The following is a 144,179-nucleotide window of genomic DNA, read 5'->3' on the forward strand; positions in this document are numbered from 1 at the left end:
GGAAGGGTGGGATGGTGGTCGGTCTCAGGGACAGCTAGGCGCTAACAGGTTGAATGGGAGGAAATGGGAATCATTTAAGGCGAGGGGCATTTTTAATGAGTTTGCTCAGAAATTGATTTTCCACTGTAATCTTTTATTTATATGCGGCGGGCGGCGTGTCCCCGGCAGAGTGAGGGTCAGCCCTCAGAGCGCCCTGTCAAGGCCCCCACTCCTTCAAACAACACCCCAAAGTCCAGGGAAAATGGTATTCTAGCTAAGGCAAATATTGTCCTGTCTCGGCTTAAGGGGCGAAAAAGCTGTTTGTTCTAAAAAACTTGCTCTTCACTGCTTTTTTTTTTTTTTTCTTTCTCCACCGTTTAAGAGGAGACTGGGTAAGAGGCGAAGGCTCTCTTGAAATATAAGTGTAAAGTTAAAATTGAAAACAAAATTTGCTCCGTAATTATTAATACCATTCAATTAATATTGATTAGAAGCATTTAACTAAAACATCTTAAGATGTTTTGGTATGATCTTAACAGTATAAAACTATATCTAAATTAAAGTTTAGACGGTTAAACTAAATATTTAAATATTTTTATATTAATTAATTTTGCTTTAATAAGTGTCCAATCAAGTTAGTGAGAAATATGTTTTATTTACGGTGTTGACTATTTATTTGAAGTATTAATATGGATCTTTTACATTTTTATTGTTTTGTGAAACTGTTTGTTTAATACATGTCATAGCCACACATTGTAGTCGCTTAAATGTATCTTGATTTAAGCCTAACCCTCAGTATATAGTTGATACATTTAAATGACTTAGACAAACAGAAATGGGTAAAACTACTCTTTAACCCATATCATAAAAGTGAGTAATGTTTTTTTTCTTATTATGAGGTACGCAATCAGACACAAAATTATAACATTTGTTGTTCTGTGCTCAGAAATGTGAAGTGAATTGGCATAAAACACAACATATATTATACATGTATTACATAATTAAAATCTAATTGTTAAATCATAACCTAAAAAAAATATTAAATAAAGTTTTTGTTCCTTTTGATATTTTGTAGCTATGATGATATAATGGGATGAACATTGAAAACTAATAAAAAATAATTTTAGAAATCATAGTACATTTGTGAGTGTACTTCGGTCTATATTTTTTTTGTAGTGATTTTATAATAAAATATAAACACTATCTCTGAACTATGTTGACTACAAAGCTTGAATCAGATCTGTAGGGCCAGTTTTCATTGGCTTATTATAGAGTACAATGAAATATTTATTTTGATTAATTATCACGCAATATTTTAGTGTATAATTGTTTGTTTGAAATATAAAAAATCTCTATTCACTTATGGTATTCATAAAGCAGATGCCTACATCTGTCTGTGCAGGTCTTCAGTCTCTGGTTAAGAGGCCTTTAAACAGTGTTTCACTGATGGGCTTTGTGCTGTTTGAGCTGATGCTGAAGTTATTTTGTGACTCTAGCGCCACTTAGTGGTAAAAGTGCTAACTACAGCAGTGCCACACAGATTTTGTGTGTTGACTTTTATTCAAATAGTTTTAGTGGTCACTATATTGACATTATAGTGTATGTTAAACACATGGATTTGTTCTATACAAGCAGAATATTCTGCTTTTAACCACTATGTAGTTAAACTGGAGCACGTTGGGGTCAAGTGTCTTGCTCAAGGGCAGCTGGATGATACTTGTAAAGGGAGAGCGTTCATCTTTCCGTGTCCATACAGTATTTTTCTGCAGACTCTTAAACTGTGACTGCTTCTCTACCTTTGCTTTGCTTCTCCAGCTTGTAGGCTGTAGAGTCGATGTGGACGTTTGTTTGTCACTAGGGGTTTAAATCAATTCATATAGTTAATCATGATTAATCGCACATTTTCTGTCTGTTCAAAATGTACCTTAAAGGGAGATATGTCAAGTATATGACACTCTTTTCAACATGGGAGTGGGCAAATATGCTTGCTTTATGCAAATGTATGTATATATGTATTATTGGAAATCAATTAACAACACAACACAATGACAAATATTGTCCAGAAACCCTCACAGGTACTGCATTTAGCATAAAAATATGCTCAAATCATAACATGGCAAACTCAAGCCCAACAGGCAAAAACAGCTGTCAGTGTGTCAGTGTGCTGACTTGACTATGACTTGTCCCAAAACTGCATGTGATTATCATAAAGTGGACATATCTGTAAAGAGGAGACTTGTGGGTACCCATAGAACCCATTTTCATTCACATGTCTTGAGGTCAGAGGTCAAGGGACCCCTTTGAAAATGGCCATGCCAGTTTTTCTTCGCCAAAATTTTGAATAATTTTGGAGCGTTATTTAACCTAATTGGCGACAAGCTAGTATGACATGGTTGATTGATTGATTCCTTAGGTTTTCTAGTTCCTATTTCTGTTTCTATTTTTATTCTAGCTTTAAAATTGAGCCAGCTACAACCTGAAAACCGCAAGTTGCGTTAATACGTTAAAGAAATTTGGCGTTAATACAAATTTGCGTTATTATAGTGTCAACTTTTACAGCCCTAGTTTCAACACAATACGATATTATATTGATTCTTTGGACAACGATTCAATATTTGCTGATATCACAAAGTCTGCCACGATACAATTTCAATTTGATTCAATTCAGCCAATCCAGCCCTAGTACAATAAAACAATCAGCTGCCATTATCCATGCCTTCAGTACGCCTTCAGTTCAAACTGTTACAGACTGGGCATTAAATTGTCATTAATTCACAAGATTCTGGGATTCTTAATCGTGCTCAGCGCAGTGCAACAAAGCAGCTTCAAAGAGCAATGTGAAAAGTCAGTTACTGTTATAGCATATTGAAGTCATGGAGTTCGCCTCCTTGACTGTTTTCCATTCACAGTTAACACTCCCACCTAAACTCACCATCACCAATGTTCATATGATTACAATGTTGTGACTCAAATCAGCCGTTACAATCTTGTTAAAATAGTTGTACATACAGTTGGCACAAAAAGGCTTATGAATGCCATGATAATGCGTAAGGCATTTCAGCGTGCAATAAGAATGTCTTTCTATCATTTGGCGTGTCATTTGTACGCCATGTAGTCAGCACTGACTGCAATGTAAACGCTCCTCGTAAATATGCTGCTATCAGAGTAAGTGACGGAGAATAGAAAGCGACAAAGTCTGCTTATAGCGGGTGCATGTGGAGCCGGATGGGTCCAACAAACCCAGGACAGGAGACAGGTGTTCGAGACTGGTCTTTTGTTTTGTAAGTAGTGATGTTTGTCACGTGTTTTCCGTAGTTATATAACGTTGTTTACGTACGTATTTTACTTAGTTTACGTACTTATTTTAAGCTCAACCATGACGTTTTTCCTAATCCTAACTAAGTGGTTTTGATGCCTAATCCTGAATTTGTGGTTTTCTTGCCTCAACCTAACTGCAAATGTTACCGTAGTTTTGTTATGGGATGTATAAATGACACACAAAAGTCTAAAATGCGTCCTCATGATGCAGAATTGCCCAGGCAATGTTGTGTTATTTATTTGCCTTCCTGTGAGACCAGGTTGGTTTATAAGAGCAAAACATCATGACTGTTTAGTTGGTGACTAATATTGCCTTTTGACTAGGTAGATAAGAAACTATAATCCATGCTATTCTTAACATTCATGTTTTCTTCATCATCACATCTTGACTTCCTCATCTCACTGTACACTCGTCTTACCCTCTCAAGGAAAAACTGCAACCCTCTCTCTGACTTCTGCATTTGACTTCATCCTATTCCCTCCTGAGGTCGGATGATTTTGATTGTACAGTATGGTGCATTGCCATGATTGGCACTTGTCTAATGCAACTGTAGTACTAGAACAAGTAATAGAGGCTCAAAGTGAGTGGTGTTTTCTTACTTTTAGCCAGCAGGTGGCAGATTGAGATCACCTGTTGCATGTTTCCCCCCTCTGCACTTATGTTCAACTACAAGTGCTGCACTCTTAATTTCCAAGTTATGTAATCAGTATTTATGGGTATTTATTTACTGTATACAAGAGTTGTTTAACTCGCAACATAATGTACATTCACTTTTTTAAAAATACAGTCAATTAAATCATGTTAAACAAAGCATGACACATGTTAAGCTTTATAATCTGCCAACTTGTAATGTACACGTCACTGAATTTAGCCTAATCGTTAACACACATTTACCCCAGGGTTTATGAATGTGCATTGAGCCTGTCAAATACATAAGGAAATGAATACAGGGAGGCCACGTACTTCATCCAAGGAGAGCTTACTGTGATTAATCAATATTATATTGAGAATGTAAGCCTACATAGAAAGCAAATATACAGCGGGGAATTTCGGTCTTTCTTCGTTGCTGACTGTCTTTAGGATGCTCTGTCTACTGGAAAGAAAGAAATCTTGAAACACTTCATTAGTTTTCAAAGTTTATTTTTTTCATTTATCTTCAAAAAGCAAGAAAATATACTCTTTTCTTCCAGAAATAATAAATATACAATATTTCTTTATGAACAAAATGCACAATTTACAAAAAAAGTGGCAACTGAGTGCTCCACCTCCTACACAGTACTGTCTGACTGTATGCATTCAACTCGTTCATCACAGAGTTATAACTGTTATTAGTATGTCCTACTCTCATTATTAATGTCTTATTTTTCTATACAGTATTACAGTTTTATTAGGTAGAAAGGTTAAGCACACAAACGCTTCAGAATTACAGGTCTTCATTGTGCTATGTGTTTGTTATTCTATCATAATACTTTCATGAGGTTTGAAGACTCCAACACAGTCCATCCGCTGCTTGCGACGTAGCTGAGAGCTTATTCTGCACATTTAAAGACGTGACAAGTTTGTAAAAACTTCGGTGGGGCTGGAGGAGCGGATCCCTCCCTGTAGGTGGAGGCCGACAGCAGGAGTAGCCATGTGTTGATCATTTTATCACATCCAACTGCTCTGGTATGGAGGCAGTAGTGTCTGTAGTGTTTGTTTGTGAGATAACGCTGTCTTGTGGTCAGGAGGTGAACAGCATGTGTGATAACAGCCAGGCTAAAATACAAGACAGTGTGCTGTGGACCGAGGCCGGCCGGGCTGAGCTGGGGTTGGGCGTAGTGGAGGAAGCCGGACTGGGATGTCGCTCCGTGGCGGAGATCTCCGTCCGTCTGTGCTGCTTTTGATGGGTCATCGGAGGCTCCACTGTCACGTAGCCATTTATTATCCTCATGTTAGGAGATGGAGTAGTGCTGGAGGAAAGAGGACACAAGAAATCAGGATTCAGCTTAAAGATATGTTTGTCACTTTTTACACAACTGCTATATTGAAGTCTTCATTGACAAGTATATTACCAGCAGTAAAACATATTTTAGCCACCTGAAACTTGTTCTGTGAGGTCAAATAACTGTGTTTTTTCAATGGAGTCTGGTGGCTTTGGTGAGAGTATAGATGGATACAACGGCTTCAGTTCCCTCAGTACATTGCTTTGTTTCCATGCAGTAACTCCTGTCTGTTTCTCCAAACTTGGGGCCTGCCGACTGCCATCTACTGTAGATAATATACCGACTATCATGGATAAATACTTCTTACAACACCCGAACTATCCCTTTAAGTTACTTTATAGAGCTGAATATCTTTTAAAGAGCTGAAAATCACTACAGTAAACTGATTATCTCACCTGTCCCCAATGCGAACCCACAAGTCACTGAATAGGCGGGGCCTCCCGTGGCCGCGGTGAGTTTTACGGGGCCGCTTGTGTCTTCCGAATTCCTCCAGCTGGCTCAGGCTGTCGGGGAGCAGAATGTGAGGCAGCTCGTCGTCTCCGAGGCCGGGCATGAACTCTGAGTAGTCCAGCTCCAGCTCCGTCTCTGATGGGCTGGTCAGCCAGCTGTCGGGAGATGTGGTGCTGGTGTCGGTGCTGTCCTCGCTGGGCCACGCTGCAGGCTCTTTAGCTGGTTTGCTTCTGGAGCAAAAAACAGATGGAGAGGATATATAGTCAGGTTAAACTCATGAAAAGCCCACTCAGGACTTTTTGACCATATGAATTCTAAGTTCCCAGGTCTTTGAGCTGATCGAAACTGTTTCTCTTTTCGAATGTTATTGTTTGTGGTTTCTGACCACTCTTCACTGCTTTCCACTTAACATCTCTTGATTTCGGTCAAGGACATGAACACCACATAGGATGCCTTGCCCTATAAACGCTGCACTGAGTGGCAGAAATACCCAGCAGGCAACATTAGAGGAAGTTGTAGCTCGTGTGGCCGTACTGTAGCGTCAAAACCGACATCTGCCCAAAGCAGACCACCCAGAATTGCCGTTCTCTCCTCGAAAAACTTTTGCAGAATGCTTCTCTTTATTCCGCACATTACTCATACTTTCTCCTCTCTTGTTCGTTTCCTGTCAATGTGGCTCGCATGTGACTTTGTGTTTCAAGATAGAACATCAAAAAGAGCCTATTGTAGGGATGTCACGATAAGGAAATCTCCCCCATTAATAAACTTGACGGTGTTACCGATTACATCGGACATTTTACGAGAAAAGATGGCGCTCAAATGGCTCAAAATATGTAGAACGCTTACTTTGATCTTTAACATTGCTGTGTGTCTAACCTCTCCGGTAGAGCTTTCGCTGCAGGGTCGCAGGTATCCATATAGCATTGGGTTTAAATCCGAAATATTGACAAATATGCGCTTTTGCTTTTCTCTTTGACACCAAATCCTCCGCCATCGTCTTGTCTGTCAACTCTCTCTCGTCCAGTGTGTGTGAAATCTGAATCATTTCTCTCAGTTTGTAGCTCCCATTGTCCAACTATGTATTGGTAACACGGCGCTGATCGGTGAAAATGAACTAAATGGGGTTTATTTCTATAAAAAAAGCAAAACGAAAGTGGGCCAGTAATGTAATCGGTGTATGCTCAAACACCGTGTAACACCGGTACACATCATCATCTTTGGGAGTTAGACTGAAACGAGCAGTGGAAAAAGTCAAAAATACAGGATTTCCTATGCTCGTGTCAAACTTTGATGCAAACATGATATGATGGGTCTTGGTTATGATTCCTACAGCTAACTCATAATTAGTTTAGCCCCTCCGGTCAGCATAAATTTGATGGTCTGCACTTCTACTTCATGAAAACCCCCCTCAGTCACGGTAGTGATAGCTCCAGGCCTGCGGTCAAGCTACTGTGGAGCCAAACCCACCTCCAGTCTGCTCTGTCAGTCAAATACTCGCTCTTTAAGACCTTTTGCCAGTCGGTCCGAAACACTCCAGGTCTGAGGCTAGCAGCTTTCATAAACACCTCTCATTCAGCCATCTTGTGGTGTTTTTCCTCGCCTTGCCTGTCATGTCACCTTGTATCACCAAGCTAAAAGCGTCCGTGCAGTTCACACGTATAAGTGTGTGGTCGAGTGTGTGTGTGCAGCGTACATGAGTGTTTTGTGACCACAGTAAGTCAGTCCACTTGTCAGCTTTTAAACCAGAACCACTGGCTGAAGCCCACAACTCTGCAAGCAGAGCGGAGGGAAAGAGACAGATCAGAACGAGGAGACGGTGCACTGGGAACCAGTTTCCTGTATCTGTGTCACATGGGTTTCACCACTGCCCCACCCCTGTAGAAGACTATAGCGGCATGTCCTGAGTCTATTAACTCCAATGGGAGAAGTTAACATGAACACGGATTATGACAGATTCTTTCGCCCCATATTCACCAAAGTAAATATTGTACCCGTTTTTCACAAGCCACATATCTTCTGAACACTAAAATAACCTTTTTCAGACAAACAAATCAGGAGAAAATTCACTTTGATCGAGTACTTTCTCTGTCTCAGCAACGCACTCTCGCAAAGTCTGGCAACTAACGTTCGCTAACACCCTAGCTGACTAATGTTTGTAATGCTAAATATAGCTGTGTAAATATCTAATGTTGGCAAAATAAAATCTAAGTACATTATGCAAACAGAACTCAATCTGCTTTCATCCATCCACACGACGTACACAAAACGAGGTGGAAGGATGGGGGGCGAGAGAGAGGCGAACATGCCATGCCCACGCTCACTTAGGAGACAGGAAGTGTATACCATTTCAAACCATTGGCGGAGCTTGTACAGTAATGCGTCATCTTTGTTATAGAGTTTCTTCGGCTACATTTACAGCTGTAGTGTGCAGGGAGAAGTTTGTAAATGGATGGATGGACTGTTTTTAAAGGGATGCCCCTTGTTGTTTCCAATTTCACCCTGATTAAAGTGGCTATTTTATGGGCCCATGGATCATCCCCCCCCCCCCCCCCCCCCCCCCCCCCTCCCCCAGGTGAGAGGGGAGCTGCTCTGTGCCAAGGAATGAGGGTGCGTGCACACACACACACACACGCACACACACACACGCACACACACACACACACACACACACACACACTGAGATATTAAGAGGGATTGTGGAAGGGTTTTTGTGAAGAACTGCTGCAGGATGCCAAGCCTCTGTGTGAGTTTAAGTGTGTGTACGTACAACCCAGCTCCTTGGCACCGTGCAGGCCTCCACTCACCCATGCGTAAGTGTGTGTTTGTATTGACCGTGGTACCAGTGGCTGCTGAGAACAGGCAGAACCACCGCTGGCAGCTCGCCTTTGGCAGGCAGAAGAGAGAGGGAGGGAGAAAGGAAGGGAAGAAGGTGAGGGAGTTGACGAGGTACAGTATCAAAGGATTCCTGCAGAGCTTAGCTTTATTTGTTACAGAGCACAATTTGGACCGTATCAGCGCTGCACTTCAATAAATCTGAGGTTAAATATGTCGACTCTAGAGAGAATAAGATGGATGTGGACCGGCCGAGCTGATGGATGTCCACATGTACTGTATCTGCACGCTTGCCAAAAGCTCAAAGTGCACAAATGCTCTGTTTCACAGTCCATATTACTATAACATTATCGCTGTGATGCTTGCTTTTTCCATTCATCATCTTGTCAGGATCTAAAGGTTTCAAGTGTAACCTGTGATTGATTACCTGCACAAAACTGGAATCATACAGTGCTCGTGATTTAATTATATTTGAATTATTTAGTCTCCAAAGTAAAATAATACATATGTTCTCACACTCCCCTGTGCTTACTCACTCTGTGACTGTCTCTTGGTGATCAGGGGGCACGTGGATGATCTCGTAGCCCTCCTGCCTCAGGATGTCCAGCACACTGTGGTTCCCCAGGAAGTGACCTAACAGTAGACAAAAGGCCAAAAAGGTCATTATAGATCTAAGAGAAGCAAGACAGAGTTAAAGACAGTTTTTAGCTGAGCACACATTTTGTCTGACTGACTAAATATAACCTGGGAACAGCCGCTATTCGATCCGTTGGAGGTCGTAGCAGGCTCAGTTTTAAAGATGGTGAAGTACTGGCATCATATGAAACTAGAAGACCTAAGGAATCCTGAAAATAACTACATATGACAACATACTAGATTTTCGCAAAGGAGGTTAAATAACGCTCAAAAGTTATGCTAAATTTTGGCGAGGAAATGGCATGGCCATTTTTTTAAAGGGGTCCCTTGACCTCTGACCTCAAGATATGTGAATGAAAATGGGTTCTATGTGTACCCACGAGTCTCCCCTTTACGGACATGCACACTTTATGATAATCACATGCAGTTTAGGGCAAAAACCATGCAGTTTTTGTGTGCAGTATAAATGTTTTTTTTTTGCCTATTCTCAAAATGATGTATTTCTGGTGTGTTCTTTATACTATGGCAGTTTTCCTAAAATGATAAAAATCAAAATATATCGCGTTGCTTACAGTATCACACTATATCATGATACGTATCGTATCGCTAGATTCTTACCAATACACAGCCCTACACCAAAGACAGTATTTATCCATCCGAGATGTAGGGATACTTGTATATTGTACCAGTTACAGTCCTGCTACAGAAGCAAGAAACAGGATTGTGGAGGCTGTGTGAGATAACAGTTCAAATACAAGTTTGCACTTCATCCGCTGGGCCCACTTGTTGCTCTGTAATGACCCCATATTGTCAGCACTCAACCTCCTGCCCCCTCTCCGCCCCTCGTTCCTTCACCTTGTTTATGATTCCTTCAGACCGACATCAAACATGCGGGCCCCAGCCCCACGCTGGTAAAAGCTTTTTTTTTAAGTTTCTCCCATCAGCCGATAATCCCGCGTGTCACTCAACCCAGCAATAAGCTGTAATGTAGCCTGACATCACCCCCGCTACACACACACTCACAGAAGAATTCACATGACAAAAATGTACTCACACGCAGGAATTCACACACTCACACACACACCTCGGCTTTCTCTCCCGCAGCTTATTAACAACACGTTGACAATATTCGAGCCTCTCGCTCGCTTTTTGTCAGGGCCTTCTGCTCCCACTCAGCTCCTCACCCCCCTGCCAATTTTATCATTATAATGTTCCCTGATCATTCCTGAGAGTCAAAAGAAAGAGACACGCGGTGTTACACTTTCTTGGCAGCCGAGTTCAAAGGCGGCGCTGGGATAGGCCGCGGAGTGAGAGGAGGCTTCTTACAACAGAGTGTCGGCGAGATCAGATGGGATTACACAGAGGGGAGAGTGTGAGGTTTTGTCTGAGTGGAGGTGGGTGTGTGGGTGTTTGTGTGTGTTCTTGTTTTGCTAAACTTGTGCAGACTAAATATCATCACAATTGCAGAAGTGAGGATGTATTTCTCATCCTTGTTTTTTTAAAGAACTTTTTCAGGTTTAGAGCACTTAAACTGAAACATTAGACAACACCATAAAATGTACATACAGAAAAACAGATTTCAAATTCGACCCCTTCAATGGAAAAGATAACCACAAAATGAAGATGTGTAATTTGGTATTCATGTCTCCCTCAGGATGAATTGTAATAGCTTTGGTGATCCCGTGAACTTTTTTCTCTAGCGCCATCATGAGGTCAAAAAATAATTTTGTCCAATACTTTGCAAAACTAACGACATTCCCATCAACCTCAGCTGTGTTTAGTACTAATGAACAAATGTTAGCATTGCTAACACGCATGATGGTGAACATGATCAACATTATATCTGATTAACATCACAAATGTATAAAATTTGTAAAAAGAACTGGATAAAGCGTTGGAGTCTGGTTCCTGTTCATTCCTATGAGAGATCCAAAAATGTGGTATCTTAACAAAAAACACACCTTTTCCAAGTTTTTTCACCTAATTTTTTGCTTTCAACTCAGAGAAGTTCTGAAGGTTTTTTTTCATACATGTATGACTATAATCTCAGAGCATATACAAGTTATTTTCTCATAAATTTGTGAGCTTTTTCTTGTAAATTCCCCTCTTTAATTTCAGAGAATATCTAAGCTTTTTCTTGTAAATTTAAGACTATAATCTTAGAATATTCTGGGAATATTACCCCCCTCCCCGGCTCTGTAATTTTTTTTAATTAATTTTTTTTACCTATAATGTCCCTAATACGTCGTCATAACATTGTGAACATGTTCATGTTAACATTTAGCTCAAAGCATCGCTGTGTCTAAGTTCAGCCTCACAGAGCTGCTAACATGTCTGCTCTTAGTCTTGTTTTACTACCTAGCAAATTTTAAAAGTAGCCAGTGTGTGATGCGATGAATGATGAACTCTACAGTTGACTTATTTTATAACATTAACATATACCGTAAGTAGTAGTTAAAACATAATAATATATGAGAAAATTACTCCGACAATTTATCAAAAAAAGTCCCACTACACAAATACTTTAATTCCTACCAATTCTCCTCCTCTCCTGTCTTACATTCTTCTCTCTTTTCTTTCATCCCTTTCTCCTAACAGGCCTCTGGGGCCAAAGTCAGCTCATTCAGTGACCGCATGCTGACAGATTCAACCACCCTCATATCTGTGTCAAGCAGCTATTTCATTAATTTCTGCAGGCCCGGCGGCAGAGAAGAACACCTCCTGTGTGTTCAGCCGAGTGTGAGGTCAAGCTGACTGTTTGATGTGCTGACTTGATTTCCTCTGCTCTGCTGTCATGCATAACACTCACAGACAGAGCAGTGTGTGTGTGTGTGTTTGTTTATTTTAATGATGAAATTGTAGTTTTCCTTCACACGTGTTTTTCATTTCGAAGACACACCTGCTCACATTCTTTAAGCATTTAATCTGCTGAGTATCCCTTCCAGTTTACCGCATTTGTTGTTTCCACAACGCTATAAACACGAACCCACTCCTTAAACAACCTACTGGATCCACAAACAAACAGGCGGCCGGCAATGCAAACACTTTTGTCTGCAACGCAGGGCAAAAAAAAAAGACACAAAAACTACTAACAGCTACAAACATACACTTGTGCACACATGCCCCCTCTCACACACACACACACACACACACACACACACACACACACACACACACACACACACACACAAGTAAACTTTCTCAGGGTGAAAACCACCACTTCTCAAATTTTGGTTCTTGATGTTTGAACTTAAATTGAGGGATTGCACGGTTCCCCACACAATTTGTCAAACAAACAAAAATGTTTATCTGAGTTCCTCTAAATGTGGACTTTTGGAAAAAGTTTATTCACAAGCTTTTCATCTGACAACAGTGGCATGTGTATTGTTTGTTTCTGTGTTTTTGTGGTTCATCCCTGTGTGTGTGTGTGTGTGTGTGTGTGTGAGGGGGAGTGATGGGGGGGTGGGGGGGGCTGGACTAGTGTGTTTGTTTTTGGAGTATCCAGACAGTAAACAGTGTGGTGCTTCTGAAGTAAAGAGCAGGCCCAACAAACAGCTCCATTAGCCCAGACATAATGAGAGGTCAGCTTACTCCTAATCGCTCCCCTGCTGCAATGATGCGGCACTGGTAGTACACTGCAAAACGTGCTGCGATTGCCTGTGATTTTTGAATATTGCGATTCTACAAGTATTGCGATTCAATATTACGATTTATTGCGATTTTTGTTAACTTTTTTAACACTAGACCATGGGGAAAAAGTTGAATCATGCACTTCTAGGGACTTTTACTTTGGAAAATATCTAAATTGATACATTAGAAATGTTTGATTTTCAGCATGTATGTAGTCAGAGATGTCCTGAAGTGAAATATATCAGTCATTGTCATTATTTATAATTTTGTAGAGTACTGTAGAATGTAGCTTTAGCCATGATGTCTAGCTTTGCTTTTCCTGGTAATGTGTGAAACCCAAAGTGTTTCCATACTTTACTGTATGTGTAGTGTTAACCACTTTGGATATGACATCACGCTATCCAGACTACAACAATAAAAGCGGTAACATCCTTCTACCTCTGCATAGACTCAAATGAAGCAACTTTTGCTGTGTCCAAATGCCATACTACTGTACGTACATATTATATACAGTATGTGCTATATATACAGTATATACTGCATCTCTTTCTACTAACAGACTTTAATAGAACAATGACCGCATGACTTTGAAAGGCCTCCAATGCCAATTAGACTTAACAATGACGAGGCAAAATATTTTTCCAAAGATATAATACTTATTTTTTCCCCTTGCTGTGTCACCACCATTAGCAACATTGTTTTGATGTTTTGCAGCTGTGAGCAGTTTTTCTATTCCCTTGATTAATGTTTTTATGGTTATGTTATGGCACTCACTCAGATCCTTTGGTTAAGGTTAGGGTCGGGAAAGATTGTGGTCTTGGTTAAATATTGAAATAGTGACTTGAAGCACGAGACAGGATGTGTTTTACTTCCTAACGTTTAATCAAAACCACAATCTTTCCTCTAACCTTAATCAAAGAGAGTTTGCCTGATCACATGCTGGACTCGGGATGCTCCGATGTCAAAGTGCATGTTCAGTGGGATAATCCATCAGCACTTAAAATTCAAGCGTCTTTAACTTCTGACTTTTTTTGTGTATACTTGTCTATTATTTTCCAGTGTGAACTACATACTGAAAACTTACTTCATATATAGTATGGAATTGGAACCAAGTGTCAGTCTTTATCATAGTGTGTACATCACATCTGCAGAGTGATCTGAGGTTTAGTTTAAGACAGAAGCAGCGTAACTTGTGGTAATGTGGCTTTAAACCACTTTCACATATCACCCAACCCGCCGCTCTTTCTTTCCGCTCTGCTGTCATCACTCTAATAAAGCAGATATGCATTAAATATTTTCTTTGCTAAAAAAAAGAGGAGCAACCGTGACTTTTTGCAGTGTGTGTGTACACTACCTTACAGGGTGTTTCCCCTCCTGTGGCTCCTGAGAGCAGAGTTAATGACCCAGTTACTCCTCTGTTTAATAACCTCTCCATCCTGATTTCCACTTACAGTAGCGACTTAATGTACTCCACCTCTCCCCCACGTCTGTCTGTGTTTACTCGAGCCACCTCTTGTCTCAGGCCTATCTCTTTATCTGTCTGGCTTTCCAGACTTAGATCATGTCTTTTTAAAGCATCTGTGCTTGTCTGATGGTCACTGTGGTTCTGTCTTCCATCCTGTATTTGTTTCTCTTTCCTCTCGTCTCTCTCTCGGTGCCAGTTTGTGTATGAAAGCATTAGTGTTTGTTGCAGAAGGAGGTGTTGCAGCATGTCTCTCTGGTTGCCACCTGGGCTCGACTCCAGCCAAGTCAACACTCCTCTTTACTCCCACCCGGCCTGGGGCCTGCACTCCTTCTATCTCTGTAGCCCGTTTTTCCCTCTCTCCATCACAGCCTCAGTCTCACCTCCCTTTAAGTCTACTCATACTTTCTTTTCTACATCCCTCTGGACAACCTCCGAAGTGCTAAGACAAGTTAGTAGTAGTGCATAGGGCTGGGTATCGGTACTCGATACCTTGACCCAGTACCAAGAAACTCCAGTCAAACGATACCTGCAATTGATCGTTTTTGTGCCCAGATCTTGAACAAATGTATTATTTGTCAGAGCATGTGAGCGGAGTGGAGCATGAGCATAAGAATTTTGGATGGAGCGCAGAGCGGGTTTTTAAAAAAGTCGCCTTATCTCCTGTTCCAATTTCGCTTGGGTATCGCTCACCCCATGAGTTCGAAGCATGCCCGAGCGAGCCCAACCCAGAATGTATCTGTGCATTGCGCACAGCGGCTGCATAGGATTGTTTCAGACTCGTGTGATCCAAACATTTCCAATAGGGCTGTCAATCGATTAAAATAAATAATGGTAATTAATCGCATGATTGTCCATGATTAATCGCGATTAATTATCAGGCATGTCTGTAAAGGGGAGACTTGTGGGTACCCATAGAACCCATTTTCATTCACATATCTTGAGGTCAGAGGTCAAGGGACCCCTTTGAAAATGGCCATGACAGTTTTCCCCCGCCAAAATTTAGCAAAAGTTTGGAGTATTATTTAACTTTACTTCCCGACAAGCTAGTAAGACATGGTTGGTACCAATGGATTCCTTAGGTTTTTCTAGTTTCATATAATGCCAGTATCTTGATTCAGCTTTAAAACTGAGCCCGCTACAACCTCCGAAAGATCAATTGCTTTAAAGAAATTAGTGGCGTTAAAAAGAATTTGGGTTAACACGTAATCATCGTGTTAACTTTGACAGCCCTAGTTTTTATCTAACGAAATATTCTGCTTCAATCCAAATTTGTTGGCGTTTAGCCTTTCAAAAACAACATTTTCTCTGCAGTCCGAAAAAAGTGTTGTTCTACCGCTCACTGCATACACATACAGCTTCCAGTCACATGATGGATATTGAATGAAGTACTCTATTGTTATCGGTATCACTTTAAGTGTACTGGTATTGGTACTGGCATCGTAGTTTTTTAAAATGATACCCAGTCCTATTAGTGCAGGAGCAGAATGGAAACAGAGAGGCAGTTAAGCATTGAAGATTGGTAAAAAAAAGAAAACACAGGAAGAGTATTATGTTATTTTTCAGTTTTGCACAAACAAATGTGTTTGCAATTACGCTGTGTAAACAATGGATCAACTGATGCAAGCTTGTGGTTAAAAAAACATCCCACATGGCTTGCAAGCAGACCACCTCATATGAAAAATGCAATCAGAGCACAAACTGTATGAAAACAAAGAGAGAAAACATGAGGGAGGAGAGCAGAAATGGACAATTTACCGGTGGATTGAGTTAATAAAAAGGAAGGATGCAGACAGGATAGATAGATAGATGGATGGATGGATAGATAGATAGATAGATAGATAGATAGATAGATAGATAGATAGATAGATAGATAGATAGATAGATAGATAGATAGATAGATAGATAGATAGATAGATAGATAGATAGATAGATAGATAGATATGGAGAATGGCTTGAGGGAGTGAACGGAGGTGGAGAGGGAGGATAGATGGAGAAGGATTGCGTTGACGTATATCTTCCACCAGCCAGAATGCATGCTGGGTGCTGTTGCTACATTATGTTCCAAACAAAACACAAGCTGTTGCCTTCCAGCCATTTGAACAACAGATTAAAGAGAGATGCAAGACGAGGGGAAAGAGAGAGAGAGTACAGTGAAGAAGAGAGAACCTGGTGTACAGAGAGGAAAAATAAAATCGAATTTATGGCTGACAAGGGTGTGTTCCTCTTAAGATTTGTTTGGAAATGTGTTCCAGTGTGAGTGTGCGTGCAGGCTGAGATGATCAACTCCATGTGTTTATGTGTGTAGGTGTCAAATCGGTGACAAATTAAAGGAAAAACTAACATGCAAGGTGTTGGACCACCATGAGCCACCAGAACATCGAGTTATGAACACCGTTCTTTCATACAATATTCCCTCATTTGGTGTTTTGATGGCGGTGGTGGAAAACGCTGCCTCCCACGTCATACTGAAATCTCCCGTAGTTGTTTAATTGTCCGTTTGCTAAAGTCCGCGCCCAAAGTGAGATTGTCCTATTATATCTTAGCAACCGTATCTCGATACAGCAGGCCTGTTTTGGAATTCTCCACATGTCGAAACAGTATGAATGGGCTCTATAATAAGAGCGATACTCTGTTTGGAGGGTGGTGTCGTTTTTATTGCCTTTCCAAAACTAAAAGAACAAGAGCAAACGTGTAAGAAATAGATAATAAAAAACAGCGTTTATTTGGTCAATAGTAACCAAGCACTATTTCCAAAGGCAAGGGACACGTCATTAAAGAGGACCCATTATACTCACTTTTAGGTTCATACTTGTATTTTGGGTTTCCACTAGAACATGTTTACATGCTTTAATGTTTAAAAATTCTTTATTTTTCTTATACTGGCTGTGCTGCAGCACCTCTTTTCACGCCCTGAAAAAAGGGTTAAAAACTCAGAAAAGCCCAGTCTGCTCTGATTGGTCAGCTGGACCAAACTCTTTGGACTCCGCTCCAGCCCCACTCTAATTTTGCAGACATTTTACATGCACAAAAAAACTATATAACACACTAAAGGAAAGGGAAAAAGCCTGAAAGCATAAAAGATCCTCTTTAACTAACAACGGAACATTGTTTTGTTAGAGGTTACGTTAAGATAATACCTGTCCTGTGGGAGCCAAAATGCTACTATACGAGAGTTTAAAGTAACAATAACGGCTCTGTCCTTTCCTTTACTTGGTTTGGAGAAGTTTACACTTCTTACCTCTTCTTACGCCAAATCTGCATCACATGGACATTTACTCTCAGTCTTCATGCATTATATTGTGCATATCTAAAACCCTTTTTCGTGGTTCTTGTTTTAAAAGAAATCAGCCCCGTCAGCTGGAGACTTCAACCAGCTCTGACATTAGCATTAGCTTTTGCTAGCTCGTTGCAGCTGATAAAATTTGCTTTGGACAGTTGGCATTTCAGCCAACAGCATCCATGGTTGTCGGCTAGACATAGTTGCACTTCTGTTTTAAAAAAATACTGCATATTTTGATTGGTAAATTTGCCACTGTTATGATCGTAACTGCATATGTGCCATGAAAGAACAAAAAACTTTAAGGGTCAATTTGGGTTGCGATCCGGTGGATGCAAAGGCTACATCATTTTCATACTAATGAAATAGTTCAGTGACTCCTCATACCTTGTATTGAAGCATCCACATTTGTTATGATTCCATTAATTTATTCAGGTTTTCACTTAATTCCTCACCTGTTAATGTGCTAACATTATGGTTGTCTACTTGTAACAGCTTGTGCACATGTTTACCTGTATGTGGTGAACATTTCTCTCTGACTTATCCTCCCACTCTTTCCTTGAACAACATACAGTATGAGTAATGCAACAAAGATTTTAACAGGCCTAGCATCCCCGTGCCTTGCTGTGCATTTCCATTTCCAGTACAGGGATCCCTCTATAAATCACACAGCAGCCTTTGGATTAACAGAGCGTAGCGGTGCCGGAGAAACAACTACCAACGGCACTTCAGAAATACTTGAACCATTGCCTTGAAAACGGAGCTCCGTTCTCACTTGATGTGTAAATTTAACAAGGCAGGATGGTAAATTCCACTTCTCAGCTCGGCTCTGGGTTTGTAGAAGGAGGAATAATGGCAATCTGGAGTCCCCCCCCTTCACCCTCCCACATCTCTCACTCATTCCTCATCTCCATAATGACTTCACTTCCTATGCATGCGGCACGACGTCTGTCTGTCTCCCTGCACCATACTGAGGTGTTACGAGTGACAGCTGCTGACAGGGCTGTTCACGTCCAAGTCCTGGTCGCCGTTCTGGTCAAATACGGAGATCAAGAGAGTTTGGAGGGGAATCAGATCCAGAGTGCTGCGTGCGGTGGGCCTGACACCGGTCCATGTCAGAAAGGCTGCAGGGCGAGCTCAGCGGTTCAGTGTTAGAAGCTTTAAAGTGATTCCCCACGTTTAAATATTTAGACTGTGTGAGCTTGCTGCTGCAGTCTGCAAAGCTCTCATGGTGGGCAGAGGGAAAGTGGAGAAAGTGGGTGAGGTGAGGGAAAAACAGAAGGGTGCAGAGAGGGAAAGTAGAGGAGGAATGCAAAGAAATAGAGAGTGGAGAGTGGAGCTAACAAAAAATAGTGGAAATCACCCCCATTGTTTGTTTTTGTTCCTGGCAGCTACAGTCTTTACCATATCTCCCTGCTGGGACGAGAGGAGTATAGGGAGCAGCTGGTCAATCGTGGAGAAAGACACACACACACACACACGTGACGGAAGACTTGGTATCCTAACCGAACTCTGTCTCATGGCGGCCTTTATCTTCCCCATCTCATTCTTGCACCGTCGGTTCATTTCCTCTCCTCCACCCTTCAGCTAAAGCTGCAGTTAAGAAGGAGGCACGTTGAGATTTCATGTGAGCAAGTAGGAAACAATCACAGACTTCCTTCATTACAAAATACAAATGCTCACACGCGCGTCATCTTGTTTATGTGTTGTAAAGGAGCACATATTTGTGTGCATGTGTCGATGACATGGTGTTCGTGTTGCTGGCTTACATTACACAGACATGCTGCCCAGCAGGCATGGGCTCAGAGATAAAAGTAAGCGTGTAGGCATGTGACTGTGTACGTAGCTTACGGTATGTATGTGCATGCTTGTGTGTAAGCGCGAGCGTGTGTTTTTGAGTGTGCGCTGGCAGCAACCTACAGTATGTTTCACATCAGTTGTTTCTCAGGATGAAGAGGCCGGCTGGTTCTCATTCTTCCCATTTAATCAGGGTCTGATTCACACCTGGAACGCCAGGTGAATGCAATTAACTACCAAGTAGGAAAGCAGCAGTGCTAATAGGTCCCAAGAAGTGAACTTTTGTATTGTTGTATTCTTTGGTCATGTTAATGCTCAGAAGATCAAAGCAAGCAAGACTGAAGCATCCATGTGTTTATGAAATGTAGCATTAAGCTTATTGGCTCTAAAAAAGTCTGTGAGATGTTGTTTCTAATGAAGTGTGTAATCTGTGAACAAGCTGTGTTGATTTCATTAGAGATAGAAATCCAACCAGTGTAGCTAAGAGTACAGTTAGAGTTATATTCCTGAACATTTATAAAACAACATAATATTTCATGGGTACCACAATAGAGCTTATTCTGTTGCTACAGTAGTTAAAAGGTATGGGTGCTTACTGTATATCTAAAGTCAATTCTGCTCATATGGGGCAGAAACAAATTGGGTTTATTTGAATACTTACTAAATATTTTTACAAATAGTGGGAGTACATAACCTGTGGAAGAAATCAGGTCTTTCTACCATTTCAAGGACCCATGGTTATTTTAAGAAAGAGCATCTCGTGCATCCAGCAAAGGCATAGAGGAATACAGTAAAATAATTAGTGTCAAAACACTAAATGACACTTTAATTAATGATAAATATAAAAAAAAAAAAAATGCTATTTAATTTTTTCTTCTCATTTTCTGATGCTTTATAAATTTGTTGAATGTGTAAAAACAATGTGTGTCAGGTGATGCAATACATTATATTCACTTTCCAATTGATTCAGATTGGATGCATAGACTGTACTGTGTTTACATCAGGCATTCAAAAGACAGCAAAGTGAATATGTTTATTTGCATTCTCTTTTGTGTATGAAACAGACCATCTATAAACAAATATAAAAATAAAGTTTGAGTTCTTGAAGATAAGTTGTACAAAACAGTTACTAAGACATGAGGTGAGAAGGGTGTAGTACCGCTGGGAGGGACATTTTCACCTTAGTGGACATTGAGGCAGGAAAGAAGTAGCCTTGTATTTGGACTACACACTATGCAGTAACACACATACACCATCACCCTGCAGCTAACAACGCTGGCTTCTAGGCCAAAACCGCACTCCGTTTAAAAATACATTTAAATGTGGGCTAAGTCCAAGCTGTCAGTAGGGAAGCACTAATAATATCTCTCTATCTCCCCCTCTCTATCTGTCTTCTCCGCCGAGCAGGAGACAACACATGACGCCCATACACGGCGTCTCCGTCACTTCATAAAATGTTCCCCGCACCACGCGCATGAGAAGACAGTGTGAAGCAGAAGAGACGGAGCTAGACGGCAGCGAGGGTGGCGTCAGATTATTAAAGACGAGACAGCAACAGATGGAAAGGACAGGTAGGACAGAGCAGAAAGATAGCAGTTTAAGACAGATAAACTGGCTGAGAGACAGGTAGAGAGATGGAATTAGAGCTAAAGACAAACTGGTGAGCACTGCAGCAGACAGATGAGAAAAAAAGTGCTGAGAAAAGCAAATATGCACTAAGAGAGGAAGAGCCACGGAGACAAAGTGACATGCACGCCAAGCAGGCTCTCTCTCCCTCAGTCATCACTTCAACACCACAACACCACAAGCGACTGCAAAACATATGGGCTCACTCTGCCTGCACAATGGGCTGTTATGGGCCAGCACAGCAGAATACACACAAAAATCTTAGACAAATCAACTTTCAGACCCGACGTGGCTCAGACTTCAAAGCGAACAATGCAACATGTGTATTTTCTGACAGAAACGACTCTTTTTGGTGATAAATATCTCTCCAGAAAATGTGTCTTTTGTGTCGCAAACGTACACAGACACACGTGTGAGTGTGTGTGTGTGTGTGCGTGTGAAGTGGTGTCTCGGCCGTGGCAGCGTCAGGAAATTCCATGGGATGTTTTCAATAAGGCCGGGCAGCGGCAGCCAGGGAACTGGCAAATGAAAACCTGCTGAAGCACACCACAGAGCTCCAGCAACACACTGCCTAGCCTCGCAGCACTCCACTCCACTGCTCAGCACAGATGATATCTGTGTGTACTCGTGTGTGAAAATGGCAATACACGTCTGTTGTTTGCGTGTGATTGAGAGAGAGAGGGCGACTGAGAATGCATATTTTGCTGAGTGAGTGATGGAAAAATATCACATTGAGGCTTGTATCTGTTTACAATAGAAACAGAACAAGTGTCCAATGTGTGTTCGGCGTGTCTGCGAGCATGCTTTCCCCTTACTGCTATCATCTGGTGCCTGGTGCTGTGTCATTCTGTCCAAGGGGAAACAGTGATGCGTTCACTTGGACTCCCAAACAACGCTAACGTCATGCTACGGCGGGTGCCTATGACTGGTACCGTTACATAATACTGATAGTGATCAGCACGGCAGTGACCACAGTGGTGGTGTAAAGGAAAAGGATGAGAGACTGTGAGGAGACAGACAGTTTGACATTTTCCCCCAATTATCAGGCTTTACGCTAAGCTAGTTTACTGGCTTCTAGCTTACTGGCAGCTAGTTTACCGGCTGCTAGCTGTAGCTTCATATTTAACGGACGGCTATGAGAGTGGTATCAATCTTCACGTCTAACTCTCAGCAAGAAAGCAAATTAGCTTATTTTGCAAAAGGTCATTTGTTGCGCTTATCTATTATCACCTTATGAAGTTGTTATGGTTAACATGTTATCAAATGGTTGCTTTACACGTCCAGCAGAAAGCTTACAGAGAAGCTTTCATTTGACTTCATGTTTCTGGTAAACCAACAAATGTCCCTGAAAGTCCAATATTCTGTCTCCTTTTAGCTCTGGTTTGGCCCCTGCTATGGACTGCACATTGTTCCAGTGGCTCATTATTCCAAAACCCAAATAGTCCGAAAAATGTACCATTGGACCGAAAGTGCTTCCGTGTAGTTTGTGTTGGAGTCTGAGTCTGAACAGCGTAGCCACATGCGAGCACGCATGGAACACCGACCCGCAATGATTTATATGTGTAGGAAGTTACAAACAGTACCTTTTAAAACTAAGAACCAAATTAACGAGCTACTGTAAATGAGGCTCAATAGCTGCCTAGAGCTGCAGGGTGTGATAAGATTCATTACTGCGAGTGACCTCTTTTACATTACATGTAGTCATTTTATACAATGGCAATAAATAATACTGACTAGTGGAGTTTTACTGATGTATCATAGGCTTACGGTAGTGTGCACTCACTGCATAAGAATTTAACTGTTCAAAATATATTCTGTATTATTACTGACTGAAATATGACGTAACACGTGAGACCGAGAGACTCAAGTTGACTGAGTTGCTTCTGTGGACCATCAATATAAAATGTTGGCCCAATAGCAGGCTCCGGTGAGAGAGTAATACTGCTCAGTCAGTCTCTTTTATACTGCAGGGGGTAATTCAATTACGCCTTCTGGAGCTCTTTCACGTCTGTAATTTGTATTAATAAGCTGTTGGTGAAAGTGAGGAAAATAAAGAATGTCTGTTACAACATGTGTGTGCAGGAAGGAGGAAAAAAGAGCAGAGAAACAGCTTTAGAAAGTACAAAAGCATACATTTTGCACTTAAAAGTACTTACGCTACAGGAAGGTGTAGGTGTACAGCGAGAGGAAAGGGGGAGGCTAGGAAGTAAGGTGCTGAGCTGAGCAGAGATGGATTTCCTGCCTGAACCGCTTTATACACACGTCGTATAGTTTAATTACCCCGTGAAAAAAACTCCTGGACCGGACTACGACATCGGTAACTCTAGAGGGCCTTGACCTGAGCGCTGCCCTGGCGCTTTCCCGACAGCCCTGTTTTCCTTCTGCGCTCTGGAAGTGAAAGGCAGCTAGAGGGGCCATTAATATTTATCTTTGTATGGCAGAAATGCAACCCGATAAACACAAAATCAGCTCCTTGACACAGACATAAATAAACACGATTATAGTAACAGAGAGATCACTGGCCTGTCAGACAAACAGAACAAGAATAAGTCATGTACTATGAGTCTGCAGTTACACACGTCATGTTAATGTGATTTTTGAGATCTGCTCATAAAGATTGGATTTTATGTGATCACATTATTGTACGCCCACAATTGGCCTGGAAAATCTCCCCCAGGCTGTATTTATTTTAACAATATGTCTGGACAATCGTAACCCCTCGCACCTCCTATCCTCTTTATTTCTCTTCATCACTTTAAACATGCATTGCGGTTAGATTGTAATCAGACTGTAAGCAGAACTCCTTTCACAAAGCAAGCCTGACCACATCCAGAGCTACTTCTTAAAATCTCGAAGAGCGCAGTCAGATCTCTGGGAGTCACTTAATACGTCCTGGCATCATTGGATGATAAAATTTCATGGCTGGTTACGGCCTATGGGAAACTGGGACTAGCGGGGACAGTTACAGGACCGTAAAGACGTGAGTCAGTGTGCTAAAGGCCGAAATAAGAGATGAGAGAAAGGAAGCTTTGTGATTAAAGCATTGGGAGAGACTTTAATAAGGCTGACTTATGGAGCCTTTTGCGTCTTTTTTTTGGTACATCTGCATCTAGAGACGTGTCTGTCACCGCTTGGAGGCCCAATTTGTCACCTGAGACACAACTTACGTCTAATCAGCATCAGTATGTACATTTACAGGAGGATAGAAACTACTGGTAGGAGGCACGACGAGTGTGGTAGGCAGATGTTCAGCTGGATTCACTATAAGAGTACAGTAGTACAGTTTGTGCTGGTATATTAAGGAAACATTGTGGTGGAAAACATTTAGTTTTAATAACCTGTATTCTAAATCTGCAATGAATTAGCGACAAGTTTTAACTGTGTGGTCATAAAATTTGAACCTTATGTGGCATTGAGTGCCTTACAGTCTTTTCTTTTTTCAGTTGTTAGTTTCAATTATTTCATTTTTTAGAAGTATGTCTAATGAGTTCCAATGCTGCAGTTTTAATAATCATTATCATTTGATGTCATTTATTCAGTAATACTTTGTAGTCTTTGTAAATGTTTTGAAATGCCCTTATTTGATATGCATTTCTTTTTTTATTATTAGTTTTTGATTTATTTTTTTTAGCTTAAAGTTCTCCTTGAATGAACCTACAGGGCAGCCCCGGTTGCCTAATTATCCTCCTTCGTAGTAAATCAGACACTAATTACATGCAGATTGTGAGTGCAAAATTAAATGAACGTGCGGCACGAATTTTCCTCTGCTCATGCATGTGCGTAAATCTGGCCCTCATTGACTCTGCCTTCCCGAGGCCTTTACTGAGACTTCTGTGTTTACTCCATGTGTGTTTGTGTGTGAATGTTCTGGTTTGTTCACGTTACAAAGTATGCACATATATGTACACAAGTACTGAATGTATGAATCCAAATACATTATGTATCTGTGAGCATGGGTGTGTATGTGTGTGCACAGGGCAGGCTATAACGGTAATGGTTCTCATCACTTCACACTAGCTGTCAGTTCTCTCACACACAACGCTGCAGCCTGTAGGTGACCCCACACACATGTTCACCTCCAGTCGGTCCAGGGCCAGGTTAGACAGACTGGAGAGCTAATGTACTGATGGCAATCTGGAAAACAGGAGGCTGCATTAGAGTAGATTTTAATGGTAAAGTGCTCCTGTCTTATGAGGCAAAACAGGTGACCGATACATGTAAAATGTCAGTTTTATATCGATGGGTTTTGAACACATCACTATCTATTCCAAGTTAAAACACTTGCAAGGAACTGTTGGTAGTCTGCTTAATGTAAGCTGACAATGTCTGAGACTCAGCAACATACACAGTTACATATTTATCCAAAGATCTTCTTGGCTGAACGCCGTCCTGTTTCTGTACTCATTTAAACAGATGTATATGTTCACATCCAGGAAGTGCCCAGTAGAACAACCTATGCTGTAAAGGGAATTTAGACAAAAGTCAGTTATGCTGCTTTCAAATGGTGTTGTGTTTACCGTGTTCACGAGACGAGTTCATATGAACGCTCCCCTCATGTGGTATTCACAACCTTGTAAGTGGAAATTTTCTGAAAGTTCATGAGTTGTGACATGTTGGCTGACATTGTCAGAAATGGTGGAGGCCATGGAAGTTCATTTTTCGTTGGATGGTTAGTTAATCTATTGCAATTTTAGTTGTAGAGAGTTTTTCTTTGTAATTTCATAATATGTATGAGGAAAATGTTGGTATTCTCAATGGCCTCATCTTTTCCCTCTGTCATTACACCTTTTCATTTCCTGCAATTATGTTACTCGCTCTCTAGCTTGCGAAATTGTTAACCTTTGTGGCTTCTAGACTAGTAGCATCCATGTCGCCATTGCCTAGCAGCAGTGTTCTCACGACTTAAAGGTGCTCTATACGATATCCAGAGCATTAATATAACAGCAAACAACTATTTGCTATATAAAGATATAGAGGAGTAATGTCTACCTGAGCAGAGAATGAAGTCACTCTCCCTCTGTGTGTGTTGTAATCCAAGCTTCTCCGTGCTTTGTTGACATTGCCGGGCCGGCTGTGCACCGCGCTGATGACGCCGTCCCGATCGACGCTGTCCCGATCGACGCTGTCCCGATCGACGCTGCCGTTGGGGAAGTGTAGCACCCACCCTCCAGTTCCCTGTCAGCATTGTTGCCGTTGTTTTCATTGTTCGCGCTATTAGCACTGTCACTTGCAAGCCACTGGCTCAGCCGTTGCCATGTTGAGAGCCGTGCGGAGACAATAGAAATGCTCCCAATTTTGCATTTAGCTCCTTTAACTATTTGAACTCCAAGCATATCGTGTACAGGACTTCCCATGCCGTAACCACAAGCTCACAATTTCCATTTGAAGGCAGCAATAATCATGTAACTCCCACTCACTCAAGTCCACTTTATGTTTACTTTCTGCTTACTTGTTTGAATTGTGCTCTCTCACACCAGTACAGTGCTGGATCAAAGCTTTTAACTACAGATGCTATCCTGCAAACAACCAAGTATACACAATATAACAATAACATAACCCTAACCTGTGCTTTTGACAAAAGCCCAAAAATTGTCTCCCAGTTTATTGCCTTAGAAAAATGTTGTCACATCCTATTATATCCCTGTGCATGGTACAACATTGCTAACAACTTGTAGCCTAATAGGAAACATGGTTGTTGTTTTTACTTCCTTTGTTACTCTCCACTCAAACTCCTCAGTGTTTTTTTTAGCCTAAGGAGTTGGACTGGGTTCGTTGGCTTTCTGAGGTTCACATCTTTCATTGTTTCATAAACACAGTGTGTAACAGGACAGGGACACATCATCAGTTTTATTTTTTCATCTATGCACACTTCAGAGGAACACTTATTTAAAGGTTCTCCATACGATATCCAGAGCATTAATATAGCAGCAAACAACTATTTGCTATGTAAAGATATAGAGGAGTAATGTCTACCTGAGCAGAGAATGAAGTCACTCTCCCTCTGTGTGTGTTGGAATCCAAGTGTCTCTGTGCTTTGTTGACATAGCTGGGCTGGCCGTGTGTGCTTTTAGTGCATATGAGCGTGCCCCACTGGCTAGCTCACGGCAGCCGCTCTGCACTGCTCTCATACGGCGGTTACAGCTGATAACAACATCACGGCCGACGGCATCGTTGCAGAAGCGTAGCATCCAACTCAATTCCGACTCAAGTTAGCAACACTGTTAGCTCTGTCAGCTCATGGTCATGTCTAGAAGGTAACCCTCAAACTGCGAAAACTTGCAAAAACGACCTATCCTAACCTTAACTATTTGAGATCAATGCCTAACCTTAATCATCTCGCAAGAGTTTCCTAACTTGTGAGTTACCTTTTAGACACGACCCCGGTTCAGCTGTCGCCATGTTGAGAGCCGTGCAGAGCCAATAGAAATGCTCCCAATCTCGCATTTTGCACCTTAAAGGTCACATATTATGCTCATTTCCAGGTTCATAGATGTATTTTAATGTTGCACTAGAACATGTTTACATGCTGCAATGTTCAAAAAACCCTTTATTCTTCTCATACTGCAGCCTGAGTCTGCCTGCCTCAGAGCCTAATTCAGCCTCTGTCTGAAAACCACTGATTCACAGCCTGTCTCCTCCCACTCTGCTCTGATTGGTCAGCGTTTTCTGTCAATCAAACTTCCTCAACAACAGCGTCACCCTCCCCCTCCCTCCCGGAGAAGCTCTGGAGAGAGAGACGAGTGGAGAGATAGCAGCTAGAATAAAGTTTATAAACCACTTTAAAGTTTATAAACCAGAAACTTCACCCAGCGCACGTTACCGGAGGAATCTGATCAGAAATCGGCGACACATGATGAACATCTGCGGTCCAGATTCCAGGTTTTCCTGACGGTTTCTCTCAGGTAAATAATACTATTTATAGCTCTGTTAGTTAGCTCAGTGTTTACCTCATGCATCAACTCTGTAAACCGTAAACATACACTCTGTTTTACGTCTGTCTTTACAGATCCATCTGTGAGAAATGACCGACAGAATCATCCCAGAGGAGAGCAGACAGCTGTGGGCAGATGGCTCTGTTTACATGGAGATACAGAGCTAACCCGGTAGCATGTAGCTAACCCGTTAGCATGTAGCTACATGCTAACGGGTTAGCTACATGCTACCGCTATGACACGGTGTGTAAACACAGCGACCATCAGGGTGGAAAATAGAAGATGTGAAACAGTAGTCAGTTCATTATTTCTGCTAAAAGATAAATGTATGGAAGATCAGAGTAATGGTATATTATTTACAGTAGTAGCTGTCTCTGTGTTACCATGACTACAGACCACCGGAGCTTAGCTTACCATAGTTTACCAGAGCTGAAGACTTTCTCCTGTACCATGTTAACATAACTAACTAACAGGTGAGATGATTACAAATGCTGTGAATAATTAATATTGTCATCTGTCAACTCAAATAAAGTTTGACTGTGAAACAGAAATGTGTTGTGTTGCTTACAAGTCACTATTTACTACCTGTAATCTGCTACATGCATGACATCAAATATATATAATATATAAATATCATCTGTTTAAACAGTGTAATTACATAAAGCCTTTGTGAAAGAACATGTTATATTTAGATGATGGGAGTACATGAAGCCTGTTCTGCTGGTTCTTGCAGACTTTGCTCAAGTTAGGTTGAGGAGGAGAGACAGTGACGCGCTGTGGGGCGGGGTCAGCTACTGAAGGTTCTCTCTGGTTCGACCAGGAAACCCTTACATGGCTTGCATTTCTCTAATGACGTCAGAAGAGAAGGAAAAAAAGCGATTTTTTTTTCTGCACCCATTTCCGGACAAACGGAGGAGGAGAAAAAGAGAGAGGATGGTCTTTTATGATACTATGGTGGCCTGTAGACACACTGGGGACAGATATTGATGTTTAAAAGACATGGAAAAGTGCATTTTGCATAATAGGTGACCTTTAAAGTATTATTGCATGAATTCATTCCTCCATCGCAGTCATAGTTCATATCTTAACTTACAGTGTTCAGTCCATGCAGACACACACACACACACACACACACACACACACACACACACACACACACACACGCGCGTGCACATACACACAAAGCAGCTGCATGGTGCAACAGCAGCTTTGTCCAAACATCACAGAGAGCAGAGGGAGCAAAAACTTCTCAGAGGAAGGACCAAAGCATTCAGCATTAATCACACACACACACACACACTTACATGCACCCACGCACACGCACACACCCTAGAGGCGGTACCACCCATTATCAGATGCACAAGCACAGACACACTCAGTCATACAGTAAACAGACACCCACCCACCACCTGCTTTTGTGGGCAAACAAACTTACAAGCATACACACACAGAGACACACAAACACACACACTCCCCTGAGGACACACTACACCATTCAGGAAACATTAGCAGCATTAACCAGGAATGCTAATTGAAACAAACAGCTCATGGTTTCTTCATTTCTGAAGTGGGAGCTGGCTGTAATTGAGACTTCTGTGTGTGTGTGTGTGTGCGTGTGTGTGTGTGTGTGTATGTGTGTATGTATAGACACCCAGTTTTTCATGCCAAAGATCTGGGAACCATTGTATACTATTATTGTCCTGCTTTTTCTCCGGCTTCGCTTTCAAGCACAAAAGAGAGCAAATTGTTCACCATAAACACACATTAGTGCTGACAGAATCAGTGTTCCAGACCAAAACAAACCTGATCTCTCTTTGACTTCACAATTGCATGAAAACACACACTCTCAGCTCCAATCACAATGTATTTGGAAAGACCTAATTTAATGCAAAGTAGAGATTCAGGTTGGAGATGCTGCCATGATGGATTCTAATATTGTTTGGCCTGCAGTTTAAAGAGACATCCCATAACTAGCGAGGCAAAGGTCAGTCACTGAAGCCTTTTAAAGTGGCCGAGGTCGGATTTCTTGTATACAAACAATCCTGGATTGCGTGCGCATTCAGGCGGCAAAACCGCTTTGGCAGCTGCTGTAATCAACGTACAGTAGATTTAGCATTGTTTTACATTCTTGTTGACTATACTACACCCTGCAGAGTCCGACCACCAGATACCATTATCATATGATGTATTAGTATGAGATCTGTTCATTATTATCACCTGTTATGAAATGGGTAACATTTGATCAGACATATGTGTGATTTGACTTGAGGGACCAGTTTCTGTTTGGTTGACACTTCGGTCGGAGTTCAAGTTACGTGAGCGCTCTTGATGGCTGCCGCCAGAGCACGACCGCTCGCCATGACCACCCGCAGCTTTGTTAGCGCTGTGTGACTAGAATACTTTTGCCCATCAGGCCTGGATCCATAATCTCCTTCTGTTTTTAGCAAAGGCATGTGATCCCCTCGGAATATTAAACATCTCTGTGATGACGTTGTCTATATCTCACCCTAAACAGCAGTATCTGAGGCTCCCTTACCTGCACCAAAAGCAAAAAAGTACGTCTGGTTGGGATTCCTCTGCAGCAAGGCGGACACACGGCGAGCCATTCGCTCGTTGCGCTTGTAGATGAGCTCCTGGCGGAAGTAGCTGTCGATCTGCAAGGCGGTCATGCGGTCATGAGCTGGCAGCGAGCTGTTGATGAAGTGAGGCAGCTGTGAGAAGGAGGAAGGCGGAGAGAAGATTTGTATTTAATGATGAAATACCCATGAATCATTTAAAGCATACATCAAACGCAAAAAAGAAAGAACTGGTGTTACAGAAGTTGAGAGGAATGAAAAAATGAGACGGAAAGAAAGAAGAGGACGGTGTTGGTGACAACCTGGCGAATGTGCTTGCCCGTGTGAGTGTGAGACCTGGCAGCGGCGAGTGTTTGTGACGTGACAGCTTGACAGAAAATGACCAACGCAGTGCTCGGCTGGTTTTTAAATGAGAAAGCATCAATGAATGAAGGAGAGAGAGGGAGGACAGAAACGTGTCGGCACCATGAGTGTGTGTGTGTGTGTGCAGGCTGTCGGAGCACATTTATGTATGTGACTGCCTACACTAATGTGTTTACATATGTGCGTCTGAGTGGGTGCACTGCACGAAGGCTCAGTGTGAGCGTGTGAATGTGTGTTTAATTGCTGTGTGATTTATTAAGATCCAGGCAGGCAGAGACGGACCACGCTGGCTCTGCTCCACACTTGGCTGCATCCGTGGATTCAACAGGCTGTTAATCTGTGAGGATGAGCGGGGGTCGGCGGCGGGGTAGTCGAGGTTTGGCATCGGGGTCTTAAACTGTCCGACTCAGAGACGCACCTAAACACACACAGTCCGTCTTTAGTTCTTTCACTTCCTGTCAGGGTATCATTGTACCTGTAGTTGACTTGTTCTGGCTCTTTCTCTTGATATATATATGCAATAAAATGTGAAATATTAGAGATAGGTGAAATCCCAATACGCCAGAGGTACGCTCCACTTGGTTTGTTCACTCTGTCTTTTCTTGACTTAGGACTGTTTTTACTATTGTGGTGCTGGAATTCTTTTCCATGTGTTGTAATTCCTGTTTTGGACTTAAAAAAAAAGTTTTAAATGAAAAAATTGTGGACCATTGGCCCTTTTTGACAGGCCTGAGGATGGCAATGATATCTGAAGATCCACTGGCCAGATTACCATTGATATTCATAATCATTTTGATATTTCATCTGGCAGATTTACACTTTGGCCCGTTGTACTTTTATTGCACTTTGTTTTTTTTAATATACATTTCTTTGAGATGGAATTGAATATGCAGTATAAACTGACCTCTGAGCAGTTCACTTTTCTTTCTTGTACAACCAGGAGTGAACTTGAGACTACCAAGCCTTCAGTCTTTCTTCCCAAGTTGGAAAGAATCAAAAGATTGAGTGATCAGAGAAAGAAAGGTTTGGCTTTTTGTGTCTCTGTGTGTGTTTTGAGTGCACATATGCAGATGTGTTTAATCTGGAAATGTATTTGAGTGTGACAAGAAGAACACACACATGCAAACACACAGTCGCTGTCTAAAACTGAGTTACAAGTTGACACAACAGTAGACCAGCTGTGAATGGTGCATAAATCAGTGTGTGTCTGAATAGTGAATACATGAAGGGATTTATTGTACCACATGTGAACAAGGTGCTGCTCTCCAGCATCCATCCAAATCTCTATCTGACACATTTTCTCTCACTCCCTCGACCTCCCTTCCTACAGTCTGTTTCACATAATGGTTGAAAGGTTCTAATTCACACCTACATCGGATATTTATAAATGTCATGATGTGCATTAAAGGGGAACTCCTACTACTGCATATGTGAAAAACGTTGTATAAAGCCTTTTGAGCTCCAGAGGGAGCTGCGTGAAGTCTGATAAATTGCCTCAAGTGATGTCTTGAGCTTGAGACTCCATTAGTATTTACTAGCATAACAATCCCTGAAGTGTTGGCAGTCGAGTGGCATTGTGGGTAATATAGGCACCAGGTTTTGAAATAGAAGAAGAATGCTCCGTGAAATAAAAAGATATGTGACCTCTGGATCTGCTGCATCGATTTAGCAATGCTACATCAGTGGAGTATAGAGTTGGTCGGTTTGATTTTATGCCAACTGGCTGATCCGGCTGTTGTCATTGTGACACGTTCTGGCAAATATAAAAGTAGCCTACATCAGCAACCTGTGCCGTTGGCATCACAGACCTAAATCCGTGATAAACATAATATCATGTTTGCTTATAAACGGACCAAGTAATGTCTGACAGGCTGTGCCCAATTTGCTGCCGAGCTGAGGCCGGCAACATGAAGGGGATGAAATTTCAGTGAAGGTGGGACGGAGGAAGATGCACACGATGCACGTTGTGCTTGTTTGCTAGAAAGTTAATGTGTTTTTTGGGGTGACAAGGTGTCGAGTGTGACCGGTCCGGACCGGTTTGAACATTTTGACACCGGCCCAACCTTGGTGGAGCACTGTTTTAAACATATTCACATTAAATGTGTGTGCAGTCAGTTAATGCTATTGCGTAGGAAGGTGACATTTTGTCAGGGAATATAATAGGACGGCCCTGTTGTGTACTTTGTCTAGCTGCCACAGAAATATTTCTATTATTTATTATATTTTTGCTTTAAATATATCACATATCTCAAAGTTCTGTGACAGTTTTGGACATTTATATTTTTAGGATGAGCTTCTGCAATTTACAAAGATAAAACCATGTAAAAAGATTCCTTTTGAATACTATGATTTCTAACTGTGGCAGGTAACATGATGTTATCTGCCACATCTATTTGGCAGGTTGTTGGTTTTTAATTTCAAATCCAAATAGTTTGTGTGACAGTGAGGAAAGAAAGCCAGAAAGAAAGAAATCCACGTAGATATGTGTAGCCTGAAGCCTTGTATTGTCTGTCTGTGTGTGTTTTTTCAGGGTGAATGACCCAGGTTCATCCGGATTGACGGGAGTTCATGATTCGTGAGTAAAATGAAGCAGAGTTGTATGACTAAGTTAAAGAGAGAGAGGTGGAGAAGGAGTGCTTCATCATTGAGTGAGGATAGCGTGAGTGTTTCATGACGAGAAAAAAAAAGTGTTCGGTCGGAGACGGGTCAAGGAGTGTAGCGGTAAATGCAGATAACTTATCACAGGAAAGGCCATTAGCTGCTCTGTATCCCGACCTGCACAGGAAATGTGGAGTGACAGAGAGATATTTCCTCCCTTCCTCACCGCTGGTATCCCTCTGCACTTCCTCTGTCGGTCCCGCCGGCTCTTTACTCTCTTCTATTCTTCCTTCATGATTTGGCTCTTTGAAGTCCTTCTGTTCTCCTCTCTTATCTTTACCATTTCTTTTCATTTACTTTCCCTTCTTTATCTTCCCCTTTTCCTTCTTTTCTATCAACTTACATCTTGGTGCTACATCTACAGCAATTTTCAAATATCAACTGTTTAATGGCAACATTTTGCAGTTAACAATTCTTATTCTATCTATCTATCTATCTATCTATCTATCTATCTATCTATCTATCTATCTATCTATCTATCTATCTATTGCGATTAATTGCATGATTGTCCATATTTAGTCGTGATTAATTGCAAATTAATCACACATTTTTTATTTGTTTAAAATGTACCTTAAAGGGAGATTTGTCAAGTATTTAATGCTCTTATCAACATGGGGGTAAACAAATATGCTTGCTTTATGCAAATGTATGTATATATTTATTATTGGAAATCCATTAACACAAAACAATGACAAATATTGTCCAGAAACCCTCACAGGTACTGCATTTAGCATTAAAAAATATGCTCAAATCATTACATGTCAAAATGTCTGTAAAGAGGAGACTCGTGGGTACCCATAGAGTCCATTTTCATTCACATAACTTGAGGTCAGAGGTCAAGGGGCCCCTTTGAAAATGGCCATGCCAGTTTTTCCTCCCCAAAATTTAGCGCATATTTGGAGCGTTATTTAACCTCCTTCATGACAAGATAGTATGACATGGCTTCGCAAGTTGCGTTAATGCGTTAAAGAAATTAGTGGCGTTAAAACAGATTTGCGTTAACATGTTATTATCGCGTTAACTTTAACAGCCCTAATATATATATATATATATATATATATATATAAACCTTCTACCTTTTACCTTAGTTATTTGATGTCCCTATTCCTCCTTATCTGTCTCTCTCTGTCTATCTTTGACTTTATATTCGTGATGGATTTGGGACCAGTTGAGTGTTGAAAATCATTACCCTGTCCTGCACCACCACTCTGATCTGCTCTGAGGCACATCATCATCATTGACTTCTTTCTAATATGATGAATATTGAACTAGGAGAGCATCAGGGGTGTTGGAGGCCTCTGGATCAGCTCCTATCAATCAAAAGACACTTGCTCTTTAACGGCCATGGAAGTTCACACAACCTGCTATAGATCAGCAGGCTACAGACGCAGGCACCACCGTCAGGCGTCTGATTGCTCTAGCATGTGCCGGGGAACGTTAATACATGTTATTATGACATGTAGAGCAGCGGGCAAACTGGTATGATTTAAAGCGCCACGACTGCAGGTGAAACTGTGGCTAACAAGCTCTTCAAGGCCGCCGGAGAGAAAGAGATGGATTGACACAGACAGTGAGGGAGAAATAAAAGGAGATGTGTGTCTTTTGTCAAGACCTAACAAGAGAGGCACGATGAGATGTGTCTCCTTTCTCCAATTTTGTGTGTTTCTGGTGTAAATGAAGCTGAGTCTCTGCAGTAGAGCGGTGAGTTGAGGTTACACAGTGTGTTAGGTTTAATGACAGTTGAGGATCAGCGAGGGAGGTTGACACGCCATAATTGACTTATGAGGAGGGCTTTCGAGTAAATCTGCATTCGAGGGTGGAGACGCAGTGAGAGCTACTGTGCGCGGTGCCAGTGAATGTGTATGTGTGCGTGCTATAAATTGAACGGCCTTTTGACAGCTAGCAGAGAGAGCCGGGTGTGAAGACCGATGAGGAGGCCGCCGCTGAAGGAGCAGAGGCTATGTTAGGAAACACACAAAGTTAGAGGAGGTCAGATGTATTTACGGCTGAGTCCAGAGCTATTAAAGTGCCAGACTATCAAGTAACTTGAGGCTGAGAGGGATTAAGATGGCAATGTGCAGTTTTGCGGAATTGATGGGCCAGCCTTAAAAAGTTTGAGGTGACGATAACGTAATGGCAGAGAAGTGGGTACGAGAGGGTTGCCAACTCAAATCGAGGGTCTGACAGATTTAGGTTTTTGGATACCGTTAAAGATGTTTTTGGACTGAAGCTGCAAGTAGCTGGTATTTCGTGTGACTATTTTATTATATCAGAAACCTCACCATCCTTTTGGTCCAACAAAACAAAAGAAAAAAGTGACAAAGATTCAGTTTGACAACATTTACACGAAGGGAGACTAAACTGCTGCACTTGGTTGGCCCCCATAAAGTGAATACTAAAGGGAAAGTAGAATTTCATATGATTCCAAAGGTGCTGAGATTTTTTCGAGACGATTATTGTCAGATTAGGAGATCGCTGAGTCATAAATTCTGGCTGTGACTTGGCCGAAAGACATGGCAGACTACAAGTTGGACCATCGGTACGGAAAGTGGGGGTGCTGAGGGTTTTTTTGTACTGGGATATTTTGATGACCATGAGTAGAGAGGGTGGAAATTTTATATTTATGTTTGATTTATTTATTTTCAAACTGTGTATTAACCAAATCAACTGTGCTGCTTCGCAGCTGCCAACAGCTAACATTAACTAGCTTTCGTTCTGCTGTTTTAAACACACCATTGATTTTCCTTATGATGTGTTCAGGCTCTATTCAGTAAAAATAAAATGTATTGGGCGAAGGTCAATTCTGACGTGAATTTACGTACTTACGTGAATTTCATGATGTGTTCAAATGTAATCTAGTAGAATGTAGTTTTTGGCGAGAAACTTGAATAAATCCATTTGTTTGAAGGTGATGTTTTCACAGCAATATAAAATAGATAATAGAGAGGGAATTGTTTAACTTCCTAACAAAAACCAGTATGCAAACGGTAATAAAGGAGTGTATGCTGGAGTACATGGGATTCAATGTTTTTATCGTGATATCGAATTGGTATCGAGAATCGTGGAATTTCACTGGTATTGGTAACGATGACTAAATTTCTGCTTTCACGACATCCCTACTCAGTACCTAGAAAAAATGTATGGATATGTGTGATTGATGTATATGATGATGATTGCCCTTTTGTTCCTGACACCATATGTCTGTTGGCTCGGGCCATTATTGGGCTGATATTGTGTAGTCTGATCCCGGGCCTAAAATTAACTTAATATGTGAGATCTTTTGGTTACGCCTTTCCATAATTTGAGGAATTAGGTTGTTGGGAACATAGAGGCAGCAAGACCTTTACAGCAGAGTGTTGCTGGACCATTTAAAACTTTGTAAGTGGGAAAATATGAGAGATAATATGAAATATTTTGGCAAAGTGCATTAATGGCATCAGATCATTTGTATTGTGCTTGGCAAGCGGTTCAGTTAATATAAATTTTATAGTCTGAATGTTGCCCTTTTTAAATCCGGCACTTTTAATTGACTCTTTTAATGAAGTTGCAAAAGTTCACATAGCTGAAAGGAAAGCGAATAGGGAGTGATTCTATTTCTATTTTGGGATGAACTTTTAAGGAAACATTTCTAGGTGAAGGAGGAGACCAACCTGTGAGGTGTCGTGGTTGAAGATGATGGAGCTGAGGTCTCCACAGTTGTAATGGGTGATGAGGTCCTCGGTGGTGAAGGAGCCCTGCAGGCTGCCTGCTCGGACGCCCTCGTGCTGCAGCAGCGTCTGATTCAAAGCAAACAGCACCTGCAGGGAAATAGAGAGACGGACAGACAGGAAGGGCGCTGTTACTTTCTGCATCTACAAACTCGCTTTTCTCAGGAAGAATTTGCCATGCGTATGGCCAGCGTTCCTCTTTTAAAATATAATGTGACCTTAACATACAATGAAGCCGTTATTCCAGAGTGTCGGCGAAATGTAAGTTGTTTTGCAGCGTTTTCATTTCTTTCATGATATTTTCATACACTTTCCATACAGGCTGACTACAGGTAAAAGCAGACCGCAAGAGACATGGCAAAAGTCCACCGAAGGAAGGAGAAAACAGGGGAAGAAAGAGAGAGAAAGAGAGAGAGAGAGAGAAACCCTTCTTTCTCTTTCACCAGGCCAGGGTGCTGTAAATTTACAGCAGCCATTAAAATCAAAAGTAAACCCTCTTTAGAGAGAATTTATAGCGTGCAGCCGCCAGCCAGCTCAACAACTCCACAGCTGTCCTAGACACCAGGGGTTAACCTAGGTGCTCCCGCCCTCTACAATCCCACGCCACCTCTGACTGGCCTGGCGAGCGGCACTGAGTTGTCAATCACCGTTAAGCTCTCTTACAGGAACCAGAGGTATCTTATAGTTTTTCTTTCTGTGTACAGCAGATTTCACACAGTTCTACATTGCACCTATAAGACAGTTTCAGCTGACTGAAGTGACTCAGCTCATCATATCTTCAAACAACACCACGTCTATGATCCTAATTACCAAGAAACCTGACTAGAGCTACGGAAAATACTACAGGGAGAACGTCAGCATGCAGGCCCCGGATGATTTGTGGAGCAGCTTAAGGCCGATACAGCTGCACAACTGATTGAGCCCGTTGTCAAAAATCTGGGTCGTAATTCACGCAATTAAGTTATGTTTTCGCAATCATAAATGCCCATATCGTGCATATTGAATGTTTCAACTCCAGGTAACCCTTACGCTGGGATAATCACAACCAAGCTGTAAGCTCAACCTTGTGACTCCCTCTCTCCGTCTCTCTGAGGTCATTGTGTTCGCTAACCAGTCTTGTGGGCTCATTTTTTGCTTTAGTGCGCTTTTTTTTTCCATAATGCAAAGAGACAACTGATGAGCTAACGGCACATATAACTCTCTCTCGCTCATTATCCCCCCTTTCTTGTCTTTACTTTTCCCTTTCTCCACTTTCTCTTCTGAAGAGCGTCCATCCTCTTCTCATCTCTCTGCCAGCGCCGGATCTCGAGCCCTTCCTCCCGACGTCACAACCAAGAACTGAGTCTCATCTTATTTATTCTTTTTGACAGTTTCATCGAACACATTCTCTGCCATGCTCAGCGCCGCGCTGTCGCCCTGCCAGAGGTGCATAATCCAGGAATGGGTCTCAGTCAAACCTGTGACCATTTCCCAAACTCAGAGGCCCTCCTGCTGTTTGACACTTATGACACTATACCTCATTTCAGTTTCTATGCCCATGGCACGCAAGATTCTTTTATAGCTCTAAAGTTAAAGGGTGTTTTGAGGTGGGGTTGTATGAGCAAAGGAAGCAAAGCAATATACTGCTGTCGACGGGGGCAGCAGAACAAAATATTTTAGCCACCTAAAAGAAAGGCTCACCTAGAAAAATCAATATCAGCCTAAGTGTACGTTATATTTAGAATATTTCCACCATTTTACCTTGGTGTCAGACAGCCCTTTTCGATGAGGAACTGAAGCTGTTGTATTTCTGTCTCTATCATCTATGCTCTCGACAAAGCCACCAGACTCCATTGAAAAAACTTGTAATTTTACCTCTGAGGTTGCTGGTCTACCGCTGCCTCGATCGGTTAGTTTGTTTGTGTTATTGTGTGACTTTGGTGAATCCAAACTACACTTCTATTTTTTTTTTTCAATGGAGTCTTGTTGCTTTTAGGAGAGCATAGATAACGGCTTCAGTTCCCCGTCGAAAACATAGATTGTATAGCTGTCTGACGCCATGGCAAACCGGTGAAAATATTCTAAATATAGAGTACACTAAACCGGTTATTTATTTTTTTGGGTGGGCCTGACGGACGGCAATAGAGCTACAACAAATGTCTTTTCCCGGTGGTGGAGAGCTGCTTGCGACACCGCGGTATGGTTTGAGCTGCACAGCAAAAAAAAAGCCGGCGTGACACGACGCAAGCCATTGGAAATAACGAGTTTCAGAGCGCAGCGGTGCCATTGTCAAAATGTATCTGAAAGGGCTTTCAGTGGGTGAGAGAAGGAGAGAGAAATGGAGAGTACTAAGAGAAGCAGGGGCAACACATTTTGAATATTAGCCTAGTTTATACAAGAGATTCACACAAGTTCACGCAAGAGGGGCAAATTATTCAGTTTTCTTTCCTGAGAATTAAAAGTAAAATTAAAAGTAAGCCTATTTAACAAAAAATGCTGTTGCACTTATTGTACTTTTACTTATATTTTCATTCTTTAAAAGTCACCAGAATGCAGATAGTCTCTGAAACTCCCAGGTCCCCCAGACTCCCTTCTTTGTTTTTGAAATCCTTCCTATTTTTGAGGTCTCAGGGTTGGCAAGTTTGTGTTGAGGTGTGATGCCAGGCCCAGAGAGGCTAATACCTCTAGGTCTGCCTGGTGGCTAAGTAACTACAGTAGCTAATTCTGCTTCTGCAGATGCTGATTCTGTGCCAATAAGTTGCCACTGCCCCAAGTCCTTGACCCACAGGGCTTTCTGCCACGTCTAGAGAAACTCCAGAGTCAGGGGGCTGGAGCTGGCAGAGCACGCACACCTGCCAGGCTGTAATGCTGCCAGCTCCGGTACTTTCCCTTAACACGGCAAACAGCACCAGACATGACAGACAAGAGGGTGCAGTATATGATGCATGGTAAGAACGGAGGGGAGTGTGTGTGTGGTTGGTTGTGTTGTTAAGGGAGTTGTTATTTCAATATTGTCCGTCTCCCGGGGAAAGAACATCTCTGCAGCCGTAACCATGGTGCCCGAGTTTGTGCCGGGCTGAATGAAAGAGCACGTCAATCACTGCGGGAGAGGCTGAGGGGGTGAGAGGAAAAATGCAAACATTCCCCGCGCGTGCACGCTCGCATGTATACGTGTGAATATGTGTGTGTGCACACGCACACACGTGTTGGCTGACAGAGTGGGTGTTCTCATGCTGAAGTGGTCCACTCACTCTGACAGACCGGCTCTTTTACAGCCAGACCTTTTCAAAGTAACGAACACTGACTGTGCTCACCACATACTTTACTACTGCAGGTCTCTCTCCTGTCTCTCTCTTTTTGTTTTTTCCTCATTTCATCTAATACTATGCGTGAGAAACTCCCATTGTAATTAAATGAGAGCTTTATAAGAACAAAGCTGGAAGGAGCAGAGCACACGGATGGTCTTGGAAGCTGCGATCTCAGCGCAGCACTCCAAAAATTCATTAGCGAGCGTTGGAAAGAAAACAGAAAGAAAAGGGGTAGGGCAGGAGTGGGAGCAACATTTAAAATATCAGAGAGAGCTTTCATGTTTGAGAAAGTGTAATTCATCAACATGTGTGTGCATTGCAGCAATTGACCTTGAAGTGAGTTAAATCCTGGCTGCTTGCTAGCAATAGTGTTAGCTTGTTTGAAGGTTTTACGGGTCTGAAGCGTGAGTAGGTGCCGATGACAAGGTGCTGGAACTGAGAGAGCTCGCTCTTGTCGACTACATCACTCCCCTATTATACCTCCCTAAATCTGAATCGGAGAATGTGAGTGATGGATCATGCTAAAGGGCTCCGGGCTGCGATACAGCAGAAGGAAGTGTCAAACTGTGGAGGCCAAACACTGAACTCTGGCGAAGAGGAGAAAATATAATACCCGTGATTATGCTGTAGGAGTTGGTAAAAGCAAATGAAAAGCACACATCATTAACAACAGCAGTAAATGCACAGATATCACAATCCTTTTTCCCTCCCTCATGTCCACTTTCCTCAAGCCACCCTTCTAATTTCTCTATCCATTACTCACTTCTTCGGTCTACGATGTCGTAAAACAATGAGACACTATTCCACGATCCTACACACTGACGGAGAAAGAATAAAGAAACAAAGAAGAAAGGAAGGGAGGCGTAATAGCAGGAGGAAGACGGAGAGCAGAGAACAAAAGCCGGAGAGAGCTGAAAGTGTGAAAGAATGGTATAAGACAAATAAAGCCTTGTTCTCTATGAGAGGAGCATGTGTTGTACAGATGGAGGTGATTCTTCTCCATTTGCGCAGTGGAGAGTTTGGGTTAGGTATACACAGTGCGTGGCTATAGGCCTGGCATGGGCTCTGGGTATTACCAGGCAGTCAGGTGCATGAAAGCAGCGGCGGTGCGTGCCAGCGTCAGGCATGAGATCTGAGGAGGTTTGTTCCTTCACACGTCTCCCTCTTTCTCCCAGCTTTACTCTTTAAACTATTTTCTCTCAGTAGATCTATTCCTCTCCTTTCGTCTCCTTGTTTTGCTCACTCAGTTTTTGTCTTCTCAGGTGTTACGTGTAACATCATGACAGAAATAAATCACTACTTGTTTAATCGTCACATTGGCTGCCACTATAGGAAATCACATGGATTGCTTTTCTGCAAAGGTTGCCAACCTTTTTTGTATATTTGAGACTCACATGTCTGTGGGTTACGAGCAGCTCCACTAAAAGTTGATTTTCCCCTCTAAACGTCTGAGATTGTTTCATCCGAATAGTTTTAGAAAGCCTCAAATGTAAAACCTTATAACCTTAAACTCAAGCCTCGGTTATACCTTCCGCATGGACGGTCACACGGACATGAGCTGACGCGGAATCGTCACGAGGAAACGTTTGGATCTTTTATATTTTTTCTCCTCGTGGCAAACAGACATTCTCAAAGTTCTCAATTTTGTCTGCCCATCTGCGTCCGTGTAGTTAGAAAATCTTGGATGTGCATGGACAGGCAAAAAAAACTTGCCACTTGGAACCCCCGCGAAGCACCGTGTCTGATGATGTGACGTCACTTTGGCCAGCCGGACAATTGCGACTCTTTGGAATGTGTCAAGCATAAATCACGCTCTATGCATCAAGTATAACATTTAGTATAAAGTATAATGTTGATCATCTTAGTTTAGCATGGTAATGTTAGCACTGAACAGCTGAGGCTGATGGGAATGTCATTAGTTTTGCAGCTATTTGGTCATAAATGACAAATTAAAAGTTACACCTGATAGATTAAAAGGATCACCAAATTCAGTAGGACTCGTGATCTGAGGACCATGAATATCTGTACAAAATTGAATGACAATCTGTCCAATAGTTATCCAAAAGGATATTTCAGTCTGGAAATCAAAGTTGCCGATAATGGCATGCTGCAGTACTGCAACTCAAAAAACGCCCCGCTGCCCAAAAAAGCATTTTCCACCATAGGCCGCCGTTAGAAAAGAGACAATTGTAAAACTGTTGAACTGCAAACACGCCCAGTTATTATGCTTTATATTATGAATTTTTAAACCATGAGCGTTAAATATTTGCAAAATTTTCCCAGAGCCTAAAAAAGTTATTTTTGACCATAGTTTCTGACAATATGGAGCAAGTAAAGTGTCAGTATTTGGTGAATGATGAATCCAGGTCCGTCTCTGTCTTTATCTATGGTCATTCAATCAGCCCCCGATAAAGAAAACAGTACAAACAGTTTGAGGGTGGTGCGTTCCCCTCCACCGCTCTCGCCTCCCTGAGAGCCGCTTGAGTTTCATCGCCTGAGAAAGAGAAGAGCTGGACCCCTGACCCAGGACACGCACTGCTGGGTTCCTCCGGGCCGAGCCAGCTTCCCCCCGGGGCTCCGGCTACAGACGACAAGAGGGGATTGGGTTCACACAGCACCCTGGGGTGACTGAAAGGAAGGAGGTAGGGAGTTGAAATAACATCCAGGGCGACCCAAGAATAGGAGAAGTGCGATAGCTCATCCCTGATCCCCACAGAGCCGCCCCCAAACAAGGCTGGATGACAACTTTCCCCTTCATGGCCACAGTAGAGAACCATAAGAGATCTAATAAAAAAACTAGGGCTGGGACGATACACTTATGTCCTGATTCGATACTATCAATATGTATTGCGATTCGATATTACCATTTATTGCGATTTTTGTTAACTTTTTTAACACTAGACCATGGGAACCACTTGAATCATGCACTTCAAGTGACTTTTACTTTGGAAAATATCAAAATGAATACAGTAAAAATGTTTGATTTTCAGCATGTATGTAGTCAGAGATGTCCTTAAGTCAAATATATCAGTCATTGCCAGGAATTATTTTTCCTGCACAGGTTAGTGGTATTTTTCTTTTTAATTTATAAGGGACATGTAATGTTTTATACTTCTGGTGAATATAATCCAATCAATCTTATTTCCATATATGTGTTTTGTATATACAGTTCCCTCTGTTAACACCTTATTTTGAAAACCAGACATAGTCACACCTGTATACTTTCCGCTAACTTCGCCAAATCCGTCGCTAGCTCTCCGTCAGCTCCGTTCTCTTTAAACATCCATGGTCAGCTCCATTGAGGCCATTAAATTCTGGCATTTCAAAAAATCTATTTTAAATAATAAAAAAAAACAATTGCGATACATGTGAATCGTTTTTTCCCCCCCCATTTTCTTTTAACCTGTACTAACTCAGTATGACTTCATGATTGAATCTGTATCGGTGGCGGGGGTATTTTAAAAGCCTGATGTTGTCTGACCTTTTAGTCCACGCTAGCTCTGAAAGGCACCTTGAATACATTAGAGTGGAAAGATGGTGTCACACAAGAACACATCAAAGTCGTCTGGACAGTCTCACATGATAGCTTCACCGTTGTCTCCTACAGTTTCATCAACAAGCTCCTCGAGACTCGCTCTTTCTTATTTTTCTCAGAGGGAATCATGTAACCTGTCGAGGGGCTTTAAAGGCAAAATTTGAGAATAAAACTGCCTCGAACACGACCTCCAACGTCAGAGCGTATGCCAAAATAGTTTTACAGCCCTTCGGCGCCTTTCTGCGTGTGTCGTTTGCTTATTTGAAGGTACAGTGAGCAGCGCTTTCAACTCATCACATCTGGCATGAGCTACGGCAAGCCAGAGCCTTGCTTTCTTCCAAATTCATCCCTGTTAATACCCACGAAACACACACATGCACACTCATATATACAACCACCCATCAGCACACACGCTAATAATTATATACACACCACATTCCTCTTGGAGCGATACCTGTATACAAACCACATATTGCAGAAATGAAAAACATTAAGGATCTTTTCCACTCTTTTTTTTTTAATATTGTTTCTCCTTTGTCTCTGCCTTTCTTTCTCTTCTCCACTTCCTTTCTCTCTTCTCTCGTTCCCTCTCTTTCTCTGTCTCACTAAGTCCCTCACCCTGCCTGGTCTACCTCCTGTCTCAGCCTAGGAAATCCAGGGATTACTAGAGGGACAATCCCAGTGGCAAAGGCCTGCTGCTCCCAGCTTCCACAGAAAGCCCCCTATTCTTCCTCCCTCCTTCTTCCTTCCTTCCATCCTGTCTTATTTCCTCTCTGAGGCAGGGGGTGAGCGTCTAATGATGGGAGATACCCCACTCTTAGCTTGGAATGGTAAAAATCTGCTAACCATCCACCCCGTCCTTGTCTTTTTCTTACCCTTCCTTCCTAAAGTTTGTTCTCTCCATCTCAGCTACTATCCTCCATGCTGTCTCCATACTGTATACTACGCCCCCCCCCCAGTCCCCAGAGCCTCCTGTCTCTCCTCTTAATAAGAGTCAGCAGTGAATAGGGGGGTGGTGGTGGGGTGTCGCCCCTACACTTGTCCACAAATAAACCCCGCTGTTTGACTTGGCGGCGCCGCCGCTGCGCCAGTCATCCCAGCTTTCCTGCCTCCCCAGAAAACAGAGAAAATAATAAAGTATCACTTGATCCGGACTGAAAAAGCACACAGCCGGTCGCTCACCATGAATGCCCACAAGCAGAGGGTGTGAAAGAGCGGTGGAAAATTATAGAAGGAAATTGTGCTAATTTTTGTTTTCATTCAACATCAGAGCTGTTGAAGAGGAATAAGTCTGTGTGTAAATATATATGAGGATAACACGGCTGAACATTACAGGAGTAAAGATGGAGAAATCTGTCAGATTCCACCTAAAGTAAATATATGTGGAAAGGATGTGGACAGGTACATTCATTAAATTAAATTAATAAATAGTTTTTATATTATCAGTAGATCAAATGAATGTCTACTTTGAATGGTATCACACGTGATAAACCCATAGAGAATTATCAACCAAATCCGCAGTTCCCTTTTGCTCTACAGCGTTTTAGTGTCTTTTAGCTCATTGTTTTGGTTTTACGGCCAGCACTTTCATTCAGTTTGTTTCAAACTACAGCAGACAGTTGCTTTCAGTGAAAAAAGCTCAGCACAAAACAGCAGAACATGCTGAACGGTGGAGCATTTAGCAGTTAGAGGGCCAGATATTTGCCTCAGAAGTTGGTGGAGACCAAAACAAAGCTAAAACAAAGTAGCCAGAAACACTGTAAATGTTGCTTTGTTTCATTTCATGTAATCAGTGTTAAGTCAAAGTTTACAGGCTGTTGTACTGTCCATAAGTGTCCCAAAACATCTATTAAAGATAAATTGATAAAAACAGAACGTAAACGCACACAGACTCCAAGGGGAACCGTCAGGGCCTATTAGATTCTCATTTAGTAATATTTTAAAACTCATCAGTATAATTTTATTTTTACTGCCGCCATGCCAACTGATAATATTCTGGGTGCTGCTGCCACAGCATCTTATTACTTATTACTTTTTTTCACCAACGACGGAAGGGGTCATGGTTCGCTATTTAAGATAATGGTTGGAAAAGGTCAGCCTTTTTATTTTCTCCAATACTTATATTTGGTGTGAATATAATAAATTATGGCTATTTATGGGAGGGTCATGAATTTGTCCCCAGTAACTTAAGGACGCTCAAGGAAAAATATTTGTAGCTCCGCGGAGGGTCAAGATAACATGATAAATAACAAACTTAAACATTCTTAATTACGTGATCTGCTTTATTTCAAGAAACTGTTGTGTTTTTTTTTCTATGGGATCACTGATGCAAATAAACTGCCCTCGAAACAAGTGACATGACCTCACCCACCATCAGATCCATCAGATTTATTTCTTCAGCTGTTTTAAGGAAAATAAGATTAAAGAAGTTGCTAAGATCTACACCAGATCGAGTCACTCTAACCTTATCTCCCTCAAAGCTCCTAGTCCACATCATGGCCTCCGCTAATCCCAACACATTTCACAGTCTGCTTTTTTTTTCCAAGGGAAAAACTCTCATTGAATTCCATCAGATTTATCCGGCTCCCATTATGATGTGTGATGCTATCCAAACCAGATGAGCGGGGTCTTCTCCGCGGCATGAGAAACAGCCGTGTATGTTTAAAACATGCCTCCCCGGCCCCTAAACCAGGGTCCGACCACTCTCTTATCTCCCACAGTCTGCTTTGGTTGGACTAATGGCTTTAGACAGAATAATTCCCAAAGAATGATTTTTCCTTTGCAAAGTCCACATCTGAGGTCCGGCTGTAACATGAGAGCAGCACATAATCTCCTGCATGAACATAAATTGTGTAATGGAGGAAAAACCGGATCCAGATTGAGAAACAGAGATTGTCCAAACTGTTAGTAGAAGCCGGTCCAGGTGACTGAATTCATCTCTGTTAAAGAGAGTAGAGGTTTCCTCTCTTGTGTGCGTGCAAGTCGAGCACGCATGCGGATTTCGATCATCACACATCATTCTCGCGATGTTCAAATGATGTAATGGCTGTCAAATTTGAGTTGGTGTGTGCACCTCAGCAAGCAGCCATTGTTCTTGTTTGCACTATTTATCTGGCAGATTGGATTCCCCCTGCATGCAGAGTAGTGGACACAACAAAGGTTTATGATTGAGAGGTTTTATGTATCGGTTAACATCTGCATGTTGTGCATGTGTGTTTCAGTGGAGGAGTAGAAGGTAAATTGAGGAGGCGGAGAGAAAAAAAATTTGTGCGAGAGATGAAATAAAGTGAGAGACGAAAAGAGGGAGAAGGAGAAAAAATGGAAGAGACAGTGGGGAGGGGTGTATAATGTAAAAGTATCGTAAGAGACAAAAAGGCCAGATGTTTACAGTTAACCAGGAGAGGTAGAAAGAAGAGAGGAGGGAGCAGACCTATTGCCCCTCCACCTCCTCCACCTCTTCCTCCTCCTCCTCCTCCTCCTCCTCCTCCTCCTCCTCCTCCTCCTCCTCCTCCTCCTCCTCCTCCTCCTCCTCCTCCTCTAACAGGTCTGGAGCACAGCTGGGCAGCCTTGTCCTCCACCGTCTCCCCTCTTCATCCCCCCAAAGTCCCTCCATCCTCAGCCCCGTCCCCATCCCTCCAAAAACCGAGTATATGGCTGGATCGTGTATGGTCAGTCTGTGAATTTGAGGCTAAATTGTTACACAAATAGTCGGTGGTCATGTCTATAATGTTAAATGCAGCGGTACATGTCCACCAGATCCGGCGAGGAAACAAGGGCAAAGAACGTATATTGCCAAGAAGTGAAAGTCAATTGTTCGTTCCACTGCAACATCAGCGCACAGCAGCAAAGCTACGAAAGCAACTACCGGACGCCAGAAAAACATCCCCCTAAAAAGTGCTGTACAAAAGTACAACAAAATTATTTCTATTCTATTGTCATATTCTACCGAAATGGCCTGTGTTGAACAATAAAATATTATAAATATAATGAGGAAACTCCAACACATGACCGACCAATTGTGTAACTTCATCACTCAGTCACTCAGTGACAGACTTTTGCATTTGTAGGGCTGGCCCTCTGCGGTCCAGCCAACAACTCATCACCGTCTCTTCATCTTCCATCAATTCTCAACCCCTCATTCACCATCCTTCCTCCCTTTCCCCACCCAGGTTACACGCTCTCAATGATAAATCTCAAGATTATACAGTGCAGCAACGAGCCCCTTCATCGCTCTCCCTCCCATCCTTCCTTCTCTCTTTTATTTCATTTGATGGCGGCTCTCCTTCCACCACTGTCACCGATCTCTGTTTATTTAGCTTTCATGTCCTTCCTCCTTCCTGCGCTCCACTTCATACACACACACACACACACACACACACACACACACACACACACACGCTTGTAGCTTGCTGCTTGTGTCCCATGCATATGGATACTGTGTGTTTGTGTTTCCATATGTGTCTGTCTTCACTACGGAGTTTGTCCAGTTCGTGCACAGAGCTCTGACTGTCCAAGGAGCTGCAGAAGGAGAAGTAAGTGGACCACACTTCCTCTCTTCTCTCAAAGACTCAATACTGAAGCTAACGCGGCGTAATCCCTCACAAGCACACCATTTCACGGCAAATCAGCGGGAGAAATGTTCAATTTCATGCAAGCGTATTCAGCCTGCAGACGAACAGAGACAGACAGAGCAAACTTGTAATGCACACCTTGAGACACAGACTGTGAACATGCAGTAGTATACGTGTGTGTTAGGCAATAAGAGTGTTTTTTGGGGGGGTGGAGGGGATCACACTATGAGTGATGGTCACGCTGCTCTGTCATTTTAAAACCTCCTGTCAGCACATCCATGAGGAAGCAGAGTCCAAATCATCTCCCTGATGAGAACAAGCTGCCTTAGATGAAGCGTGGAACACACAAACACACACTAACGTATACAACCTTTCCCAACTGTTGCCTGCCACGGTTTGCCAGCTCTTAACAACTGTGGGACCACCAGAGAGACCTCTGATGTGTTTGACAGATATAAAAAAGTATTTTTAGTGTTGGAAAATGTTTGTTGGCTGCATCTTTTCATACAGTAATGAGTGGGAGATTAACCCCCTGCCTTGCCACATTCTGTACGTCGTAATTTTATATGTGTGTGCGTGTGAGACTGGTCCAGGACATGTTCTTCAGCCTCTGCCAAAACAGGAGGAATGCACCTTCCAGTAACTCCTAAGTTGTCTTCTTTTACATGCTGTTTTCTTATCTGGCTGGCTAGCTACCGGTAGGTAAGCTCATGCTCAGCTGGGTTTTGTTCAGAGCGCTGCGTGCAGTCTAAGGTAGATGTTGGTGGTGGAGAGTAAAGGCCTCCTAATGGTTGGCTGGCTCCTTGTTTTTTTTATTTCTCCATGTGTGAAATACAGAAAGGCGTGGAAGACTTTTCATTTGTTAGAAGGAACCTTATCAGAGCTGAGCTAAGTAACATGTTACTTGAGTAAATTAATGTACCTATCAAACCACTGTTTGCCATACACAAACATTCACGTACATACCAACCCGTTCCAACCCATTCTCACTCCCAACTCGTCAAATACCGACGCAGGGGTACCCCTCTTGCGTTACTTTTGGACGTGGCAGGGATGGCGTATCAATATATGGTCGTAACATGCATAGTGTCCTTTCAAAATAAACTTCCGTTTTCACAGGTAGTTAGGTTTAGGCAACACAACCACTTAGTTAGGTTTAAGAAACGGTCGTGGTTGACGTTAACTTCACTGACTAGCGACTCACGTGACTCGCGGGACTGATGATACTAACGAGTCCCATGACTAACAACTGACGTGACAAAATAAGTCAAGTACTTTTAGTTTCACACCGGACACGAACAGCAGTCTCCTGGTTGAAAATATTGTGTTTGCAAAAGCAGATGAAGAGCAGAATAACAGTCAGTCTACAAGTTTTAATGTGCTGGACTGACTGGAGAAATCTTGGTACATATATGAGGTTGTTGGTACAGCCAACAACCTTCACAGAGCAGTGAAAGCTCAGCTGGTGATAAAGACCAAACTAGGGGAGGAAAAAGTAAGAAGAAACACTGAAAAACTGTAAAAGTGAAAGTGAGGTATAACCCTGATGTTTTACCGACCCGTAGCGTACATATGAATTGGTTGCAAGAGCTGTATTGTTTGAAAAATGAAAAAAGAAACATTTATGACCTGAAAAGGACAACTTTGTGTAAAAGAAATAATGAGATTTATGAAGTTAGGACATCGAGCAGGAGGCTTCCAAAGTTCTTCTCCTAATTACTGTGTTTTGGCCTCACCATGCTACAATTAATTAGCTGAACCTGTTCATACTGACAGCTAAAGCAGACATCGGGCCTCTGTCGAATACTGCACGGAGGAAGAATTAATCATTTTTACGAGCGGCCCATAAATGATTCTGCCTGCATCATCAGAGCAACTAATCAATGTTGGAGCGAACAGGGATTTGAGTAAGTGCGTAAGTGTTTTTGTGTGTGAGAGAGGAAATGGAGACAGTGTTTGTTTGTCTGTGTGTGAGGAATAGAGAGGCCAGAGAAAGAGGCAGCGAAGCCAACATAGAGACCGAGAAAAACAGACAAACAAACAGACAGGAAAACTCACAGAAGCAACGAGGGGGAGGCGATGAAGGCGGAGAGAGAGGATATGATAGGATATGGGAAATAACTCTTCTGTGCTGCCAGTGGTTTGGAGGTGGAAGGCAGCTGGCCATAGATTAGTAGCTCTTCCTCTCGCTGGCCTTGACTAGGAGCGGTGCTGGCCGTCACATCAGAGACGGGGCATTTAACTGCCCTCATAAGACTCTCATTATTTCATAAATCTGCAGTTTAGGCGCTCAGCTCTGTTGATATGAGCCAACGCCAAGACTTAGAGAATGTTTTTACAATCTCCTTAATTTATTTACAGCCTTGATTCATGTTTGTGTGTATATACATGTGTGCATGTGTGGGAGGGTGTGAGAGAGCAACCAGTTGTCATTGCCAATTCATCAATACGGACGCTTGGTCACGACCCCTTAGCAAAGGCCTTTGCACACCAAGTCCATATTTTTCGTATGCATTTTATTATTCTCTTTGTTAGGAAAATTCACAATACAAAACAAAGCTGAATTAATTTCGTGGGTGCCGTGCAATGGATAGCGGCGTGCTAGTCCCAAATGGAGCTAATGAATGAATGACATTAACAAGAAGCTATCGTTTAGCTGCCTAGAACACAATCACTACTGTCTAATCTTTCGTACATCCTTTGTTTTGCAACCATCTCTGATTCCAAGCTGTTCTGCAATCACCTGCCACAATCTATCTTTAAATTCTGCATCTCTGTGCTCTTTTATTTCTTTATTGTAAAATGCTTTGTGCGGGGTGACAAAGTGAATGTTTATCATGCCATTTTGGATGATGACGTTTGCACGGACCATCTTTTGGCTTTTCACGGCTGCAAAAAAAAATGCAGACAATCTAACCTGTTCCGAAAACTTTAATGATGGAGTCGGTTTGTAAAAGGGATGACACAACGTGAAATCGTATTTAATTTTAAGCGTGCGACAATTTTGGATGAACAATACAGACTTGGTGTGCAAAGGCCTTAAACATTTGGTGTCACTTAGGTTTAGTCAACAAAACTACTTGGTCAGGTTTCGTAAAAGATCGTGGTTTGGGTTAATATAAGTACGTTTGTTACGTAACTTCAGTTACGTAGCCTACGGTACGTATGTAAGTTAATTACTTTACGTCACTTAAAGCAAGTCGTTAACTTTTGGTTTCACACGGGAAACAAACAGCGATCTCCTGGGTGAAAGTCTTGTGTTTGTTTGACCCAACCATCTACCCCGTCCTCCTCCCTATGTGGATTTTATCTCTCTTTATACTATGTCACCTGACTCCCGGAGCAGTTGCTCTGAGCGTCTAATATTGACGCTGATGGGTTTACATTGGGGTTACTTGAAAGCCCCGTGCGTCTCATACAGGCGCTAAAGTGTGCCTTGTGTGTCGGTATGAGACGCAGAGGTCTGTGACAAAACGTCGGTATTGACGTCCTGGGAATGAGACCGGGCTGGAGAGAGAGAGAGAGAGGCCTAGAAAGTCAGAGAATGGTAGCAGACAGTGAGACGGTAGAGACAGTGATTGAGCTCGTTCTGTGTCTGCCTGTTGTTTGCTTGGCTGCAAAAAGGGTCTGCACGCACCATCCAACATAAGCTAATGTGATAATTCTCGCACAGCGCCAGCATAGATTCAAATTTCACCATGTCTGTTGCACACATGAATATATTCCTTCATGAATCAGTGAGACATATTTCTGCTACCAGTTTTATTTTTGCTCTGTCACATTCTTGGCTCATCCTTTATCTCTGTATTGTCTTTGTTATCAGGACTCTGGTGCTGTTACTGCATGCTTCAAGTCTGACCCGAAGCCCACAACTGAAACGCAGTTAGCTAAACGGCACCAACTACCAGATCCAAAAGTATGCATATACATAAACAAAACTTACACAACAACTTTCTTTCTTGCATACGAGGCACAGACACTCACACACACTTCCTTATTCATCCAACCTCCAACCACCCGGAGCTCTCAGCCCTATAGCCTCCCAGGGAAAGTGCTTGGTATGAAGAAATCCAATATGATTAAGACTATGATTGCTGCCTCTAATAGTTTTAGCACCCATACCCTCTATTAAGGAAAACATTGGGTTTTGACCGCAGCTCAGCACAGGCTTCTGACAGAGGGGATCAGCCTATGGGAAAGACCCATAATTCAGTCTTTCAGTGTGTGTGTGTGTGTGCGTGTGTGTGTGTGTGTGTGTGTGTGTGTGTGTACAGTAGCCAAGGTGTGAGTTGTACATGTGGGCGCATACATCTGTCTATGTATGTGTGTATGTGCTTTTTTCCTGTCTGTGAGACTGAATGTGTGTGTGTGTGTGTGTGTTTGTGCAACCCACAGCGGCTCAAGGGCAGACTTGGTCAGCCATGCTGAGGGTTTGTGGTCACCCCGACCGACAGATCACAGGATTGTGGCTTTAAATGGGCCGCAAATCATCAAACAGGCCACACGGTTTGGGGGGGAATGTTGAAGCAGACGGGAGGAGTGCTGGATAAACAAGATTACAACTTGCGCAGTTTATCTTCACTGGAAGGCAAATAATAAAACCTTTGGAAGAAACAGCTAGTAGCAGAGATCAGTACAGTATTTAGTGTGTGTGTGTGTGTGTGTGTGTGTGTGTGTGTGTGTGTGTGTGTGTGGACTGCTGTAGAGGAAAGATCAGAATATGTAAAACACCATCTAGTATCAGGTTTATTATTATCATATTTGTTCACTGCAGAAACTGCAGCTGTGATGCTGTGACATGCAAGAGTTTTTTTTGATGAATATACACGGTTTCTTACCTGAATTCAGACATTTGAGCTGTTGACGAATAAAGTTTCAGCGACTTTTTAAATTGTTTCGAAACTTTTAAAGAAACTTTTAAACTTTTAAACAGTTATTAAATGTTTTTTTTTTGTTACGTTTAACCTCAATCTTAAGGCCTGGACATACCAGAAAGTGGAAACAGCAACATAGTTGGTGAACTGCTGTATTAAGCTTACTGCTAAAGCTCTAGCCGACTGAGCTAACGCTAGTCCGTCACGATACAGTAGCTACTAGAGATTTTCTTTATTTTCTCTCTACTTTTTTACTCCCCCTTGCATTTTTTCAGCCGTATACACCATTTTGTTCAATAAAAGGTTATTGAGAAGTGAAAATAAAGCTCTGAGTTAGCAAGCTCATTAGCTTCAAATAGCTTGTTAAATTGGCTTGGTTGCTAACGTGATAATACGTTCACACAGTTTATTCAAAACTGCGTGAAAATATTGTGTTGGCACCACGGAAACAAGTCAATTAGGATTCTTTGTCGTGTTGGACACACAAATTCACCGGTTCAACAGAAACAGATTTAGTTAGTTTTTGTTGCCTAAACCTAACGTTAAATTGTTTCCATGGTGGCGGTATGTAATTTTACATATTACATTTCACCATAATGTAATGCGCTGTTATAAGGTTGTGGTCATTTAACGCATTTCTGTGAGATCATGTTGGGTGCAACGCAATCTATACAGTACGATAACTACCTCCATTTTAGACTCTGTGCTGCTTCTCCGTCCTCTCAAAGGTCAGCACTGTCAAGACTGCTTGTTATTGGTCAATGGTGCAAATTCGCAGGTCAAAGTTTACCAAAGTTGAACTTAATGCAAAAAAAAATGCGTGGATTTACTTCGCCCCGTAAATGAACCCCCTAATCTCGTCAATTCCACTGGAATGAATTGAATCCGCCACAAAATGTCGTCATTTTATAAATGCTGGTTCGACCAGGCCTTTGGGCTCCATCTTTGAGACAAACATTTACTGCTAAACTGAGAGTGCAGGATTGCGAGTTTACTCTCCATGTGGACAGGCCAAGTTCCAAATCTCTCGGAAAACTGCAGCTCGTATTGTGTTGTCGGAAAACAATGATTAAAACTGAGGGTGTAGATCCTTTCAGGAGCCAACTGGATTGAAGTGACCGGACATCTGCAGCTACAACACACTTCATGTGAGGACAGTGAGTATACACACTACTACTTTGTGACCCCGGCCTAACCTTAGCGTTATCTCTCTCTTGATCACCGCCTGAGACTTCAGGCCAACTGACTGGAGCCACACACACACACAAACAAACACATTTTCACAGTCTCACATCCACACACACACACCTCAGCTTAATGGGCCTGACCACAGAGGAAACAATTTCCTATCAAAGCCGCTGTGAGTTTCCAGAGCTGTTTATTAAGAGATGCCCTCTTTGTTCAGAACTATAAAATAGACCCGTGTTCCCCAAACTAAACCTAATCTTTGTTCATTAACGTGGACTAAAAACAAGAATTGCTTCATTATGCCCCTGTCTATTTATGTGTGTATCACTGGTGGTATTGTCTAAACATACGAGAGCTTTTTTTTTTCCACGCCGAGCTCTCAATTTCCATCTCACCACACTCCCTGCTGGGCCAAAGCCTATCTTAATTAACACCGGGATTTTTACTAGATCACTGTTGGTTTAGCAGCAGCTACACATCAGCTGTGACCGTAATTAAGTGCTGTAGTCGAGGCCGAGGCTCCAGTGTGTTACTCGAAATGAGAAAGTTACGTATACACACACAGAGACATGATGTTATCGACTTGAGGGTCACTGAAAACAATATCTGTCAAAGTCAATTGAGTAGAAATGGAGCCACATCAAGCAGTGCCACAGTCTGTGTGTGAGTGTTTATGTGTTCTCCTGCATGCATGAGCGTGAGCCAGTGACCCAGTCGGCAGTGTGTGGTTACGGGTGAGTAGCCGTGGTTTCAATGGCTCCACACACTCACACATCGAGGGGCTCGCTGACAGATGCCTCACACAGTTGAGGGCTACAACAGAAGAATGGAAAAGAATGATATACTCTGTAGCTCCCCACGAATAAATACGCTGTCCACCACAGCCATTGTTGTGAAAATACCATAAAGGAAGTAACTCACAATTAAACACACACTAGTATAAACATGCATGCACATACAAACACATGATGGACCTAAAAATCCCACAGACACACACTGATGTTTGCAGACCAGAGGCATAACCTTTTGAACAACAGGAACCAGCTCTAGAGTGTTTACCCCGCCAAAACAAAACTCTCCCAGTCTTCTCTTTCCCTCAGGTCACCATCCCGTTCTCTCCACCTCATTTCCTCTCCCTCGCTGACCCCCTGCTCTCTGTGTCCCCACCCCCACCTGGTTCATTTCAGGCCAGGCTGGCAGTGGCCATGGCAACACTCCCAAGAAGGTGGTTGAGTCAACAGAGAGCCACAGAGGCCCTTCTCTCAACCTCCGTCTCCGGGGGCGAGAGGGTGCGGTGATGGGAACCTCAACTTTTACTGCAAAGATCCCTGAATAAGAGGAGATGAGGAGACGAAGGGGACGGGTGAGGAGAGGAAGTGGGACAAAGCGTCCAGACGACAAACTAGTGTCAACACTTAAGAGAAAATACATTTTACTCTGCAGTTTTCTTGATCTCAACAGCGAACACTCCTACAGATGTGAGTCATATTAGGTTGAATGCCAGTAGCAGTTGTGCTATAAAAGAAGTCTGGAAATCCAGACTGTTGTGTTATTGTGATGTTTGGCTCATGTTGACGGACTTTTTAAAGCCGTGCGAGCCAAAAAAGAGAGCTCAGAAAAGGCCAAGTCATACCGTATGCAGGTGCAAATTTATTTAATAAGTCAGAAGAACTAGTCTCAAAAATATGACTGAATATGCCAAACAAACATACAGGGGTTCAGTCATAACAGCATTTATGAGGCAGAAAGTTTGGACTGAAATCAATTGATTTCAATGGAATCATCGTGATCAGAAGATTCACTTGCAGAGGAGTGAATTTGCACACTGCTTTTGAGTAGAGGTCAACTTTAACACAAAAATATGCACGGTTTATAAAAAACTGAAAATAAATATGCAAGTCCCAGTGATACGGAAGTTAGAGCGTCTTTAGCTTCTGTACTTTGAATATTCCCCGGTGAAAAGGAATATTTGAGCGGTGTGCAGTTAAAAGTGGGATTTAAATCAAATCCTTGGCATTTGATTGGACCGCTAAAAAGTGAATGGGCTTACCATGTTGTGCAATATGGAGCTACAGAGGACTGTGGCTCCACATACGCCTCCCTTGTTGCTAAAAGTTGCAGATTGATGGATGGATGTCATGATGTTATTGGTTGAAATTGGTTGGTACTACTTTACGTAAGCCCACGTGATATTTTGTTTTACAGGACAAAAAGATGATTGGTTTATGATTTTTTTTTAAATTTTTAAAACATATATTGTTAAATTTGTGCACAATAAAGTGGTGCAGGAATGAGTCAGCATTTTAGCACTTCCGGTTCCCTCGTCTGGAAGTCAATGGGTTTTTTGAATGGGTTTTCAGTTAGATGCCTGAAATGAGGTCTGTGGTTAACACAAGCTGAAGAGATTTTAACATTTTGTTCTACGATATAAAATCCATCAGTAAATATCACACTCGTGAATTTTAAAACTTTATGTGTCTTAAAAAAGGCATTTTCTAACAAGTGGCCAAATGAGACTACTAAACGTCATCATGCAGACTCGTCCACCTTTACAGCCTGGTTGTTTATACTCGCGCTCATGCGACCGTGGTGTAGTTCGTTTATAGCCCAACGTTACTGTTTAAATTCTGGCGATTGCATTCATGCTTCAAAAATCATAAAAGTGGTGTTCATTTGTGGAGATTATTTTACGGAGCAAAATGTGTAAGTATCATAAACGTGTGTTTTCCACAGAGCTTATTTTGTGCAATAATCCAAAACCCAATGGAAAAATCCCATTGGCTTTTTGTCGAGAGAACCCAGGGCGTTGCTAACTCTCTGGTTGGCTTGTAAAAATAAGTCATCCCTGGAGCACTTCATATAACTGGGGATGTGATCAAAAAGGGTTGAAAAGGCATTTTTCATTTCATCTTGACTAAAAATATATTTTTTTAATTTCTGATTGAGGACAGTAAAGAGATAGTCAGGAAATGTGGGGAGAGAAAGGGGGATGACCTGAAACAAAGGCCCTCCGTATGGACCAGAAGGCCACCCTCTTCCAAATGTGTACCACCGCCCACCTGTAGTGTAAACCATCTTGTCTGTGTAAAGTCCAAAATGTAAAGTGTCCTGCAGGCTGTCACTATGTCACCACACTTCCTGCCCCACCCATTTCTGTGTTTGCAAATTTGATTCAGTTATTTCTGGATCCTGTTTCATGAGGTGTTCAAGTTATTTTGTCTACTCCCTGAGGGTGTAAGTGAGCAGCAAGTTAGACGGCAGGTGAGGACAGGACTGAAGGAGAGAAGAAGATTAGAGAGGAGATGCTTTGCTGTCTGGCTCTAGTGTTATGTCGAGGGTGTGATGGCTTTTGTCAGTTAACACTCATGCGGTACGTTTCCCCTGCTGTTGCCACAATGGTGGACGAGGTGTCGGTGTGTGTGAGTGTGCGTATCATCACCGGCGCTGTCAGAGTGTCTATAACGGTGAACAACGCACACATAAATACAGCCGAGTCCTGGGACGGGTGACACAGACACATGTTTATCATTGAGGGGATTGGTTGGATTCCTTTCATGTGAAAATGGTTGACTGTTCCCTCGCTCCCAGCCTGACCCCTCAGCTGCCTTTATCTCCCTCTCGCTCTCTGTCGGCCTCTCACTTTCTTTATCTCTCTCTCTGTGACCTATTTGCCTTCTCCCTCTCTTTCTCCCTGGACAATTTCTCTTAAGCACTTTCTCGTCTCTGACCCCTTAACCTTCATCTGACTTCACGTTCATTTTGTTCCTCTTCATGTCCCTCTTCCTGTCTCTCTTTCTCTACCCTCTGACCCATCTGCTTTTCATCTGAGCCCAGATAGACGGAGCAGAGAGAGCCGGTGGTTACGGCCGCGATGGAGTTAGGTGGGGACGGGGGAGATGCATCCTTTCAGATTATTATTGCTGACTTATTGATGCATGTGAGCTGTGCGATTGTGTGCAATTTAACACTCACGTGTGTTTATGCGGCTGCATTCCTGCATGCGTGCGTGCGAAAAAATAAGTGAGTTATTAAGCTTCACCGGGGATGTTTGCCTTCTCATAATAAATGCACACAGATATTTGGCACGCTCCGACGCCGACCCTCACACACACATTTACACACAGCCGTTCTCAGTGCGATGAGCTGTCAGTCCCTGTTAGGCTTGGCATTCTCGTTAGCACGCGGTTTGGATCCCGTTTCAGAGGAGCTGAACTCAGGACCTTTTCCCCCCTCAGCATTCCAGAGAGCAGCGAACAAGAAGGAAAGAAGACAGACAGGAAGCGAGAGCCAAGGACCTCTCGTGACATCGGAGAGTTTGTATTTAATCATTTGTTGAAAATATCTCCCGTGCTGCGTGCGTTTAACAATTCACAGAGAGCGAAGCGGCTTCAAAGGCCTCCTCTGCGCCGCCTCTAATAGTTGTGTCTTCATCTAAACTGCTGCGAGATCACCCTCGAGTCTATCAAACGCCAGCTGTGGGAGAAAGAAATCAAGCTTACCAAGGCACTTTTACCTTATGAATAACTTTACCTTAAGTTTCAATTACATTCCTTCCAAATGAGCCCTCGAAGAACCCACTGCTGATTAAAGGGAATTTATTTGTGTTTCTCCGGGAGAGAGAGTGGAATAGAGTTTACAAGAGCCAGATCAGCAGGTCCTCCTGGGTGGGCAGCGCTGCCCCAGAAAAGCTGAACCCGAACCAGACATCCTTCAAAATGATTTCATCCACAATCGCTGGTACACTCACGACTGCAACCAATCCAAGAAAAGCATTTAAAGAAAAGCGAGAAAATCGCTTGACGTGAAGGGGAACTTCCACAAATTTCAACAGACATGCCCGAAAATTTCTCCAAAACTTGGCGCGCCACCAGCCAAAAAAAACTCCCGTCTCCGCGGTCCGCACCATGCCACGTTAGCCCGAGTGGAGACGGATGGAATTCCTGAAACATCTTGCAGACTTAAACCAGACTTCACACTTTTCCTGCAGAGAACCTGCTGATGGCTTTGACAAATAATCTGTCTGTGGTTGGGGAGTGGGTGTGAGGAGGAGCAGCTGAAATGCCATATTTGATGCCACAGGGATCAACGGTTTGGGGGGCCTTGGGGGTTCAGCCGTTCGGGGATTGGTCAGTTTTGAAGGGAAGTAATGATATGTGTACACATGATAAATTAGTGATCATTTTTCTTGCCAAGCTTTGGGGTTGGTTCATATCAGTGCCCGGAGTGAATGCTTTAGTAAATGCCAGATAGTCCTCCCTACCATACACAAGTGACAGACAAAGTAAATACTTCAAAACCAATTAAATAAGAAAAATATAAAAGTATAAATGTCAATCGATTCAAATATATTATATATTTTACCTGTTCAAAAATGTACCTTAAAGGGAGATTTGTAAAATATGTAATACTCTTATCAACCTGGGAGTTGACAAATATGCTTGCTCAATGCAAATTTATGTATATATTTATGATTGGAAATCAATTAACAACACAAAAAAATTACAAATATTGTCCAGAAACCCTCACAGGTACTGCATTTAGCATAAAAAATATGCTCAAATCATAACATGGCAAACTGCAGCCCAGCAGGCAACAACAGCTGTCAGTGTGTCAGTGTGCTGACTTGACTATGACTTGCCACAAGCTGCAAGTGATTATCATAAAGTGAGCATGTCTATAAACGGGAGACTTGTGGGTACCCATAGAACCCATTTTCATTCACATATCTTGAGGTCAGAGGTCAAGGGACCCCTTTAGAAAAGGCCATGTCAGTTTTTCCTCGCTAGTATGACATGGTTGGTACCAATGGATTCCTGAGGTTGTTTAGTTCCAGATGATAGCATCAGTATTTTCACTCTATTGAGCCTGCTACAACCTCAGAAAACATAAATTGCATTAATGCATTCAAGGAATTAGTGCCGTTACACCAAATTTGCATTATTTTCGCGTTAACTTTGACTTTGACAATAATTACACACACAAAGAAATACTCAAGAAAAGTGAATGTAACAGTTTACCAGACATCTGAATCTCAAAGTCAGTAGGCAGTGAAAAGAAGCTACAAGACTCTTTGTTTTACTCTCTTTGAAAAATATGAACTCAAAATGAAAAAGCACTTTTTAATCTCTCCGTTTTGTTTTCTTTCGTTTCTTTCACCACCTCCTGTAATTTCTTTGTCTCTCTTTCCCCTCCTCATCATTCTCATCTCCTCTTCTCACAGTTTCCATGGAGCCTTCCAGCTTTTGTTTGAGTCAGGGGGGCCGTTTTGTATAAACAGCAGCCGGGTTGAGGTAAGATAGGGAAGTTTATGTGGTTTATATGACCTGACTCTTACATCAGTATTCCTCCTCTGATAAACATGATAGAAATGGATTCTGGCTCTCTGTGGTTTTCTACATGTGCTGAATTTTATGACACCAAGGCCAGTGAAGAGATTTACGAAACCCTTTGTTGTTCAGTCAAAGCATAAGTACTCATTTATTGAAACCTTTTGGACACGCAAGGTTGCATTCTCCAACGGCAGCGCTGGACTCCCTTTATTTGGCTTAACTTGCTTCCTTGGCAACGCAGGGCAAAACTAATCCATTACATGCAGAGTGTAACACTACACGCAAATTACATACTGTACTATTCATAGAGCTAGTATGCCATTTTTTGTTTTTATTATAAAAACCTATTAGTGAATGCCATAGGTCATGTCTTTATACAATAAATGTTTCTTGCAGGGAGACTCAACATTCAAGCACAAATTGCTTAAAGCAGCAGTGGGTAGAAATGGAGCAAATATGATTAAAAAAAGTTATTTTTATAAAACGGTCGCTATATCCTGACAGTAGAGCATGAGACAGGTAATCAGAAAAAAATCAGGTGCGTCTGTGTCCTCCGGTGCTCCTAACGGCATCTGCAAGATTTCACATACCGGAGGAAAACAACCAATCAGCGCTGATCTGGAGTCTGCCGTCTCTGAGCAGCTGTCAATCACTCCGACAAAACGGTCAAACTAGGCAGCGCTGATCAAATATGATTAAATATTCTTTTACTGTAATGACTATTTCTTACCTCAAATGTTTTCAGAAATATCTTGTAGTGTACTCTTTAGCTGTGAAATGAGAAAGTTTGCGAGTGATTGACAGCTGCCTCTGTTGAATGAACAGCCAATAGGAACGCTGTTTCTCTGAAATTACCTGTCATTGTCCAAAGTCTCACTGTCACGGGCTAGATTTTTTAAATCCTGAAGACAGAGCCTGATGAGGTGCAGAAGTCTAGTTATCTCTCAGAACACTTGAATTACAATATGCTGAAAGGTTATCATGGAATTTTTGCCCAATGATGCCAAAAACATTCTGCCAACTGCAGGTTTAATGTAGAGAAATAGACAAACACACACCATTGCCATTAGTCTTTTAAATCACAATATACAGTCGTATCGGATGTACTGAATTCTCCAGAAACCGGTCAAAAGACAAAATAATGAGAGTAATTTTGTGATCATTTCACTCCTACGCCTTCCTTCAACATACTGACACATTTACAGGCGTATTGGGTTTCAGGCAGAGCTATTGTGCAGGACGGCTTTTGTCTCGAGGCAGCTGTAGGAAAATGTAAACCAGTCGCGATCAACTTTGTCAAGGCCAAGACCATTCAAAGACAAGCCAATGCCTTCCTTCTGACCAATGCCACAATAGGGTGCAAATGTGTCAGGGTTGTTATTGATAGCATATTGGGCTTTGTATCATACTTGTATTGGACAGCGTTTCTCAACAGCGTATAAATCTAATTTGAGTGAGCGTATAATCAGTAGCCAGCTGGACATTCATCTATAGACAGCAGAGCAATAAAGGCAATTACGCCTGTGATTTCCACGTAATTGAGACTTCATTTGTGTCAGTCTCCGGCAAAATAACAAGACCTCAAGAAAAATACTGAGACAGGACCAAGATAAATGAGGTGGGAGTCAGAGAAAAGACTGTGATCAGTAACGGCGTGAAACCCACTCGGGTCCGGCAGCGGTGAAGCATATAGCGAGGGGCAGCGGCATTTGCAGCAGTGTCCGGCTGGGACCTCGTGTCCAAACGTTGTCGTCACTCTCATCCTTTCTCCATCCCTCCCATCCTTCACCGTATCCCTTCATCCATCTCTCCATCCCACTAAATACCCCGGCTGTTAGCGGGCATTAAAAAGCCATTCACACTGCTCTCATGTGCTTGGGTTGGCCGTCACCAGAGCTGACTACAGAGGCTTTGAGGGGGCCTGGCCTCTCTCTCCGTCTCTCTTTCTCTGCGTCTCTCATGCACTCTCCTCTTCGCAGTTTGGCAAGCTGATAAAATAGACTTGTGTTTCCATTCCAATACTCGCTCGTTCTCTGTGAGCTTTTCACAAAGACCTAGCTTTTGGCTGTCAACAATGGCACGCACGCCTGCACCGACTGTCCGTCAGGCTTCTGTCGGCCGCCCCGAGGCGTTGACACAACTACCTGAGAGAACCAACAGCAGAAAAATCTATCAAAAACATGGGATTTGTTCATGCCGATCCAGAACATTGCTTGGCTCACGCAGCGCCCAGTCCATATTTTTCATATTATCAGAGGCTGTAAAGTTGCAGCGTGACATAAGACGCTGAGGGCCACATCCGTTGGAGACCAGTGGCGAGGAAACATCTCACTGGCGGACACTCCATCACAATAAAGTCCGGAACAACAGTGACGGATGCCGTGCGTGGCAAAACCAAGTTCCACTGTGAACTATGAGGATGCAGCCAGAAAAAAACAGTGGAAAAGTGCCCTCTTACAAAGTAATTGGCAAACTCTATTAAATTTGGGCCCACTGATGATTGATTTAAAAATACAAAATAAATAAAAATTAGTTAGTTAGCTGTTGGCTACAACTTGAGCCCTGCTTTTTTTGCCGATATTAGTTTCCATTTTGACAAATTGGCGGCATTAAAAGTATGCCGAATTAGCTATTAGGAGTTCCTGTTTGCAATGTAGCTTCCCATGAACACACATATATCACTGGATTACTTTGATTCTGAAGAAAACTTAAAAAAATGTGAAGATTCTCAGGCAAGTTCTGATTTCTAAGCAGAGATATGGAAGTTTATTTGATGGATATCAGAGATAATGATATCCTCCAAAAGTGAAAGTCACACAAAATTTAAAAATATGTGTTGGAGGATCAATAAGGATCGGTATCTGGGCCAATCCGGGCATACTTTAATGTTATTAGAAAGTGGTATCAGAAAAAAAAAAAAAAATGCTGTAAATATTAGACTGTTCTCATACACCGTTTGCAGCTATACTTTATTACATTATAATTTGTATATATCCCACGAAATTAATTCATATGTAATCCACCTAATCATGAACCGGGAAGTATAAAGAGCGGCAAACGTCCCATAAGGAGGAGGTCGGGGTGGATGGGTGGGTCAAAAGACACCGGACTTTCGCACAGGGAATGATGTTTGTATCCCGTGTAAAACTAGACGTCAATATTGATTTATATGTCACGTGACTTCTGTACTTAAGTCATGGCGCTTCTGAAGTTATTTTAACCCAAAACACAATCTTTTCCTGACCCTAACTAAGTAGCTTTCTTGCCTAAACTTAAGGAAGTTGTTCCTGTGAAGACAGAAGTTCATTTTGAAAAGTCTGTATGCATGTAACGAGCAGTAATTGACATGTCTTGGAAAACGCGCAAAAAATGAGGAATAACTCTTCATAAGATATTATATGAACCGTTGTATGAGGATACGTTGACATATTTATATCCTGTGCTAAAAAGTAACACAAACGTGGCCCAAACTAGACAGTTACTGACAATGAAAGACTCTTTTTAACGGTGAAAGACCTGGGAATACAGACATAAAGGAGTTGGAGTACTTCAGGGCAAAATACGGTTGCCATCCACATTGGGTGGTATATTATGGGATGCTGTTATATCCGAAGGCAAGGTGGTCTGGCACGGAGCTGACAGGGGCATCAGAAACCAATAACTGTGTCTGCTTACACACCGACTTTCTCCAGCCAAGTTAAACTCACGTATCTGTCCGTTCCCAGAGTCGACTTCAGCTGAGAACACTAATGGACAGTTTCTTTCTTTTCTATTCACTGAATACCTCGTAAAAAAAAATCCTCATGGGAATCTTAGGAGAACCAGCATCTCTGAGGCTCAATAATTAACATGTTATATATCTCTTTTTTTTCCTCCGCTGGTTGCCTGGCGACCTCGCAGTGATGGCAAGACTCCAGGAAGTCACTTCCAAGAAATCGGTCTGGCACACAACCCCCCGTTAAACAGCAAATTGTCTTTTTTATACTCTGTTTACATATAAAGTGTTGATTAATGATGTCTAGAGGTGCTGGTAGGCAGATTGTTTAAGCTTTGGACAGAGCCAGCCTAGCTGTTTCCAGTCTTTATGCTAAGCTAAGCTAATTGGCTGCTGACTTTTGCTTAAAAGTGAGTGAGGGTATTTACCAAACTGTCAGACTATTGCTTTAAAACGATCTATACCCCTCATGATATAAAAAAGGTGTAAGTGCGAGCTACAAAAGTGCTGCGAGAGGTTTTAGAAATACCAGGATCACACAATGAACTTCTGTTCAGTGGTGCAGTATAGGCAGAAACCAAGGTTTGTATTCCTCAAGTGTCCCAAAACCACACTGAACCTCTGGAATATATGAGTAGAGTGCAAACATAATTTAATTTAGTGGATGCAAATGAAGCGTTGAGAATCTGTGTATGGATGAATATATTCAATAAGCGTGTGTAGCTGCGCATAAAGACTCGAGCTCCAGACGTTCCCCGCGTGCCCACGACAACAAATTTGTCTGCGACAAAGTCAACTGCCCCACCTGTTCACCATTAATAAAGGTTTTACTCCATCAAAAACCATTTCCCACACGGTCCCACATCTGCGGCGCACACACAACGCACACATTCACCTCGGCAGCCCTTCAGGCTGACATGTTTCCCTGCTAATCTGTTTGCACAACTCTGGTGTGACCACAGGCCAATTACACATCGTCACATGATGCACGAGAGAGAGAGAGCGGAGAAGAAAAATGAGAAAAGAGCCACCCACTGAGAGCCCCTCTTTCTTAACATCTCCCCGTTCTCCACCGTCCCCTCCATCTCCAGCTCTCCCGCTCCGTTTGTGACTGTAATTACAGCTGCCCATCACTCAGGCTCTCCCTGAACAACGGCACCCCTCAGAGACCACGGTCCCGCTACGACTCTCTAAGTAAATTTGATTTCTCATCTCATTTACGTTCCATAAACTCTGCCATATGTTGGATATTATATTTAAACTGTTCCAGTAGACGCCAAGAGAGCGCACGCCTTGGGAAAGGTAAAAGAACTGTGTTGGAAAAACTGCGCTGGTGAATGACAGGTGAAATTGACCGTGATGTGAGGGAGAAAAAAACTCAAAACCCAAAAGAAGAGAGGAGAGAGAAACTTCACAGCAGCATCCTATAGTTTTTTTATTGTTGTCTTTTTTATTTTGGCACAGAGGAAACTGTTGAGTGGGGAAACAGAAAGGTTTCCTCTGTTATTGTTGCTTTTGCTCTTTCCCAGTACCCCCAAATTGAACAATTTTATTTTCCTCTCCTCTCTTTCCCGTTTTGCCTGAGTGGCGTGGGGGGGTTTCTCTGCTTCTCCCTGTTCCTCCACTTCTCTTTCTCGTAATCCCTTTTTATGTTTCTTTTGGTCCTTTCTCTCGTGGTAGGGATTGACCAGGTCACATGTCAACAGCAGGGCAGCCAACTTTATCATTTATCCCTTATACGTGGCAGATGGGTCGGAGTTTTCACTTAGAAAGAGTATCAAAGAGTTAAGTAAAGTGTTTTGACATTACATTAGTGTACTTCCCGTCACTGTCCTGATATAGTGAACTCTTACAGTGCAAAAAAACACTAGAAATAATCTCCATCCATTCATCCGTATTCGCTAAACCGCTTATCTTGTTAAGACCACATTTTCAAAAACTAATTGACTCAGGCCTGTGTCGTTTCAAGGAACTGAGAAAGTCATGTTCAACAGCAGTGCAGAGGGGGATTGGAGGGGGTTGGGAGGGGGGGGGAGTTTACTGGGGCTTCAGCCAAAGAGACGGGGTCGTCCAGAGGGCGAGGACGAGGGCAACCGGCTCCCTCTGTCAATCCGGCTCAGAGAAAGTTCTCGGAGCCCTAATTTGAAAGGTGAAACAGAGGCCTGAATGCACAAATGCTTGAAATCCCCTGAGCTACTGAGGGCACGCCAGGGTAAAACAAATGTATTGACCAGGAGCTGAATGAGGCCTACTGCCCATCTAGGTGGTCAGCTTCTGCTTTTGGATCAGTTTTTAAATGCAGGCCCAATACTTTGCTTTTTTTTTTGGCCCCGATCAGACAGAGCATGTTTTAGCAGCGTAGGGCGGCTTTTTGTAACTGTTTTCAATGAGATTGAAGCGCACTACTTTTGCGTTTTGTGCCTCACGTTTATCCGCTCTGAGCGCCATGAACGCCTTGAGTTGAAAAATTCAACTCAGAGTGGAAAACGCCCAACGTCATTAGCATTGCTTCTCATTGTGGTGACTTTCGCTGGATACCCGGAGCCTTATGACTTTATCGTAGTTACAATGATCCATGACCTGAAGAGAAAACAGCAGCAAATTAGTGCGGAACTTGAGATTTTGGGTAAGTTGTTTTCAATAATTTAAACTGTACTATTAACTATTTGGGTCACGTGCAGTTCATGGTTTGTACTAAGGTACCGTTAGCACTCGTTTGGTGATTTCCTAGCAACATGCAGCAAACTGCAAAAAACGCTCTGTCTGATCAGGGCCTTAACCCACGCTAACCTGATGTGGCGTTTGAAAAGCAGCCAAATACATTCAAATGCATCACAATAATGTGCATAAACACCTAGATTTGATGAAGACAGACCCATAAGTAAAAGATCATTCTGTTCTGTGTTACAGGGAGGAACCGGGCCGGATTACAGAGGTTTTGTGCCCGCGAACATTTCAGCAACGGGAGGATGAAAGTATCAACAGACGGTAAGATTTTTCAACTCTGTGACTCAGCTCAGTTTGACCTGTGAGGTTCTGTGTTTGTGCTTTCACTTATTTGCGCAGTAATCTATCCCTGCAAAACTGTTTGTGCTGGTACCAGAACATCTGCGTCTGAAGACTTGTTAATGGCACTGGAGCCTGTCTCCAGCCTCCCCGTCTCTCTACCTGCGGCCTCCTCTCGTTTTTCTGGCTGCCTGCTGGTTTGTCTTTCTGCCTCCTTCAACTGAGAGCTACTCTTAGATGGAGAGGTGTGTAATGTGCGTCACTCCACCCAATTGCACGGGGCGGAGATAGGATGGATGACAGCATTTATGAGCTTTCTAACAAATTTTAAAGTGGAGCCTTGTTTCAAGAGCTCCAACTTGCAGTTTTCACATTGGTCGGGGAGTTGGGGACCCGCTTCAGACTCTGTTTGTGGCGGCAAAAAAAGCAGCTATTGGATTTAAGTTACATTTCCAAGTTAAGGTATTCAGAGGTGGAAAGTAACTAAGTACATTTACTCAAGTACTGTAGCCTACTTAAAGGAAAGTATATTTTACAAGGCCAAAACAGGAATATCAACTGCTTCCTGACAGACAAAGTGTAACTCCGGCTCAACTGTTTCCCACTTGACCTTTCAGAGGTGTTTATGAAATTTTACTTTGGGCCAATAATGTCAGTGGTTGAAGCCTTTATTATTGCTGGGAGTACTGATCATGGGAGAACAGTATTGCAGAACATGGCTTAAAACACTATCTATGCTTATTGTTGTTGTTATCAGCTCTCCCATCTGACATTTGCTGAGTTAGATTGGAACAATCTTAATCATGAATAACCTACATTTGACCCAAATCAACACTTTTCTTATGAGACTATAGTAGAATCAAAGTGTTTTTATACTGGACTGATCCAAGTGTGAATAAGCACGACTCTGTGAATGTGTGACACGCAGTATTAGCCAAAAACATTACGTACATGTTCCCCCACAAGCCCGACAGAATTGAAACATTATTATTTGACTTGCAGGATAACGCAAGAAGTAAATGGTGTGAAAGTGTAAATGAGCGTGTAGGTTTTTTTGGAGAGGGGGGTATAGAAAGGTGAGAGGGGTAAGCAGAGCTGAAGTGCTCCACTGGGGTGTGTATAATGGGGACAAGGCAGAGGGGGCACAGAAGACGCATGGGTCACATTAAAACCGGGTTCAGTGAGAGGGCTCTGCTAATGCTACCTAATCCCCGACAAGCCGAGCTCACACAACACACACACACACTAACACATGCACGCAGTTGTTCTCTACTGGCACCTATTTATGACCGTTGGCCAGTGTGTGTGTATGGGTTTGAGAGGTGTGTTAGTATGTGTGGCTGATGTCACAGGCTGAGTTCATCTCGGACCACCACACATCCGACATGGAAAGTTGCATGCCATGGCAACCTGACAATCTTTTTTCCATGTTCGCCCATAGTGATACACCACCTGGTCTGGTTGCTTGTCTGGTGCTGCTTTAAGTTTGTCAGCACTAATGTACTGTATTTTTATGGCTGTTGTGTGGTCAGATTTGGTTCCTCAGTGATGTTAAAGATAGATGGTGTGGATAGAAATGAGTGCATCATGGTACTCACACTCACACTACTTTGTCCCATTTAGCCCCAATTGTCTGTGTCTGTTTATGCGTAAAACTCTTGCTGCTGCACTCCTGAGGAATCAGAATTACACACTCAAAAACCACCAAAGCAATACATGTTTGGAAGTCCTTCAAAAGAAAAATGACAGCATCAGATGTTTCAGCTGTTTTCAATGCCGAAAAGCGACGTGTATAAATCAGGCGACAACCTCTGTTTCTGAAAAGTGAAGCCAATGCGGAAGTGCCTTAAACTTGCATTGTTTCCAATAGTCAATGAGAAAATGAGCCTACTTCTCACTTGATTTATTACCTCAGTAAACATTGTAAACATGAGTTTATGGTCTCAATCGTTAGTTTCAAGTCTCCTTCAATACAGCATGATGTTCATTTAATAAATTATGGACCCATTTAGAGTCAAATAGACCATAAAGCAGGGTATGCTGTAGGGCATGGCTACCTTGTGATTGACAGGTCGCTACCACGGCGTTGTCCGGTCTGGGAGTCGTCTGTGTTTTCGTCTTAGAACTTTAACCTTTTCACAGTGTGTTTTCAGTTCATGAAAGTTAATTGTAACATTTTGGTCACCTAAAAATGTCGTATTCAGCGTTCGGTCGTACTTAACTCCACCCTCTTGTGTCACTTCTGGTTCCAAGAAACCAAGATGGTGACGGCCAAAATGCCAAACTCGAGGCTTCAAAACTGTAGTCCACAAACCAATGAGTTACATCACGCTGACGACGTCCACTTCTTTTATACAGTCTATGGTTTAAATTCAAGTGACAAAGCCCTCTGGAGGACGTAGGAATTATGGCTGTTCTGTGTTGGGAGCAAACGAGGACATATTGTGACAATCTACAGCCACAAAATCTGCAGAGGCAGGAGGTCGGAGTAGTTGGATGGGTCAACAAACATATTGGACTTTGACACAGGAGTCCCCTGTTCATCTCTTGTTACATACCAACAGTCAACATTGATTTCTTTTAACAATGAAAACTATCGCTACTCAACCTTAACCAAGTTGTTTTTGTGCTGCATTTGAGCCTGATATAGCCGGTCAAAACAGGATAAATCATATCAGATTATGAGTGATGACATCCAGAGAAGCACAAACTTAAGCGGCGCACACATCCCACCGCAGATACACCCAATGACCTCTGATTTTCGCAGGGCTAACCTGGTTAAACAAAGGTTATAAAACAACGACGTCCCAAAAGACAACAACATTCCGGAGGGGCCAAGTGAGTCTCTGAGGAAATCAGTCAGTCACATTCCTGTCTGTGATCAATCAGCCTCTGGCCCAGACAACCTGAGATTAACCTCAGCCTTTCTGGAAACTAACCTGCCCTTCCCATAGAAAACAACCTCCAGCTCTGTACAATTTACTGCAGTTTCCCTTGTTGTGATGAGCAAATATGTATTGGGGAAATATGTTGTGTCTTTGAGACTACCTGCCTGCAGGAGAACACGCTCAGACACCATTCACTTTACTGCAATTTCCACTGTTAGGATGACAAAATAATTATACAGAAACAGAGTCCAGTATGTGTGTGTAGGCGTGTGCTGTGCAGCTTTGGTCCTCATTTGACGGGTAGATGACTGCGGAGTGAAGATGGATCCACAGTGTGACGTGAGGCCGTTTAAGCAGAAAGGAACGCTCATTCTCTCCAACAAAGGGAGAATGTGGGCGAAGGAAGGAGGGAAGGATTTGGCACATTGAACACTAAAGTATGGAAGAGCACTCCGACCTGCCACGCTTTACTCACTACCTCAGAGGAGCTCAGCTCAGTGACAATGTGGTGGAGTCATTACGTTCAGGTCTCCAGGTACAGTGCTCAGTGTGAGGAGGGATGTGACCTCTCTGAATGGAGACGAAGCAGCGGGTTTATAGAGGAGCACGGTGAAGTTAATAGTTCACAGAAGAATTCTTCGGAATAATGTTCCCACTTTCCCTGCATGCTTTACTTCTCCTTCAGCTGCTGAACTTGCCACTTTCAACTTGAGTTTAATGAGTGAGTGGAGAGAGTTATCATGATAGCCGCTGCGTTGACTCGAGTTTTCCAGTTAAGGAAATGCTAAAATTGTGGCACTTTGTTTAAGTGGAACATTTCTTGTAGCCGCCCTGCACCAGGTTCCTGACAGCTCTTGTCTGCTGCCTGCTCTCAAACTCAATCACAGCTTTAAAGGGGGAATATCATGCTCATTTCCAGGTTCATGCTTGTATTTTGGGTTTTTTACTAGAACATGTTTACATGCTTTAATGTTCGAAAAACACATTATTTTTCTCAAACTGTCTGTCTGAATATATAGTCCAGTTGCACGAAAAGGCATGTGAATGACACGATAATGCACGAGGCAAAAGCGTGTAATAAGAACGCCCTTCTTGCTTTAGGCGTGCCATTTTCACACCATTTAGTGTACTGACTGCAATGTACTGATGTAGGTTAAAAGGTTGAGAAAGACCGCTAACAGCGGGTGTGAAGCGAGGTGGATGGGTCCAACAATCAGGACTTTCAACCAGGAGATCGCTGTTTGAGACCAGTGTTTTGTTTGGAAGTGATGTCTGTCACATGTTTTGTAGTGGCGTTTGCCACAGGTTTTCCGTACTGATGTTACATTGTTCCATACGTATTTTACTTAGTTTACATACGTATTCTAAGCCCCACCATGGCATTTTTCCTTAACCTAAGTGAGTGGTTTTGATGCCCCCTGCTGGTACTAGGGATGTGACGGTGAGGACATTTTTCCACTGGTTAATAAACTTGTGACAACACCGGTGTTACCGATTACACCGGACATTTTACAAGAAAAGATGACGCTCAATATGCGTAGAGCGCTTACTTTGATCTTTGAAGTCGAGTGTCTGTGTGTCTGGCCTCTCCGATCGAGCTTTCGCTGCGGGGCCGCAGGTTTCCACCCGGCGCTGTTCCGCCGCGCACACCGGCTGTGACCGCTCCTACCTCGGCACGGCGATTGCCTCATTAACGTTATGGTTCCCTTATAGCATTGGGTTTGAGTCTGAAATATTGCCAAATAGATGCCTTTGCTTTTCGCTTCGACACAACATCCTCCGCCATCGTCTGTCATCTTTCTCTCGACCCGTGTGAGTGAAGACTCCTGTTACTCTGTGCTGAGACTCCATACGGAGCAGACACTTTCACTTTCAGTTTGTAGCGTCCGTCGTCCGACTATTTATTGATAACACGGCGCTGATACGTGAAAATGAGCTAAATGGGTTTTACTTTTGTAAAAAAAAAGCAAAACGGCGCTGGGTACGTAATGTTATCGGTGCATGCTCGAACATTATGTAGCACCGGTAACACCGACTACCGTAGCAAGCCTAGCTGGTACTGCACCTTCATACACGTATGTAATATTCACGCCTCAGCGAGACAAAACATGACACTGACACGCTATCCCTGGTGGACCCGCGGGTCTATTACACGCTTTGGCGTGATATCGGGTTGGAATATACCTGTAGCCTTTCCACCCTCTGTCTTAAACGCTCCAATTTAACGCCTGTCTCTTTAAGATCCCCTCCTGAAAAAGCCCAGTCTGCTCTGATTGGCTCATAAGAAAAATATGGTGCACCTTTGCAAAGGTAATTCTCAAGCCGTTTGTGTTATATTCTAATGTGCCTGCATATGACAAATCTGAATGGCTTGTTGAATCACGTGTTTTCTGATCTAGGCAGCTCACAAAAAAGTGACTGGGTTTTTTTCTCACAAAATATCATTCCAGTAAAAGAAATTGGGATTTATTCAGTTGTCAAGCACAGCGCCCTTGTTTCTCAGCGTCCCTATCCAGCTTCTCCACCTCCCTCCGCCTCGCCGTCAGCCTGCAGTGTTCTGGCCAGCACATAATTGTCTAAGTGCTTCTGGATGGCAGCGGGCTATTTGGTCATTAAGGGGCCTATTAAGTCATTAGTGCAACAGTGGGACTGCCGTCTGCCTGCCGACGGGACCAGATGATCGGCCTGATACGTGTTGCCGCGCAGTTTTCCACATATTTGCGCAGGTAATTATAGCTTAGATGTGAAACACCCTCAGATGTCACGCTTAAAGAGGGGATACATGTCGCCAGTACACTTTAAAGGTAATCTCCTCCTCCCCTTCTCCTCCTCCGCCTCCTCCTCTTTTTCCACTTGGCGTGTGTGCAGATGAGCAATGGGACAAGCAGAGCCTCGGGACATGTCAGAGAGAAAGATAGGGAGCGAGGAGGTCAGAGAAAAGAGGAGCAGAGTGCAGACAAAAAATCGCTTTTTCCATCAGTCAGCCTTTGCGGCCGACACATCGCTTCAAACCCAGGCTCGCACGCCCGTCACGGAATGTAAATATTTGGATATGGGTAAGGTTTGATGTTACTTAATTCCTCCCTTTAAAGATGTCCTGTTTAGGCGAACGCGGTCCAAAGAACACAACGCAAAGTATTCTGCATGATTTGATACGACGCGTGAGAATCGTATTTTGATTTCGCTGTTACTCTTAGCAACCCTTTTCCCCGGCCAGGAGACATTCACTACCCTGGGATCACGATATTACACTCACCGCTTACATAAATGCTCATCAAATAACTGCCATGTACGGCCAGAAATCTCTGGATCTGTACGGAGAGAGACATTCCTCCTGGATATGTGCTGTATTTTACTTTTACTGTTTGTTTTTAAATCATTTTCAAATCACTGATTTGTAGCCTAAGGCCATATACTTTGCGAGGTCCAATCTGAATTGGAAAACCAAACAAATCAAATTGAATATCATATAAAATAATAGCGACTTATGGGAAACGCAGACAGTTAAAGGGAATGTCTGTGGCCCAGAAAGACAAAGGTTTCACTTTATGACCACTGTGTGTAAATTCAGTGGTTGCTCTCTGAGCGCCATGCACTTTTCATTATATATTTTCATACATATATTGGAAAAACTAAATGTCATCACATTTCATATTATTTTGCCATGAAGAAATACATTGTTGTGATATGTTAGCCACATCTCCAGGTCTGAAAGTGCCCGACTGTGACCACAGCATGTGTGAGGCTGCAGCGTCAGCACAACAGACAGCCTCAGCCTGACGTCTTCTATCTCTAGCGGAGGAGGTTAAGTGATTGAAATAGAAATGTCAGGTTGTCACTGAAGCTGTAAACAGAGGAGGACGCCCTCCTGCTGAGAGGAAACTGGACTCTGTCACTTACCACCCTCCCATCCCTTAAAACTAGGGCTGTCAAAGTTAACACCATAATAACGCGTTAGCACAAATTTGTTTTAATGCCACTCATTTCTTTAAAGCATTAACACAACTTGTGATTTTTAGGTTTTAGGGCTCATATGAAACTATAAAACCTAAGGAATCCATTGGTACCAGCCAATGAAAACTATTATGGCCATTTTCAAAGGGGTCCCTTGACCTCTGACCTCAAGATATATGAATGAAAATGGGTTCTCTGGGTACCCACGAGTCTCCCCTTTACAGACATGCCCACTTTATGATAATCATATGCAGTTTGGGGCAAGTCATAGTCAAGTCAGCACACTGACACACTGACAGCTGTTGTTGCCTGTTGGGCGTCTGTTTGCCATGTTATGATTTAAGCACATTATTTAAAGCTAAATGCAGTACCTGTGAGGGTTTCTGGACAATATCTGTTTTGTGTTGTTAATTGATTTCCAATAATAAATACTACATTTGCATAAAGCAGCATATTTGCCCACTCCCATGTTGATAAGAGTATTAAATACTTGACAAATCTCCCTTCAAGGTACATTTTGAACAGATAAAAAATATGTGTGTTTAATCAATTGACAGCCTTATTTAAAACCATTACCCGCTCCCCTCTCTAATCCTGGGGTGACAAGCCATCTTTCTGTCTGACTCACACACACACAAAGTTGCACAAGTCGTAGCGCAAAATAGCCCGAGCTGATGGAAACTCGGCCTGGTCAGAGGTTGAGACAGGTACTCTATCAGATGCCTGCTCAGCAGTGCCCAGACTGACCCCCCAGCAGACTGCCAGTCTCCTTGCCGCTCTACTGCTCCGCGGCTCCACTACCACCTCCCGCCGCGACCCTTGACCCCTGCCCGGGAGACAGGCGCCACCAATATGATGCAATTTCTCTCCGACATGGGCCAGTGGCCTCGGCTGCAACGCGACCCAGGGAAAATAAATACGGGTGTTTATTTGGTGGGAGTGAGAGAGGCCCACAGGCTGGAAAAACAGCTTTGCACCAGAGACGATTTTGTTCCACATCTTAACTCCTATAACATACCAAACAAGCCATTGTGGTTTGGTACTGTGCACCATCAATACACTGTACCGTTGTGATGCTGAGGCTAATGTCAGTAGATGCACCTGATAAGTCATGATGGTAAAGCCCTTGAGTGAAGAGGCTGCATCACCTCACGGAGCTGTGATTGTGCAGCTTTCTCCAGCCGTTCCCACTCGCTGCTCACAAAGACATCGGTGCTGGCCGGCCCGCCCAGCTGTCAACCTGCATCGGCCTCCAAAGAGTTGGAGAAGAACCATGCACCATGACTTGCCTTTGTTTCCACAAGCTCTAAACTGCCTCTCACGGAGACATCTACACCTCTCTGTGATGTAAAGAGAGCGTAGAGAGGTCTCAGACAGACAGAGCTCTTGTTAGACCACAATGCTCTAAAGAGGGCTCTGGCACACTTAGTGTCTCTCCGTCCCGCCCACGCTACCACCAACATCACCACTACAAACTGAAGATCGCTGCATTAAAACGCCCGCTCCACCTCCTCCTATCCCAGAGAGAATGAGGTCACAGACCCCCTGCACAACAGCCAACCTGTAGACCTGGACCAGTGCCTCAAGACCACCCGTCTACCTCACTGCCCTGGCACCGCTGGGACCAGGTGCCTATGAGAAACCTACAGTGTGACAGATGATGAATCACCAGTGTTCGCCTTTCTAAGAGCCCCTCGTTGAAGTCAAAGTTACAGGATATTGTAAGCAACTACTTTTATTGGGAACAAATAATATGTTTGCCGTCAGGGTTTGGAACCGTTCCCAACTCAGATCTCCCTTTAAGCATTGCTCATGTTTCAGATTAGCGTTAGCGGTGGGACGATGCACATCAGTCTCCCTGCAGTTTCAATCCCGCCGCTGCCTTTTACACTGTTTCTTATTCCCCAGTCAGTCTCTATCTATCTCTGCCTTTCTCTCTCGCTGCGTCTCACGTCTCTTTCTCCTGACTTCCCACCCACGCATTTTCTCTCTGACTCTTCCTCTATCCATCCTTCTGACCTCATCCTTGTTACAGTCGAGCGTAGAGGGAATCAATCAACCATGGTGTTCAGATTAAATCACAAATTATTATAATTGAGAATAATGGTTTCCATGTCAGCTTCAGTTCAGCTCCGGATTGTTCTCATACATATCTGGAAACGAGGGGGCTGGAAGCTCGGAAGTGCTATGGTGGGGTGAAATTCAAGTTATTCATGATCCAACTCTGACTGTATTTCCATGGCAGTAAAACTCTTATCTGAACTTGAGCACCTGTCTTGTGAAAATGTTATCATCCCTTGTAAATTCAGTGCTGGTTCTTTTCCCTGAAGATCAATAGATTTTGCTTATTATAGTTCAAATACAAGTTAAACACAGCTTTCTAAAGTTGGACTGCTACTCAACCCTGTTAGGATGTCATTTAAAACAGTGTTGTTTTTCGGGGCAACTGCCGTGCAGAGCCACACTGAATACAGATCAGCGTTAGGGACAGTTATACCAGGTACACAACGGGTTCCCCACTACAGTACCAACGATCGTCAGTAAAGCCCTGATTTGTTGATGGTTCTAAAGCTTATCTTTCCAGATATTCCTGTGATGTGAGGTATGTTAGAGTGTATTTATATCCCCCGATCGGCTCGGAAGTCCATCCTGGCGGCTCCGATTTCAAATCGTAAATATTAAACATGTTCAATATTTACGATCGGATATCCTGTTGTGTGTGGGGAACCCCGAGGACAGACGATGACGCAGTCACATGGGAAAGAACGATAGCCAATAGGGAACCAACCTGACTGAAGCGGAAGAACAACCACCGCCGTAGTCATGGCGGCCGCGCCTAATGCACGAGCTAATGCAAAATGTGAAGCATAAAGTAGTAGTAAGATGGACCTCAGAAATGGAGCACCAACTTGTTGATTTGTGGCAACAACACAAGTGTTTTTTGAAAATGTCTCCATGACTTCATCCATCCATTATCTGTAACCGCTTATCCTATTGAGGGTTACGGGGGGGGGGGGCTGGAGTCGATCCCAGCTGACATTGGGCGAAGGCGGGGTACACCCTGGACAGGTCGCCAGACTATCACAGGGCTGACACATAGAGACAGACGACCATTCACGCTCACATTTACACCTACGGGCAATTTAGAGTCAACAATGAACCTGCATGTCTTTCAACTGTGGGAGGAAACCGGAGTACCCGGAGAAAACCATCGCTAACACAGGGAGAACATGCTCATCCGTCCATCCTTCGTGAATTTTCAGTACAAAGTAGTTCAAAAACATCGCAAATTCTTCATGCCTGTCGTCCGCCATGTTTGTTTACACTAAAGTCACGTTTGATCGCGAGATATTTTGCGGGATTCTTGTTGTTCATGTTAGTGTGTGATGTGCTGTTTTAGCCAAATCGTTGCTCTCACACACTATAGGAACGAAACTGTTAAAGTTAACATAACATGTCGTTATGTGTGGCATCTCTCACATTTTAAACATCTGTTAAGATTTGTAAAATCTTTTACTGTGGGCCAGCCTTTAAACTGAGACTACTTTATAGAGGAAAAAAGACAGGATGCATGAAACCCTTTAAGATAACAGGAAAACAACACGTCTACAGGACATAACAGACTACAGATTGCAGAGCCCTCCTCACGGCGTTAGCACGTCTCCTCTTTATTACCGAGAGGCACGGCTTATTTCTAGAGGGCAGTAAAGCTCCCAGGCATGTGCGGGGCACGCAGTGGGCCTTTGACAGCGTAGTTAGGAGGTGCTGATGAAAGAGGAGAGGCTGGAAGCTCACTGCCTCTCAAATTAGCCCCAGAGCCCTCGGACCTGTCACAAGGAGGCTTTAGGCGCCGCCGATGTGCACGTATGGAGCTTTGCATGCGTACTTCGTGTGCGGTGTGCCGTGCATGCACAGCACATGTGTTTGGTTGTGCTTGAATACACATACTGAGATGTTTTTCCTCTTTAATGTAGATCAAATGTTGCATACAGCATCATCTGCTCATCACAGATTTTTGTGGGACCTCCCACGGTTTGAAAAATAGTCTCCAGCTTTTAGGTTACTCCACCTGACTAAAATAGATGCACGTTCCCTTCTTGTCTTAATCATCAGACGAGATAAAGTTGGATACACTCCCCGTGTTTTGCTCATCAGGTAATTAGGTTATTTTGTTCATCTTCCAGTCTCCGATTACAGCACGAGCCCCACAAAACCGCAGAGAGCCAGACAGACAGTCTGCATTAATGAAAGAGAGAGCGCTCTGCTCTTCTCACCTCCTCTAATCTGTTCTGCATGTGCATTGCTCAGCCTGACACTCTCGCTGCACATTCAGCTGTTGGCTGTTTGTTTAGTGAGGTGGATGGACATCCATAACCGTAAAGCTGTCTCCAGCAGAAAGGTTTTAATCACTGTTTTTGTTCTTATATTGTTGTCTCACACATTTCTCTCAGAGACGGTGCAACACCAAGAATCTGTCAGCTTGTGCTGTGGATTATAGAGCTCAGCTTGCTCGTCTTCATACAGTATCTTACATCTACTTGTGCCCCCTCTAGGCCCGGCGTGTTCTTGCAATTTCTCCAGCTGTTCCAGCTATGCACACAGGAAATCAAATGCAAAAAAGGAGAAACCAAACAAGCGTTCACTCCTCCTCTTACCTGAGAGAAGTTGAGCCCGTTGAGGGGGTGACACTGCTCCTCCACCCGCTCCACCGCCCCCGTTGTCTTCCTCATCCTCTCAGCCTCCTGAGCCAAGTACAGATCCAGCACCGGCGTCCCCCTGGACCGAACGTCCCACTCCGTCAAGGAGTTGACCATCAGCATCACCCACACCGGCCTCTTCCTCTCCCAGTTCCCCGCGATGGCGTTGAACAGGTAGTCGGCGTACAGGCCGCGGCCACGCTGGTCGGCGGTCATCCAGTAAGGCATCATGTGCTTGACGTAGTCCAGGTGGCGTTTGAGGCGGCGGTACAGGTCTCGAGGTAGCAGGGTCTGCAGGTTCTCCCCGTGGGGCAGCAGCTGGCAGCTGGTCAGCTTGGCGATGGTCAGAGGGTCGGTCAGGTCCAGCTCGAAGTACACGTTGCGGCTGCTGTGGAAAGCCTGCTTGGACCGGTCGGGGATGAAGTCCCAGACTCGAGTGTAGGGCACGTGGATGGTGCCAAATAAGTACGAAGGAGGGTGAGGAGGGTGAGGAGGCGCTCGCTTTACTCGCCACAGGAAAGAGTTCATGTCACTTTGCTGTGGAGGAAAGAAAATCAGAGATGGAGGTTAAGATTTCGAGAGCAAAAGGGAAAGAAAAATACCAGAAGCATCATTTCAGAACAACTCAATTAAAGCTGACACATTTTTCCTCTATTGTGGTTTACTGGCTCGTAGGCCCGGGTCAACAAGTTAAAGATTGAAATACAATTTAGAGATGACGGCAGCCAGGGGAGGTATGAAGTCTAGTCAGCTCGCTGTCGGCTGCGGGCTGAGGGTTTATAGAGGGGCCTTCTGGGCCGTAAACAGACCCCCGTGTATTGTTGAGGTGCATACCTCGGGTTGCCAAAAGCCTCTTTCGGCCTGGGAAGCATTTCGAAGGCTGCAGTGCAAATATACTGCACTGGAGCTCATAAAAGCCAAAAGCTGAAAGAAACCTGCTCTCTGCCCTGACCCCACTGTGATACTATTGTTTGTGATTTCTTTTTTTTTTTTTTTTACACCATGCAGGCAGGGAGATCTGGTGCTGACAGCCTGAAGTACGGAACTGTTTTAATCCTCTATACGGTTTATATTACAGGAAGTGTTTGTCTAGTGCGGTTATCTTCATACAAAACAATGTCACAATGGAAATGAAATAATCGCAGCCGCTCTAAATGAGCACGAAGCCGGTTTTGAAATATGTTTCTTGTTAAGTGCTCTGCAAATGTGCTGTGCATGTGTCACGACTTTGATGTTGGCTTTATTCAAATATGAAAAGAGAATTAACTTCTATAAACAAATATCAAACTTCTGGCTTCTGAGACGCAGCGTAATCAGGCATTTTGAGGGATGAAACCCATTACTGTAAAATAAAGTTATTCTTAGAAAATGTTTACTTCTTAAATTTAATCAAGATTTCCTTCAGCATGTGTTCCAATTATGCTGCCAACGCTGCCTTCAAAATGCAACGTTTCAAATGGCTGCCAAGAGGCCAGTGGAGTCCTCTTGTGGGGATGTTCTCTTATCATCATAATTGAGTCATTTCTGGCGCAATATGTCTCGACTAAATAAATCGAAAGTGCTATATTTAATGTCAGAGCAGCCTTTCTTCTTCGCAGATCCACTGAGATGTTTAAACAGTTTGGTTCTAACTCAATTTGCACATTTGGCAGCAGGGCACAGCCGACACTGGAGACTGACGGGAAAGCTTTGGACGCATTCTCCGTCATATTCCTGAGACACGGAAACTTCGCAAAGGAGGCTAAATAATGCTCCAAACTTATGCTAAATTTTGGCGAGGAAAAACTGGCATGGCCATTTTCAAAGGGGTACCTTGACCTCTGACCTCAAGATATGTGAATGAAAATGGGTTCTATGGGTACCCACGAGTCTCTCCTTTATGATAATCACATGCAGTTTGGGGCAAATCATAGTCAAGTCAGCACACTGACACACTGACAGCTGTTGTTGCCTGTTGGGCTTGAATTTGCCATGTTATGATTTAAGCATATTTTTTATGCTAAATGCAGTACCGGTGAGGGTTTCTGGACAAAGCAACAGCTTTTTTTGTGTGCAGCATTTTTCATTAACTTTGCACGTGTGCGCTTATAGGCCTTATAGCCTCATAAATGTAGACTTCTCGACATGGAAAGTGCGGTCGTGTCCTGAGGAGAGGAGAGGAGAAGCAGGCGAGGTGGAGATCCCCTCTCTGCTAAAGCTGCGTGGACTTTTCTGGAGAGCCTTGACGCGCACGGCTGCTTTCTTTTTCCTTTTTTTTATAGGGGTAATTACTGTTAACAGGAAACAGAGACCACTGTACTGACGCATTACAAATCACATGAAGCGAAGGAGCACCGAGTCTTCAGTGATCTCTGACAACACATCCATTATATATAGGATGTATAATGAAACAAAAAGCCATGTGATGATCTCCAAACGACAAAATTCTCACACTTCCCTGCTTCACAGCATTTAAGTATTAGTTACTTGTGCAGGTCAGAAACCTCCTAATTCCACTTTTTATTTCAATCCTTTGATATTTGGTTCCTTTGTGTTCAGTAAATTGTGTTGCATCAGGACCAGTAAAATCTATTTAGAAGCTATTGTGCTTCATCAAAATGCAATGATTAGCAATGAAATTAATTTTGCATCCCCTTAAAGCTGATTATTTGCTATTATTGCACAGAGCAGTCAGATCTTATCAATACATCGCCCAAACAATGGGCTAACTCCTGCAACAGTGAGGGGCCTATATGAGAGCTCTGGTGTTAATTTCAATATCATCTGTGATCAGATTGAGTTTACAGACAATATCCAGGGATGCTGTACAGATACTCAGAGGGGGAAATTGGTCGCTATACTTAGCTTTTACTCTCGATTCTTATCCATGTTCTTTGTTCATCCTCATCCCATTATTTCTTTTCTTTCATATCTTGATTTGCATATTTCTGTTATCAGTTTTTTTCCAGGTGTTATTTTCAAGATTCAAAGAACTTTATTATCACATAGTGATAGAAGGTTGTCTCAGGTTAGGGACTCGCAGACAACATAAAAACATACTCCCATGAAAGACATAAAATTACTTTAAAAACACAAACAATTCTATAAATAAATAGACGAATGATCTCTATTTAGGGGTCAAAGAGGGCAAACGTGTTGGATGTGATGATTTTAGTTAACTTTTCCTCATCTTCAGGTCGAGGATGTGTTCACGGTGGGAGGCAGACGGACACATTATAACCGAGCTGCTGGATGCTGGACTGGTCTGCTATGCTCTGCGGTGCAGAGTTCAAACCACATCCATCCATCCATAGTGTTACCAAGATAAGTGTTTTTAATAGGCCGCTTGCGTTGCGCTGAAACACGATCACGCCTGGAAGGTCAGTGAAAACTTTTCCAAATGAAGTCAAGTCAGCCGTGGGTGTTCCTCCAACTTGCGTTTGTCACATAAACAGCCGTAAAGTTGGCGAGCTTTAACAATCGCTGCTGGCAACCAACTGCTCTCATTTCTGAGGCTGCGCGTCTCTTCATGGAGGTGATTTAATGAGCCACTTCAGAAAAATACCTCAACTACATATGTCTGAACATAAAACACTGTTGATACAGAAAATACAAATAAATTATTATTATTATTATTATTATTATTATTATTATTATTAATAATAATAATAATAAATGTTCTAAATATATATAAAAATACATTATTAGTATTATTACTATACATTCTAGATAGTATTATTGTTGTTCTTGTTATTAAAATATTTTTTAAAGAAAAATATTTTTTTTAATAATTAAAATATGTAGAAATAAATTATTACTATTATTATAAAAATATAAAAAAGAAACATATTTTTTAAAAATATTTAAAATATATATGAAAATAAATTATTATTATTACTGTACATTCTAGGCAGTAATTATCAGGCAATTCTCCTTAATCATGCAACTATAGCAAACTAATAATGTCATCCCAGTTTATCAGTTTAGTTAATAATAAAAGGTATATTCTGTTGAATAAAAGGTCTTAACCTTTGGCCTCATTATTGAGCACATTTATGATAAATAATAAACGATATGAGGCGTTATTGTGCCCATCTTTTCGTAAAATTCCCCCCAAAATTAACAAATATTTAATTTCAGTTTATTTCTCCAACTTAAAGTTATCAAAAAAAATCACTTTGGGACACTTTAGAATAATGTTGACAACAAGTGTGACCATCTGAACTTTCTGTAGGCTGCATGTATCACGCGTCTGTCTAGTGCGTGACTTGATAAACTCACCGACTTGGGTGCTTCGCACTGCCTCGGTCTCTCCGGTCGGTGAGCACCCCAGGGTGCCACAGTGTGCAGCAGAGCGCTCAGGAAGAGCCAGCTGAATCCCGGCAGACAGACCATCGTGTCGAGGTGACAGGACTCTTTCTCAGCTCTCGGATGTTTCTCCTCCTCTCCTCTCTCTCTCTCTCTCTTCTCACTTCCTCCGTCTCCTTTAATAAAGTAATAATAAAACGTTACCGGTGGCCTCTGGGCTCACATGTGCCGCTCGGCTGGAGGACCATTCCGCCTCTTTCTCTTTATTCCCGTCGCTCTCCGAAGCTCAGACTTCACTTCAGTTGTTCCTCTCTGAAACTTTCTCCTGTTGAACTCGCTGCAGTCCTGAAGCAGACCTGAAGCTGAGCTGCTCAAAACTCTTTGGAGGGTTTCCTCGGTGCGCTCTGCAAGTTAGGAGCGACTTGACTGGAGAGAGGAGAGGGAGGTGGGACGACTGGAGTACACGCACACACACACACACACACACAAACACACACACACACACAAACACACACACACACACACACACACACACACACACGCATACACAGACACACACACACACACACACACACACACACACACAGACACACACACACACACACACACATACACAGACACACACACACACTTATACATATACACACATACACATACACGTGCACACACACACACACACACACAGACACACACACACAAACACACAGACACACACACACACATACACACACACACACGCATACACAGACACACACACACACATACACAGACACACACACACACACACTTATACATATACACACATACACGTACACGTGCACACACACACACACACACACACACACACATACATACACACACGCACACACACACACACACACACACACACCCCTGCTTCTTCTTTTAAGAGGAGTGAGCGCAGGTTGAGAGAGAGGGATGACAGCTTTGCGTGAGTCAAACCCCACAAGAGAGCAGAGTGGTGAATGAATGTTCTTATAACGTCCTGTAGTGAGAGTTGGGACATTGACTCATTCAGCATGGTCTGTAATACTCAATAGTTTTAATGGTTTCATAGTGTTTTTTATCCTCACAGCCCTGGTGTCATATTTTTCTTATTTTTTAGTTAAACTAACTAAGCAACTAGTTATTACTGGACTTGTTTAGCTTAATGGGATTTATTTTAGATTCCATTACTGCTGTGTTTTCTGTGGTCTTGTTTGTTAACCTCTTCAACTCCTTCCCTCTTTAACATAGACTCGTTTTTGTCTTTTTTAGGGGGATACAGGGGATGATTAGGGGGAGATAGCAGGTAGATATCATATAGAAGTGGTGAACATCCTCTGAAAGCTGGGAACCTGAAGATTATTTTGAGATGCTGCTTAGCACTGTGTATCAAGTTGTTCTGGTCATAAATCAGAAATAAAAATATAATTAATTGATTTATTAAAATTGTGTAAAATAAGTGTATAAGGGCTTAGAACATTATGATGGAAGTCTACAGTATGATGGCCATTTCCATGCTCTATTACGTCTCATAAGTTGTTGCAGCAATTATTAGGTTGATACCATTTGTGACACAGATTTGGTGCTAAATTTAACCATTTTTTACCTCGCAAGAACTGATAGAAATGATCAATAATCCCTCCAAAATACCACATTAAGACACCAAGACCTTGAGGAATATCATAGAAAAAGCCGTGCAGTGATTTGGTATCAAAAACTTTTCTTACATTAGGAGATTTCTGCAAGAATTGAATTTTTCGGCGATTGGATGGCTAGCACTTCTGTTCTGGTATCTGCTCAGAAACCCCCTTATTGTCAATCTAGCTAGGAAAGCCATCCATCCTCTGAATGCTCTAGGTCTCTAGTTTCATGGATGGTCGTTCTTTACAAGGTTGGCGGTTTGATCCCCGGCTCCTACTGTCTGCAAGTGTCCTTGAGCGAGACACTGCTTCTTTACACTGCTCCTAAATGCTTAGCATGGGTTAAATGCAGAGGTCAAATTTCATGTATGTACCTGTATGTATATGATGATTGTAATAAAGTTAGGTTTACCAGTACCTTCACTCTAGCTCTAAAACTGAGGCTACAGCCCCTGAAAGACAGTAAAGTCGGCCGGGGGCGCCGGCGGAGTTGAAGAGTTTAAACTCTTGCAGCTTCAAGATGTTTAAAATTATGTTTATAATTAGACAAAAAAACATTTTCTACAGCTTTCAGCCTCATCTCACAGTCTTCCTCGGCAGATAGAAGTCCTGATGTTTTATTTTCTTGCACACGTCTGACCACTGTGCAGTTGCATTTGTGTGATATTTCCCTAAAATGTACAGTATAACTGGGTTTATGCAGAGCCAGGAGGTCAGGTGGCATGCACATTGCCGGCGGCCCACAGTTTTGTTTGGTTTGGTTTTCAACAGACTCATTCCAAAGATGTAAATGAGCAATATTTCACATGTTGTCATGTGCTTCCTCTCCAGGAGGATTACATTTATCTCCGTCGTTCTCTGTTTGACAACCCTGCAGCAATACATTTATATGAGGGGCTTATATGCATGATTAATGGTCACAAATAAACAGGTCCAAGTAAAGACAACTGTTAGAAGTGTTTTATTTATTTTCAGTCTTTTAAGATGTATCAGTCATGATCTGAAATAAACGCTGGTGTTGAGGGAAAGTGGCCCCTCTCTCTGTGCAGGCCGCGATGTCAACGCTCCACTACTCTGCTATGACCCCAGTTATTGTCCAAGTGGCAGACAGTGTGACAGAGTCAAGTAGTGGGAAATTTATCATGGAGACCCCTCAAACAAGTGGCACCGGGCCCCTCCCCGCAGGCCGATGGCAGACAGACCCAGGACAAGCAGCTCTTTGTCCTCGGCCGTGTTCTCCACTCCTCTTCTCACCACTCCGCGCTCACTTCTGCTAACTGTGCGGCTTTGTTAGCGGCCGACCATCCCTGTACGCTCATTGTATTTTCCATTCAGATGAGGCAGATTGGGGCGTTTCTGCTGAGCGTCTTTGATCAGCTTGTCTTTTTAACACAGTCTCACGTTGTAAAACTGTGACACTTTGTGCCCTTTGACCCTTTGACTTCTTTTATTGGGCGCCATTCATCAAGCTCTGAGAATCTGAAAGGCTGAAGAGTCAATATTTCTTTGTTTTACACATCTGCACAATGGCCTGCTTGACTGCAGTCTCAGATGTTTTTAGATGCATGAAGGCAGCGTATAAACGGGAATAACACAACAGAACCACATTGATCCAATCAAATCTTTTTATCTTTTGTTTCTTCTCCTTGCTCTGAGACAGGTGTGGGATTTCAGTTAGCGGTTTGCTCTAATATGACCACCTGTGGACTCAGGTATACTTGCTTTAAACCACACCTTGCAGCAGTGGGCTTCTCTTTGAAGGAGCTTTTTCACATTCTTGGCCGGTTAGAAGAGGGCTTATGAGCGGCTGGCTGCAGGAGATTCCTGGACGGGGGCCAGCGCTTACAGCATAGTGCACATATAGCCGGGGACGAAAGAAGACTTTAAAGTTAATGTTCTGTTAGCAGACCACAGAAACGCTCACTTACAGAACGCACATCTGGGGAGGCGTTATGGAGAGAGGTTGAGAGAAAGACAGCCCATTCTGATCTAAAGGTATTTTCAAAATGTAAAAATATATCTGCAGCTAATACTGATGCTTTCCACCACTTTCATTGACTTTGCATATTTTTCCCGAGTGTGTCCATTATAGGGCTGGGCGATATGACGGTATATATCGCCAAACGATATAAAAATGTCTATTGTTAATATTTTTTTCTATATCGTTTCTATCATAATGTCAAAAAAACAGCTGCCAAACTGTGTTACGGAAATATTTACATCATTTGGACGGCACTTTACGTTCTTTGCAACATGCAGAAAACTTTACTTAATTTAATGTATAGCGGCGCATTTTCGATTGGAATGACTGTTTGATACTATCACACTACATGTCCATTACTTGTACATTACAATGACACCGATGTAAACAAAGCAGGTCTAAAACCAGTTAAAGAGACACTCTGAACTCAGTTATTATAAACACTGACATAATAATCAGTGAGGTTATGTAGGCTTTATATGCAGTGGATTCAGACCAAGATGTTTATGTGGGCCTTAATGTCTGCCACCTGTCCTGTAAAATACATTTAGCAGCTGTTTTTTATTCATATTACATTTGCTTTCTCCATGGTTAGGCCTGTATTTATTAGGGCTGTCAATAGATTCAAATAGTTAATAGCGATTAATCGCAAATTTTTAGCACATTTTTTATCTGTTCAAAATGTACCTTAAAGGGAGATTTGTCAAGTATTTAATACTTAATACTTAATATTTAATAATTGACTATGACTTGCCCCAAACTGCATGTGATTATCATAAAGTGGGCATGTCTGTAAAGGGGAGACTCGTGGGTACCCATAGAACCCATTTTCATTCACATATCTTGAGGTCAGAGGTCAAGGGACACCTTTGAAAATGGCCATGCCAGTTTTTCCTTGCCAAAATTTAGCATAAGTTTGGAGCGTTATTTAGCCTCCTTTGCGACAAGCTAGTATGACATGGTTGGTACCAATGGATTCCTTAGGTTTATCTAGTTTCATATGATGCCAGTATCTTCACTCTAGCTTTAAAACTGAGCCTACTACAACCTAAAATATGCAAGTTGCGTTAATGCGTTATTATCAAGTTAACTTTGACAGCCCTAGTATATATATATTTTTTTTCTATAATTTCACTTGAAACAGTTATGTTCATTTTGAACTGAAGTTCTTAATAAAATGAGAAAATACTCAGTATTGTCAAGTATTTAATTCACTTTGGAGTATATAAAAATAGGCTTTACCGTGTGGTTATTTCATATAGACTATTTATTTATTGAATTAACAGAAAACATGCTATATCGTAATATCTCTATCGTTATCGAGATATGAAATGATCTATATCGGGATAGGAGATTTCGCCCAGCCCTAGTCCATTATATATGGAGAGAGGGGAGGTACGGAGTAGGGAAAGGAGAGAGTGAGGATACCTTGTTAATGTTTGTGGCCCTGCAGCTCTACAGATCCTGTGTCTACTTGTCCTTGTGGCTCCGCGGCTGCCTGTCTGTCTGATGTTGTGCAGGAGTCCTGCCGCAAAACCCCAACATTAACTCTCCGCCTCGGCCTCGGCATCATTACCCCTCTATTGGTATGTAATGATAGAGGTGCTACTTCTATTACCACCACTGTTACCACACCACATGAAGAGGAAATGTGAACGAGATCAGCACTAACTGAGGCTGGAAGCAAACTGTTTTGTTTATTATGTACACAGGGACCCCTAGTGGTGGTGTGAGGGAGAATTAAGATAAAGTGTGGACAAAGGTGAGGACATGAGAGAGATGGTTAACCCGAGGGCAGAGAGATAGCGCTTCAAAGAGAATGGGAGTATGATGGATATGAAGGAGTGGCTCGTAGCTTTAGGCAGCCATACTTCAGAGACTGACTGTCACACTGAACGCTCTCTGTCTCTGTCTGTTGTCTCTGCTGCTCTCAGATGGACTACACACACACTTACACACACACACCCTCACTATCTCCACCCGTCTCCTGCTCTGGCTCCAATATCCTCCGTCCCGCTTTGAAGATGTCGAGGAATAATATTGACTGAGTCTCTGGTGAAATGTTATTGTGGTTTCCCTTTTCCGGACGTCCCGGGGAAAAGGACGGGAGAGGAGGTGGTAGAGGAGGAGGAGGGTAATGTTAGGGGTTGGAATATGTCAAAGAATGTCAGAAGGGGGTCCAGAAATGAATCTGTTTAAGCCCACTCATATAAGACAGGTGGAGATAAGTCGGAGTAAGCTAAAGTCTGAATCTCTTTAGCTATGTTTGGTTTGTGTCTGAGGAAGTAGTGCACACTGATTTAGGTGGTGTTTTGTGACAACAGGTCTGTATTAAATTGTTTTCTCGGCAGTGACGTCCCCTGTGGCGTGTCAACACATGCACTGGATGGTTATCTGTCTATCTTCATCATCCAGAATGAGCAAAAGCAGGAGGGGAAAGATGAGACGAAGAGATAAAGTGACAGGGGTCACGGTCAGGGCTGTTTTTCTGGAAGCGATGTCTGTCATTGCTTTGGGGTGATGTAAGGAAAGAGGAACATGAAACACAGTTACATTGATTATTATTTACAGTGAGTGATGAAAGTCATTCAGTTTAGATCAGGGCTGTCAATCAATTAAAGTATTCAATCGCCATTAATCACATAATTGTTTACAGTAAATCACGATTAATCGCAAATTAATCACACGTTTTCTATCTGTTCAAAATGTACCTAAAATGTATTTAATACTCTTATCAACATGGGAGTGGGCAAATATGCTTACTTTATTCAAATGTATGTATATATTTATTATTGAAAATAATTTAACAACACAAAAAAATGACAAATATTGTCCAGAAACACTCACAGGTACTGCATTTAGCAAGAAAGGATATGCTCAAATCATAACATGACAAACTGCAGCCCAGCAGGCAACAACAGCTGTCAGTGTGTCAGTGTGCTGACTTGACTATGACTTGCCCCAAACTGCATGTGATTATCATAAAGTGGGCATCTCTGTAAAGGGGAGACTCGTGGGTACCCATAGAAGAAAATTTAGCGTATGTTTTTAGCATTATTTAGTCCTTCCTGACAAGCTACTATGACATGGTTGGTACCAAATGGATTCCTTAGGTTTATCTAGTTTCATATGATGCCAGTATCTTCACTCTAGCTTTAAAACTGAGCCCACTACAACCTAAAGATCGCAAGTTGCGTTGATGCGGTAAAGAAATCAGTGGCGTTAAAATTAATTTGCATTAACGCGTTATTATCGCGTTAACTTTGACAGCCCTAGTTTCAATTTAAAGCTAAAGGAGGCCTTCCTTGTTAGTCACAAACATAATACTATTCGTTTTGTCTCTCTTTGCACAAATGCACACATTCCTACTGACTCTCTTTGCAGAGAGCCATATCTTATATTTGTTTACTAGAGCTTATAATGCTCTCACATCAAAGGCTGGGCTGGCAAAGTCACACCCCATGATGCATTGTGTTCTCTCCCACTGATCATTGGCATTGAGAGTAACTGTATTATCCATATCGGGACCCCTCCCTGCTATCTTCTCTCTCATTCTGCCCCATTTTCCCCCTGAGAGCCCAAGCACGAGAGATGGAGCAGAGAAAAGACACCTCCTGCTGTTAAGCAGATCTACCTTTTGGCTCCTCGAATGGTGAAAGAATAAGATATGGAGAAATAATGATGTTTCCCCTCTTGTCATTTCAACAACCATTGTGACGCTGCTGCAAGTCTCAGCACTGGACAATAGATGTATTCATATCATAATATTATGGAAATATAATATATATATATATATAGCTAATGTTGGTCTGTATAATACTTCTGGTGTTCATTGTCAACGTCCTGTTTGTGGTTTATCCAAGCAGGGGTTCAACAGAGGCTGCCAGTGCCATATAAGGCCTTTTACTGTGATGTGGAGCACACCATAAACAGCATGTGTTATTATACCATTAAATCAAAGCCTCTGGTCTGCGCTGGTGTGCAGGAACCACACATGAAGGATCAGATGAGTCGGGAAGAATCTGGATTTGGACTTGACCTTCTTTTGAAGACGGTCATCTGCTCTAATGAGGTTCTTTGAAGATTATCTTATTGTCCAAGGAGCTTTTATTCTACATGTATAGTAAATTCATGGCATCAAAGCTCGTCTCGGTACAAAGATATCACGCTTAAAGATCAACGGAGATGGGGAAGCATTGCTTTAACCACCGTCTGCCCACATTGTTTTCATACATGGTGCTCTTCCTTGCTTTTGTAATATGAGTTTACAGGACTGACTAGAGAAAGCAAAGCCTGAGTCTGAGTCAGTGCAGCCTCCGTCTGCTCGGATGGAAAGAGTTCAGTTTGGTGGCAGCGAAACTTAACTGTCGGTTCATCTGGTGTATGTCTAACACATATCTGTCTGTGGTGGTATTGTACCCTGGCTGCTGTGGTACATGTTGAATGTGATTGTGTTTGAGGGGGCAGTCTTAGTCATAGGCTGTCTAGAGCTTTGTTTACCCACATCTGTGAAGCCAGGTGTCTAAAAAATACCACAGCAGCATATGCAGCACATAATGGCCACTGTCTCTGGATTTAAAGGGGGAATATTATGGTCATTTCCAGGTTCATTCTTGTATTTTGGGTTTTTAATAGACCATGTTTACATGCTTAAATGTTAAAAAAAGAAACACATTATTTTTACTGTCTGAGTTTATTTATATTCACCCTTCCCCCAACTGACCAGCAGCCATCAAATCAGCTGTGCTTCCACTTACTACCCAACTGTGCAGTTATGTTTGTGTAGGAAAACAGCATCCAGAAAACAGCTTGTAACCATTTTAGCATTTAGAAGTGAGTTAGAGGGAAATACATGGGATCCCTTACTGGCATGTTTCTGTCAAATCCATATCATGCCACATGAAAAACATGGAAAGTACACTGATGCTGAGCTTCCTGTGGGAGCATCACAGTGCAGTTTTACATCAGTGGTGGAGTGATGTTGAAGTAGAGTAGTTCTCAAGCCATAGGTGGTATATTCTAATGAGCCTGCATTTTACATAGGATGGAGAGACCAATCTGAATGGCTTGGTCAATCACATGTTTTCTGATCTAGGCGACCCCACAAAAAAACTGCTGGGTTGGTAGGCACTCCAGATGTATGAGCAGAAGCACTGAAAAAGTGAGTTTTTCATGATAATTCCCCTTTAATCAGCGGCTGTGTTGGAGGGACATGTGGCTTGAACATGTGTGTTGAAGTACAAAAACTCAAATGCCTGACCTGTATGTTGGCGTCCTTTGGGTCAGTGTGGCCTCCTGTGGCTAAAACTCACAGAAATATAGGAACAGGAGGGCAAACATCTTGACTCCCCGTCAAAGAGAACCATATGATGCCTTCACAAGCACTTCGATCTCTGTGTGATTAATACTACTGGACTTCAGTGGTGAGGTCAGAACCAGTGTAAGGCCGTGGGAGAGAACGACTGAATAATGTAAAAGCCCCTTTTTCCCCCACTGTGCATGTAATGTTGTTTTGGTAACGCAATATGACATTTCATGCTTCCTCTCCATCATCTGCTCTTTTCTGAGTCTCTCTTTCTGTCTTTTTCCCCCCCCTCACATCTTCTTTGGTTTTTGGCTCTGTTTATTTTCAAGATCAATGCGCGGTTCTATAACACTTGGCTGGACCGCTCCCTCAAAACCCAAAGACTTAAGTTCATGTGTCAGCGTGGATATGCAGTCATCTGAATATGAAGGCAGGAGAGAGAGGTATAGGGTGCAGGGAAGAAGTAAAAGAATAGAAACACAAAAGGGAAAAAGGTGGTGATGGAAAGCACTTGATGTGAAGAGACGCAGGAATGCCAGAGAGGGAGACGATTAGGTCTGATTGATGACTGTATTGATACAACGCAGACATAATTTATTGCTTTAAAGGGCATATTTCAAGTGTCTAGAATTAATGGTTTGTAGAAAGAGGAGGCGGTAGGAGCTTTCAAGAACTGTCTCCATAATAATAACCTGGCTGTGGAGTCAGATAAACACACACCGACACACACAGGTACACACATGCTGTACGTACACACACACACACACTCCAGACTTCTTTCTGCTCTCTGGGCATCGTTCCTACAGCTACTCTTCACTCACACATAGAGCTGTTCTGGTGCTTGACAGGGAGCAGAGGAGCTGTCAACAGGCCCGGAGCCTGTCAAGAAGCAGGCTGCGCTACCACGCTACACTGCTACGCTACACTGCTACACTACACACACACTGATATAAACACAGATCCATACATCCATGCGCACGCAGTTGAAACATGTCAAACAGCAAGGCTCCTGTGACAAAACACACACAAACACACATGCATAGTAGGTCAAGAGACGCACATTAAACAGCACGGCTTAAACAGCGCACAAAGAGCTGAAACACATTAAACAGCATGACCCCTATGACTGAACACATAAACACACACACGCAGAGACAAATACACAAACGGGTCCGCCCACGAAAAGTCTAGAGAGGTAATTTTCTGCTTCTTCAGCTGATCCTGAACATGTGTCAAGGTTTACACTGTAATCTACTGTAAGAGACTGAGAAAGGAAAATACACCAACTTCACCTCTCCTTTCATTTCTAGATTTATTTATGGTCTAGCCTGGAGCTCTGTTTGGGTGTGTGCTGTGCTGCCATGTGTGTGTGCAGAATGATTATATCATTATTAACCACTTACTATGACTTACCTTTGTATTAACTCATTCACTGAATCATTAAACATTGTCTTAGGTTGGTTCCCAAAATATTATCATCTTATAGGGTCAAGATTTTCCCCACGTAGCAAACCAAGCTTATAGAGTATAGCTCAGTTCCTTGTGGCTCGAGTCCATCCCATCAATAACATCACGCTGACAGCCTCCAGTCTCCACCTGGCCTCATAGAAGATGAATTACAGCCTGAATCTGACTGAGCTCTGATGCTCAGCTTCCTGTGGAGGTTCATACTGGGAGCCTTATGCCCCACCAGGGAGGCCAGTAATACAGTAGGAGCAATAGATGCAGATACTGTACAAACTGTATCAGTAGACACACATATGCTGTAACCTGCAAGCTTTTTCACTTATTCTGTACATAAAGTACCCAAATGTTTGTGATGGAATATGTTTTATGTGGACGTAGAAACTGGACCTGATTCAGTGGCGCTTGGGTCCAACAAACACAGGACTTTCAATCAGGAGACCATTGTTCAAGACCGTTTGGTTTTGTAAGTTACATTAGTGACATTTGTCACATGTTTTGTAGTGACGTTTGTTATGTGTTTTAGTAATGTTAGTAATATTACATTGTTTCCGTATGTATTTTACTTAGGTTACGTACTTATTTTATACCCAAACATGACGTTTTTCCTAAACATAACTAAGTGGTTTTGCTGCGTAAACCTAAGTGAGGTGGTGAGGTGGTGCTGGTACTGCACCTTCATACACGTGTGTAATATTCATGCCTTGGTAAGGCAGAACGTGACACTGACACACTATACCCTGGTTAACAAGCGTGTCTATTACATGCTTTTGTCGGAGTTTGGCCAATTAAAATTCTGTCCTGATGATGGTGCTATAAAAAAAAGTTAAGAGATCCCTACACAATTTTATTTATCTTTTGGAAATACTTTTTCAGACCATCATTCGTGAAAAAATAGCCATGAAAACAGAACAGTACAGCATGTTAAACCTCTGCACTCTTACTTTGTTCAGACATTATGTGTGTTACAAAGGGAGACTCTAGCAGTGACCCTGCCGACCACTGTGGCTACACAGAGGCCTGATGAGAGCAGCCTGGTCTGACTGCAGAGGGTTAAATCATACATTACACTCCGGAGAGTTCAGAACTCTGCAGCCGACTCAGTGAGACAGTCAGTTGATTTATGAGCCGGAGCTGAGCCTGGTGCAGTCTACTGGGTCGAGGCACGCCACCATGATTGAAAGTCATATCCAAGCCAATGTCCCGGCCACTCACTCACCACGCGGCACATGCCCAGAGATAACTGTGCTCTGTTATGATATCGTAGGGTCTCAAATGAAGCTGACAGAGTAGCATTTACAAAGTAATTTGAGCACACAGGATACAGAGTCTAGTGTTCGTGTGGCGTTCAATTTTTGTCCCTTGTAAGTTTCTCTTTCCCTCCCCTTTCCCTGTTTGCTGCCATTTTATCTTTGCCCATTCATGCAGTTAGATATACTGAATTTACTGAATTTCATACTTTGTTTTGACTGAAATGTTGAGACAACTACTGGATAGATAGCCTTAAAATTTGGGTCAGACATTCATGTCCCACTCAGGATGAATTTAATCACTTTGGGGACTTTTCGTCTCGCACCATTGCCAGGTCAATGATTAAATACCTGTAATATTAATGACATTCATATCAGCCTCAGCTGTACCTTCGTTTGTGCTAATGACAAATGTTAGCATGCTAATGCGATAAACTAAAATGATGAACATGGTAAACATGTAAATATGTTAGCATTGCCATCGTGAACTGCTAGCATGCTGACATTAGCATTTAGCTCAAAGCACCACTTTGTCTAATGCCGCGCTCACGTCATACTAGACTTATTCAAATAATGAGTTTCTGACTTTCTGAATTTCCCATGCCATTTTTCAATTTTCAGTTATGACTGGCAAACTCCAATATGTCCCACTTGGTATTTAATATATATAGAAGTTCCTAAAAACCCTCATGATAGACGTCCAGGTTCGTTTGTTTTTCAGGAACTTCAAAAGCGTCCGTGGGATGCATATTTTATCATCTTATCAGAATCAGATCATTTATATCATATATAATATATCATTTATATCGTTCATAGTAGATTATTGGTGTGTTTTCTTGCCAAATTTGCTCGCAGCACACAAAGAAAATAGACCAGATGCTGAAAACATCACTGAAGATCACGAGCGTTGCGTCCTATATGAACAGCCAAATTGGTTAACAGGAAACGGGCAGCGCTTCTCCAAAAATGGTGGCGCTTTCGTGGTCTATGTGAACCCGAGGTTACAGAGCTGCTAGCATGGCTGTAGACTCTTCGTCCTTTTTTTTACTGTATCACTGAATCTGGTAGCATTGTAGCGATGCACTACATGCACTGTTTTTCTAATGTAATTTCATGGCAAAGTACCACATAAATGCTGTTCAGCTGCCGATATGAAAGTCCTGGATCCCACTGCTCCTGAGCTGCACAATATATTGTGATGCTCACTCTCATCTCTTGAGTGATCTTGTGAAACATAGCGTTTGGATGTTGCGGGTGCTGGCAGGTCATAACTGGAGTCAGCCAGCAGTGGCTTAGCCAGCTATCTAGCAGCATACAGTGATAATGTCTCAGGAGATGGTACATTTCATGGCACGTTGTCAACCGTGTGGTTTTGCAGACAGAAGAGGGAGATAACAATAGATGGATGATACAGACATCAGCAAACCACTCACACTGCAAACAGAGCGAACCAAAACCAAATATTTTGCAACACCGCAATGACCAAAATGAGCCTCCTATTGTGCAGCTGGTGGTAAGAACATCATGACTGTGTTGAACAGATATCATAACTTCAGTAAAATTGCACTGACCATTTTGTAGCAATATTGTTTGATTCAGTTCAGAATCAGAAATCAGAATTAGAAATACTTTATTGATCCCCGGGGGGAAATTGGGACGTTACGATTGCTTACATAATACCATAAAGAAATATAAGAAAAATAGAAATAAAGGAGTATGTAACATATAAATGATGTTAGTGCACACACGTACCTCTAGGCAAAACAAACAGCAATATCCATCTGAGAATAATTAATAATTTCATGGGCTATTCTGGGATTTATACATTATTTTTACATACTTATATATATATATATATATATATATATAAGTATGTAAAACATATATATATAAGAAAAAAACCCGAGGCATTCGAATACTGATTTGGAGGTTGATTTCCATGGCATTCGGGTCAGCACAAATATATATACATAATGCTACAATATATAACACAATATATGTAGGGAAATATAAATAAATAAGAAATTAAAATATAAGAAATATGTACAAATATGTGCATCAACACATACAATATATAATAATATTATATTATATATAATATAATGTGTTATTATTATATATAATAATAATAATAATAATAATAATAAAGACGCGATAGTGTAATATAAGTCAATAAAAATGCTGAGAAGTGGGATTTTATAAGCATGTTAAATATAAATGCAAGAATAGTATAAATAAGAATTAAATAAGAATATTTATTGAAATGTACAGTATAAATGCAGTTTTAATAACAGTTGAATTATTGTACAATTTAGTTCCAAAGCTTTGTCATATTTTCTTATTAATTACTGAACAATTTCCTAAATAAGAACTGGATCAGAGACAGCTGTTCATAGAGTAAATAACATTGTAATTTTAAGACCGCTGACTCTGGGAAAATTTATTTGGATTCCCATTAAGTAGGTGACTCATAGGAAAACAACACGTTTCATAATCACTATCATTAATCACTTCACAGTCCAAAATTATATTCATTTGACATTTGTTTTATTATTCTGTTCTCAGTTTGGTCATAGAAATGCTAATGGTGTAACTTATGACAACCAGTTGGCTTACTGCTATAATTGTAGTGCTATTACTACTGCCAACTGTTCAGTTTTCTCAGAGAGATCGTTTCTTCCTACTGTATCTTATACTGCTGCCACTGCTGCTATCACTGATCGTTCAGTCGAATGTGCAGAACATCTTTACTTTTGTCTCCGCTCTTGCCTTTCACATCCTCTATGTGTTGCAACATCAAACGGTACACATAAAAGCCTCACCGCGGCGCTGGAAAGAGTCTCGCTCTTGAAATGTGTTTCTCATTTCATGCTATTATCATATCACTGGACATGTCCACATGCAACTTTTGTTTTGTGGGCCGTGGATTCGGAGAGTAAATGAGCCACAGAGTCAGTAATTTGAGCTCTAATCCCGCCGTAAACCCTGACGGAGACTCAACTGTTTAGTGGAAACATTTCCGAAGCCAGACATGATTCGGGGAAAGAAAGTGAAGAAGATGTTGATTAAAATGACTGAATAATCCCAGAGTTCCTGTTTGTCTTGGCTTTGTTGGTTGCTATGTGACAAGAGAGAGGGAGAGGAAGAGAGAGCGCTGTAGATAGATGGAGATGGAGAGAGTGAGTTTCTGGTGTAAGGGGGAAAGAAAATTGATGTAACAAATCACAAGGTTTCTGTCTCTGAGTACATGAGTTTCTGTTTGTGTAGCACCTTCAAAGTATTGAGGAAGGAAAAAACGATGTAAGATGGAAGGATCCTGTCATGAGTGTGCTATAGTTGGTTAGCATCAAATACAGCACCATTGTTAGTTGGTGCATGTTATCACGAATACTGTGGTGTCAAACCCAGTCTTTTGTAGTTCACAAGATTTCTTTTATTCTTTTTTTTTATAGAACAGTTGATAAGGGAAACCAAAATGACAGACAGACTTTTAATTTCCATCAAAAATAAAGTTTTGCAAATAGAAAAATATTATTTTATATCTAAAGAAGAATGCTTTTTTGCTAATAATGATAGTAAAAACCCAAACATTCTTCATTGAAACTCCTAGAAAAAAAGAGGGGTTTATGAGTGAATTACATTACTGCATTTGTTTAAATGATTTCAACTAGGGCTGTCAATCAATTAACATATTTAATTAATCGCAAATCAATCACAGTTTTTGCCCAACAGGCAACAACAGCTGTCAGTATGTCAGTGTGCTGACTTGACTATGACTTGCCCCAAACTGCATGTCTGTAAAGGGGAGACTCGTGGGTACCCATAGAACCCATTTTCATTCACATATCTTGAGGTCAGAGGTCAAGGGACCCCTTTGAAAAAGTCCATGGCTTTTCCACTATCATTTAGTTTTATTATTATTTTTGTGCATGTAAAAGGTCTCTAAAGTTACAAAGCCCAAATTCCATGCCAAAGGGAGTTACTGTACTGTCCTCTACAGAAACACTGCTCCTGAACTGCCTGAAATGCCATGCTTGAAGTCTCGCCTTTTCTTCTGTAACGTGGTGATGTCACCAAGTAACACATCTGCATAATACCTGCATAGCGGCTAGTTTGGCACGTTTGATTGACCAATCACAACAGAGTGGGCTTTTTGGGAGGGGGGGACAGGAGCTTAAACAGAGCGTTTCAGACAGAGGGTGAAAAAAGGTGCTGAAGTACAGCCGGTATGAGAAAAATAAAAAGCTTTTTGAACATTAAAGCTTGTAAACATGTTCTAGTAGAAACCATAAATACAAGTAAGAACCTGAAAATGAGCACGTTAGGTCCTCTTTAAAGTTGCCAACTGTAGATCTAAGGGGGGCAGCTCTATTTTGTTTCAAATAATGTGTCCACGTTTTAAGTAATGTCACTTTAAAGGAAAAGAAAAGAACATTTTCCAAAATAATTTACAGAAGTCGAATTTGGCTCTAATGCAATTGATTAATTATGCTGACAGTTAACCCCATTTTGAAGGAAGGGAGATTTTAAGATTAAATATTACATTTTAAGAACTTTATATCCTCAGAGGGAACGTTCTGTAAAAGGCTCTGCCGCCTTTACAGATGAATGGAACAGGAATGAGTGAGGTTACAGGATTGTAAAGATGAAGAAGTCATCTTTATGATGAAAGTGTTGCGGTGGTTTTGAATTACGGCACACTAAATCATTTTTATGCTAAGAAGTAACTCCAGCTCCATCATCGCATAGCTGTGGACGAGCCCTGGGCTCAGACAACGGCTTGTAATTGCATCTTAATGGGTTTAGTGGGAACGGGGTGTCACAGAACGTACTGTGGAATTAACGATTAGAAAAATGTCTCCTCAGACTCGACGGTCTGGAGCGAGCTGCTAATGTATCCGTCACCGCTGAAAACCTGAATCCTCTCGGTCCAATTTAAACGGATGTTCTGTCAAACATGCCAGAGCTGAGGTGCTGGAAAATGGACACCTGCTAATGAAATTACTGTAAAACCCAATTGGAGTTGCCAGGGTGACATTTGTGTGCGTGTTCGCCATTAAACTCATTATGATGCAATTACAGGCCTCCGTATGTGTGTTACTGTCTGTGGGTGTGTGGTTCTACACAAAGTTTCCCAGTGTTTTCCATAGCAGGCCTGTTGGAGGTTAGGCCCGGCCTTGTGGGCTCCCCCTACAACGCCTGTGATTTATCAACCAGCCAGCCCCGATCTGCTCCTCGCGGGGCTTCCCAGCCCTCAACAAACCTCCACGAGCTTGTCTAAACCCAGGAGGCCATTCAGCTCTCAGGCAACAGGGCCACATTGCGGTTAACCATCACTCTTTAAAACAAATCTTATAATGATCCATGCTGTGGCTGCTACGGAGGCGCTGGATTTGGATCAGAGCCATATTCCCAGTTGGCCCAGTCCCAGAGCCACTCTGCTCACTGTCTGACCCCCCAGTCCAGGCCTCCGTCTTGCCACCTAGGCTGAGCCAAGAGCTGCTGCCGTACAAACAATGCAGGGCAGCAAGTGAGATCCAAGTCTGACTCACAACCTCCAACCCTGGTGTCAAATTCCCATCCATAACCCAGTTTTAACCCCTGTGGAAACCTGGTCTGAACCTCAACTGTTTAAAGGCTTGCCCACCATTCAAAACATGTTCACAAGAAGGGTTTAATTTTCTCAATAAGCTCCATCGATCGCAATAGTTTCCCCCAGACTGTACCGCTCTGGCGCACTGTACCCACACATGGACACAATGAAGCAGCATAATGAAACCATCTATCTTCTTGACACTAAAGGCTAGCACACAGAAGGAGCTTACTGTCTTATAAATCTTTCTCATAAACCCGGCCAGTTTGGTCTGCCGCGCCGTTATTAGGATCCTGATAAAAAATACACGGTGCTCCTTTTCCTCTCTGTTTTTCCGTGTTGAGCATGGAGGTCCAACTGAGAGGCTTGGCAGGAGATGTGAGGGAGATGAGACAAAGACACGCAGCGGAGGAATAGGAGATGAAGTGTTTTGAAGTTGTCTTGAGAACCTCCCATAGCGTCCCCCCAACCCCTCCTCGAGAGCCGTCTCCATTTAACCCATAAAACTGGAGACCTCAAGTTCACTTGGTTAAGGATCAGCGAGCACACAGAGACGGCAGTGATGCTCGCACAGATATGCTTTGTGTTAACCGAACCCATAGTTTTCTTGGCTTTGCATGTGTGTGTGTGTGAGAGAGTGAGACCAAACTCCTAAATAGCATTTATATGTTTATGAGTGTGCATATGTTTTGCATATGTGTGCGTGACACTATAAACCCTCAGATAGCATGCATATGTTTGAATTGATTTGTGCGCATGTGTTACATACACATGCACATGTTGTCCGGGCTGAAGCTATTTGTATTAAGTTGTTTTTGTGTTTGTGCGTGTCTGTGCATGCGATTGTATAGTCAAACCCAAGAGAGCATGAATGGAAAATCCACAAATAGTATTTACAAGTTTGTTGGGTTTGTGTATGTGTGTGTGTATGTGCACATTCATATGCCTGCTGGTGTGTGAGAGAGTGTGAGATAGCAAGGAGCCCTCGGTGTTCGGGCCAAGGACAACAAGAAGGTCCTCGTGCATAGAGGAGCCAGTCATGAATCAGGTGTGATATACCTGCGCCCAGCATCAGCATAGCGCCAAAACCAACACGCCCAAAAGTGGAGCTCAACTTCTCTCTGTGTGGAAGTAATTACTGAGGTGTTGAAGTTGTCACTTTTCCTTTGCTGTTAAAAAAACCATTTATTTGAACTCTCACACAGACCCACTCTATTTCACTGAAGACTTTAAGGCTCTAAACAGGCTCTGTAGGCTCACCAGCTCACCTTTGTGGAGCACTGAGATTTGCATGTAGTTGTTTGGCCATTAACGATGGACACGCCGGCTCTTTCCAGTTCAGACGACTTAAGTTCTTCACTTAATGTTTTGATTTTCTGGTCGTAGTAGCCTTCTGGTCTCGCTTCTGCCAGCTGACTGCTGTTCAACTTCATGATGACAAGGTATGACAGTTTCTCGAAATGTAATGAAGTGGTTAAAACATCCAGCAAAGAAGTTAGAATTAATCATTTCCCACATATTTTCCAGTCTACATTGGAGCGCTAACAGCTGTTAAATGTAGTCATGACATTGAACTCACCATGATTTAGAAGACGCGGCCTTTACAAACCGGGGGCGTTACGAATAAACGACAGGAAAATGCAAAATACTCGCCAGCAAATATTATATGTCTAAGGCTTTTATTGTGAAAGGTAAGAACAGAAGGAGTGGATCTGGTCTGCCGTTGTCAAGGTTGAAAGGAGTAATAAAGTGTGCCATCTTGGATCTGACTACAGAGCCTTTGTGCTTCATTTGCGGTGCAAAAGCTCAGAAAAATCAACAACAATCAAATATGCTGTTTTTTCGCCACATAATATTTGCGTTCTGTGTGAAAGTATTCATGACAAAAACAACAGTTCAAAAAAATATATTGACGTGCGAATTCATCGCACAAAAAAAACAAAACATCCCGGGTGTGTAATGGCCTTTATCCTCAAAGAATCACAACACAAACAAAGATGACGACCGGATATAAGTCATATCGTTTAGACCACAATTACGGTCAGAACAGTTTACGTCAGCCTCCTAGTTGTAATTCAGACTTGGAGATATCGGGAATTCATGACAGCAACAATATTTTCCACTTGGGGAAAAGAACTAGAGAACCATTTTTAATCGTGACAAATTCACTCACAGCTTTAAATATTGTTGTTCCAAAGCAGCCAGTTGTTATCCGTTTGAGCAGTGTTTCCCAGGCATGTGTTTTTTTCTGGGGACCCACTTTTTAAAAATGACAAACCATCGTGACCCAATTCACAATAGGCCTAATCTGTAAATTGTGAGAAGAGCGAATTTGTGCGTAAATGGACGTTCCTGACCATTTTTACTGCCATTTCTCCATCACCTTATATTATCTTGAATAGTCATTTTGAAGAGATATACGCTTTATAAATCACAACTTTTTTTTATGCATGTGCTATTTAATACTTTATAAATTAGGCCAAATAAATACATTTAGGCGGAGTTAACAGGCCCTCATTTTTTTCCTCTCATCAGTAACATAGGTTATAATAAAGTGGTGCAGGAATGAGTCCTAAAACCCAGAAATGAGTTAGCATTTCAGCACTTCTGGTTCCCTCAATGAGTTTTTTTGAATGGGTTTTTAGTTAGATGCTTGAAATAAAGTCTGTGGTTAACACAAGTTTAAGAGATTTTTGTTCTACGATATAAAATATGGCAGTAAATATCCCACTCGTGAATTTTTAAGCTTTTATGTGTCATTATGTATGTGTACGTGTGATGTGGCAGTTGCTAACAAGTGGCTAAATGAGACTACTAAACATCATCACGCCGACACATCTGCCTTTACAGCCTGTGGTGCGACCGTGATAGTTTGGTTATAGCCTAACATTGGCTTTTTACTCCTGCCGATTGCATTTACACTTTGCCACAGAGCTTATTTTCTGCAATAATCCAAAAGCCAATGCAAAAATCCATTTGGCTTTTTGTCGAGGAAACCAGGGCGATGCTAACTTCCCGGTTGGCTTACAAAAATATGTCATCCCTGCAGCGGTCTAGTATCAGAACGTTCAGGCTCCCTCATGTGGCTCAAAGGTGTACTGCAGATATAAATGTTAAATAAAAGACTGGAAGAAATTCTACATTTATTTGGCGACTCTAATAAAATCTCCTGCGACCCACCTGCGGGTCCCGACCCATTCTTTGGGAAGGACTGCAATAGAGCAGCGTGTTCATTTCAGTGTAATGTATCTGCATTCACTTATATTCCTAATAGATGCAGTGACCTGTTAAGTTCATCAGAACATACATGGACATGCCTAGTAATGGTGTTACAGTAATGTGATCCATCCATGTTTTACTGCACCTACCGGAGCTGTGATTTCATTGTCAGGACTGATTTGCAGCTGGAGTTGTCTGCAGCTGGCGTTTCCATAGATGTGTATCTACAAGCAAATGTACTGATTAATGCGTGAGTCTGTACCTAAGACCTATCTGACAGTTATGGGTTCAGAGCTGATGTGAAGTGCTGGGTTTACGGGGCAGGGCAGCGCCAGCCGGGTGTGGAGCTGAATGGGTCCGGACAGGCAGCTCCACCGTCCCCATCAGGGGTGGCCGAGGGGACACGGACATTTTACAGGGGAGGAGGCAAGTGTTGGGTTTCAGTGTCACGCAGGGGTAACTCTTGCAACTCCACTCTTCAACCCCTTGCCCTCCTCACCCTGCCTCCCTCATCACCAGTATCCATTATGTCCCAATATGTGCCTCCCTCCCTTTCCCTCCCCCATGGAGCTCTAGCTGCCATCTCATGGCCCAGTGCGCTCCCAGACGGTTCATACTCTGTTTCACTGCTGTAAATGTCACCTGAGTTACACTCTCTCTGCTTTCCACAGACGGCCCTTTATTCGCCACCCTTTTAAAAAAGACCCCCACTCACATTTCATGTTTTCTCATTTTTTACTACGTGCCAGAGAAACCCTTTTTCCTCCCTATTCACTCAGCCATACGACAACATTCATATTTTGTCTGTGAATGCCAGAACGTCTTTCCCCGCATCATATCTTTGTTTTCGACATTTCTGCTCAAGACTCTGCTCAAGACTCTGCAAAGCCTCGCTGTTGTCTGTATTTCAGTAAATACACTCGACAGCTAGGGTGAGTGTTCACATGTGCGCCTGAGGTTTTCCACTAATCTAAATTAAAGCTAACCGCTAGTTTACAGCTTTTTGATGTCAGAAAGTGAGCTTTAAACAAGTCTTGCCACTTATGAGACTGCGTTGGCAAGTCCACTCCTAATAGCATGCAGTTGTGACTGTAAATGATGCAGAAACATTTTTAATACTTGGATGAACATAATCACCTCTCAAAGTCATGTGACAATGTGAAAGTTTACAAATGCGTCACATGCCAAGATCTCAGATCAGATCCAAGTTGTTCTGCATATGGTTCATGCTGGAAAAAGTAGACTTCCTCTTGTGTCTTTTAATACAAAATGCAAATCTCTCAGGTGTGTTTAAACTTATTTAACATTTAACTTTACAGTATGTCTTCTCAGTAGGAATCTGGGAACAAGGCCGTGTGATCATTAAACACTTGACTAAACACGATACTTCTTCCATGATGCAAGGTTGTACTCTGTGGAGGCTACTAGAGGCCTAGTCTGACAGTGATGACAGCATGATTAATGCCCGCCTCCGTTCTCACTCGCACACACCAGCGTCACACAAGCAAGTCCAAGTGGCTCGAAGAGAAGCTGAAGAAAACCGCCTGCAGGGCCGACAGAAAGTAGCCAGTGTTCATCTGAAGATGAGACACTGTTTGATAAGATACAGTTTGACATTAGCAAGAAGTCCAAACTCAGTATTCAACTGAGGTTTGGCTGCTTTACACTATATACCATTAAAAGAGGTTTATTTTACTCTTCTGATGTACCCACTATCCCTCAATCAGCTTGATTTACTTTTTAATTAATTTCTCATACCATAGCTTTTATTATTGATTTCCTAGCTTCTATTGGTTTCTATGTTTGGTTTGAAAACCGGTTGCAGAGATTTTTAATTCCTTGAAATAGTTAATCAATTGACAATTGTCACATTGTCCTTGGTGGTGCATTCAAGGACATGCAGACGTCGTTATTATGTTATTGTGTGTAATGTTGTTATTGTCATTAATAGTTTTATTGTTGTTGATTTATTCGGGGGTTTTTTTGTTTAAGCTTGTTAGTTTTTTTTTTGTTTTTTGTTCCTTTTTTGCTCTTGATTTCAATTATTATATATTTATTTTTACATTATGTACAGACCCAGTGTGTACAGATTTTGTACAGACCCCAGGGAGAGTAGTTTTTCCATGGTAGTAACTAATGTGGATTGCAGGTAAATAAATAAATAAGTAAGTAAGTAAGTAAGTAAGTAAAAGTCAGAGGCAAATAGTATACTTTTTACTCAACTACATTTATTTGATAATGTTAGTTACTAGTTACAGATTCAGATTATTGATACAAAATATAAATTAACTAATGAATTATGATATATTGTTGTGGGTTAAGATACCCAGCAGTATATAAAGTAGTCAAAATAAGCCTTTACCAGCTGCAACATTAAAGTGTTTATACAGTAATGCATCAATAATTATAATCCAGTAATATAATATATATGATTCTGCATTGGACCATTCAGCATAATGAGTACTTTAGCTTTTGATACTTAAAGTATTTTTTTATGCTAATACTTTTGTACTTTTACTTAAATAAGTTTGAATGCAGGACTTTTACTTGTAACAGTATTTCTACACTGTGGTATTGCTACTTTTAGAAGAAGATCTGAGTACTTCTTCCACCACTGCGAAAAAGCACTAACAAGGTATCTTGCTGTAAAATCACATATAAGACAAGCAAAAAGGAAGCATGTATGTCATTTTTAGGTTCATGTAAATTGCTTAGCTTCCTGCATACTGCTCTCTGCTTCAGTTAAAGATTTACTACAGTAGATGGCAGAATAATTTTCACCCCCTAAAAAAGGGCAGCATTGATTTCAAGAGCTTGTTTGCAATTAGTGCAATTTTGAAATTGCAGTTTTTATTGATGCAAAATATTGATTTTGTTATGATGAAATTTCCTTCTACATCCTAACTGTGCTGCAAATATCTCACATTGACATCCAAGCTATTAGTTATCAGTGGGCCTGAACGAAAAATAGGCCCAGACATGCAAGGTGCATCACCAAAAATAAATAGACTACAAAACACTTTGTGAAAGTGAGTTGCTGAAGAGATGCAGTGATGCGAAAGAGCTCCTTCTGAAACCACCTTTGTTCACCTCACCACCTTCATTAATCTTCCATAGGCGTCTATAAAGGAGCCTGTGTGGAGAATGAAGAGGTTGTTTGAATCCAACGCATGCCAGGGGCCAAATGGTAAGTCAGAGTAAGAGGAAACGCAGGTTGGCACGGCGATTCCATGCCAGTCACTGCCAATACAAGCTATCAGGCCACATAGACAAACTGCTCCATACTGCCAGAGACTATCTCCACACTGCCAACTCTTATGGCAAACGGAGGATAGCTTAATGGAAACCACGGATTAAAACTGCACTTCTGTGTTTTTCTTTCTCCATTTATACATTTTTATGTGATCATGATGTATGAGATTCTATATAATTTAGCCCAAGTGTCTGCAACACACCTTTTAGTACCATCCAAAGTTCACATATGCAAAACGTTTCTTCCATGTTTTTATCATGGGAAATAGGTATTTTCCTCGTGTTTTACAACCATGTCATTAATTATGTTACAATGAGAGTATTTTTCCTTTGATCTTTTTTATATTATCTATTAATAATTTATGTCACATTTCATGTTACACTCTTAATTTGTAATTCATAAAAATGTCAGGTACCTCAGTTGGCCAAGAAGTACTGAAAAAATTAAACTTTTATTGCTCATCTGTACCAATGTAAATACACTCTTGTAATGTAAGAATAGTTGCCTCATTTAAAGGGGACATATCATGAAAAACTGACTTTTTCAGTGTTTGCGCTCATACATTTGGGTATCTGGAGTGTCTACCAACTCATAAACTGTGAAATAAGACAACCCAGACAGTGTGTGGGGGTGTAAGAAAATGTTATATTATGTTTTGGGATACTATATTGATTCTCCAAAACGCTGTATAGATTTTTAATGAACCCTTTAAAAAGCAATGGCGGACCTGGCCGTTATTCAGTCTTTCGGAGGTTGTACTGGGTTCACATTTAAAGCTAGATACTGGCATCATATGAAACTAGAAAAACCTAAGGAATCCATTGGTACCAACCATAGCATACGTGAATGTTGCAAAGGAGGTTAAATAAGGCTCAAAATTTATGCTAAATGTTGGCGAGGAAAAACTGGCGTGGCCATTTTCAAAGGGCTCCCATGACCTCTGACCTCAAGATATATAAATGAAAATGGGTTCTGTGGGTACCCACGAGTCTCCCCTTTACAGACATGCCCACTTTATGCTAATTGAACTATGCGGTTGTTTGCATTCATTACAAATGTGTTATTTTTGCCTATTCTAAAATGGTGTATTTGAATATTTCTGCATATGGTAGGGGCTAAAACGTATCGTTTCAGATTACAAGTATATTCAGACTGACAGTATGAGAAACATTATGTGTAAACATAGTCAAGTATGAACCTGAAAATTAGCACAAGTCCCCTTTAATGTATCACCCATACTGTGGGGAAATACTAATCTCAACAATGACAGTGATGCTGCATTTGATTGTTTCCTGCTACATTAGTAGTACGTTGTATACTGTATGTCTCACACAAAGAGTTTGTCAAAGCAAGGCGAGCAGTACGGCTTCCCTTTCTGCTCCTTGAAGATGCCTTGGCTGAGCTGCCGCAGACAGAAGGCGCACACAAAGTGCTCAGGGTGAAACTTGCGACCGAGACCAGAGATGCAGCGGCCCGTGATGGGCTCGCCGCAGCCGCCGCACAGAGTGCCCTGTCGGGAGTGGAAGTGCTGTGAGCAGAGGGGTCGACCATCCAGCTCCATGAAACAGCCATCAGTGAAGGGCTTCAGACAGTCCTGGATAAAAGAACAGAAGACAGAGACATAGGGAAAAGGTGGAAGAGAGGATAAAGAGACACAGAGAAAAAAGATTAGAGATAACATGGAGGATGAAGGATAATAGTGTAAAATCTGGATAAGTATGTTTGCATTTAAAGAACCATGATTGAGCCCCATGTACACTAATATTACTGCTTATCCTTATCTAAAACATACCATAGCTTTAGTACTGCATGGAAATTTAACTTTTTGGAATAGGTATTCAATGAACATTATTTAAAGCATTCTCAAGCTATCTTGCTGCTAAATCAAACTCATAAGATGAGCAGAAATAGTTGTAGGTTTCGTTGTAACATTTCATGGTATGAAAATCTCTCTACTGTTGATGAGACCAGGCTGCAGCACAGCAGAGTGAGAGTGGCCAGAAAGATCAGAGGTGCTACATTTTATGAACTACCTCATTTATTTTCAGCAGGAGGTTGATTAAAAACGCTCGGCCACTTTTCGAGTGTCCACTTCATCCGCTTAATGCAGTGTTTGACCTCCTGACCTCTGGAGATAGATGTAGGTTACCAAGGGCCAGGTACAATCCTGACCCTGACTGTGCCATGTAAAACAATGTTTAGGTTCTCTGCTAATGGACAGTTGCTGGTTGCGATGGTGATGATAAAATTGTAGTAATAATTGGGTTGGATGCCGTGGGCTACCTCCGGGTCTGAGAAGTGAAGCCAATGCTGAAGTGCCTTAAACTTGCATTCTTTCTAATAGCCAGCAGGGGGCGACTCCTCTGGTTGCAAAAAAGACGTCTGATTGTATAGAAGTCTATGAGAAAATGACCCTACTTCTCACTTGATTTATTACCTCAGTAAACATGAGTTTATGGTCTCAATCGCTAGATTCAAGTCTTCTTCAATACAGCATGATGTTCATTTAGTAAATTATGGTCCCATTTTGAGTCAAATAGACCATAAAGCAGGGTATGCTTTAGGGTGTGGCTACCTTGTGATTGACAGGTCGCTACCACACCATTGTCCGTGTTTTCATCTTACAACTTTAACCATCTCCCAGTGTTTTCAATTCATGAAACTTAATTATAAAATTTTTGATCGCCTAAAAATGGCTTATTCAGCGTTCAGTTGTACTAAGCTCCACCCTCTCGTATCACTTCGGGTTGCAAAAAAAACAAGATAGCGACGGCCAAAATGCCGAACACAAACCAACGGCCTATGTACACTTCTACGTCTATGGTTGGATGTGTTCCATGTTTTATGTGATGTTGTTAATCTTTGAGCGGTAGGTTTAAAGAGCAATGTATTTTATGTATTTCATGTTCAGGTTTATGAACATTGTATTTTCCAGTCAAGAATGATTCTCTTTAGGGGCCATAAACTATGAAAGGTTGCTACCTCATGTCAGCATCTCTACTGAGAGCACTTTATGTTTAACAATTGCTCATAGCCGGGTGAAGCAGAAGTAAAAGCTGCACACTGAACCGTTTTTGACCAGATGCTGCATACAGAAGTAGGTTTGAAGAGAATGTAAAAGATACCCACACTGAGGAATATGGTTTCCTTGATTTATTTGCATCATTTCAACCGCAACGTATTCATCAGACATAAGGTTCTCATCAGCCTTGTGGTCTAAATGTTGCAAATAAAGCAAATGTGTGGGTATCTTTCTCATTTATTCCCAGGCTTGTGTGTGAGCCAGAGCCGTGTGTGTGGTCTGAGGTAAGAGGCTCACTGCGCAGACGAAGCACTCTGGATGCCAGGTGCCGTTGGCTGCAGTCAGGTAGTTCGCCTTCACTGACTCCCCACAGCCCGAGCACTTGGGAGCAAAGAGGTGGTAGAAGTCCTTGCAACAATATGGCTTCCCATCCTTTTCTAGGAAACCTGGGACATGTATAAGACACTTACGATTAATTCAGAGTGATAATACATATCATTATTTGCTGAAGTTGTGGTTTCCAGTGAAGATAAATGAATGCCTCTCACCATCAGGTCCAAACAGGTCTCCGCAGTGTGTACAGAAGAAGTGGTCGGGGTGCCAGGTCTGGTCCAGAGCTGTCAGGATGTTCTGGTAAACCAGCCAGACAGAGATATATTACATAATGCTTTTACTTCCTTTAAGGATTAGGATAAAGGTTTGTCTCGTCTCACATGTTCGGATGTAAGGAAGCACCAAAATGTGGATTTTAAACCACATGAAGTGAATCATTGGAGAAGTTGCATTAGTTTCTGATTAATGACTTTGGTCTGCAGCATAAGCCCAGGCTGCAGAATCCCAATATGGTTTTGTGTTTTATTTGTTAAGACGACATGAGGGATACGTCTAGAAAAATTAACTACATGCTGCTGTATGTCATCATCCAATCTTCAAAAGATTATTGTTTAAATAACTGGATGTAATATATGACGGAACACATTAGGATCAGAAAACTAAGTGTGGCATTTAAAGCAGCAGTAGGCAGATGGGAGCAAATATGATTAAAAAAAAGGTAACCGGAGGAAAACAACCAATCAGAGCCGAGCTGGAGCCTAGCCGTCTCTGAGCAGCTGTCAATCAATCGCGAAACTAGGCAGCGCTAATCAAATATGAATCAATATTCTGTTAATGTAATGACTATTTCTCGCCTCAGATGTTTTCAGAAACACCTTGTAGTGTACTGTTTAGCTGTAAAATGAGGAAGTTTGTGACCCGGCAGCCATGTTGAGATCAGTTGAGAAAATACCAAGCACCGCCCACCAGCCGGAGCGCAGCCAATAGGAACGCTCAATAGGAACGCTCTCTCTGAATTGACCTATGATTGGCCAAAGTGTCCTGTCACAGGCTAGATTTTTTAAAACAGCGCCATGAGGAGGTGCAGAGTTTTCTCTCATAACACTTGAATTACAATATGCTGAAAGGTTATTATGGAATTTTTGCCCAATGATGCCAAAAATATTCTGCCTACTGCAGGTTTAAGTATGTGATAGGAATTCCTTTTGTTTTGAAAAGTGATCTATTCTTACAAGAGTTTTAGTTTGCTCACCGTGATAATGGGCCCCTTGCAGTAGGCACAGCGAGGAGAGAAGAGCTGATGGTAGTCTTTGTCACAGTACGGCCGTCCCTCTCTCTCAAAGAAGCCGGAGGTGCTCAGCTCCGTCTTACACTCCGAACACACAAAGTGCTCGGGGTGCCACACTTCACCCAGCGCCGTGATCATCTACAGAAGAGGAGAGAAAAATGTAGTACAAAGAGAACAATGAGAGGTTTTTATCAGATTCAACTATATAAGGCTGACTTTGCATCTTTTTTTGTTAAATCTACAATATTTAAATGCTTGCTCATTTGTTTATGTGGCTTATTGTACCTTTCCCACAATGCTTTTGTTGCAGGAAGCACAGTTGCCTTTGGCCGCGGTGCGTACGCCAATCTTCTCCAAGTCGGAGCTCAGCCCTCCTAGCAGGTCATCTATAGTATCTGTTTTCTTGCTCGAGGTCTTTGAGGTGTTTGCGTCTGAACCTGCTGTATTGCTGTTGCTCTCCTTGTTCTCCTGTTGCTCACCTTCTGGTTTCTTTTTTTTCACAGACTGTTTTTGTGTGAGAGGCGGTGGGGTCGTTGAAGACACTGGATCCTAAAATGATGATACAAGTAAGCACAAATACCATTGTTTTTAGCCATATGATAAAGTTGGTGCTTATCAGTGCTCCATACTGAAATGCTATGACTTGAGGCTGTGCAGTGTTGACATTAGTACAATGCTGCCCTCTGTTGTTAAACCTGGTTAATTTCACTCATGTTTGGAAAGTTTATTACTGCACATCCACTGTTCTCTCTCATCACCAGTTTATATGGTGTATTATTCTTTAACATACCAAAATAGATTCAATCATTATGAGACGTGAACTTGCGGACACTGACTGTACTGACCCCGTGTCCCAGACCCAGCATATCCTGCAAGATGGCATCCAGCTCCTTAGTGGGTGAGTCGGGGGTCGGGGAAGCTGCTACAGGAGCTGGCAGATCACTAAAACACAGAGAGGAGAAAATGAGAGAGCATAATATCTCAAATTAACCTCCAAGAACACAAACTACCCCATTGGTACGGTACAAGCTCCTATTGAAGGAAAACTGTGTCTCTGAACATAATCTGAGGGTGATATTTTACAATAATGTAATGTAGAGTTATGAACTGTAGACGTAAGGAAATGCTCATGATGTGGTGTAATTTATAATCTGTCAAAAAGTCTGGTAGGAATATTTCTGCTGCACGTTACTAAGTCAGTTAGATCATTGTGTACGTTAAGATGCTTTAAGGGGAGACACTACAGGTGAATATAGTAAAAGTTTTAACCAATAGATAACATCATGAAACTTCAATTATTTTTTATATGACAAGTTTTCTGAAATTGTATGTTTAAATATGCAAATGAGGCATTATCTTAATAAATATGTTCTAATTTACACACATTTCCAGAACAAAAATGTGAACATTGGATAAAGCCAGGTTCAAAATGATTGTTTCATGTTGTTGACATATTAACATCAGAGGTTTTTACAGAGTGAATTTAGGATATCTATTTTAAACACTCAATAAATCAGAAAATATTCTCAACAACCATGAAAAAGACAATGTCGCCATGTTTTTAGAAATGAATTGTTGTATAAATCAAGCTATGAATGATATATGAACAAACTGCTCTGTAGAAACCTTCAGAATATAGATAGGAATGAAACAGGAAAGTTTAGTGTGTGTAAGAGCTACTGAAGTGGAAATTTCTGAGTCATACTATGAGGAAAAACTTTATTTTGAGAAAACAGCCTTCAAAGATATGGAAACTTTCATACATTTTGCAAGACACTACAGGTGAATAAGGTAAAAATCTTTAACTAATAAATATCACCATGGAACTTCCCCCGTTGATCACTTACATTAAAGCAATTATCTTTTGTATTACAAGTTCTGAAATGTTATGTTTAAATATGCAAATAATGCATTATATAATGTTGCAGATTTAGGAGAAATCTACAGAAGCAAATAGACAAACTAGTAAAATAAACACCTAAATGTGTATTTTGGATATTTTCATTCCACTAGTCTGAAGACATGATAAGCAGAATAGCCCTAAATCTCAAAATTGACGATGTTTTTTCCTGTAGTGTCTTGCCTTAAAGTGGAAGACTGTATAATTATAACGTACTGTGCAATGAATTTTAAGTAATTTCCTGTTTCTTATTCACAGTTTACACAACGAAAATGTGAATCAGGGGTGAACAAGAGCGTTAAGCTTGTGCTTCACCTGTACACATTTGAGCTGACTGGACCTTTTCCTTTCTCGGCAAGTCCAGCATAAACTGCACCTGGCACCTGTTGACACACAACCAAAATACACCAGAGTTTCTGTTAATGAAGTAGCAAGATTACAAGTTAATCCATCATATGAAGTTCCTAATTGTTAACTTGTTAATTGGTCGCTTGACAATACATTTCAGGTTTGACTACAACTGAAAAAGGTGAAAATGAACATAGTTTTGGTACAGTGTAAGTTTGTAGTTGTTGTGGCTTTGTCTTCACCTCTCCAGCAGCTGGATCATTGCTGTTTTTCTCATTGACGCTTTCTGAACTCGCTGAATTCAGGGCCAGCTCCTCCAACAGCAAATCTGTGGCAGGATACAGGCCATAAATCTTCTAACCACACACATAAACATAAATATATTATGCAGGCATGCAGCATTTACAAAACATATTCGCTAAAGCACATTGATTGTGCTTTCTGGGTGTTCACTTTTAAACCAGGGAGGATGTGTATAATATATTTGGTGTGAAATATTTCCTGTGAAGTGAGATAGAGCCATCACCTCCATGTACAGAAAAAGGTGCTGGTCGATTCGTTTGAGGTTGCTACATGCAAGTCAGCTTCCTCAGGAAGTGATGCTACGACGTGTTGCAGAAGTGAAACTTATGATAATGTTGCAAGATATGTGAAAAATATTACGCCAAATTCAACTTTCCTTCACACAATGTAAAGCCACACTTCTAACAAAAATGGGAAGATACTAAACACGAGAAAAGAAAAGAAGAAATGTTCAGCTTATAGCACTGTTGTCTTTGACAGTTGATCATGTCTTCACATCTCAGAAACATCTGAACATCCTCTAACTTTTTCAGAAAATAGTGAAATTAAATCAAATGGTTGTATTTTTTTTCAAGACATAGAATGTATGTTTTGATAACTAGTGAAGCCCAATCATTTCTTTGATTTTATATATATTTTGTATCTTTATTTTTAGTCCTGGCTAAAATGGCAGCATAGTTTACAAGTAATAAACAGCACGATAAAAAATGACAGTATAAAACCAAGACACACTAACAACACAGTGCAAAAAAAAAAGTTATTCAAATAATTACACGCTGAACTGCCTTTAAATGTACAGTGTACTTGTATACTGTACTTGGTGTGAGTCACAGAATATGTAGTGTAAAGCACTGTCATCTTATTCTACGATCAGTTATTCTTTTCACCTCTATTTTCTACATCAATTGTGAATCATAGAACCTTTCACTGAATGTTCTAGAATTATAAAAATCATTTCATATCTAACAATCTGTCCACGGATCGATTTGAGGGTGATCAGCAGCGTAAAACATGAAAGACAGTCGTCTTACCGAGCTCGTCCATGATGTTGCCTCCTGCTCTGACAGCGAGAGTGAGTGTGTGTTTTTAGCTGCTGGTTAGTTACTAAGGTAACCGGCCCAATATCTCTTCTGGTCAAAAACCATCACTTCCTCTGACAGATGTTTGTTTTCATTTTCTTACTGAAGCAAGACTTATCCATATTTAGTATGAAATGTTTCTGTTTCCTTGTAAAAAGGAAACCAAGAACAATTTCTGAAACTGAGAAAGCAACTTACATTTGTGCTCTGTTTTTTAAGTGTGATTAAGTCTGATACAACCATATTATGAATTGATTGTGCTTTTATGTATACAATATGTATATTTATGTATATGGCAGTAAACCCATTGTTTTGGAAACATGATCTCCACTTCAGTGTTTGTAAGGCAAGGTGTTTATTTATATATTTTCAAGCAAAAGTGGCAATTCAACGTGCTTTACATAAGCCAAAGAAATGCATTTAAAAACACAACGAAGTAGAAAACAAAACCGATTTAAGTAGAATAGAAATTAAATATAATAAAATCAAGAATAGACAAGAAGACAATAAATACAATTTCAGTGTCTTCTCAGTGTTTTCACCACTGTTTCACAAACAACTGATTATCAATTTATCTGTATTTATTAAAAACATTTTAATGATAACTTCATCAATACACATATAAAGCACAAACAAAATATATAATGTAGCAATGTGTTGAGATTTGACATTTCCAGGTAGCTTCATCTGCACATATGATCTAAAGTATAGTGAGAACATTTTAACCGTAACATGTAACACAACCCCATGTAAAAAAGCAGATAAATCATGCTTAAACCTGCAGTAGGCAGAATGTTTTAGGCATCATTGGGCAAAAAATCCATAACCTTTCAGCATATTGTAATGAAAAACTAGTTTCAGGCTTTAGATAATCTAGCCCGTGACGGGAGACTTTGGCCAATCATAGGTCATTTCAGAGAGAGAGCGTTCCTATTGGCTGTGCATTCAATGCAGGCAGCTGTCAATCACTCGCAAACTCCGATCAAACGGTCAAACTAGGCAGCGCTGATTAAATATGAATCAATATTCTGTTACTGTTATATATATTTCTCGTGAAAAATGTTTTCAGAAACTATCTTGTAGTGCACTGTTTAGCTGTAAAATGAGAAAGTGTGCTCTAGCTGTTCGGCGGTGCTAGGTATTTCCTCAACTGATCTCAACATGGCTGCCAGGTCACTATTTGGGATGGATGTGATTCTTAGCCACTGATTCATGCACTGCAACCAGCAGAATATCAAGCTGATTTATAAAAAAAAACCTGTCCCTTTTAATCACCTCATGAAGTTCACGACCCCGTCACCTGTAGCTGGTTTTGATTTTATTCCACGGTTCCTAAATAGCTTGATAACTTTGTCACACTGGTGACCCTAAACATAGACACATCTTGGACCACAGACTCTCATCTTCCAAGACCAAGGACATTTATTATTACGATAGATCTTCCTCTTCTTTGGTGTTTATTGGCGGTTGGCAAACCAGCTTATAGGTGCATTACCGCCACAAAAAATAAATAAATAAATATTAATAATAATAATAAAATAAATAAATAAAAAACAAAACAATAAAATAAAAATTAATTATTATTATTTATAATAATAATAATAATAATAATAATAATAATAATAATAATAATACTTAAATTCTCTCCATTATTCCTGTTGCCCTTAAGTAATTAATTAGAAGATTGTGTACTTTCTTAGACGTCTTTCCTAGCAGATTCCCCATTGTAATATATTAGGATAGATGCTGACAGTTTTCTCTTTTCATTCTAGTCACCATATGGTAGTCACATACCTGCGTTTTCTCACACCACTTTGGTTGCAACCACTATCTTTTAGAGTAGGGGTGTTGTTGGGTTTTGTATGATTTAAAAACGTACAATTAAGATGATTAATTTCACATTTAATGGCTAGGTAATATGAATTTCTAATATAATGGAAATTATTTCCAAAAAAAGTAATCAAATAAGCCTCAGTGACTAAATTCTTACATGTTTCAAAGTAACACTGTCCCCCTGCTCTTTGGTTCCGCCTCTTGCCGGAAGAGTCCGTGTTTACAGCGACACCACAAACCTTCGCTCCACGTTAGCATCGTTCATTTGATAAGAAAGTCAACAGAAATGTGTCTTGCGCTTTTATAATTAACAGTTTCATGATTTTTTCTAAATCACGGGATTCATTTGAACGCCACGTCGTTGATTAACGTGATTATTTGGAGGCGGAAGAGCTACTGACACGCATATAGCAATGACGAGCTGGCTAACGTAGCAGCCGAGGTTAGCCCACATAACAACACTGACTTCCACAGCAAAGCTTCAGCCACTACAGTGAAACAGGTACAGGTGTGTGTGTGTGTGTCAGCTTTACTCTCTGGACCAGGTGTTCATATGTGCATGCTTAACCTTCCTGTTGTCAAATTTGACCCGTTTTCAAACTTCATTATATCATAAATATTTGGGTTTCTTTCATCTAATTGTCCCAAAATAACATGGATAATAGTTATTCATAATTTCTGGGGGGGTTTCTTACTCAAACATGAGGTATTATTTCATGTAAATAAGGTTTATTGACCATAAATAAAAAAAAAGTGTACAACTTGGAGTTGGAATGAAGTTAGCTAAATTTATATTATATATATTATTATATATATATATATATATATTTGTCAGAATATATATATATATATATATATAATATATATTATAATAAATTAATAATTTCTGTCTTTTTTTTACTCAAAAATTAGGTTTAATTTCATGTAAATGAGGTTTATTGACCATAAATTAAAAAAGAAAAAGTGTAAAAGTTGGAGTTGGAATGAAGTTGCTAAAAAAGGTGTCATGTGCTGCCATTGGAAATGTTTTATATTATAATATTCATAATATTCTGACTAAACTTTGACATATATCCATCTGTGATAATCCATCAACATTATGTTCCTCTGATACTAACTATAGTCAAAATAATTAATAATTTCTGCCTTTTTTTTACTCAAAAATGAGGTTTAATTTCATGTAAATGAGGTTTATTGACCATAAATTAAAAAAGAAAAAGTGTAAAAGTTGTGGTACTGAGTCGGAACGAGGTTGGCTAGAAAGGTGTAACACAGAATTAGGTGATAATTGATAGTTTATGCTTCATAAACCGTCAAACCAGACCAAAACGTGCAAGGTCGACGGGAAGACATTTAGAAGACTTTATTCTCGTAATATTACGATTTTTTTCTCGTAAAGTTACGACTTTATTCTCGTAATATTAAAAAAAAAATCTAGTAAAGTTACGATTTTATTCTCGTAATATTATGATTTTTTTCTCGTAATATAACGGCTTTATTCTCGTAATATTACAATTTTTTTTTCTCGTAAAGTTATTACTTTATTCTCATAACATTATGACTTTTTACTCATAATATTGTGACTTTATTCTGAAAATCTCAGTTTTTTTCCCCTCAATGTGGTCCTAATACTTTGTCGTACATTGTCTCTTTGGCCCTCACTGCATTAGACTTATATACTAAATACTTAGACTATAAACTGTGTTACCTTCATCACAATGCTCAAATGTGTTGTGGCTCCAGACAGATTTATTTATTTATTTATTTTTTTGCCTAAAATGTCTCTTTTGATAGTAAAGGTTGCTGACCCCTGGTATAGACCCTCTGTTCTTCCTTCCACACATTGCCCTCCAGGTGCAGGAGGAAGAAGCTTGGCGATGGGTGCGGAGAGCAGTGCGGTGCGGAGCTGCACCCTGGAGGAGCCGCTCCTGACTCTGCCCTCCGGACTCACCATGTACTCGGCCATGCTGCAGGATGGGAAGCCTGCTTCCGTGTTTGTTCACAAGCGTGGCAATGAGGACAAAGTCAACAAAGCTGCTAAGGTAAGAAGTAGCCACATCCACGATATACAATAATCACACTGACAGTGGCTGCCCAACAGTAGATTCAAGATTCAGAATGAGAATCGTGTTTATTGCCAGGTGTAAGAGGTATACACTGGGAATTTGCTTTGGTTTTGTGCAAGTCAAACAGTATAACAACAAAAGAATAGATCAAATCGTTAGAATAAAATAAGAATAAAAAAATTTAAACTCTACCAATATACAATATACAAAATAAGCTTTAAACAAAAATAAACATGGTATAAACAGATAGTGCAAACATTGCTGGAGTGCAAACAATCAGGTATCAGAGGGACACAGTAGGGGGGTGGTATTGAGAGTGTATGAGAGAGGGGGAGAGTCAGTGGTGTGTGTGTGTCACCAACAGTAGTAACGTGTAAAGTTACACATGTGCACAGCCCACTTTTACTCACAAGACATCAAAATACAGTTGCAGTAGTGAAATAACGTTTGTCAGAAAATAACAGATTTAATATTACATTGCAAACAAATAACTTTATCTCCTCATCCAATCTGCCACAAAAGGTTCCCTTCCTAAAATGCAAATCAAGTCTTTTATGTATATTTAAAAAAAAAAAATCATATACAAATGATGTAGTTCTCAGATGCAAATGTGGACTGCAGCATAATCTGTGCAGTCATTCTGCTCGCCCAGGAGACCTAGCATCATCATGACACACATAATTACCAACCAAATGGCTTGCGCCACACCACGACGGCTTTTCGCTGCTTCGAGCAAAGCACAACTTCTGGCACTGCGCGTTGTGATGTGCGACGAGCGCAGCTCAAACCTCGCTGTGACGCAAGAAGCTCTCTTCTGCCAGTAAACCCCATTAGGTGTAGCTGTATTGTTGTATTGTTGCTGTGGAAACAGTAGGGCTTATACACGCTGTGTAGTGCCAGAAACCGGTTGAGATAACAAAAAGGAAACAAAGGTGTGAAACTGTGTCATAAATCGTGAGAATTAAGAGAGAATTGTGACACCGGGAGGAAACCGAGAGAGGGCAATGAAAACAGGAGTATTCTGGGGAAAAAAAGGAAGGGTTAGCAAGTATGATGACATCATAACACTTCTGTATACCACCCAAATATGTCCTTATGCTTTCCATTAACAGCAGTGTGTACTAAATTGCTAATTAGTGATTTTGGCACTCAGGTTGCATAATCAGTTCCTACTCATGGATTTTATTTCCTTCAGCTGCATGACATTCACTTTTTATAGGGAGTAAAGAAATATTTTTTATTTCCTGCAGCACCTGAAGACCCTGAGGCACCCATGTCTGCTGCGCTTCCTGTCCTGCTCAGTGCAGGACGGCGGCATCCACCTGGTGACGGAGCGTGTACAACCCCTGGAACTGCTGCTGGACAGCCTCTCCCCAGAGGAAATCTGTGCAGGCATTTACGACCTCCTGCAGGCACTTGTGTTTCTGCACGAGAGGGTGAGCAAAAGCAGAATTTGCTTTACATACTTGCCCTGTCTCCTCTCTTGTTAATTGGCATTTTTTCTCTGCTTGTCAGATTGCGTCCTTTCTGGTTTTACCTGTTTGTGCTGATTGTCTGCTTAACATTGTTTTGTATTACCTGCCTGCTTTCTAAATGTCTTCCTTTACATGATGCTGCCTTATGCTTGATATATACTCCTGCAGCTGTAGGCCTGTGTGGGCTAATGCAGGCACCTCTCTTGCACGCCAGGCACACATAGTACTGCGGCGGATTACACATAGCATGTAATTACTTTTTGATGTGGACTCACGGTTTTCAAATCCTTTGTCAGGCAATCTATGATTTTATTTCATTGGTTTGATTCAATAGTTTTATATAAGTTTGGCCCAACACAACTCCATCACTGGAAAAAAATGATGGAAGAGTTGGATGATGAGGAGGAGCAACTGTGCCTAGAATTAATAAGGTGGTGGTTGTTGTTGTTGTTGTTTTTGTAACGGCTGTGAGGTACTTGTCTGGAAATCCCACCTCCCAGCTCTCCCCATTCAAACTTCTGCAGTGTCCGCGGTGCCTGGCGTGTAGTCACTATTTTAAGGAGGTGCAGGACGCGTTTCTGCGGCTCTGCGGGAGCTTTTATGCAAGCTTTCCCACAGAAGTATAAATTAGGCATTACTCCTATAAGCTTTTTATCCTGTTCAGCTGTTTACAGCATGTTTTGCTTTCTCCTGTTCTAACTTTATATGTTGTGCATTTTTTATTTGTTGTTTTTAATGGCCAGTCTGAGGGACAACAGTTAAAAATGAGCCTTTTGGCTAATACTGGCACATCCTCAGTAATGTTGTTCAATGTCCCTGAGAATAGATACACTCAATATAAGAAGGCATCAATATGAAAAGTAACTATCGCGGTGCCGTTTCATGTTTCCCAGTAGTTGTCGGCCGTTTGGTGTCTGTCTGTGTTGAACAGAGTGGATAAGTTCCTAACATGTTGTCCTTAACCACCAGGGTAAATCAAGCCACAACAACGTCTGCATTTCATCTGTATTTGTCAGTGAAGATGGTCATTGGAAACTGGGAGGGATGGAGACCGTCTGCAAGTTCTCTGAGGCTACGCCTGAGGTAAGAGGCTTAATATCTAAGATGCAGTCTGTGTGGAATCTGTTTTGGTTCCTCCAAAAATATTTGAAGACTGACTTTCAGTTTTATGTGTTGAGTTTTAATTTTCTTCAACTCCTCAGTTTCTGGCCAGCATTGAGAATGTGAGAGAGGCCAGCTGCGTTCCTCCAGAGGAGCAGGTAAGCAGATCAGAGGTTGTGATGGAAAAATGTAAGAACTTTCCCTTTGTGTTCATAAGTTCTCATGAAACATGTCGTCGACAGGTTGAAGGCTTTAAAATGCTTCCGGATAAAAATGCTCACTCTCGAGACTGTTACTGTTTTGGAATGATGGTGGAGACCCTCATCTCTCAGCTGAATGGCCAAAGTGAGTAGAGTGATGGCTGTGTTTGTTTACTAATGACCTCAACCCTAATGTTGCATAACTTACACAACCTTCTCGTGTTCATCCCTCTCTTTCCTCTGTTGTTTCCAGTGTCACAGGAGCTGTCTGACAGTCTGGAGAAGACCCTGCAGGCGGGCCTGCTGAACTCTGACCCCTTGTCTCGACCTCCACTCAGCTCCCTGCTGACTCATGACTTTTTCAGGTTAGTGTGGTTATGTTTGCTTTTGTTGTTGTAGGGATGCACGATATGGATTTTTTCTTTTCAGCCAATACCATAACCGATAATTACCTGCTGCTTCTCATGGCTGATACCGATAACATAACCGATAATTTCAGGTTTTTGTGTTTTAAAAAGAAGTTCATAATCTGTAGTTTATGCACACCTGAGGGTAAGAAATGCTGAGCTGTAGTAAGCAAAGATGGATGATTTAATATACCATAGCTCTGACCAAGCCAAATCTTACTGGCATCACTATTATCACATTTATTTTCTAGTAAAGTGCATCCAAAAACCTCCACACCGGTGACGACATGTTTGGCTCTCTAGTCAGCGTGCTGCACTTCTTCTTCTTTGTGTTTATTGGCAGATCGCAAACCAACTTTAAATGTGCATAACGCCACCTACTGTAGATAGCACTTGTTAAGTCAATGAAAGCAATTTGGCTTTGTATTATCAGCTGATAATTTATCGGCTTCATTAACTTCATTATTGGAATAATACATAATAACATCAATTTCCCATTATCAGCCGATAATTTATATATATATATATATATCTCGTGCATCCCTAGCTGTTCATCATTACGTACTGAAAATGATGTGTTTTCAAACACACTGCGTATTTTTCTATGAACAGGAATGACTTTCTGGAAGTGAGGGATTTTCTGAAGAGCCTGACCTTGAAGACGGAAGAAGAAAAGAATGAATTCTTTAAGTGAGAATATTTCTTGATTTACAAACTTTCTTATTTTTTTATTATTCAGTGTGCTCTTTTGTAATTAGTGCAGTGTGTTCATGCAAGACAGATTATCATATAGGTGTTAAAGATAAATTGTTTTCCAAGGCAGTCCACACTTTGACTTTTAGTTAGATATATTACTCTCAGAATCGTATTGTTTTTGTATAGTTGTATACTGTAGGAAGTTAAAAATGTTTCTTATACATTCCTTCAATTAAATAATGTATCATTTTAACTATGCCCTATTTCTCCAAGGATCCCCTTAACATGCTCATTGTGTGTTTGTTTGTGTAGGTTTCTTCTAGACCGGGTCCAGAGTCTCCCTGAAGACCTGGTAGCTTCACGCCTTGTCCCCAAACTCCTCAACTCTCTTGTTTTTGCTGAACCCATGGCTGTCAAAAGCTTCCTGCCTCATCTCCTAAGGCCAAAGAAGGGTAACATGGCACATTATTGAACTCTTTCTGTAACACCTAACAATAACTCAGATCTAGGGCTGGACGAAAAATCTATATGATAAATTGTCTTCTTTCAATGGAATCATAATGTGATGAAATCATATATCGACATATTATGATACACAATTACGTCGTCTAATTGATATCAAATATCTCAGAAAATCTGAATTGATAATTGTGAAACTGTACGTGTTTTTTTCTCATGATCTCTGTTTTATTTTCCGTCTGTGCGGACAGATTCCAGTGGTGGTGTTAACGATGAAGAATGCCTCCTGTCTTCGTCCCTTTACCGTAAACATGTGATCCCTCAGCTTATCAAGCTCTTCAAGGTCAATGAGGAACACATCCGGATTGCGTTGCTGGCTAACATGCACATCTACGCTGAGTTCCTCTCCCACGATGAACTCAAAAACCAGATCCTACCTCAGGTGGAGTACTGATCAGAATTTTAATCTTGGATACCAATGATGAACACTGTACTAAGTTTAAAGGAATATCCATCCATCCATCTGCAACCGCTTATCCCGTTAGGGGTCGCGGGGGGGGGGCTGGAGCCGATCCCAGCCGGCATTGGGCGAAGGCAGGGTACACCCTGGACAGGTCGCCAGTCCATCGCAGGGCTGACACAGACAACCATTCACGCTCACACTCACACCTACGGGCAATTTAGAGTCCACAATTAACCTAACCTGCATGTCTTTGGACTGTGGGAGGAAACCGGAGTACCCGGAGAAAACCCACTCTAACACGGGGAGAACATGCAAACTCCACACAGAAGGGTCCCAAGCTGGATTCGAACCTGCAACCCTCTAGCTGTGAGGCGCCAGTGTTAACCACTGCACCACCGTGCAGCACAGTTTAAAGGAATAGTCTGACATTTTGGGAAATGCGCTTATTCGCTTTTTTGTTGAGTTCCTTTAATATCTAAAAATGTATTATGAGGTTTAAGAATGCCCGTAACAAGAAGAATGTGAAGATGTGCATGTAACATTTGAGGGTAAACATAAATGTCATTGTATAATTCTCTTAGTTACTTTTGTTTATTTGTTCCTGGCTGCAGGTTTTGTTAGGAATGAGAGACACCAATGATTCCCTGGTTGCCATGACGCTGCAGAGTCTGGCGGTGTTGGTGCCCTTGCTGGGGGCTCAGGTGGTGGTCGGTGGAGAGAGGCGCAAGGTCTTTAAACGCACCACACCCAACTTCACTAGGTCTACAGAGGTTACCCCAGAAAGTAAGCAACACTGACACAATAATGACACTAACAATGAAAGCTGCTGCAGTAAATCAATAGTGTTTATAACACACACAACACTGCATGTAGACAAGGTTCACGCTTCTTTATTTGTCATTTGTCAATTCTAGCAAAGCAGTCATTGGCAATGAAAATCTTTGGGTCTTAGGTTCCCTCAACAATGCTCATAAAATATGTATACATAAAAGGGGAAATCACACAAGTAAATGCAAAAGCAAAATAATAATCTAAGGCTTAAACTAGTGCAGTTAAAATATGGGGCGTAAATATAAAATAGTAATGTAAATGTAAATTTGTAATTTTGTTGATGAAAAGTACACGTTCAAGATATGAAGAACAACAAAACGATCCAAGAGATTTAAAAGAAAGCAAGTTCAATTTATGTTTAATTTAAGTTTAATGACATACTATAACTTTATTTTTTTCACTTTTTTCGACATTCTGTACTATGACTTTTTTCAACCTGTTATACTATGACATTGTTTCGCTTTTTTCGATGTACTATACTATGACTTTTTTTTCACTTTTTTCTACATATTATACCATGACTTTTTTTTCAACATACTATACTATGATTTTTTTCGACTTACTATACTATGACATTTTTTTCACTTTTTCCGACATACTATACGATAAAGTTTTTTCGAAATATTATACTATCACTTTTTTTGACAACTATACGATGACTTTTTTTCGACATACTATACTATGACTTTTTTTTGACATTCTATACCATGACTTTTTTTGAACATATTATACTGACTTTTTTTACACTTTTCTGACACACTATAATATGACTTTTTTCAACATACTATACTATGACATTTTTTAATGGCATACTCTATTATGACATTTTTATAACATACTGTAATATGACATACTATACCATGACTTTTTAATTGCTAATGAAAGACAGGACATTGTGTTCATTTCGAGCTCAGGCTTAAAGGAATCCAAAAATACAGCATTATAATACAAGTAAAATCTTGAAATCATTTTAAAATCGTCAGTTAACCAATACAGGGAGGGTCAAACTGAAATGATTGTTTGACTACAGGAGGAACCCTTGCAGCAGTATTTTGGATAAGCTGAATGCACAAAGTAGTACAGTTCATTTGGGATCATCATTCCATCACTGAAAATCTGGATTTGGATAATTGAATGTCACTCTTGTAATATTCATTTGGTCAACACTAATCTTACTTTACCTCTATTCTTTAGCTTCACCTGTCCATATAGTGGGAGACTCCCACCCTCAGATGGCCCAGCCTTCAAAAGTCTTGAATTTGTTCCCCAGACCGCCAGGGACTGAAGGCCTGGTCCTGGGTCACATGGGTAGCTTAGCAGGTCGTAGGGAGACTCCAAGAAGTTACCCTCTGCCAACAAAATCAGGTATGACCCACCCATACTAATAATCAAATAATATCATAGTTTTACATTCCTGTGTGAATCACAGTCTCTTTCTGCATGTTTCAGATGTCAGTAGACAGATGTCTCTACCTTTGAACGGCTTTCGTCAGGACACTGAGATGGAGCCACTGTCATACAGCCCAGAGCAGACTGACAGACTAGAAGGTCCAGTGGAAGACTGGCCTGACTGGAACGACCCTGAAGAGAGCGAGAATAGAGGTGGACAGTCAGTCCAGATCCGCATTCAGGCCTCGGAGAGAGAAGATCCAGTCAACGGCAGACTGCCACCCCCGCACCCGAACTTGGAAGTGGAGCCGTGGGACGACTTTGAGGACACTGAACCTACCTCGGATCTCTCCCCTACAGCTCCTTTATCAGACCCAGTTATACTCACACCACCCAGAGGGGGCGCTACTACACCTGTAAATCATGCTCCTGAAGCACTGAGACTGGCTTCCTCCAAACCCCTCAAATTGACCCCAACACTGCGACAATCCACACAGAGCAAGACCACTTCCTCATGGGACGACGGCTGGGCTCAAGAGGAGAGCGAATCAGAGAAATCACACAACCCATTAAACCCCAAGCCCAAACCTACAGTGCCACAAAGGAATGGTGGGAGAGGAGGTCTGGGGGAGGAGTTCACCATTAAGGTGAAGAAAAAGGAGAAGCTAGACCCAGAGCTGGATTTGTTTGCCGACATGGTGCCGGACATCAAATTGTCCTCTCCAGCTCTGCTGCCATATGACGAGAGCGGTGTGAGTTCAGAAAACACTAAATCTCTGCAGGTTGACTCATCCATCGATACTGTAACACTCACTGCCAAGTTCGCAGTTGACAACCTGACTGAGGTGAGTGTGTGTTTGTGTGTGTGTGTGTGTGGTGGTGTTTTGGGACTTCACTCAAAGCAAATGATTCATTTTCAAATATACATTTTCATGAAATATAAATGATTTCATCGATGTCCATCTTTTAAAACTAGTCATGTACATATTCAATTCACCAATTTGAACCTTTCTGTGAAGCACTGCTTGAGACTCAAATATTAAATACATTCATATCAGTTGAGACCCGAAGAAGTCTCAAACTGAGGCCGTAGCATAGCCGAGGACTGTCTGGTGTTTTGCTGACTCACTCATACCTCTATATATAAATAAAACTATAATATTTTACAAGGATGAACATAAGGATTAGAAAAATAATTGGAATTGCGCATAGTAGAATATACTAGTATTGTAAATATACCACATTTACAACCTACATGTGTGTGTTATGTAAAAAAGGTGAACTAAATGAATACATTAGACGTACAAACGCAGTCAACTATGAGCCAAAAAGCTGATGCTTGTAATGGGAGATGTTTAAAAAGTCACTTTTTCTGTCTTGTTAATGATTCTATAGGCCTGAGAGAGAATTTCTGTCAATTTACAAACTTACCTCTCAGTGATGATAGTTCTGTTTACATTTTTCTGTTTTTTTTCTTTTTCTCTCAAAGACTGAAACAGATGGCTGGGGAGATGGAGATGACCTGAACTGGGAAGATGAGAATTCCTGGTGATGACGTTTGAACCGTCTCCATCTGGAGCAAAAGACTTGACCACTGTAAAACTCAAATCCTCTAGATGCACAATTTCAGAGACATTCAGTCATTGAGATGAAAGTTTCTCCAGTTCTCATTTAATAGCATGATGCAGTAAGTATGATAATGACCGGCTGAGACTTTTTATAGTCTATTCTGGTTGTTCCTGGACATTATCAGTCTGTTCATGAAGATAAATTGCTTTTGAACTGGAAGGATTGGAAGCTTATCAGATGGTGCTGGACAAATGAAGACATTTTTAATTGTTTGCCAACTGATATTATTCACCTCGTGATGAATGAGGATCTTGATCAGAGGTGAATGTTATCTTGTTTTCATCTGCTTCTCCATTGTTTTTTAAGGTGCCAACTTCACTACTGGCATGAAAATCAAGATATACTTTTTGGCCAGGCATAACTTGTGTCCAAAATGTGTTGATTTACAGAAGGCTTGCACTTTGAATGAATGTGAAATAGAAATTACGTAATTTATTAGCTTTTTGGTTGCTGGTGAAGTAAAGATTTTACTGTATGACATATGACCCTGTTATGTTTTATAAGACATTTGTTAGATTTATTTTATAAAGTAATTGCAGTTGTTTATGGATATTGACAGGAAGTACTTAACTTGGACTTTCATAAAACAAGTTGAGAAGAAAAAGCCTCAACATGGGTATTCAATACAGGAATTTCTTACAGCATAATTTTGACAACTAAGTTAGTGAAGACTCCTGTTTGACTTAGTGCTAAATAACAGCAAATGAAAAATGATTTGTATTCAAACAAGTTTAATAAACGATAACATCAATTAAGAGTGACTACAGACCAGTTAAAAAAAAGTAGCAGCAAAGGATGTACAGACTTTCACAGACCCAGACTGTGGTTAAATAGTTTATCTATACATAAAGTAAATACATCTGGGAGTAGAATACAGCTAGGTTGTGTGTCTGGCTGTACTGATATGGGTTATGAGGGTCTGGAGCTCCTGTAGTCTGGATTCCAGCCACTGTGGAGGTGGTGCAGTAGTGTTGGCTTTACCTTCGGTGAGTTCCTGAAGGGCTTTCAAAGCACTCTCAGCTGTCTGGAAGTAGCGGCTGTACTCCTCCTCTGCACTGGTCTCCTGCCGAGCTCTCTTTGGGCATGGCTGAGAGGGAAGAATAATTGCAGGGAAATTATTCATCTTTTCATGAATTAATTTTACATCGGAAGAGGCAAAGTCTTGCTTGTACAAATGAAATTTTGACTTGCAGGACACATTATGTAATGTCACTGGGAAGTATTTTGCTAAATAAATATTATTTTACAGTGCTCGTGTTACTGCACTAAAATCTCACGAATTGATCCGTTTATTAAAAGAAATGTGCAATGAAAACTACCAAAAGTGGGGCTCCAACCAAAAGATAAATGCAAAATGCAATCCCGACGGAAATCAAGAACTTCAATCACATATGATTTCAGGTGTTTTCTGTCAACAATCACAGGTTTTATGCCTCTGACATGTCTGTCAGAAATGTCATCACTTCAAAAAGTCATAGTTAAGTATGTCGCAAAAAAGTGAAAAAAAATGTCATAGTATATTATGTCAAAAAAAAGTCATGGTATTGTATGTCAAAAACAGTGATAAATTATCGTAGTATAGTATGCCGAAAAAAGTGAAAAAAAGTCACAGTATAATATGTCAAAGAAAATGTCATAGTATAGTATGTCGAAAACATTTCAAAGAAAATGTCATAGAATAGTATGTCGTTAAAAACATCTGGTATAGTATATCGAAAAAAACATAGTATAGTATGCCAAAAAAAGTGAAAAAAAATATAGCATAGTATGTGGAAAAAAAGTGACCGTTTTATAAAAGCAATAAGCCAGCAACGCCCCTTAGCTGTTCTAGAATCACTGTAAACCACTGTGTCTCGAGGTTTATCACTTAAATAAAAAATGTAAGACAGATGTACGGACGGATGGACAACTCCGGCCAGTGCTTAAGTATAAAAATAAGAAAATAATCCTCATTAATAATAGCCTGGTTCATATTATGCCACTACCTCCTAGTGTACATGGGGTACATGTACACTAGGAGGTAGCGTCGTACTGGCCAGCCGCCACTCAGAGTGACTTGGACTGTATAAATATGAAGCAACGCTGTGCGTGGTCATGCATATTCAGGAAGCCTGTGAATGAAGTTTTAATATAACTTAATGACACCACTAACCTCTGAATCTGCAGCAGCCTCAGCAGCCAGTTTGTTTGCAGCATTTTCTTTGTTGTTCTCCAGCCTCTCATTGTGTTGTTCCGTAACTGGCGTCTCCAGCTTGAGCCTCTGTAGTCGTGACTCCACATCTTCCTGTGCATTAACAGTCTACAACAAAACACAGACTTGTTTACATCCATCTGTTTTATCTAAAGTTGATCTTCATCGCAATATGTCAGCATCCCCTTACCTTGCTCAGATAGTTCACCACCTTCGTCTTGGTATCTTCTACACCCAAACTCTGAGAAATTACCTCTTCATGGTTTGTAACCTTAAATACCAAAAGGACACATTAAGTTTATGACAAAACATAAACTATATGTAAGATCACACCAATTGAGTATCTGCCGTACCTCTGCAAACTGAGAAAAGGCCTCCAGGGCGTGCTGATGTAGCAGCCAGGATCTGTCAGCCAACAGGACTCCAAACAGGCTACTCAGCCTCGGCAGAATTTGATTCTGTGGGACAAAAAAGTTGGTGTGAAAGAGAAAATATGAGAATAAATGTACAATGCGGACTTCAGAATTGAGCAAATTCAGAATTCAAATATCTTATCTAAAGTTTAAACTAATGATTATTTGTTTATTTCATATAATAAATGATTCCTTCAGTCCAGTGTCTAGGGACCCACCTTTTAAAAATTACAAAACATTGCGAGTTTGCAATCCAATTCACAATAGGCCTTATCTATAAACCGTGTGAAGAGCGAATTTGTGCATAAATGAACGAGGTATGAAATGAAGAGATATAAGTTTGATAAATCACAACTTTGTTTTATGCACGTGTTATTGAAAAAATAATAAATACTTTATAAATGAGACCAAATAAATGCATTTAGGCAGAGTTAACAGGCTCTCATTTGTATCCTCTCATCAGTAAAACATACAGAATATACCCTAGTCTTTCATATTAGATTCAATGTTATAAGTAGCTTACAATTATACGAACATTTAGGCTCCCTCATGTGGCTCAAAGGTGTACTGCAGATATAAATGTGACTGCGGAGGAAATTCTGCTAATTTATTTGGCGGCCCTAATAAAATCTCCTGCGACCCACCTATGGGTGCCGACCCAGTCATTGGGAACGACTGCTTTACTCTATGAAATGTCAAAAATATTGACAAATGTACATATTAAGATGCAAGAGTACAACAAACTAAGATAAGATAAGATAGACTTTAAGGTAAGATTCCCATTTGTAATAGTCTGGTGTCGTTACCTGGCTGTCAAGAGGGACAAAGATCTTCCCGAGGGAGGAGAGGAACTCCAGAGCAGCCAGCAGCAGCTGATCTGCACACTTCTGAGACACCACAGTATCCACACACAGCAGAGCCTGGGGGACACACAGACACCAGTCAAAAGAGGTATTCTCCATTCTTCATCTATTTAATGTGAAACGTGAAAAACTAAACAGCATACCTGACAAATTACTTGAGGTTCGAGGTTTTTGACTAAAATGGCTGATATTGACAGGAGCAGCTGCAGAGTACACTGGAGAACGGGGTGGGTCGGCACCTGGAGTACGACAGGTTACAGGGATAATAGTCATGCATTTACACTACACCTGTGCATGTGTGAAAGAGTTTTCTTGGTGATTCTACATGCCAGCATAATAACCAGTCCTATTTAGTTTTGTATGTATTTTGGATTCCTATTGGTTGGTGGGCTTCTCCTTGACACATTCATTCTGGCTTTGACGTCAGCGCTGTGCCAGTAGGAGAGTATTGTGCCTACGCCCTAGAGATTGCTGTGCCTACGTGACTGACCAATTGGTTTCCACGTTTGTTTGACCAGGCAATAAAAGTCGGCACAGAAATCGAAGTGAGTGTCGGGCTTTGTTTCAAACAGCACAACGCAGACTGAAGAAGATTTTCAATGGTTACACATGTTTGTATTTGGATCTCACCTGGTCCGGACTCATTCGTAACCAGAGCTGTGTGACGACCCTCATTGCAGACAACACACACTGCTCTTCAGGAGATGTCTGCACCCGAACCACCGCTAGGAGGGATAACAGCACCATGTTCTGGAGACAGGAGGAACTTTGTAAAATCCGTCATTTGTGCGTATATTCCAGTTCAAATTTCCCCACCCTGCTTCCTTGCATTGTTTTCTAGGCTGGATTTAATTATTCTGGCAAGAATTTGACTGATAGCAGCATGACTCTGAAATACACTTGAACACTGCAACTGTGAAGAATGCGTCAAAGGAGAAAGGTCACTAATAATATTATCAGATCCATCTGTTTTCTACCATGGGAACAATCTTATCTTACTCTTGATGTCACTTGTTGTTGTTATTTGTCATCTATCCACTCTCTCTTAAGTGCACAAGGACAGAAATTGTGCAGCAGCCTTGCCCTTGATGTTTGTTGTGCCCCTTTTCTCTCCTTGTATTCAATATCACACATACTCACATTTTCCTTGACGTCAGGGGTAAAACGGAGGGTAAATGCACATTAACACCATTACCCGTATCTCACAAATTAAAATAACATCTATGAAGAGTTTATATGAATGAGAATGAGATCTTTTCCACTTGCTTGTTGTGTCTTTGCACAATTATGGCGTCTTCACTTGAGCATAAAGCAGACATTAACCCACTACTCATTCATGCTAGGTGGAGGTAAAAATCAGACCATCCTCTACAGCGACATTAACAAAAAGACTGGCTACGATTACTCGAGTCATACAGTTGGTTATTCCCCCGCTACAACCTACTACCATATCTGAGGTTGTCCTCACCACTTTGTCCACTTGTCCTAGTTTGTACCCTCCATTCTGCCAGTCGGTCAGAGCTTTCTGGGTAAGGCCGATGATGTCGGTCTCTACACGGTGACGGGTATCTTGTGAAAGAGCTCTGAGGAGAACATGTCGCCACACTGGAAGGTTTTCCACATCAGAGGGTGGGAAACGCGCTACCAGCTCCATCTAGAAAAACAAAACACTTCAGATTAATGAATAATCCCCTGATATCAAAGTTATGATCTGGTACAGTTCAATGTGTGTTTTTATTATATAGACACAATCAACAAGCATCATCTAAAACCAGAAACTAGGACTCTAGACTGGTAGTTTTCTGTGGGATGGTACTGATAATAAACCTGAGTACATGAGTGAAGAAACAACAAATGCAGCGGATTCTATTCATAAACATTATGTGAATCATATGCTTTGGTCTTTGCAGTCAGCAGATATCAACCCAACTGAAAACGTAGGGGAGATTTTGGACCGACGTGTTAGACAGCACTCTCCATCATCAAAACATGAAATGAGGGAATAAAATATCTTTTGGAAAAATGGTGTTCATCACTCCAGTAAAAGTTCCTGAGGTTTGTATAATCTACATAAAGGAGCACTGGAGCTGTTCTGGTGGCCCAGCACCTAACTCTCTTGATTTTTCATGTCACCTATATGTTTATTAAATGTAAATGTATGTATATGTATATAAAATATACTCTCCCATTTAAAATCTTTGTGATAAAAATGATTTTGTGTGACGCAAAATAAATGTGAGGCCCAATGCCTCTTGGTTTAAAGGGACTATTTGTAAGATTCAGAAATGCTGCTTAACAGCGACACCTGTGGCCTTGAAATCAACGAAAGTCAGCGTCGAGCTTGCTCGCTCTACATAGACATGAACGAGCATCGCTCAAAACAGTGAGGCGACAGACGTCAGCTAAAACCACAATATCACTCTATATTTCAGCTGCTTGGCAGTAATGTTAGCTGACCAGACGAAGGTCTCTCCATGAATCACTGCTGATCCTAGTGTTGACTTTTCCTGCTCAGCGCAGGCTTCAGCAGCGGGGCTCCTCAACGACTTACGTTATCGCCTCCCAACTGCAGCCGGCAGCCGAAGACACCGACACCCGGTCGGTAACAAGACGATAACATACGTCCACTCTACATTCACTAGATATTCTCAGAGCTAAACTAACTCTTCTGCAGTGTGGAGTGAGCGCGCGTTCACGTCTAGAGGTGGAGCGAGACAGCGAGGACGCGCGCTCTGTCTGAGTGAAGGAGAGCAGGCAGCGGAGACGAGGCTCCGGCCACACGCGAGCGCGCATATGCGAACGCGCATGTGTGCCGACCCGCTACATTTATACGCTTAAAAAGTTACACGCTTAAAAAGTTACAAACAGTCCCTTTAAAGGCATAACAAGAGAATGCACTTAATACAATTTATAATTTAACACGCGGAAATGCGAATGGCCCTCTCTAGAGCCAGTTGTTGTGAGAGAGAGAGAGAGAGAGAGAGAGAGAGAGCGAGAGAGCGAGAGAGAGAGAGAGAGAGAGAGAGAGAGAGAGAGAGAGAGAGAAATAATGACACGAGTAAGGACTCCGGCCCAAGCAGTAAAAGTTAACAATGTTTGGTTTGTCCGTTCTGGGCTACTGTAGAAACATGGAGGTCGGCTCTGTGAAGAGAGGACCCGCTCCGTATGTATGTATGTATGTATGTATAATAGATCCCCCTAAATGCTACACACTGTTCCTTTAAGTCACTCTTCTAATGTTTCCTCCATCTTTCATCTTATTTGGCCTTTCGGTGTTCACAAATATTTATTGAACTGTCAAATGTGATGGTAGTAAGTAACTGTGGGTACTTTAATTTCAATAAAAAACTGTTAAAAATTGGATGTGAGTTGACACTCTAAAGTAATTTGTGAGTTCATAAAAAATTTAATTTCAGTTCGCAGCGTTTCTAACCTGGTGGTTGGGCGTCATGAGGAAAACCATGCGTTTGAGCAGCAGGCCCAGGTGGACCGACTGGTAACACTCAGCGGTGCAAGCTTTCACCTAGGGGAGAAGAGGGAGAAGCAGAGAGGAGGCGAGGGACAGTGTGAAGGCTCAGGAGGAGTAAAATCACCAGGGTATCATCAGGGTGGGAGGGGGACGTGTTTGGAAATGAGTAGGATCCAGCTTAATCTGATGACGCAATGACGTAACGGGTTATGAAAAGGTGTCCCAGAGGTCCAACAACACCAATTGTCACCTCTGTTGGGGTGCCACAGAAAACAGGAAGGGACCCATTCTAATCCATAACCCTACAGAGAGAGGTTAAGGGGATTAAGAGCTATTTTAGAAAGTGCTCAGGAAGAGGTCACGGACATGGAGAAACATCCATGACCTTGTGGTGTCAAGGTGGTGAGAGCCAAGATTTCACAGATCCTGTAAACTATGTTTGAGAAATATAACAAGTATACAATATGAAGGTCTACAAAGCATCTTTACAATTCATGTCTGAAAATGGGTTGTAATGTCAAATTTGCTGTGACCTCTCCTTCTTTCAAACGAAAATAGACCACAAAATGTATTCTCTCAACTGTATTGTGTATTTTCCGGGTCTCTACCCACCAGCTGAGCAACGAGGAGGACATGATGTAGACAAAGTTCTGCTGTTCCATACCTGTAAGCAGAGGAGACTAAATCAGCAGTGAATTCAATATAGTACAGAAAAAATTATGTAAAAAATGCTGACAAGACTTGTGGTGAAGTCTAAAGGTGCCTGAAATGTAGAGTGTGTTATATACTGTAGCAGAAAAGTATGCCCCAATAAAAATACAGCTACACAGAGTACACTTTTTTAATGAAAAATGATATATGTGAACTCACCGTGCTGTAAAGCACCACACATCTGTTGCAAGTAGAGCTGTCTGAGTATCAGCCTGCAGTACAGTATCAAACAAACAGCGCTCCTGGCAAAGAGATAAAGGAGAGGGGAAGTCAGGGAGACAGGAGACAAGTAAACAAAAGAAAGAGTGGGAGACAGAAATCACAGGGTATAACAGAAACAGTAGAAACAGTAGAAACGAAAATGAAAGAATAACTTGCATTGAATGAGGGGAAATCCTGCACCAAAACACAGCTAATGACAGAATGTGATTAGACATCCAAAAGAAACAAATAACGTAAAACTAGAGTCTAAGTAATACTTCTTTTTGGATGCAGATGTCTAGTTCAATGTTTGAGAGTAAAACAATAAAAATCTCAAAATCACATAATGGCCAATATTTATTTTTAACATGATCACATAACATGAACATTCTAGACAAGGATACCTCAAACTGGTTATTTTATGCTTGAAGAATAACTGTTTTTAAGTTGACAGTAATAGTAAATGCAAACATATAACAAAAATATATTAAATTTGAATTCCATCAAATAATAATAAAATTAGGGTATCTAATTAGGGTTTGAGGTTACAGTAGGTCAGGTCCAAGACAGACTTGAGACAAATTGATAGAAGACACATTTTGGCAAGTTTCATCATAACCCTGCTGTGAGAAGGTCGGCCGCCACCGTTGCCAAGCACCACCCCCGCGACCGGAACAAATCCTGTTTATATCAAACATTCTTGATTATTTGCAAGACGGCTTGCTAATTGGGTTCCTCTGGACGATGAAATTTCAGCAGGTTCTGCCAATGTTATGTGTCCCGCTACTTAAGAGTCGCTGAGTTTTATCTTCTACTACTACTACTTTTTAAAGAAGGATGCACAAAATTCTCTCCAGAGGTTTGAGGATAAACACAATGGCAGGACATAAAAAGAAGACAAGATAAAAAAAAAAAAACATCTGGTTTGAGATTTAGTTTAGTTTTGCTTTCTCAATCACTCCCATTCTGTTCGTCAAACTGAAATCCCATTCCTAGTTTCTACCATGTAAAATGGACAAAAGCTTGATTTTGGTGTCCAGTGGGGGGAGAAGTGGGTAGAGATGAAACCTGAACCAAAACATACGCAATGGAATATACTGTAGCCTTAACATTATTAGCAAAACAGTGTCAATTAACTTCTACTGATGCTGCTTATGATACAGTGTTTGTGGTTATGAGTTTAGACCTCACCAGCACGGGGAAGTACACCGGGGGAAGCGCAGCCACACTGGCGCAGAGTTGCACACAGATGTGGTTGTGTAGAGTGACCTGGACCTGGGCCTGACCCTTCATCATCACCCCTGGCAACAGCACCGGTGCCTGACGCTCAGTATAGCATCGCCTGAAACTAGTGAACAAGGCCTGGTAGATAGGAAGCCTGGAGACAGAGAGGATGGATGAAAACTTAACAAGCATTTTAGGTAAATTAACACATTAGCTTAAATACATGACTGAATAAATAGTATCATCTTTTTCAGGACTGCTGAATAATGCCTACATTTTTACATACTCTTCATTTCTCACTTAGTGCATATCCAATATTTAACTCTACAAGTCCTTTAAGTCCTAAATCACTTGTTTTTACGATGCTTCTTCTGCAAAGCTGGTGTGTGCCTGGGTTCCATTACTGCTGAATAGGATACCATTATCAAAAAGCAATAATTTCATTCATATATCTATGAAGCAAATGTTAAATGACTATCATAATTATTTCCATACTCAATATTCCAGCTGTGTAATGTGAAATGTTGGGAGTATTTATTGTTCTATCTCACTTTTCCAAATATACAGCTGGTCCTTGTGTTTTATAATCAATATAATACTTATTCGGAATGCAATCTGATTAAAACTCTGATTTAATCAGTTATGGTGGAGCCGGGATTGATCCAATCTCTGGAAAATAAGAATACTGAAATGAAAACTGTAAAAAATAAAATAAAAATCATTAATCAAAAATCATCAACATTCATAACCAATATTCCTGAGGCTTTGGAAACCAAAATGTTAAATCTAGTTGCCAGTCTGACAACCAGTTCTAAAGTTAACTGCTTGTCCCTGCATTAAAGCAACAAATGTAAAAAAAAAAAAAAAAAAAGATGTATTACCTGGGTGTGTCCTCTGAGAACTGGCTGCCAGTGTACCAAAGCTGCAGCACCTCCTCTGGTTGGGAGGTGAGCTGACCCAAGACGTTAACCAGCAGAAGACAATGAGGGAGCTCATGTTCAGGATTTAACCCTGCAGACAAACAAAACAAGGGGCATTCTAGGATTGTATGTTGCATGTTTTGTGGAACAAGTGTCTGCTGCTAGAAACATGATAGCAACCTTTTGAGTAAAAACATTCAGTCAACATTTTCCCAAAGACGCAAAAACATCATAAATATACAAATTGTCAGAGACGTCAGTCGTCAGTGGATTAGAAGTTTTGGAAGGAGGAGTGTGAGCAAGCATGTTGTCAAGCTGTCCATACATTGTTCCACTGCAAAGTGAAACAGAAAAGCATACATTAACCCTGCCACAGTATCTGGGGAAAAAGATCAAGTTTTAAACTCACGCAGGTCCTGCTGGAGGACAACTTCGGCGAAGGGCCTTAAAGGCAACAGCTGGAACAGGAGGGCATCCATGGGAACCAGAGCTGCTGCATTCAGCTCCTCGGACAGAGACGAGGGCAGTGTTGGAGCACACAAGCTGGGAGGGAACTTACTGTAAGACATCAGGAATGTACGTTTCCGCATTACTCAATAATTGTTAACTCAAAAGATAAATCATAGTCTGAATCTGCTACTTGAAACCACACATACCTGATAATCTGGAGGTAGAGTTGGTGAAAGCAGTTGCAATACTTTGCTAGAAAAAATTTAAATTCCTGTTCAAAGGATAAGAAAAGATTGGATGTAAGTTCAGCTGCTTTGTATTCTGATGTAGAGGACGAAAAATGCAACAGACATAGAGAAGGCACAACGTTTTTATAGAGTCAAGAGGAAGTCAAGAAGATCCTCATTTTTAGTACCTTTATGTAATGAACCAAAGTGTTGGCAAAAAATCTACACATCTTTGCAGTTTTCTGGAACAGCTTGTACTCTGGGCTTTGTGTTGCCTCCTTTAAAAAGGACAAAAGAGAATTAATACAAAAAGGTGACAAAGATCAAATCCACTCTGATAAACCCAAGTGTCACTTTTTTTTCTGAGAACAAAATAACACAGGAAAAATCTACACATAAATACCCACCATTGTGTTGACTCTAACTGGTATCAGGACTGTGCTGTACTTGGGCTACCACATTTACATTTGTATATCGAGCTTACACTAATTCTCTAGTGAACAAAAATAACTGCTAAAGAACAATAAGTTCATACTAACACTCAAATTGTACACATTTTGAAGAAAACTAAACTTAATAAATACTCATTCAATAGTCCTATTTTTTTATTATCAATAAGAGCTTTCCTACCTGCAGACCAGCATGTTTAATCTGTTCAGCCAGCTCCACACAGTTGTGGAAGGAGGCCAACAGGTTGTCAGACAGGCTGTTGCTGATGTCACCATGATGGAGATGTTCCTCCACCAACGACTGGTACTTCAGACTCTGTCTGAACAGAAGTTAACAAATGAACTATTAAATTCATCCAACTCTCATAACAAAGTGATTCATCTAGTGTGACAGACGATATGAAATGAATAAAAACACGAGTGTCAACATGAGTGTCTGCTGTACTGACTTGATGAGGAACTTCCACGTGTTTGCATGCAGTGCTATGTCCAGGTCGGAGATAATGGAGCAGATATCCAGCAGGTTGTGAATCACTGAGGAAGATGAAAGATAACTTGCATTGAAGGTATACACGTACAACAACAGAAGGGCTTAATAACAAAGAGTGCGGCAGTGGAAAACAGACAGATGCATACACAAACACACACCTGTTACAATGTCAGAGACCTCTTCCTCCGAGGCACTACTGTCTAGGGAGATCCTGTCCAGCAGCTCCAACAGACCCTTCTGGAGGGAGTAGGCCTCCTTGAAGAGTCCCTGCAGCAGATCAGCCACCAGGGACAGACGGCCACAGTAGACCACCTCACTCTCCTGAGGACAACATGCAGAGTATGCTTAAAATCGTAATTTTAATTTTTATAGATTTCACACACAAAAAATTTTTTTTTTAAGAAGACATGAATTTGGGACTGGACTTAATGTTCCCTTGCATGCCTAACTGAAGGTGTTTCCTGCTACAAAAAGATGATCACAGTCGTTTCCGTTAATGAAGTCATCTTGAGCTGTTGGCATCTCAGATAATACTTCTCGTAAAGGATTGCAAAAACAAAGAAACAGGAAAATGATAAGGAAGCACAAAATGAGTCCCTCAAGGTCTGTCTGCGCTGCAAATGGTATTTTTAAAATTCAGTATCACCTGAACTTTGTAATTACTAATCCATTTTCAAAAAACAGTTTTACCCATTTCTAATAGTAAAAATAAACATTGCTAAATTCAGATTTTTTAGTTTTAAATAAAAACTGCAATGAGCCCCACGTATAAACAAATCTCGCACCACCACTAAGGTTAGATCTGAATTCACTGTGTATCAGGTTTTTAATCCAACAACTCATGTAATTAATCACAAAAGTTAAACCATTCATTTTACCTAACACGTCTCCTGTACATTAATGATAACAGTTATCTTATCTATATAATTAATGCTGATTAATAATAGCATGATTATTTTATTAATACTAATGATCCAAATACAAAACATTCAGCAAAAATTATGGCAATTATTGCAGAGCATAATTTAAAATGCATAAAAAACATGCTTTAACAGAGTAAAAATGTACTCATTACAGCCACTGGTGAACTTAACAGACCGACCTTGCAGTGCTGAAAGGTTTCCCTCAGGACTTTCAGGATACAAGTTGGTAACGAGCGGATGGCTTCCAAGTCAGGCGCTTCCTCAAATGTGCCAATGTGACGCACACAAGCGGATAGAGTATCAATTATCTGCATCATGGCCTGAAATAGACAGGATCTTGTCAAAATATTGGTTTCGAATGAAATGAGAAGAATATAACATACATACATATATACATATACCAGTAAGATACTAATTGAAATTGAAATACACAGCCTTGCAATGTAACAACTAAGACAGCAATAATAATAGTACCTGCAGAATGTTCCTTAGTAAGGCACACAGTTCAGTGTTTTGACTGGACAGCTCTCCAACTTGGTCCAAGATTTCTTTCATCATGCTGTCAAACATCGTCACCGCCTGCAGACATTTGTGACAGTGGAGGACAGAAACAGTCACATAGACAAAATTAATACTACAATACACTTTTAAGGGAAGTTGTAAATGAACCATTAATTCACAAGACAACAATAGTTCTATCAATAAATCTAACGATCACAAGAAAACAAATCTGTCACAAGGCAAAGATTTAGTGTGACTAAAAAACCTACTGTCTGAATTAAAAGTGATTTAGGGTGTCTACAGGTCTCATCAAAAGAAACGGTTTAAAGAAACGTTATCCCCTGCATACAACAGCGCCACCTGACATTGAAAATTTCACTTAAGATCTAAAATGTTATATTAGCTGTTTAAATAACCATGGCCTTGAGTTTAGATAATATCATTTCATTTAAGGATTTTTCCCATGACCTGCATTCCCTTTTACAAATGCTACTACTGTAAAGGTACTCACAGAGGAGGTCCTAAAGACAATATGCATTCATCATGTTGTTTACCTTTGGTAAGATCTTGGAGAAGCACTCATCTTCCAGCTCAGACAAACCAATATGAGGGAGGAACATGTCTGTAATGATCTTCAGTATACCTGTAGGGATGTTATGTTTTCAAGAAAGTTCATACTTTGATCACAAATGATACTCAAGGCACAAAGTAAGCAGTTTGTCATTACAAATTGTGCAATGAAGTAACTTACGTATATGGTCATCCCAGCTCTCAGAGTTGTTATGCAAAGAGTGCAAACAGTCAAGGAAAACCACATTACTAGAGCAAATTAATTTCCTTTGTATAAACCTGCCAAATATATTAGGATTGCAATTAGGGATGCACCGATCCAAGTTTTTCAGTCCCGACAGCGATACCTGGGCTTTGGGTATCGGCCGATACCAAGTACTGATCCGATACCAGTGTTTAATTAATAAGCTGTATGCCTCACTGTGTGGAAGTGACTGGGATCATTCTTTTATGTGTAAGGCAACATCAGGCTTGACTTAAACATTGCTTTCCTAACTTTGTCAGACAAAATGTGACCAATAAATACATACATATATATATATATATATATATATATATACTGTATATACACATATATATACATACAGTATATGTATATGTATATATATGTATATATACATATATATGTATTTAATTGTTTTTTATCATTAAATAATAAATCGTGTTTCAGTTTTCTTCATCTCCTTGTATTTTTATATCTGGTATATTGTTTTGTACTTTGCACTACTAACTTTGTTTCTGCCTTTTTACTAACAAGTTTTGCACTATGGAACTGTGATGCTGGAAACTTGTATTTCCCTCAGGATCAATAAAGTTACTATCTATCTATCTATCTATCTATCTATCTATCTATCTATTTCAACACTTTACAAGACCTGCATATCACTGGAGTCTCCTTATAGAAACCCTTTGTGTGTGTGTGTGTGTGTGTGATGCTATGATTCATTTATAATTACACAATAATGAAACTGAGTTGTGTTTTTGAGAGGATATGGTGAGTTTTGGCAGGACAGACTTGAGCTTCTGGCGACAGGTTTCCTGACTCCACTGCACCACCTCGTCCAGCAGAGAAGTGTTGGTCTGGGACATGATGACAGACTGGCAGACAGACAGACAGCAGCCGGACAGACAGACACACCTGGGGAGGGAGGTTCAGGTTCAGGACAACTGGGTCCAAACAGAACAATGTCACCGACTGACTCACTCAAAGTGACTCAACTTTAGTAGGACAGCTTTATCAGACTTCACTTCTAGTTTTAGACTAGAGAGACACGAGACTAACGTTAGCTTGCTGCGGTATGTTTTACTAACGTTAGTAGTTAGAAAGGTAATTAATGATAATACGGTTAAATTCTTACCATAAATGACAGACTGTATCTTCTGTTTAGGAGATTAAAGTCACACCTACGCGTTTGTTTCTCTTAAAGTCACCATTATATTCTTGTTATTCACTAAAATGTAGAAAACAGTAAATAAATAAAGAGCAGATAATCAACTGTGTGGACCATACAGTCATAGCGCGCGCCGTTGTTTGAAACGGATGTGACGCAGTGAGCAAAGCTGCTCATCTACCCTCACTGTGATTGGTTGAAATGTTAAACTCAGAAAGCTTTCAACCAATGAGAGAACGCGATGAATGCAAAGCGCTGAAAATAACAACGGTGTAGTTGTGAAATAGAAATAAATACATATCTGCCTTAAAAGTGTACTTTTGACTTTCCTTTTTTACTGCTGCCTTTTATTAAACCAGATAATGATCTTATACTGCACTACATCTTTTACTCTTGTGTTTTATTCTATTTTAGCTTCTTATTTTTAGCTTGTTTTTATTTTCTAATCTTTAATGTTTTTATGTTTTTATAACTGTTTTAATTATGTCTTAATGTTCTTTTGCACTTTGTTGCAATGTTCTTGAATGTTTATGTAAAGCACTTTGAATTTCCCTGTTGCTGAAATGTGCTATATAAATAAAGCTGCCTTGCCTTGATGCTTCTTTTTCACAGCAGACATTGTAAATTGTCATAATGGTTAAAGCACAAATTGGTAACATTAATGATGGCTCATTAATGGGTGAGCCATCATGCACATGCACCTCCCCTAAGTGGAATGCTGCCATCATTAATGTTATTAAATACACCTGAGCTTTTCCTTTTCTTCCTACTATGACATGTCAAAATATCTGCCGTGAAAACGATCTACAGTGTACATGTGTAAATAATACAAATTCGTATATTTTCAGACATTTTTCATTTACCTGTAAAAAAGGGAAATGTATATTGTCTCATGTCCCATTTAATGAACTTTAAATGCTGTAACTAATTAAGTGTAAACTTGATAACCCTTACAAAACGGAGGGCACTTCTGATGAAATATGATGATTGAATCAAATATAATCAAATTCCAGGGCAGAGTCACAATATAAGACACTGCTGTCAGAACAAATCTCAAACATCAGTATGATCTAATTATCTAATCAACAATGACTAA

General features: G+C 41.4%; 4 protein-coding genes across 5 annotated transcripts; 1 reads left to right on the forward strand and 3 right to left on the reverse strand.

The window, feature by feature from the left end:
- Positions 1–4,424: 4,424 nt before the first annotated feature.
- On the reverse strand, positions 4,425–84,199 carry trabd2b (TraB domain containing 2B). Its single transcript, XM_074635498.1, has 7 exons — positions 83,534–84,199; positions 79,232–79,810; positions 37,173–37,319; positions 30,462–30,636; positions 9,099–9,195; positions 5,676–5,960; positions 4,425–5,247 (listed from the first exon to the last, which is right to left on the reverse strand). The coding sequence occupies exons 1-7, from the start codon at positions 83,645–83,647 to the stop codon at positions 5,019–5,021; spliced, it is 1,626 nt and encodes a 541-aa protein (XP_074491599.1). The 5' UTR covers positions 83,648–84,199; the 3' UTR covers positions 4,425–5,018.
- Positions 84,200–107,506: 23,307 nt separating this feature from the next.
- lpxn (leupaxin) lies at positions 107,507–115,564 on the reverse strand. Its single transcript, XM_074635499.1, has 9 exons — positions 115,494–115,564; positions 114,402–114,487; positions 114,127–114,194; positions 112,757–112,853; positions 112,197–112,460; positions 111,876–112,049; positions 110,839–110,920; positions 110,588–110,736; positions 107,507–108,862 (listed from the first exon to the last, which is right to left on the reverse strand). The coding sequence occupies exons 1-9, from the start codon at positions 115,504–115,506 to the stop codon at positions 108,596–108,598; spliced, it is 1,200 nt and encodes a 399-aa protein (XP_074491600.1). The 5' UTR covers positions 115,507–115,564; the 3' UTR covers positions 107,507–108,595.
- Positions 115,565–117,746: 2,182 nt separating this feature from the next.
- scyl3 (SCY1-like, kinase-like 3) lies at positions 117,747–128,570 on the forward strand. 2 transcript variants are annotated; one of them, XM_074635501.1, is made up of 14 exons: positions 117,747–117,888; positions 119,238–119,416; positions 120,691–120,876; positions 121,885–121,998; positions 122,118–122,174; positions 122,259–122,361; positions 122,470–122,581; positions 123,236–123,313; positions 123,632–123,771; positions 124,030–124,220; positions 124,853–125,024; positions 126,267–126,437; positions 126,522–127,306; positions 127,951–128,570. In XM_074635501.1, the coding sequence occupies exons 2-14, from the start codon at positions 119,252–119,254 to the stop codon at positions 128,011–128,013; spliced, it is 2,337 nt and encodes a 778-aa protein (XP_074491602.1). In that variant the 5' UTR covers positions 117,747–117,888; positions 119,238–119,251; the 3' UTR covers positions 128,014–128,570. The 2 variants fall into 2 exon arrangements, with proteins under 2 accessions (XP_074491602.1, XP_074491603.1); XM_074635502.1 differs by having other exon boundaries at positions 117,754–117,894.
- A 234-nt stretch (positions 128,571–128,804) lies between these two features.
- On the reverse strand, positions 128,805–143,246 carry firrm (fignl1 interacting regulator of recombination and mitosis). Its single transcript, XM_074635500.1, has 25 exons — positions 143,051–143,246; positions 142,686–142,830; positions 141,874–141,913; positions 141,677–141,765; positions 141,096–141,200; positions 140,801–140,941; positions 139,857–140,019; positions 139,658–139,742; positions 139,390–139,528; positions 138,948–139,037; positions 138,739–138,803; positions 138,492–138,640; positions 138,044–138,173; positions 137,130–137,316; positions 135,897–135,979; positions 135,639–135,690; positions 134,991–135,080; positions 133,026–133,211; positions 132,188–132,307; positions 131,701–131,796; positions 131,501–131,614; positions 130,635–130,739; positions 130,472–130,552; positions 130,243–130,389; positions 128,805–129,177 (listed from the first exon to the last, which is right to left on the reverse strand). Exons 2-25 carry the CDS (start codon positions 142,779–142,781, stop codon positions 128,968–128,970), a joined length of 2,763 nt encoding a protein of 920 aa, XP_074491601.1. The 5' UTR covers positions 142,782–142,830; positions 143,051–143,246; the 3' UTR covers positions 128,805–128,967.
- Between the last annotated feature and the right edge of the window lie 933 nt (positions 143,247–144,179).

Source organism: Sebastes fasciatus, chromosome 5 (genome assembly GCF_043250625.1).
Source record: "Sebastes fasciatus isolate fSebFas1 chromosome 5, fSebFas1.pri, whole genome shotgun sequence".
Taxonomy (NCBI): domain Eukaryota; kingdom Metazoa; phylum Chordata; class Actinopteri; order Perciformes; family Sebastidae; genus Sebastes; species Sebastes fasciatus.

Coding starts and splice junctions, on each gene's coding strand:
- lpxn (XM_074635499.1), bottom strand. Junction 114,195..114,401: donor ATGATCCAGCTGCTGGAGAG/GTGAAGACAAAG, acceptor GTGTGTCAACAG/GTGCCAGGTGCAGTTTATGC. Junction 108,863..110,587: donor CAGAGTGCTTCGTCTGCGCA/GTGAGCCTCTTA, acceptor TCTTTTATCCAG/GACTGTCTGAAGCCCTTCAC.
- trabd2b (XM_074635498.1), bottom strand. CDS start 83,647: ATGGTCTGTCTGCCGGGATTCAGCTGGCTCTTCCTGAGCGCTCTGCTG. Junction 37,320..79,231: donor ACGGGCTCAACTTCTCTCAG/GTAAGAGGAGGA, acceptor ATTTCCCTGCAG/GTGCTGTTTGCTTTGAATCA. Junction 9,196..30,461: donor CTTTTTTGCTTTTGGTGCAG/GTAAGGGAGCCT, acceptor GTCTACTGTTAG/GTCACTTCCTGGGGAACCAC.
- firrm (XM_074635500.1), bottom strand. CDS start 142,781: ATGTCCCAGACCAACACTTCTCTGCTGGACGAGGTGGTGCAGTGGAGT. Junction 139,743..139,856: donor GGTCTCTGACATTGTAACAG/GTGTGTGTTTGT, acceptor CATCTTCCTCAG/TGATTCACAACCTGCTGGAT. Junction 129,178..130,242: donor AGGCTGCTGCAGATTCAGAG/GTTAGTGGTGTC, acceptor CTTCCCTCTCAG/CCATGCCCAAAGAGAGCTCG.
- scyl3 (XM_074635501.1), top strand. CDS start 119,252: ATGGGTGCGGAGAGCAGTGCGGTGCGGAGCTGCACCCTGGAGGAGCCG. Junction 122,175..122,258: donor GCGTTCCTCCAGAGGAGCAG/GTAAGCAGATCA, acceptor TGTCGTCGACAG/GTTGAAGGCTTTAAAATGCT. Junction 127,307..127,950: donor CAGTTGACAACCTGACTGAG/GTGAGTGTGTGT, acceptor TTTCTCTCAAAG/ACTGAAACAGATGGCTGGGG.